Here is a 118,566-nt window from a genome sequence, read left to right as displayed (position 1 = left end):
GCCCCTCTGTTTTTCCAAAATTAACCCGCCGTCCACTTCTGTTGAAAAGTATTTGCGAAAAAGTCCTTTCTTTTATGGTTTAGCCCCTGAGTATAAGGTTTAATTGCGTTTTAGCCCTTAGATCTTGTTTTAGCCATAACTTTCTCGTTTTAGATCCGTTTTCGATGATCTTTACGCTCGCGCGATCGTTGCAACAAGTAGAATAGTTTAGTAACCTCTTTTTGTACTGTTTATATTGTTTGGTGTACTGTTTCTTATTATTTGTACTTGTTTGCTTGCATGTGCGTGTTTGGTGCGATAGACGATCAGCAGTTCGAGGAGCAGCATCAAGATCAAGACTTCGGAGGACCGGACCAGCAGCAGTTTGAGGAAGGCAAGTGGACCCTTGATCATGTTTTGACCCATGAAATCACCAAATCTATCACATTTACTTTCATGTTCATGCATGTGTCTATAATATGATGGGAACCGAGTTAAGGACATGCCTAGTATTGTTTATCTTATTCCTTGATCAACTTGGGTTTAATTTCATGTTGGGTAGCTATTGCTAGTTGCTTTACCTTGGATATGGGTGGATAATAATACCAATGCTATACTTGTTACTTCATGTTCATGATGGTTTAATATTGTTAATCAAGATCATATGTGTTAATTGGAACATGGAGAACCACCCAAGAAAACAGTACAACCACAATTACTATATGGCTCTGGTCTTGGCTGATTAATTAGAAACTCTAGTTTGTGACAATCTTACCGAAAGGGCAAGAGGGGATGCATTGATGGGATATAGCTCAGTCCTCTTGGGGCAATTGGTATTGTTTTATGATCCTTTGGCAAGGTATCACCTCATTAGGGCAGTGTTATGACCACTTTGGCTTGAAACCTTAGCGGGTTGTCATAGGTTAGGGAATCTTTGTAAAGGCCTCGTAGCGTCCCTATGCAGTCATACCTAAGGAAGTGTGATATGGTGCTTGGCCCGCACTTGCATGGTTGGGTTTAAAGTTCTTCGGAGCTTTTACGCGAATTGTGGTGAAAGTGTACAACCTCTGCAGAGTTAAAACTAACCGGTTAGCCGTGCTCACGGTCAAGAGCGGCTTGGACCCTCACATGATAATTGAACTTGAAGTTGATCTAAATCGATGCTTTTACTTATGGTTATGATGTATATCTTCGTATATACTTATCTTATGGGTTTAATGGTATATACTTATATCTAGTTAATGCTTGCTAATAAAATATGATCAACTAAAATTGCTGAGTGCAGTTAAAACCGTGTCAGCTATTCCTTGAAATAGCCTTGCATATATTATAGTTGTTTCCCTACCACTTGTTGAGTACCAATCATAAGTGTACTCACCCTTGCATACTTGCTGCTCAGACCGTAATAACAACTGCCCGGAGTTTCCAGAAGACTTCGAGGATTTCTAGGCGTATGTCTCCCAGTCATCTGCCTGTGCTGAAGAAGATTCCGCTGCTACTCTTTAGACGTTTATTTATTCGCTTTTGACATTCGGTTTTGTAATAAAATCTTTAATACTCTCTTTACGTTTGCACTAGTTGTGATATTCACTTTATGTTTAATCATATGTGTGTAAACTGATCCTGGCGCACATATGAGATGCATTCGGTTTGCCTTCATAAACCGGGTGTGACAGAAGTGGTATCAGAGCAGTGTTGACTGTAGGACGTTAGCCTAGATAGAAATGGTCGAAAATTAAGGTCTATCTTGCTTAGTAGCCATGCTCTTTCATGCTTATTTGCTTAATCCTTATTGATAGCTTTTATCTCAACCTTGATCGCATACTTGTCTTTTCTTTCAAGTATGTTCTAAAACCTTTCTATCATGTTCTTCAGATGGCCAGAACTAGGCAGACTGCACGCAAGCGCACCGGAGGTCGTGCCTTCGCCCGTCGTACTGTTCCTGCACCCGCTGAGCCAGTACCCGCCCCAGTACCTGCTCCAGTTCCAGTTCAGCCAGAGGAAGAGGTTGAGGAAGTGCCCGGGGTGGATTACTTCTTCGATGAAGACCAAGAAGGCAACATCCGGGAAGTCGATGCGGACGGGAACATACAGCCATCCCTACCGTCGCCTACGCCAGTACACGATCTAGGCCCGCCACTGGCCTATTTCGAAGCTCAGGTTCCAGCGACCGCCGTCGCTGAAGGAGGAGAAGAGGAGGAGCCCCTAGAGATGTCAGAGGATGAAGCCCCAGCACCGCCACTTGCACCTCCTGCTCCAGCAGCTTCAGCGCCTGCACCAGCTGGAGGAGACCCGGAAGGCCCAGAGGACCCGGGCGATGAGGATGATGATGAAGATGATCAGAATGGTGACCCGCCAGAAGAAAGGGGACTGTACTGCGTCTACACCTCAACCCACGAGGTGGGTCACTTCCCCCTGCTGCTTCGGGACGTGCTGGAAGAGCTTCACAACCCCGTGGCTCCCATGTACGAGACAAGGCATTATGAAGACCCAGCGCTCGGCGACTACTTCGTCACTCGGGTCCACATAAGGGTGGATACTGGACCCCGAGGCATGATGACCGTCTCCGCACATGATTCCTCGACACCCATGGCGACCTACCGTGCCGCAGTCAGCCATGCTGCCATGAGGGCTCTCTGGTCTCTCAACCACACTAACCGCCGAGACTTGGAGCGCACAGACTATCAGCACCTTCCTCGCCGTGCTCGTGGGACAGAGCATACGGAGTTGACACTTGGAGAGGACGAGGAGAACCGCGTCAATGTCACAGTGCGAGCTCTCGCTGGAGTTGACACGGACTTAAGGAATGTCGTCAACCAGCTGGACGACACCCAAGACCGACTGAGAGAAGCTCACCACAGAATTCGCCAGCTAGAGGCCCAGCTTGCAGGAGAGGAGCCTCCACCTGTTCCAGAGGAGGAGCCTCCGCATCCCGCCTTGTCACCCCCGCGCAAGAAGCTTCGTTTCGGCGACCGTGGCTACCAGAACCATTTCTATTAGACGATAGGCTTAAGAGTTTAGGTTGAGTCTTGTAAAGAGTCTTTTTGTAATCGCTAGCTCGTGAACGTTTGTTTAAGTGTGTTAGTTAATCAGTGTGTTTCAATGCTTGGTTTTGTGAACACTTGTGAGTTGGCTTTTTGTAATGATTGCGGTGTAATTATGGAGTGATGACCATAATTGCATCAAGTTTTTAATAAAGATAGCTAGTTAGTAAAGCTTGGGGTTATCTATCTTGTTTTATATTGTCTCTATCTCCTCCTTGCACCTATATTTTACCATGATTATTTCATGAGTCTTACTTGTCTAACCGGTCAGATGGTGAACACCAGGTCCGGATCAGGAGTTGATCGGCCAGCAGTGCAGCGTCAGAGAAGAGGCAACAACCAGCAACCCAACAACATGAGTGGAGGCAACAACCAGAACAACGGGCCACCGCCACCACCACCAGCAGGGATGGAGCAGTTCCTTGCTGCGCAGACACAGCTGTTGACTCAGATGGCCAACGCCATGGCCAATCTACAAGCTCAAGCGAACCAAGCTCCAGTTCCACCGCCACCACAGAGAGATCGCCACCGTGACTTCATGAGTCACAGACCTCCTACTTTCTCCCACTCTCCAGATCCTCTTCACGCCGATGACTGGCTCAAGACCATTGAGAAGATGCTAAATATAGTTCAGTGTACAGACAGGGAGAAGGTACTGTATGCTTCAGGTAGATTGGAAGGAACTGCAGCAGACTGTTGGGATGCTTATACCGCCGCCCATGTTGATCAAAACACCATCACCTGGGATGAGTTCAGGACCCAATTCAGGGAGCACCACATACCTGAGGGTTTGATGAAGCTGAAGAGCAGGAATTTCTAGCTTTGAAGCAAGGTGGATTGTCCGTAAGTGAGTATCGGGACAAGTTCATCCAGCTGTCCCGCTATGCCTCCGCAGACGTGGCCACAGATGGGCAGAAGCAGGATTACTTCAGGCTAGGGCTGCTTGCACCCATCAGATATCAGTTGTTGGTGCACAGGTTTGATAGCTTTCAGAAACTGGTAGATAATGCCATCGCCGTGGAGAATGCTCGCAAGGAGATGGGCGAGCAGAAGCGGAAGTTCGAGTCACAAGGCCAGTCTAGCAATTCGCGCCCGCGCTTTGGACCCCCGCAAGGTAACCAGTACCGCACAGGAGGACAGAATGTCAATTTTGGGCAGAATCAGTATCAGTACCAGCGCCCAGCTCAGCAGTACCAGCAGAATCAGCAGTTAGCTCAATGCTCCACTCCCCAGCAGAATCGTCAGAATACTCCAGCCGGTACCCCTGTGAGAAACAACAACCCCGCACCTTCTGGAGGCAATGCTTGCTTCAAGTGCGGTCAGCTTGGGCATTTTGCTCACGCTTGTCCCAACAGGAATAACCAAGGTACGCCAGGCCAATCCAGTAACAGTGGGCAGAGACAGACCCCTCAACAACAACAGCCACAGCAGCAGCAGCAGCAGCCGAGAAACAACAACCAGACTCCCCAGGGCAACCGTGGACAGCAGAACTACGTCCATGGAAGGGTGAACCATGTTGCCGCGGAGTCCACTCAGGAGGCACAAGATGTTGTGTTCGGTATGTTTCTCGTCAACTCAGCTCCTGCATCAGTTTTATTCGATTCTGGAGCAACGCATTCTTTCATATCTGCTCAGTTCGTAGCCAAGCATTCTATTCCTCTTTGCACTATGCCTAGAACCATGCTAGTAAATTCACCTGGGGGAAATATGAAGGCTATGTATCGATGTTATGGGGTTAGAATACAGATTATGGGCAGAGAATTTGTGGCAAATCCGATAGTCCTGGAGTCCAGTGGTATTGATATCATTCTTGGAATGGGATGGATGACCAAGTATGATGCTATCATTCAATGTGCCAAGAGATCAGTGCTCCTCACTAGCCCAGCAGGTGAGAGGTTTGAGTTTGTTGCAACCCCTCCAACATCAGCAGATTGTACGGTGAATCAGATGAAGGCTGCTCTGATAGAGGACATCAGGATAGCGTGCGAGTACTCAGATGTGTTCCCCGATGACTTGCCAGGTATGCCACCTGAACGCGACATTGAGTTCATCATAGATCTTTTACCTGGCACTGCACCTATTGCTAAGAGACCATATAGAATGTCCGCTGGTGAACTAGAAGAACTTAAGAAATAATTAAAGGAATTGTTAGATAAGAAATTTATTCGTGCTAGTTCGTCACCATGGGGAGCCCCAGTGATCTTTGTGGACAAGAAGGATGGTACACAGAGGATGTGTGTGGACTACAGGTCACTAAATGAAGTTACTATCAAGAACAAGTATCCGTTGCCCCGTATAGAAGATTTGTTTGATCAGCTGAGAGGAGCCAAGGTATTCTCCAAGATCGATCTGAGGTCAGGGTATCACCAGTTGAGGATACGATCGTCGGATATTCCCAAGACCGCTTTCACTACCAGATATGGATTATATGAATATACGGTCATGTCATTCGGGTTGACCAATGCACCAGCTTACTTTATGTACTTGATGAATAATGTGTTTATGGAGTATCTCGACAAGTTCGTAGTGGTGTTCATCGATGATATTTTGGTGTACTCCAAGAATGAGGAGGAACATGAGGAACACTTGAGGCTTGTTTTGCAGAAGCTCAGGGAGAATCAGTTGTATGCCAAGCTCAGCAAATGTGAATTCTGGTTGAAAGAGGTTTCGTTTCTTGGTCATGTCATCACAGATGGAGGAATTGCAGTTGATCCCAGCAAGGTCAGAGATGTGTTGAAGTGGAAACCACCTCAGACAGTGTCAGAAATCCGGAGTTTCTTAGGACTCGCAGGCTACTACAGAAGATTTATAGAAGGCTTCTCCAAGATAGTGAAACCCCTTACCTCACTATTGGAGAAAGGAAAAGAGTTTGTATGGTCAGATGAGTGCCAAGCCAGTTTTGAAGAATTAAAGAAGCGGCTGACTACAGCTCCAGTGTTGGCTATGCCTGACATTCACAAGAGTTTCGATATATATTGTGATGCATCTCGTCAGGGACTTGGTTGTGTGCTAATGCAAGAGGGACATGTGATTGCTTATGCGTCTCGTCAGTTAAGGAAGCATGAGCAGAACTACCCCACGCATGATTTGGAGTTAGCAGCCGTGGTGCATGCCTTGAAGATATGGAGACACTATTTGTTGGGACATAGATGTCAGATATATACTGATCACAAGAGTCTGAAGTACATCTTCACTCAGAATGACCTCAACCTGAGACAGAGAAGATGGTTAGAGCTCATAAAGGATTATGATCTGGAGATACACTACCATCTAGGGAAAGCTAATGTGGTTGCAGATGCTTTGAGCCGCAAGAGCCATGTAAATGCAATGAGAGTTAGGCAGATGCCTCAAGAATTGTGTTGGGAGTTTGAGAAACTCAATCTTGGTTTTGTTGGTCACACTGAGGGAATCACTATAGAAGTCGAGCCGACTCTTGAACAAGAGATACGGAAGGGTCAGCTTGAGGATGATAAAATCAAGGAGATAAAGGAGCTAATAGAAAGAGGCAAGGCACCTGATTTTACTGAGGATGAACATGGAACCGTGTGGTTCAGAAAGAGGATATGTGTGCCAGAGGTGGATCATCTGCGAGAAAAGATTCTAAAGGAAGCCCATGATTCCGCCTACTCGATTCATCCAGGCAGTACCAAAATGTACCAGGACTTGAAAGAAAGATATTGGTGGTACGGCATGAAGCGTGATGTTGCAGCTCACGTGGCCATATGTGATGTGTGTCAGAGAGTCAAGGCAGAACATCAGAGACCAGCCGGTTTGTTACAACCATTGAAAATACCAGAATGGAAATGGGAAGAAATTGGTATGGATTTTATAGTGGGGTTACCACGTGTAACATCCCAAAAATCTAACAAAAATAAATCACGCGCTAATCCTTGTTTTGTCGTTGAGCTCGATCCCTTCTTGTTTCATCTTCCGCCTGACTTCCCGATACCCCGAGGAACCGAGCCGGCACCCAAATCTTCCGCTGTCCCATCCCTGTTTGGCCCTCGGCCTGCGCGTCGCACGCGGCCGACACACGCGTGGCCGACCGCGGCCGCGATCAGCGCCGACGCGCTCGCCCCCTCTCTCTCTTTATTTCTCTCCCCTCCTTTTTCTTTTTCTTTTTCTTTTTCCCATTTTCTTTTTCCCATTTTCTTTTTTCCTCTCCTTCCCTCTCCCTCTCTCTCCTACCCGCGCGCTCGGCTCCCTCCCTCTCTACTCTGCCCGCTCCCGAGCGCCGCCCGCTCGCCCGCTCCCCTCTGCCGCGCGACCCCACCGCGTCGCCCTCCCTGCTCGGCCGCCCCGCTCCGCGCCTTCTGCTCGGCCCGCTCGACCGTGTGCACGCGCGCCGCCCCTGACCGGCCGCGCGCTCCCGCACCCGGCGCTCGTCGCGCCGCGCCGCGACGTCGCCCGGCCGCCTTCCCGCGCGCGCACTCGGCCTTCGCCGCTCGACCGCGCGCCAAGCCCCACCTCGGCCCCGCACCACCGGCGTGAGCTCGCCCGCCCAGACCGCCTCTGCACGCCCACGCGGTCACGCCGTGACCTACGCGCCCGCGCACGCCACATCGCCGGTCCCGCTCGCCCTGCCGCCCGCGCACACCGCCGCCGCCTGCCACACGCAAACGCCCAGCACGCCGCCGTGCCGCCCTCGCCAAACTCCCGCCTCGCCGCAGCCCTTCCGCCGGCCGAACCTGCCCCGCTGCTGCCTTTTCAACGCCGCCGTCGCCTCAGCAACAGGCCGCCGCTGTTCGGGTTGACGCCGGGCCACCACGCGCTCGACGCAGCACCGCCACGGCGACAAGACCGCTCCGGCAGCGCCCGCCCCACACCATTAACGCCGCCGAGGAGTCGCGTCGCGAGCCCCGCCGGCCACCCCGTTCTCACCCCTCTCCACCGCCTTGGCCGCCTATAAAAAGGGCCGCGGAGCGTCCCCGAGTGCCACATCCACTACCAAGAGCCGCAGCCGCCGCCCTAGCCACTCCTTGCTCCCCAGCGCTAGCGCCGCCGCCCCGCTTCAGTAGCGCTGCCGCTGCCGGCCCGCGTCGCCCCGCCTCTGAGCGCCGCCCCGGCACAAGGTGAGGCCGGGAATCAACCCCGCAGGGCCCCCACCTCCTTTCCCCTCTACCCCGGGCCGCCGTCGAGGCCCAGGGCGGCCGAATCGGCCGCCGCCGGCGCGCCCCTACCCCTCCCCTGTTCTGCGTCGGGGGGGGGGGGAGGAGGAAGAAAGGGCGTTTTTTGCCCATAACCCCCTCCACTTTTCTTTAATCAGTAAGGAGAACCCCGCCCTTTTAAGCCCTTTTGCAAATAAACCCTTACCCTTTGTTATATTTCCAAAACAAACCCCCCACCTTATAAACTTAATTACAAATAAAACCCTGACCCTTTTTAATTAACCCAAGAAACTTCTAAAACATAAACCAAGCCCCTGCCTACTTAATCTTAATTACAATTAGGTCCCTGGACCCCTGTTTAGGGCCTAAACGCTCCCCTGACCTATCATTTTATGTGCCTAACGACCCCGGTTTAACCTAAAATTTTACCCCGCCTCTCCTAGCTCAGTTGTGGCCATACCCTCCAGAAACCATTCAAAAATAACAATCTATGCTCTATATTTCATGTGTTCCCGTTTTGAGCTCGACGACAAATCCTTGTTTTGATTGTGTGCTTGTTTGTGTGCGCTGTAGACCACGGAGTGAACGAAGGAGAACCCGTTGACGAGCAGTGCTGTGAGCAGGTGAACGAGGACCCGTTCCGCGACCCCGAGCCCGAAGGTCAAGACTTCCCCGAAGGCTTTGAAGACGGCAAGTTCAATCCCATCCTTTGATGCATATTTCTATCCTAGTTTTTATAAACACAACCCAATGGCCTGTTTTGTAAATTGCATATGTTTTACTTGCATGAAAACACGGTTGGATAGCCACCCCTTGATTTGTGATGACCATTCCTTGACCACCTGGATTAATGTCTGATTTTGTTTGGACGTTAATCGATATTAGAATGCTTAGGACTTTACTCATAATACTATTTGATTTATAAAGAAAATGTGTGCGTGTGGGAAGGGATAAAATGTGGATTTTCGAAAGATGAGTATGGGCGAGATGGACGGCATTTCTGTGTGATTTGCCGATTGGTGTGCTTATGCCTGTGTGGCTGGGCAAAGAAGGGAGATATCCATCTTGTCGCGTCTAAGGACCGAGTTGGTGTGTCATCTCACCTAACTCCACTATCGTGCAAACCACTCGACCGTTGTATGGGCAACGGCGTAGCATAAATCCCACTAGTTGGTGTGGTAGCCATCAGGAGAGCTGAGAGCAACGGGTGACTAAGGAGAAGGGATAAGCCCAGAGTGACTTATGCCCGGTTATACCTAGGTGAATGGTCGATGACCCCTTGGTGCATCCCGTGATGGCTAGTCAGGCTTAGCTATGGTGGGTAATGGCTATGTTGGGATCTACACCGACACGACGGTGTTCGAGTTGTGGTATCCTACTTGTGGGTAAAGTTGCACACCTCTGCAGAGTTAAGAATCTATTCGAATAGTCCGTGCCCACGGTATTGGGCGAGTTATGGTGTGGTCACATAGCTAGTGTTTCTTTGGGATGGGCGGGTGTGAGTTGTTTTTGAATTGGTTCCGGCAATTGTGTCGTGTGCTACGACGGACGGGGAGTCCGGTAGCAGTTTTAAAACCTGAACTCTGTGTTACTGCAAAAACTGATTGCTAAAAGGTTTTTCGTAAAATAAACCCCTGCATAAAATGTCGTTCTTCTGCAAATTAAACCGTAACCTTATCCTTGATTTACCTATGCATATTATTCTGTTATAACCCCCTCCGTGGGTGTGGTTGGACTTGCTGAGTACGTTTGTACTCACCCCACTCTTACTTTTTACAGAAGAAGACCCGGACTTCGTACCAGACGACGCCGAGTAGGGTTATCGTTCTACACCCAACCTTGCCTGTGGAACCGGCCCTGTTGAGATGCCTCCGCTGTCGCAGTACTCTGAGCCCGTAGTAGACCCTATGTGGTTCGCGGTCTGGTGTTATGTCGTAGCCTGGTTAATTATTATTATCATCTGTATCGAGTGTCCGCCAAGGTTTGTAAGGTTTTGAACCATCTGATGTAATAAATGTGGCATCAGCCTCCTGGGACTGGTGCTTTGTATCACATTTAAGTCTTCTCTTATGAGGGGACGCTTCACCACGTACAAAGGATGGCTATGATTCCATATGGGTTATTGTGGATAGGTTGACAAAGGTAGCTCACTTCATTCCAGTGAAGACTACTTACTCGGGAGCCAAACTGGCAGAGCTATACATATCCAGGATTGTCTGCTTACATGGGGTACCTAAGAAGATTGTGTCCGATAGAGGTACTCAGTTCACGTCTCGATTCTGGCAGAAGTTACATGAGTCTATGGATACAAAGTTGAACTTCAGCTCAGCTTACCACCCGCAGACGGATGGGCAGACAGAAAGGACCAATCAGGTGTTAGAGGATATGCTTAGAGCTTGTGCTCTAAAGCACGGAGGCAGTTGGGATAAGAGCTTGCCGTATGCAGAGTTTTCCTACAATAACAGTTACCAGGCTAGCTTGAAGATGGCACCGTTTGAGGCATTATATGGAAGGAAGTGCAGGACTCCATTATATTGGAGTGAGACAGGGGAAAGCCAGTTGTTCGGCCCAGAGATCATCAAAGAGGCCGAACGACAAGTACAGATTGTCCGGGAAAATCTGAAAGTGGCACAGTCAAGACAGAAGAGCTATGCAGACAAGGGACGTAGAGAGTTGATCTTTGAAGAAGGAGATTTTGTGTATCTCAAAGTGTCACCTATCAGAGGTTTGCGCAGATTCAAAGTTAAGGGGAAGTTGTCACCTCGTTACATCGGACCATTCAAGGTCTTGGCTCGGAGGGGTGAAGTAGCTTATGAGCTAGAACTACCGGCCCGATTGTCCGATGTGCACAATGTGTTCCATATATCTCAGTTGAGAAAGTGTTTGAGGGTGCCAGAGGAGAAATTGCCACTGGAGGAACTGAATGTGCAGGATGATCTGACTTATACTGAGTATCCGGTCAAAATTCTGGACACGTTAGAGAGGATTACCCGGAGTAAGAGGATACGGATGTGTAAAGTTCAGTGGAGTCATCATGCAGAGGATGAGGCTACTTGGGAAAGAGAAGATGAGTTGCAAGCAGAATTCCCTCAGCTCTTTGCTAGCCCAGCTGAATCTCGAGGACGAGATTCCTTTTAAGGGGGGTAGGTTTGTAACACCTGTATTTTCAAATTAGGAACCTAAATAAATTTGGTTAGATTTTCTGTAGGCTCGATAAGGTTTTATTTAATTTATCTTGAATTTAGAGCATTTATCGCAAGCTTAAATAAAATAGTTAGCCATAAAATAAATATAAGGAAAATAGGTGTGTGCATTTCATGCTGGATTGCATTTTTATTTGCTTGTTGTTCAGTTTAAATTCAAATCCTTGGGCTTGAATTTAAATTGAAAGAGTTTGTTTCATTTCAGAAAAATGAAAAGGCTTTCTTTTTCCCCCTCACACTTTAAGCCCAGCAGGCCTTCGCTCTCCATTCTCTTTTTCCGCAGCCCGGTTTCCTCGTGACGGCCCGTTCCCCGCCTCCTGGCCCAGTCCGGCCCAGCGCCCTCTCTCCCTCTGTCGCGTGGGGCCCCTCCGTCATCCCCGACCTCGGGGAGGACTCGGACTCTCCCCGAGTCCGGGAGGAGCACGCTGCGCGCGCCGCCCCGACTCGGCGTGGCCCGCACGCCAAGGGCTAGCTCCGCCCCTATAAAAGCAACGCCCCGCGACCCTTGAACCCACCAAACCCGCAGCCGCCGCCTCTCGCGTTCGCAAAACCCTAGCCGCGCCGCCGCCATTGTCGAGTTTCGTCTGAGCTCGAACCCGCCGCCGTTCCGCTCTGTTTCCTCGACGACGTCGCCGCTCCGGAGTTTCTCTGTGGTGAGAGGAACTTTGCAAACCGCTTCTATCCCTCCCTCCCGCTTTGTTCCGTTCGGGAGAGCTCTCCGTCGCCGTTGGTCCGCCATGCGCCATAGCAAGCTCTGCTCCGCCCGCCTCAGCTAGCGCAGCTACCCTAGATCGTTTTCCCGCGCCGCGCTCTTGCTCCCAGTGCCAGCCGCGCTCGAAATAGATCCCGGACGGCCGTTTTCGGCCCATGCCGGCGATGCGCCGCCGCCCCAGCCTCGCCGCCGGCGCTATGCGCCGCCGCCGGCGCTATGCGCCGCCGCCGGCGCCGCCGCTCAGCCCCGGCCCGCTTGCGGCCGTCAGATCTAAATCAGACGGTCCAAATTAGATCGGATCCAAGTCAACTAGTCAGAAAACGGTCAACCGTGGCCTTTTTGAACTTAAGCCCCTCTGTTTTTCCAAAATTAACCCACCGTCCACTTCTGTTGAAAAGTATTTGCGAAAAAGTCCTTTCTTTTATGGTTTAGCCCCTGAGTATAAGGTTTAATTGCGTTTTAGCCCTTAGATTTTGTTTTAGCCATAACTTTCTCGTTTTAGATCCGTTTTCGATGATCTTTACGCTCGCGCGATCGTTGCAACAAGTAGAATAGTTTAGTAACCTCTTTTTTACTGTTTATATTGTTTGGTGTACTGTTTCTTATTATTTGTACTTGTTTGCTTGCATGTGCGTGTTTGGTGCGATAGACGATCAGCAGTTCGAGGAGCAGCATCAAGATCAAGACTTCGGAGGACCGGACCAGCAGCAGTTTGAGGAAGGCAAGTGGACCCTTGATCATGTTTTGACCCATGAAATCACCAAATCTATCACATTTACTTTCATGTTCATGCATGTGTCTATAATATGATGGGAACCGAGTTAAGGACATGCCTAGTATTGTTTATCTTATTCCTTGATCAACTTGGGTTTAATTTCATGTTGGGTAGCTATTGCTAGTTGCTTTACCTTGGATATGGGTGGATAATAATACCAATGCTATACTTGTTACTTCATGTTCATGATGGTTTAATATTGTTAATCAAGATCATATGTGTTAATTGGAACATGGAGAACCACCCAAGAAAACAGTACAACCACAATTACTATATGACTCTGGTCTTGGCTGATTAATTAGAAACTCTAGTTTGTGACAATCTTACCGAAAGGGCAAGAGGGGATGCATTGATGGGATATAGCTCAGTCCTCTTGGGGCAATTGGTATTGTTTTATGATCCTTTGGCAAGGTATCACCTCATTAGGGCAGTGTTATGACCACTTTGGCTTGAAACCTTAGCGGGTTGTCATAGGTTAGGGAATCTTTGTAAAGGCCTCGTAGTGTCCCTATGCAGTCATACCTAAGGAAGTGTGATATGGTGCTTGACCCGCACTTGCATGGTTGGGTTTAAAGTTCTTCGGAGCTTTTACGCGAATTGTGGTGAAAGTGTACAACCTCTGCAGAGTTAAAACTAACCGGTTAGCCGTGCTCACGGTCAAGAGCGGCTTGGACCCTCACATGATAATTGAATTTGAAGTTGATCTAAATCGATGCTTTTACTTATGGTTATGATGTATATCTTCGTATATACTTATCTTATGGGTTTAATGGTATATACTTATATCTAGTTAATGCTTGCTAATAAAATATGATCAACTAAAATTGCTGAGTGCAGTTAAAACCGTGTCAGCTATTCCTTGAAATAGCCTTGCATATATTATAGTTGTTTCCCTACCACTTGTTGAGTACCAACCATAAGTGTACTCACCCTTGCATACTTGCTGCTCAGACCGTAATAACAACTGCCCGGAGTTTCCAGAAGACTTCGAGGATTTCTAGGCGTATGTCTCCCAGTCATCTGCCTGTGCTGAAGAAGATTCCGCTGCTACTCTTTAGACGTTTATTTATTCGCTTTTGACATTCGGTTTTGTAATAAAATCTTTAATACTCTCTTTACGTTTGCACTAGTTGTGATATTCACTTTATGTTTAATCATATGTGTGTAAACTGATCCTGGCGCACATATGAGATGCATTCGGTTTGCCTTCATAAACCGGGTGTGACAATACTGATACTTGCGTGTACTTTTTTTTTGTCTAAAGAAATATTCCCGCTACAAAAGTTTTTAAAACTGATCGATGAGGAATAGATGAAGTTGCTATTAGATGTAATAATAGACGAAGTTGAACATATCATTATACGGGGAAATTATTAATATAGTTAAATACACGAGCGGCCTTTGAATTTGTCCCCAGGTGCCACTTAGGTCCACGAACTCGCAAAATCGAAATCCGGCATCCTGAACTTGTTAAGTTGTGCCACTTAGATCCATAATCCTTCAAGGGGCATGAATATATGTAAAAAAAAACCTTTAGTTTTTTCATCTTCTATATCTGCATCCTCCTCGTCCGGCGCGGCTACCTCCGAGCAAGCTCCTCCCTCCTCCGGCCCTTCAGCTCCTACCTCCTCTAGCGCGGCTTCCTCCGAGCAGCGACGACGAGCGGCGGCGGGACGCTGAGCCCACTCCCTCGCCGGCGCCCCTCCCTCCCTCCTCCCTCCTACTCCATGCCAGAGCTCGAGTGGATCTGGGCACCCCCCGGCCTCCTCGCCGGAGCACGCGCGGACCGCCATGCCCGCCCGCTCACCGCGCTCGCTGCGCGCGCCGCGGCCGCCTCGCCCGCCCTGCCCGCCGTGCTCAGCAGTGGCCGCGCCGGGCCGGTGCCGGCGTCGGAGGTGGGGACCGCGGCGGAGAGGCGCGACGCGACAACCGGTAGCAGAGCTACGGCCCGCGGCGGAGGGGCAACTGCCGGTGGAGATGACAGCCCGGAGGAGGAATGAAACAGCGAGCGATGACTTTTTTCTTTTGAGTTAAATTTGGAGGGCTTTTTTTTGCATATATTCATGCCACGTGACTCCACGTTAGGAGTTCTAGACCTAAGTGGCACAACTTAATAAGTTCAGGGTGTCAGATTTCGATTTTGTGAGTTCATGGACCTAAGTGACGTCTGGGGATAAATTTGAGGGCTGCTGGTGTATTTAACTCTTATTAATACGAATAGCGAGATAGTCTTAGAAAAAAAATAAATAAAGGAAAATATTTTACTACATTCCCAATTCACTTTGTCCGCTTGACCCTAAACAGAATAGATTTTATCCTTCACATTTTGAACAGATACATCCATCACAGACCTCTGAAAATACCAAGGTGGCGTCTTAAAACTTTCTTTGGAGTTTAGAGTCTAGGCAGCAGAATCTTCAGCTGGTTAAATCTTATCATGAGGAATGCTTGAAATAGGAGTAGCACTTTTGTGTGCACAGTAAAGGAAGCAAGGAGATCCCCTGTGGCTATCACTATATCCTTTTGCCACAATGCAGTTGTCTCAATTTTTCAACAGAATCGGAAATCGCAAAGCGTGAGAGAGTGCAAAGCCGACTCAGTGTGTCTAAGCTTGGTAGGACAAGAATAAAATTCTCAGGAACACAATGCTTCGCTTCTTTCCATTCCTTTTTGGCTTGGAGTACATAGGCTAGCGCACACTGCTAGCATATTTACATTTTCAGATCTTTTGCTGCTCAACTGTTACATTTTTTTTATATCAAGCTTCAAAACACACTTGATTTCACATTAGTTTGATTATGATAGTTTTACATGTCCATCACCAAGGGTTTATCAGTAGATCCTTGGGATGATGCCGCGGAGGAGTTCTTGGTCATCTTTTCCACGAGGTGACACCAACGGCGACATTGCTCACCTGGATCAGGACCAGGAGAAACAAAACAGTCTAGTCAGATTGATAGTTCATAGTTCACTTGCTGACTTGGCTGATATAGAAAACGAATTATGGTCAGAGTGTTAGAGATAAGCTCACCAGTTTGCCCTTTTCATCCAGCGTCTTAGGATTCTCCACCAGAACCGTCTGGGGCCGAGCATCCTGCAAGTAGGAACATGAAAGTTCAGCGAATAAAGCCCGTACGTGTCATCACTGTCGAACATTTGACATCAGTCTAGCTAGATTCAGACTGTTTGCTCAAACCCCTTTCATCCTGATACTAGACATGCATGGTCCAGAGGATTTCAAGCGAAAAATCTAAGCATCGAGAGTGTGCTAATCATTGCTACTTGCCTACCAAAGGAACTGATTCCTCTGAAACCATGGAGCAACCTGAACCTACCAATGTTGTGATCTTTTGGGGAGGACAACCCTATTTCTGGTTGACGCAACAAAAAAAGGATGGTTGCGTTGCGGCCATTGATTGCTAGATGGCTCCATACGTTTCTTGATGCAAGCAATGTTGTGACCACCGAAACTTGGAAAAGCCAGGAGAACATACCGATGGTGCAGGCCGTGCAGAGCCACCAGAGTTGTTCTGCAGAAATGTTGCGAATGGAGCATGATGATGAGATAATTATTCGATCAGTTGAGCAATGAGCAAGGGTACTGTGCTAGGTTTGCAACGCACCCTGACAGGATTGACGCAGCGACAAGTTGGGCATCCGACCGTCGAGGCTCCCGATGGGTACGCCAGAGTAGTCCGGCAATGCCCGCATGACAGGTGACCAATCTGGTTCGCTGCTTCACAATCAGGAGCAGAAACCTTCTGTCAGTTGGACTGAATTTGCAGATCAATGCAACTGAAACTGTTTTTTTTATTTCTTTCTGTCTGTGATGGAAGCTGCTTATTATTAGTTGTTACTGTTTGCATCAGCCACTCTAAGCCTGCATGATGATGGTTCTTTGCAGGGCGTTGCAGTGAGGAGGTTTTACCTGATCTTGTCGAGTTGACCCTCCCGCAGTGCGGGCAGCGAATGTTGGTGGCGCCGCGGTTGTACACGAGCATGGTGAAGCAGCCGCCGCAGGCGAGTTCAGACATGTCCGGTCCTGCAGGAATAATGCATCGTTGGTTGGTTGGTTACTTAGTTTTTTGCTGTGAGAACTGAAACCAGCAATGACATCTACATTGCATGAACGAACTCTGCTCCCACAGGGAACAGAATGTTTCAGATATATAGAGCACCTGACTGGTTGGCGGCGGTGAAAGTGTTTCAGATATAAGAGCAGCGTTAATAAACGATGGCAGAGCCGATTCTAAAACATCAACGACTATTACTCAGCATTACATTGTCAGCAGTACCAGGCTGTGGACCAGGACACTTTGACGGACACCACAGCGCCGTGTTCGAAAGAGTACTCTTTTTCTTTGCTGCCATGAAGAGTTGGTTTGAAAATAAGAGGTGATTTTCCTTCCACAAAGTCCACGAGAAAGTAGTCATCCATGTGCACAGCTGCCACAAAATACTGCGGGAATCTACCGGTCGAGCTGACAAAGCTATCACAGTCACAATTCTTGTCAATGAAAGTATAATAGTTCTTCTGAGCAGTTCTGTACCCACACATCTGCATGCTGAAACCACCTTCTGGTACTTCCAACAAGTCCAGCTCTATGGTTGCCTCAAAACCCTCCCGAAAAATAATATAATCAAAAGCCACAGAACCATGTGGACCACAGATTTCTGCAGCTATTTTAGCTTTGCCTGGCCCTTTGGCTGCTCCGTTGGAGTCAGCCTAACAAACTCGACCCTCGACGAACTCCATGCATCCATCAGCCAGAGTCTTGTCTTCTGTACCATCATCTCCCAGTGCTTTCACCCTGATATCAACTTCAATCAGGCAATTAAATTTCATGGACATGTCTCTTCTAGGGCTCAACAAGCGAAGATAGCCACCCGTCTGAAAGTTTGTAAGAAGCAAGAATATATAAGCATCGTTTCACTTTCACATCTTTGCATGTGGAAATAACTATACATTATGACCTGTACGGTTGAGTTGTACGACCAGTGTAATTGTGTGGATCTAGTAGTCACTACTTTGAACCAATCGTATAGGCCGAGCCAAGTGGTACAGTCTAGTCATATGTACAGGAGGGTTGTTTATACAAACAAAATCACCAAAAATCGGTGTTTAATATTGCAACACCCCAGATCATAAATATACAGAAGCCCAAAGGCAACTTGATTTTTTTTTTACAACAGCTCGTAGCTTAATTTTATATATTTTGAATTAGCGCAATATCCCTAATATTCTGTAGAGTGTATTTCTAACTATGAACCAAAAATCCAACATCAACATAGGAACTAGTAGATTCTATAATTATATTCATACAAATTTCTAGCATAATTAAAGGACCTTACTTCCAAAGCGTCACATCAAAACAAAAGTTATAGATTACTTACAAGACTGATATCGAGTGGATTTTCTCGAGGTCGGTTGAAAAGATAATTACGACAATAGTCCTCATCATCACGGACAGCAACAATCCCATACGCCTCGACTCGACCGGACACATCCGCTAGACATGTTTGGACTTTCACATTGAAAATATGTAGAATAGGGGTGGGACGATGAAAATAACGTTGCCCAGCACTTGGATCATTGCATTGGGTGTAGCGCATTGACCATGCATAATGATGAGGTTTAAAATAAATGATGCCGTTATATGGTTGTGAATTAGATTATATTATCATGTAAATCAAGATGTGATCAATTATACCCTGAATTATGTGTTAGATAACTAGAGCAAACTCCTAGGTGTGAATTTTTTTTCGAAGTTTTGTGAGAACGGTGTGATTACCATTTGCACATAGGTGTACTTCTGTCAAATTTACTCTTATGGATAATGTCCGATTATAAAAAATAAACACTCCACAAATATAGGAGAAACTATGTGACATTGTAACAAGAAGAAATAGGCACCTAAATTCAAGTTAAAAAGAACTTGAACCTGGTTTGTGGGGTGTACACCCACACTTCCCACTAACTGCTCATTCTTGTTATTTACTATACACCAAGTACTCACCTACTCTAATACCTTACCAATTCTAAATGACATTCAAATCAGTAATGAAAATTTAAAGCTTACTAATCAAATATATACCAATAGGTCTAAGAGAAGTGGTAGAACATCTCCAGCAGTGTTATTGGGATGTGTCAATATCATTGTCATGAATTGTTGGGAGAGATGTTTTACAATTCCCTAATAATCTTATCCCAATACAACTAACATATGGAAGAACAAAATTTCTCCCTTTATTTGAGTGGAGTTAAGATGAAATATTGGGACAACCTGATATTATTGGGGAACTACTGGAACATTTTTTTTCCGATATTGATAGTTTATTGGGAAAAGGAAGACAAATGGAGATGCTCTAAAGTGAAGCAACCTTCTACAACCACCAACTTAAATCATAAAAAAATGTAATGTAAAGACAATCTGAAAAGGCAGCTTATAATATGTACAACACCTATGTAGTCAAGGTTGGATTCAGTATTAGAAAGAGTGACATAAAGAAACGAGAGGATGGCACTATCTCTAACAAACATATAGTTTGCAGCAGCCAAGGTTATCGAAAAAATAAGTCATCATCAAAGAGTACTACAAGGACTGGTTGGAATGCTCGTGTTCAGTTTAGTGTCAGCAGGGAAGGTGTTTGGACAGTGCAAAAGGTTGTACTTGATCACAACCATTACCTTGCTAGTCCAAATAAAAGGCAGAAATTGAGATCCCAAAGAAGTGTTGAAGAAGCAGATAGGAAGCTAATTGGCCAGATGAGGGAGGGCGGGATGAAGCCATCCCAGGTGTTTGAGTTTATGGTGCAATTTTATAGTGGAGCTGACAAAGTGCCATTCTCACAAATTGATTGCAATAATGAGATTGGTCGACAACGCAAGAAGTATTTAGAGTCCAATGATGCACAAACACTGTTGGAATACTTGGAAAATAAGCAGATAGATGATCCGTCATTTTTTTATGCCATTCAAATAGATCAGGAAGATGGCAGGATGGCTAATTTCTTTTGGGCAGATGGTCAATCTATCATGGATTACGCATCTTTTGACACCACATTTCAGACTAATAAGTTTTAAATGCCTTTTGCTCCTCTCCTAGGAACGAACCATCACAAGCAGACCATAAACCCCCTAAATTGGGATTGAGGAGGAAGATAGGAAGAAGAGAGATCTCCTGTCGCAAGCGTTGCCCTGCATTTGGATGAAGCTATGTAAAAGGGAAAACATCCTCATCAAAGATTACATCTCTGGAGATGTAGACACGGCCAGTGGAGGGATCGAGACATTTGAATCCCTTGTGAAGAGGACTGTACCCTAAGAAGGTGCACTGTTTGGACCGAAATTGAAGCTTTTGTGAGTTATATGGGCGTAAATTTGGCCAGCAGGCGCAGCCAAAGATTCTAAAGGAATTGTAGTCGGGTTCTTGATCAAACAGAAACTTTAGAGGTGTGTTATATTGCAACAGGTGACTAGGTGTGCGATTAATTAAAAACACAGCAGAGGCAAAAGCTTCATCCCAAAATTTAAGAGGCATGGATGCATGAGCTAGAAGAGATAGGCCAACTTCTACTATATGCCGATGCTTGAGTTCTACTGCTCCATTTTGTTGATGTGCATAAGGGCAAGAGACATGGTGTGTGATGCCAACCTTTGAGAAAAAGGAGTTAAGTTTTTCATATTCTCCTCCCCAATCAGTTTGCATTGTAATGATTTTGCGGTCAAATAGACGCTCAACGAGATTCTGAAATTCTTGGAACTTTTGAAAAACATTAGATTTAAACTTGAGGAAATAAACCCAGGTAAATTTGCTAAAATCATCAATGAAGCTGACATAATACCTTTTTCCATTAACAGATTTGAGTGCAGGGCCCCAAACATCTGAATGAATAAGTTCCAAAGGAAAGCGAGACACACTATTGGACCTAGAATAAGGCAATTGATGACTTTTTGCCTTTTGACATGCATCACAAATAGTCTTTATTTGTTTCAAACGAACAAGGAAGTTTAAAGGTGCTGATAACTTTCTCCAGCACTGGAGCGGAGGGGTGTCCTAGCCGGCTGTGCCACCTTTGGAATGACAGCTTGATGGCAGCAAAAACTTGTTTCGTAGGTGGCGCAGGAGGAAGAGGATAGAGCCCTCGTTCACATCGTCCTTTAAGGAGAACTTTCTTGGTGCCCTGATCCTTGATCAAAAAGAAGCTAGGGTGAAACACATGAAAGGCAGAGTTGTCAGCGGCAAGACGATGTACAGAGACAAGATTCTTGTTGGCATTAGGAACATAGAGAACATTCTTTAGACAATCTATTACCTCATGGCCTTCTTTGCTACATAGCTGTGGCCGAGCCATAGGACGTTGTGGCCGAGCCGGCATACTTTTTGTTGGGTACAAAGTCCTCATCAAACCTGTACCAACAATCTATTACCTCATGGCCTTCTTTGCTACATAGCTGGCACTTGGTCTTGCTGTTGCTGTTGGCGCCACCTTGATAGTTGTTGGTGCCGCCGGCGTTCTGGCGCTGCTGGTTGCCGCGCCCTCAGCCACAGTTGCCACCGCGGCCGCGGCCGCGTCCTCCACCACGTCCTCGCTGACCCCCTCGTCCTCAGCTTGCAATGTTGGCCGAGTGTTGGGGATCACCATGCAGCAGCTCCATATGCTGCTCGAAGCTGAGTAGCTGTGAGTACACCTCTCCCATAGTCAACGCATCAGTCCTTGTAACAACAGCTGACACGATGGGGTTGTACTCAAGATCGAGGCCCGTGAGGATGTAGAAGATCAATTCCTCGTCATCAATTGGCTTGCCAGAGAACAGCATCTCATCTGCAAGAGAGCGCATCTTACCGACATATTCAGCAATGGACATGTCTCCTTTTTTGGTGGTGGCGAGCGCGATTCTTGTGTTGACGGCGCGAGCCCTGGTCATGGAGGAGAACATCCCTTGGATGATACCCCAGGCGCCGGCAGCAGTGGAGCTCGCCGCCACTTGGGACAGAATGTCCTTTGTGACGGAGGACAGCAAGAACGAAAGAACTTGCTGGTCAGTGGCGAGCCATTCGCCATGTTCGACGTTGGGAACGTCGACAATCTTGTCTCCTTGCTTTTCCTTCACGGTGGCTGGTAGTCGTTTGGACACGCCGGTGAGATGTCCTTCAAGGCGCGCTCCACGCACCACCGCAAGGACCTGCGCTTTCCAGAGCGCATGGTTTGTCTTGGTCAGCTTCTCGGTGATGACGTAGCCGATCAGCGGGTTGGCGATGGCGGCTTGTGAGGAGCTCGCCATGGAGGAGAGGCTTTGGGTCAAATCTGCTAGATGTATTTGGGTTAGGCTCTAATTACCATGTGAGAAATCAGAGGAGCTTCGGAAGCAATTGGTGTAATCGTCGTTGCCCTTCCTGGGTCGACGTGTACGTGTTATATAAGGAAACAACAGCCGTTGCCATGGCTTACAAGATGGCGGCTGAGCCCCCGACGACCTTGACCTGGCTGCGATGAACGAAAGAGCTAGTTTAATGCTTGTACTGTGTGAAATTAAGTTAAGGGCTCATGACGACACAACAAGGAATAGTGCAGTGTGACCGGGTGAAGAGGCGGATCTAAGGGCGTGATGCTGAGTTTACAGTTGCCCGTAAGTTTCCTTCCTCCCGGTCGATTTTTTCCATCGCAGCACATGGTGGGCCCCACTGTGCTAACATATCTTCTCTCCCTTGCAGCACATATCCCACTCCCGTGATCCCCCCTCCTTCTCACCCGCTCCCTTCCTCCTCTCTCTCATTTTCTCTTTCTCCTTCTGGATCCAGGCGAGGCGAGCGCTCACTGCGGCGGCGCGGAGCGCTGCACCCCCAGGCAAGCGGCGCGGCGGCGGCGCCGGGGAGCGAGCGGCGCGGCGAGCTCCGCGCCCCAGGGTGAGCGGTGCAGCGGCGGTGGCCCGACGGCGACGCTGGGGAGGCGGTGGGGAAGCACGGCGGGGCCGGTGGCGGCGGGGAGGCGCGGCGCGGCGCGGCGGCTCCCGTGGCGGGGAGGTGGCGGGGCGGGCCGGCGGCGGCGGGGAGGCGCCCAGATCCAGTTTTTTTTTCTTTGCATACAAATTTTTTTTGGATGTACATTTTTTTGTTTCTTCCATTTGATAAATTTCTCTCTGTCAAAATTTTTCTCGTAAATTTTTTTCTCACCAATTTGTTTCTTGAAATTTTTTCTACCCACCAAAATGTCACTTGAAAAATTATTTGACTCATAAAAAAATGTCTGAATTTATTTTTCTCAGAAAATGAATTTTTTTTCTTCTAAAAACGGAAAAAAAAAAACTGTCGGAAAATCGACCGTACGGGAGCCTCCGTACGGTTGACCGTAAATTAGCGGTGCCCATCTAAGGGGGGCGTTAGAGCATGGGTCTCTAAGCAGGGGCCCTATCTTCATTTTAAGAGCCAGGGAAAAAACTCCAAATCTAGCACCGATCTTATCCTGACTTCTAAAATGGGCAGACTCCCAAATAGCACTCCTCAGCCTCCATTGTGAGAGGCAATTCAGTCTCCCCCAACCCCCCATCCGGTGGGGTCCACCACCAATAGCCCCCCTCCCCTCCCCTCCTGATTCGCCCCCAACTGTCACTGCCAGCCACCACCTCCGGCCACATCTGGCGGAACGCCGCCACCCCCGACCACCTCCGCCGGTCGTCGTCGCCGCAGCTCCCGAGCCTGCCACCTGTTGCGCCGTCGCCGAGCCACGCCGCGCCGCCGCCGGCCCCGTGCAGCCTCAGACGAGCCGCGGGCCACGCCGCCACCAGGCCGTTGTGGCCTCCGACGAGCCGCGGCGGCCAGCCCTGTGCGGGGAGGTGTTTTCTGGAATTTATTTTTTGAAGAAAATAAAGAGATAAAGGGTATGGGGGATAAAGTATAGAGACCATTGTTGAAGTTGGATGCAAGTTTTGAGGGCTTTGAGATGAAGGCCGGCCCCAAATAGCATATAGATAGGGGCCATGATTTGAGGGTCATTGCTGAAGATACTCTTACCCCCGCTGTAGCTCCCTGCCACCTAGTAGAACATGAATAATGGAGGTAAGGGTAGAGTGAGAAAAAAAAGAGAGCAAGAAACGAGCAACACGCCTAAGGCCCCTACGACCAGTTGGCCGGCTGGGGCTGGCGGCACCCCCGCGGCGCGGGTTCGAGTCTTGGGGGACGCGAATTTCCGATGCCGCGGGGTAAAAAATCCCCCTCGCTGGTGGGCCAGGGTTCGGGGGTTTCTCGGTCGGATTAAGAGCCGAGGCAGTCGCTTCCTCTTAATGAAACACGGGTGGGGACCGTTTCAGCCCCCCGATCGAGTTTTTTAGAAACGAGCAACACCCCGTGGACCCCTTTTCCTGGTTCCGCCCCTGACTGGGTGGGTGGTAGACTGGGTTAGCTCGATCGTGATGGTCGTACGTAGAGTTTCCTCCTCTTCCTCTCACTGGTGCCGTCGTGCCATAGTTGTTGGTCTGTCGGTCTCTTTGCGTGCTCGCACTGTGCTCCCTCTACCACAACTGTCCTCCCAGTCTTACAGCTGACGACGAGTGGATGTGGACAGCAAGCAAGCAGCTTCTCGAGTCTCGACTTTCTCCACAGGTGAGCGCTAATTCTGCTATGCTGCTGCTGGCTGCACAGCACAGACACGCACCATCACGAACCACGCCCGCACACCCCCGCACCCCCCCCCCCGGCGGCAGGCCGCTCCCGCGCGCCGCCCTTGTCGGCTCCGGAAATAGCCGTCTACTCGAAGTCATTTGCCGTGCGTTCGGATTGGATATGACATAGCACATAATGACTTAAGATTTATACTGGTTCAGGCAAAAGTGCCCTACATCTAGTCGGGGGATGTATTGCTTGAGCCCAGATGCTCAAAGAGAGTTTGGGGAGTTACAAGCTTGCGAGTGAGGATGAGTGTCAAAGTATTTTGTATGGAAATTGATCAGAATTGGTCCCTTTCGTAGGTGGCTGACCCTCCCTTTTATAGTCCAAAGGGGTCTCCTTACAAGAGGGACTAAAGCGGAGGGAGGGAGAGAGTAGCTCTTCGCCCCGTCGATCGGGGCCGTCAACTTTGTCAGTCGGGGGCACCAACTCCGCCAATCGGAGACCATGGGTGGTCGCCACCCATGTTCCGTGTCGTGGAGCGCCTGTCTGGTTCTGCTCCTGTGCGTGGTGCTCCGTCGGTCAGAGCGATAGATCCGTCGATAGGTACGGCAAGGTGGGCACGCCCCGTCCTCGGCATTATGCCTTGTCACTCCATCATGATGGAGGTGATTCCATCATGATGGAGGCGTGTCTGTCGCATCAGGCTGGTGATGCCGCGTCCTGTCCAGTCGCAAAGATAGGTAGGCGAAACAGCGCCCCTGCTGTGGTAGCGATGGGGACTGTAGCCCCATGGGGGAGTGGTTGGCTCATACGGTAAGTTGACCACGACATCCGTCCTTATCCTCTGTGCCTGTTCCCGGGGCCCACCGGTGCACAGGGTCCAGCTATCTCTGGCCTTGCCGGTCGGGAATGGCAACACGAGTAGGGCGGAGCCCAGTCGGGGTCCTCCGGTTGGGGGCAGGTTACGGATCTCTTCCCCGACCATCTCCTAGATTCGGAGCGTAGGTTACGCTCTTTCGGACTGCTCGGTCGGTCGGGCTTATGGGCCTGATTGGCCTGGGCGAAGTCGTGGCCCATAAGTGTAACACCCCGATGTTAATTTTGTACTTAATTTGCTAATTATGTGCTTAAGATTATCATTAGCGTTGAGTAAACATGCATAGTATACTTCACCCTTAGCTAGCTTTAATCCCATTTTTCTCCCTAATTCAAGACTCAAGTCAAGTTTTTTCTCAATATCAAAGTTGTAGATCTCTTCTTCCTCTATAACTTTTGTTTTAGCCAAATTTCAATTTTCAATGCGAAATTTTGAGTTTCGGCCGTGACCGGTCAGACTGGTAAGGGCCACCGGTCTGAACGGTGGGTTAGAAGTTGAGGCCGTGGCCGGTCAGACCGGCAAGGGACACCGGTCAGACCGGTGCTCCCCTGTTTGCCATGCCGGCGCCCATGCCGATGACTGGCACAGCACCGATGACTCCAGGCTTCACCGCGCCGACAATCCTCGCCCTCCGTGCACGTGCTCGTCCTTATCCTTTCCCCGATGCTCCGTTCCTCTTTCTCCCTTCCCTTCCCCTCTTTCTTCTAGCTCGGGCCGAACTGAGCCGAGCAGAGCCACTGCTAGCGCCTCGCCAGCCATCCCCGCCGCCTGTCCGTTCCTTCCGTAAGAGCCTCCCTAACGTCACCTCGCATCCGCGCTGCCCCTCCCCGAGCTCGGTCGTGCCCTACCCCGGACGAATCCACTGCTCCACCGCCCGCCGCTACTCCTCCGCCGGACCGCCACCCCGGCATGTCGACCTCCATAGTCGGGCCTTCTTCCGCTCGAACTGAGCACGCAGTGAGCTTCGCCGCATCCTCCTTGACCTCCCCGACCTTTTTTTCCTTCGCTCCCGGCACCACCACCACTGGAACGCTGCAGCGTCGCCGCGGCTGCCGTGCCGCCACCGCGCTCCCGTTGCGGGCTGCCCTACGCCGGCTCACGCAATGCCGCCGCGCGCGCCAGCACCGCCTGCCTGCATTGGCCGCAGGCTTGCCCCGCCACGCCGCCGGCCGGCCGGCCTCGCGCCGGCGGGAATGCCGCCGCCGCCGCTGTGCCGGGCAGATCAGAGCAGCACTGGTATGTCCGGTCTGACCAGTGGAGCCAGCTGGTCAGACCGGTGATGCTAGTTATTTGTTTCCACTGAATTTTTATAAACTGTAAAATGCCTAACAAATCAAGGAAAAATGCTAAAAATGCAAAACTAGTTTTGTTAGCTTCATCTTTTCATGCTCTGTATGATAGAACCATGAAATGGGTGGATTGACCACTTTTGCTATGTAGTTTTGCTTAGGCTAGGGTAAATGCTTTTATAGCTTGTAGTGTTTGGAGGAAAGTTTAACCTGCTGTTGGGTTAAGGTTTCTGTGTTGCTTGAGTTAATCATGATCATGCCTGGATAGCAAACCTTTGTGTTTATGTGTTGCTTGCTTGTTGCCTGGTAATGTTTCTAGTCTTGTCTTTCTTTTTAGTTGCACTGCATGCCATGGCATCATAAGCACCCTGCCTCATTCCAGTGCACCACTGTTCTTCTAACTCTCGCATGACATCTTTTTCATACGTATAGACGCCATGAACAAAGTAGCCTATGAGTTGGTTGCTGAGCCGGTCCAGGAGCAACAAGCAGAAGAGCAGCAGGGCGTAGAAGCAGTTGAGCAAGCTCCAGGAGAAGTCGCTAATCCTGCTGACCTGCAAGGTAAGCCCCGGAGCATAACCCTTCACTTGAAAACTATGCAATGTTTTACTTATTTTAAATATTGTGCATTTACATTTCTAGGACTTGTATGGAACCCTAGTATGCATGTTTCTCCCTAGGTACCTATGAGTCCTTACTAGTATGCAGAGGTTGTTAGAAATGCATTGCTAATTAGGAACTCAGTTAAAGTCGAGTGATTTCCGGTCACTTGCGAGATATAGGATCTGGTTACATCTGGCAAAAGTTCTTGATAGTGATCACTTGATGAAAATTGGAGACCAGGTGGGGAGTATATTGTTGGTCATGTTATGGTTCAAAAATGATCCCATCCGTGTCGATTTGAGGACCTAACTGTTGTTGGCAGTGTTGATCAAGTTTGAACAGTACTAACTACATGCCGGGAGTAGGAGGTAGTAGAAACCGGTAAACTGAATACCTTATTTGCAACGATACTTTGAATCGCGACCTACTACTCTGGACGTGGAATGATGGCAGGTGTTGTAGTTGCCCTCGGGTTCACTAGGTGTTCGCCGTGTGGGGCTCCTGACCCAGGTTTTCTTTGTCGCATCGTAGAGTAATCAAGAGAATGTAGGATGAAAAGTGGATGTTGATGAAGAATTGTTGTTTAATTAACTATTTCCACCCTGATTGGTTACTTATGTTGCAAATCTAGAGAGTAATAGTCGCAACTTGAATCATGGCTAAAAGTTTGAAAGTAAGGATCAATTGTTAGTTGCTTTTTTGTTAAAATAAACCCAGCAGCCAAAGGCTTGCATGATTAGGAGTCGGCTAAGTATAGTCCATAGTCGGATAAGCCTTGCGAGTATTAGTATACTCAGAGTTGTTGTCGTGACCCGTATAAGCAGGTTGTGTCTCCGCTGACTTTAAGGAGATCTGTGTGTCTTGGACTGGTCATCCTCTTCCTCCTGGTTGGACAGTTGAGTGGGTCCTGTCATCTCCATGAAGTTCGGGTAGGTTGGCAGCACATCGGTGGGCAAGATGTGGAGCTCACCTTATATCGTTGTCTGTAGCTATTGTGTTTTAAACTGAACTCTGTTTTAAATTCTGCTGCGTGTTGAACTCTGTTGTTGTATTTTCAAACTGATATGCAAAACCCAATGTTGTAAATTGATTTGAGTTTTCTTGTATGCTTGTATCATATGTACTCGTCTTCGTGCGAGCCTCCCAGTGTATATTACGATCCTTGATTACAGTAGTTTTAATCGGTATTTACCCGACAGACTGCTAAGTTATATCATTTTGAGTGCGTGGTAACTTGATTAACTATTAAGATGATAGTTAGTGCGCTTAAACTGGTTTAATTTGGACGGTTCTGCTACAATATGGACGGCATCCAGCCCTGATGCCATTTTGGGCGAGGCCGTATGTTGGCGAGAAGTGGGTTCGCTGGGGATCCCGGGTCCCCGGACCCATCAGCCCTTCTCCCCCGTGGCCCGGCCCAAATCCCCTCCTATCCATCACAAGCGATCTGCGGCCCTAGAAGAAAAAGGAGGAGGAAGGGAGGCTGGTTGTGGAGGCTGGCGAGACTGCAGCGGAGAGGAGGTGGCGGCTGGCTCATTCGGCGAGCAGCGGACGGGCGGGGGAACACGGCGGCGAGGATTTTGCGTGGCGGGGGTCGGCGGTCGGCGACCCGGCGGCGGGGATGCCGCTGCGGACGGCCGAAGATGAGCGGGAGGCGGGGGAGCGGCGGCTAGATGGCGGAGGACGCTCGGCGGCGCGACGAGGCAGTGGGAGCCACCGGTGGGAGGGAAGAAGGTGAGGGCGATGATGAGGAGAGATTAGCGACGGTGGCGGCGGCGAGCGGCGGCAGGCTAGGGTTCCGGCGGCTGCAGCGGGGGAGAGGTGGTGGGCCGTCTGGGCCGCTTGTAGGAACGGGCTGGGGTGTGGGTGCGGGCCCTTGTTCCACGCCTAGGCGGTGTCGATGGATGCCCTGTCACCACGTGGGCTCGGCGGCTGGGCTCTCCTTTTGCGTCCCACCCCGCTGCTGCCGCACGCGCCAGCTCAGCGGTGCGTGGGCCTAAGTTAACAGCCCAGGAGCTGACCCGCTCGGCCCAAAATTTCAAGACACCTCCGCCCACCCGTTGGCGCCAATGGCCAGGCCCCATGCTGCCATGGCCCATGCTAACCCGCGGACGCCATCGCCGCCTCCAGAAGGCGAGGCGGCGGGCAGACACGTGAAACGGCTGCCTGCTGGGCTGGGCTTCTCCTCTTCGTGCCTCCTTGCTCGCGCTTTTTTCTTTTTTATATTTTAAAAAATAAAGATTTCAAAAATATATGTCCGTTTTGAAATATTTCAAAAATACCCCCCGGCCGCCCTCCCATAGGGCGACAGGCCCTTAGTGTAATTTTTTTCTTCAAATTTACAACGAGGTCCCTGGAAAAAAGGGAGCCTGGTCGCCCCTCGGGCGACCAGTGGGCGGGCCCGCCCACGGGCGCGGCAGGGGCCTGTCGCCCCCCCCCCCTCGGGTGACCGGGGTAACCCCCCTTATATAAGGATTCGACCCCCCATTCCCTCCTCATTTCATCCCGAAAATTCCAGCAAAAATCCAGAAAAAAAGAGAGGGGTGAGGAGAAGGGAAGCGGCGAAGCCCTGTCGGATTCAGCACTTGTGATTTGCAGGTTAGTACATTTAGTTTATATATTTTTCCATTTAAGTACTACGCATTTAAGTAGGAGTAATTTAAGTAGGGGTGAGTAATTTAATTTAATTAGTGCTATAGTAGAACCAATTAAGTAGGAGTTTAATGATACTTTAGTTTGTAGTTACGTAGTAGTAAAATTAGTTTAGAAAATTAATACTACATATTTATTATTACAATTGCAGTACTATTAGAGACGTGTTTATAAATTAATTATGATTTAGAATAGAATATGGCATATGCAGTATAGAATTTGAGTGTCATCACGTAGTTATGAATACTTATACGTTGTAGTTGAATTTCATACTTAGTTTTTACGGAATATTGAATAAGGTAGTGAAGTAAAGAGTATAACTCGATAAGTATTATGTGATATACAGATATGTCGAGCAAGATGCAGTTTCAAGTATTTTATGGTGACTACAATGTTTTGTATGGGCCAAATGGAGTAGATCTTTCTGCCTTTAAGTGCACATCTAGCGCCATAGATAAACCTCTGGAAAGGAGTTTTGGTTCCATATGTAAGTGGCTGCAGCGTGGGTTCCGTGTTGATCCGTTGACACATGTGATCACCATCCAGTCTCTTGTTAATTGGGAGGTAGAAAGTGAATTATGGGAATTGATGATGATACACAGTACTGATGACTGGCAGAAGTACATGCAAGCAGCTCTAGAGCGTGGGTGGCCTCTGGCCATCCTTGTTCAAATCCGGGAGAAGACACAAAATAAAATCCAACATTGTGCAGATCAAGGAACTCCGAGTATTCGAATAGAGACCAATTATGTTGAGCAAGATGAGTCAGAAGAGACGGAACCAAAACATGGGACCACAGGGCCTTGCTGATGAGGGAGAGATGATACATAGCATTGTGGACGAGATGGAGGCAGAAGACCAAACCGCAACAGAGATGGAAGAATATGAGGGCTCATCTGATGACGAGCAGTACTCATTGCCAAAAGAGTGGAAGGAGCATGGTTTTGGCAGTCATGTCGCAGAAGACGTACAAAATCAGGAGTGGGAGTACAGAGGGAATGAGGTAGTGCAAGGTGCAACATATCCAAACATTGAAGCCATAAAAGATGCTGTGAGACTATGGGCAATATCATTGAAACGAAAATTCAGAGTCGTAAAGTCTGGCAGTAAAGAATATGAGGTGAAGTGTGTGAATGATGGATGTCCATGGCGAGTACATGCATTCAAGGGAAAATGGAAGTCGAAGTGGAAATGTTCCATTGTGACAGAGCACACTTGTTTGCTGTCAGAAGTTCTTCCCTCGCATCGCAATATATCATGCGACTTTGTTGCAAAGCAAATGTATGGGTTTATTATGGACAACCTAAATTATGAGCCAAAAATGATTGTTCGACACATTGAGCAGACATACCAATACACCATTAGTTATTTGAAGGCATGGCGGGCTAAACAAAGGGTGTTCGAGATGCGGTTCGGCACATATGAGGCATCATATGATAACCTACCTCGTATGTTATTCCAGGTTACTGCTAGAAATCCTGGAAGCTTTTATGACACATACCTTGTACCAGCGGTGACTAGAGGGCAAAGAATTATGCAACGAGCCTTCTTTTGCATAGGTGCTTGTGTTAGAGCATTTCAGTGTTGTCTTCTGGTGATCTGCATTTGCATTAGGCATATGGGTGCAATCGGAGTAGATTGCAACAACCAAATAGTTCCACTCGCATTTGCATTTGTTGAGAATGAGAACTTAGACAGTTGGTATTGGTTCCTTGAACGAGTGAATGTTCATGTTGTTGCTGCACGTCCAGATGTGTGCCTTATTAGTGATAGGCATGCAGGTCTGCTGCAATCAATACTGAAATTGCAACGTGGAACTGCGACAACGCCTCCATTGTGGCCCGATGTCCAAAACAGGTGGTGCATTAGGCATATGGGTGCAAACTTCTATGACCACTTCAAGAACAAGGATCTTAAGAACCTGTTTAAGAGGTTGTGCACCCAAAATCAACAGAGAAAATTCAATGCATTATGGCAGATGCTTGATCAGTTGACTGCAGAGCTAGTGAAGGTAAGGGCATTAGGAGCAGGCACGAGTCAGGCTGCAGAGGCTAGGGATTCAATTGAGAAGCCATTTTCACACTGGATTCGAGGTGCACCTAAGGAGAAATGGTCATTCCTTTATGATACCAATGGAATACGGTATGGTATTCAGACAACGAACCATGCAGAGTGTTTCAATATGGTTATGCGTTCTTGTCGTGCCTTTCCTCTTGTAGGAATTGTTGAGTTCATCATGTATGGGTGCATGAAGTATTTTAGAGAGCGTTACACGGTTGCAAGCATAAACATCAGCAACCCCCAAATTCAGTTTGCACAAGAGTGACACAATATATGCAAGAGAAGATTGAAAAGGCCAAATTTCACCGCGTCATATCGACAGGTACAATGGAGCATAGATTTGAGGTTCTATACAAGGATAGAACTGGTCGTGGTATCCGTAGAGATAGGGTGGTACAGGAGAGTTTGATTACAGTAGATGGCAAAGCCTTCTGCTCCTGCATGAAGCCTAAGTTATTGCATTTGCCATGCTCCCATCTCATTGCGGCATGTGCAGAGTCTGGGTTGCAGCCATGAGTATTTGTTTCACCTTACTTCAGCAAGGAAGCAGGTGTATCCACCTGGGGACATGAGGTATACGGGATTGGAATAGTGGGGCCTTTCATTCAGGATAATGAGAATAAGATGTTTATTCCTGATCCAGCCACTAAGAAAGGCAAAGGCCGCCTTCAGACACGTCGTATTCGGAATGGTATGTACGAGTCCGAAGCAAGCAAGGCACAAAAGCGTTGTAGCCAATGTGGAGCATTGGGTCACAACTACAAGAAGTGTCCTCAGAATGCACTTCACGATGCTGCTGAAGTCGGTCCTTCCGGAAATCCCAGAGATGGAGCACCTCCTACGTTCAGACGAGCATCGGCGAGAATTGCTCGTGGAAGGCATTCGGTGTCATGATCCACAATTGTATTTCATTATTTGTAATATGTAGTAATGAAATATTGCAGGTATGTAATGAAATATTATTGTACCTATGTGTCCAGTTTGTATGAGATATATATGTACCTATGTGTTCTCATATATTTTTGAATGCAGGTATGGAGATGGATTCCTTGCTAGACCCAGTTATCGACTCGAGCCACAGGTCTTACTTTGCAGCAGTTGAGCACCGAGCCCTAGAGGTGCTACGTCCTCGTCCACCTGGGGAGGCGATCTCTATACACCACGATTGGTGTGACCGGTATGTAATGAAATATTATTGTTTATCACTTATGTATTCGTCGGTATTCCTTTGTTTCGACAATTTTGTTTATTGCAGGTTACGTGAGGCTGGTCTACTGACTCTGAGCCGTCTTGTCGAGGTTGGGCCTATTCAGCTCGACCGATTCCTCCTGACGGCGCTCGTTGACAGATGGAGGCCGGAGACACACACGTTCCACCTCCCGTGTGGTTAGATGACTCCTACGCTGCAGGACGTGGCCTACCGCCTCGGCCTCCCTATCGTCGGGGAGGCTGTAGGTCCGCGTGTGGTGGCGGCCTCGTGGAAGGATGACTTGGAGGCCCGTTTTGCCCTGGTTGACCACGTGGAAGAAGCAGGTCCGATCAACCCGCACCCGCGAGCAGCTGGTCCTTCGAAGACCTGGTTCTTACAGTTTACAGTACGTATTCATTCCATATATAAATTTAATTGTTACAATTCACATGTTCCATTGTCAGTTGAAACCATTAATCTTAATTGTTTATGCAGCCTGCCCTGTTGGCTGCGGATGCCGACGAGTACAGTGTGACCAGATCGCTGGAGGCGTACCTACTTTGGTTGTTTGGTTACATCATGTTCAACAACACTCATGGCAACTCAGTCGATAGGATTGTCCTTCCGTATGCACGGGAGATTACGGATGGGGACGAGGACGTACCGCCCTACAGCTGGGGTGAGGCGGTACTTGAAGCCACTTATCGTGGACTCCGCGACGGCTGCATGAAGACACATGGGAACGCTATCCTGGCAGGGTACCCACTACTGCTACAGCTTTGGTCGTACGAGAGGCTAGCCGTTGGTCGGCCCATGGTCAGCCACGAGCCTTACCACAGGGGCATGTACGGCGACGAGAAGGACGAGAGGCCCACTATGGGAACTATCTGGATTTGGCGTCAGGTACATTCGCAACAAATCTAATTTTGTTATTCATTGTTACATGATGCATTAGCGCACTTTTAATTTTACTTATTCAGAATGCAGAGGTCCTGGGCGCATGCGCAGGTTAGACGCGCATATCCTGAGTTTGTTTCGGAGCTCGACATGCTGACGCCCGAGGACGTTGTCTGGGAGCCTTACAGCCCAGAGGCTGTGGCTACCCGTGCACCAGCAGGCCTGTCTTCGCACTGCTCCGCGAATGCGACCCTGTGGCTTACTACCGCCGTCCTGGTTTATGACATCGCGGTTGAGGCATATTGCCCCTGGAGAGTCAGGAGACAGTTTGGGCAGCGCCAGGAGTTTCCGGTGCCCACCGCGTTGGAGCGTGTCAGTCGCCAGGACCACAGGTAATTATGAATAAATTTGGCTCATACATTCGTGTTGAATCTAACGATTCTTCGTGGTCCACTTTGTAGGTTGTCAAGGAGTGGCTTGCTGTGCTCTGATGATTGGCTCACCAAGATGCAGCCGTGGGTGGACCAATGGGAACAGGCAGACGAGCACTTGGTCCATCCAACATGACCACACACAGACAACTCCTTTAGGGCTTACCTCACCTGGTACTTACCCCGGACTCGGGCTCGTCTGGTTTTTGTTGACACTCACCCGCAGCCACACCAGGCGAGGCCTCAGGATGGCTATGCCCGACACCACGTGGAGGCACTAGCTGGCGCGGTGAGTCTCTTGATCATATATATATATGTATATATATGTGTATGTATATATATATGTATATATATGTGTATGTACATATATATGTATATATATGTACATATATATGTATATATGTATAGATATATATGTATATATATATATGTATATATATATATATATTCATATTCATAAGATAATTCATGTGTTTGTAACTGTACCTTTACTGAATGGATGCAGTTTCGCCTTTGAAACATGATGGAGATAGACTGCTCGACTTACTTGACAAGGGTACGTGCCGGATTCCCAATGACCCAGTTTGAGCAGACAGAGGCATGGTCGAGGCAGCGTGATCAGTTGCGTCAGGTAGTGCACAACTTGGGAAGGCGTGTGCAGTACGAAGACAGTCACGGGTCGTCCCAGGCCTCGTCGTCGTTCCCGTGTCCGTCGACCGTGCACGGGCCGACGTCGCAGTTCTTCCCAAGTGCAGGTAATGTACATATCTCTTTAAAATTAGATCAAGTGTTCCTACATATTTACTAATATCACATACAGGATACGATCCAGCTACTGCGTTCGGCCATACTGGAATGTTTAGAGGGATAGCACCAGTTGGCGGACCGTATCCAGGGATGGTACCGGGGCCACTGATACCGGTCTACACAGGTTAGTTTATGTTTCGTATTTCAGTTTCTACATGTCATGACGAAATATACGAGCGTACGCTAACATCCATATTTTTTGCGTAGGATTCTACCCCGATGCGGGCGCTGGACCTTCTTCTTCCTCCTTTCGACCAGATAACGAGACCTTCACCTTAGACGACTTCGACAGCTTGACTCCAGAAGAGCCTGCCGCGCAAGGTGACCCCGATGTCTTGGGGTATTCACAGCTAGGAGGAGCACCACTTGGGATCTCTCAGCAGCAGACACCGGAGCCCCTTGCGCGTCCTGAGCGACAGGTGAGGTCTCCGGATGTTCTCACCTACTCCGAGGGCCATGTCTGTGCCCAGCAGAGGGCTAAGAGGGTCCGACGCCCTAGGGGTGGTTAGATATATCTGATGTTTGTATCTTTGATGTTTATTTGTAATGAGATAGCTGTGGACCGCTTATTTATATCCGATGTTTATGATTGTGCTAGTTTACTTGTCATTTGTTTCTATAGATACTATTGATGTGAACTTGTTATGTTTGTGGGTTCCATAATGCTCGTGAAATAAGGGAAGTTCTTGCAATTTTTTTCCGTGATTTAATGAAGGACAAGTTAGGTGCGGTAGGAGTTAGCGGTCGAGATCCTGTCGACGATGATGACGACTACACGCTAGAATTACTCAAAATAGGAACCATATTGTATCTAGCTGCGAGTACGAAATCACAGGTTGCCACTGCTCAGCACGGCGATCACGGGTTTCCCAAATGTCGCATTCTTTGCCCAGACATACGTGACCCAATAGCAGTGCCCTTCCACCATTTCAAAAAGATATGACAACACGGCAACCACTCCAGATCACCTTCAAAACAGTCTCTCTGGCGAGGACGACGAACTTGTCAATCTACAGCGCAGGTCTGTGGCGTGTAGTGGGGAAGGCGGCATCTAGGCGCGATCGACCGAGCGGCAGCAATGCAGCACTGTGAGTATGCATGCACAGAGATGCATCGAGTAGTCATTTCGAGAATCGAATCTAGCCTTTTCAGTGTTAGATCAGCTAGCCTCTTCACTGTGTTGTCATGTAGGCTTTTTAGGTGCATTTACACTCCACACTCCGGGTATTAGACCTTTGTGCGCCTATAAATACTCTGAAGTTTGTGAACTCCCAGCAACACTTAAACACCAAACCTCATTGTAAACCCAATGTCTGGGGGTGGGTCTAGCGGGAAGAATTACTACGGTTTTGGGAAAGGAAAAGGGAGAAGAAAGGGAGACCCCATAATATGGGAGGGGCCTCTTGGACCTGATTCCTTTCCGGAACCAGTGTTTGAGTTTCCGCCACAGCACAAGAGTGAATTTACCAATGAAACTCCTCTTCGACAATACGATAACCGTAGAGAACTGTGGCCAAAATGCAGACATGGTGAGGACTGCTTAGTGCAGATGTGCACCGACGGGATGGATGGCGGTCGGTGTTTCTTTAAATGTCCACACGCATGGGTAATACTCGGTTGTTTCATTTCTTTATCTTCAATGAGACACCTTACATGAAATTTGTTTTGCAGTCTTCCGATGCTCCAGAAAACTGTGGTTTTACTAGGTGGGTCGATCTTGCACCAATTGATTCTATTCAGGAGTTCATCGAGTACCTCCAGATAAAGATCTTTGATCTGGAATGCAAGGTGAACCATTATGAGAAAGTGAGCGAGGGTAACAAAGACGACGAAGTTGATGATACCAATAATACTGCCGGTTTACAGGATGAACCATGCACTATTCCTTACTGCAACTGACTTTGTCACAAGAAGAAGGGCCCTGCGCCTCCGGCACCACCGCCTGCACCACCTGCAATGGGTGGATACTGCGGAGAAGGCTCAACGCAGTTTGCTATGTGGGGGTACGGCTACTAGTACTACCCTAGTGCTAGTGACATGCTGCATCGTTGTGTTTGTTCTGTTTTTTTTTAAATTACCTAAGGCATGTTAGGTTAGTCCGGAATCTGTTTACCGTAGTTTGCAACGGGTTATGCCATGCCACTGCATGTGTGATGTGTGTTTCATTATCGTTGTATTATGATGTAAAATTTGATGGTTCACATTATGTAATGCATTTCTTAGTTTTTATTTCTTATCGTTATATTAATTAAATGTGTGCTTTTTAGTATTCTAGTGACATGAAAAGCTCCGAGGGCCATGTCCGTGCCCAGCAGAGGGCTAAGAGGGTCCGACACCCTATGAGTGGTTAGATATATCTGATGTTTTAATCTCTGATGTTTATTTGTAATGAGATAGCTGTGGACCGCTTATTTATACACTTCAACGTTCGCCTCTGATCACTCTCGTATTTTCCATTACATACAATAGATTGTATGTTTATACTTCGATGCTCCATTACGACTAAGTACGATTCAAACTCGACATTATGTACATGTCCAGTGAATGCAAGTTAGGTACGAGACATACATACAAGCATAATACAACATTAACAATACTAAATGCGAATACATCTTAAACTGATGAACATCATATATTATAGATCATAGCATGAAATCATCTAGGTCGTCATCCCAGTTGACTGATGGTGGAGCTGCAGGTGGTGTAGTATGGCTCGACGAACCTCTTGGCTTTCCCTTTCTCTCTTTTCTGGATCTATATTCATGTACAGGGGGAGGAACATCATGTGTTGGAGGCCATGGTTTGGGGGGCATGAAGTCATCCATGTCGTCATCCCAGTTAACACAAGTTTGTGCTGCAGGTGGTGCAACATGACTTGACGAACCTCTTGCCTTTCCCTTTGTCTCTTTTCTGATTCTAGGTTCATGTAAAGGGGGAAGAACATCATGTGTTGGAGGCCATAGTTTGGGGGACATGAAGTCATCCATGTCGTCATCCCAGTTAACACAAGTTGGTGGTTGAGGTGCCGAAGCATGACTCGACGAACCTCCGGGCATCTGTTCTTGCGCAGGCCAAGTATTATCACTCGAAGATCTTATCCACCTCCTTCGTCTAGTTTGCGGCATAAGTCCACCGAAGATACATACCAATTTACAGAAATTTGGTATCGTTTTGTTAATCAACTCCGTGTCCTCGGAGTAATCCTAGTATATAATTAAAAAACAATGTTACTATTTCATAAATATGGATTCGAAATGACGGACGGGATTACAACTGAATGAGAGTTACCTTAATGTGCATCTCATACACCTCTGGCCGCATCCATATCTTACAAGAACTTTGTAAGAATCCAATGATATTAGAATGATTCGCTAGTTCACATACTCTCATGTATATCTTCCGACGTTCTAGCAGGTGTCCCTTTACATCTTGCCTCGTAATACCTCGAAATAATGTGAAATCTTTAAACTCTACTACTTTGGACAACACCATCTCTATCGTACCATCCGCTAACGGATCCAACTTCTTACTGATAACAAGATGGGTCATGATATCAAGTATTATACTAGATTTTTCTTCGGTCCATGAAAATCCTCCACAATTGAAGGCTGCCATTGCCTTATGCTGCAATATCAATAAGGTACTTTCATAATTCTATTCTAATTCATAATTAATTTAAAAACAAGTCTGTAATAGTACTAAATTGTAATACTAAACGAGTGTTCTAAAACACCAAATCTAATTCAGCTAATCCGCTAATTAAATTAAATTGTTATACAATATCAATGAATTCATACGGAAGTTACCGGTAGATCACAAGTACGCAATTCGACAGAGCTTCGCCGCTTTTCTTCTCCTCATCCCTCTTTTTTTTCCTAAATTTTTAGACTCAAATGACAAAGAGAACGGCAGCATATGGCGGCCAGGCCTTATATAGGGGGGAGGGGACCCTGTCGCCCCCCCAATAGGCGACAGGCCCCTGTCGCCCGTTGGGGGGGGGGGGGCGACAGGCCCCTTTTTTTGCCAGGGACCTCGTTGCGAATTTGAAGAAAAAAAAACACTTAGGGTCTGTCGCCCTATGGAGGGGCGACCGGGGGTATTTTTGAAATATTTCAAAACGGACATATATTTTTAAAAATTTTATTTTTAAAAAATATAAAAAAAGAAAAAAGCGCTGCTTGCTCGCTCGACCCAATCCAACCCAGCCCAGGCCGTGATCGGTCGCTTCGCTCGGCCCAAAGTTCAAAGCGCTCTCACTCGCGCGCGTTGGCGCCAAGCCGCCAACCAGTAGCCTCCGCCACCAGCCTACAATGCACCCAGGCTGCAGTGTATTTTTTTTTGTGCTCCTAAATCAAGCTGAGACAATGCATAGCGTACCGTACCGTACCGTACCGTACCATACAGCAGCTGCTTTGCTCCCCGGGATAATTTTCTTTGGACTCGAAACCTTTTTGTTCATGACGATCATATTTAATACGTCTTAGCTAACTTTCGTGAGGATATGAGATTGGGTTGGATTTCCTGTGTGGGGGCGTGGACTAGAACCAACATCCGACCACCCAAAATTCTCACCAGGCGGTCACCACCTCCGATGCAGGTCACTTAAGGAGCGACGAATCAGGCCACTCTCTCACCTGCCACCTGGACAGTTCGTTGCTGGAGGAAGATTTGGCAAACCTGTGATCAACTGGACCAACGATACCCGTAAATCTGCATGAGACGACCTTTATAACCAACCAGAGGGGATGATCACGGGAGACTGGCGAAACAGAACAGCCATCAATATTCGAGGCACGCAGAACACCTACAAGGAAACTCAAGCAATCCTCCAGGGCCCTGCGGGGTGAAAACCTGCTAACAGCTAGCGCCGGTAAACTCCTTGACGTGTACTCTACTGACCGGGACTCCAAACAAGCGTGGCGAAAGATGGGCAGTCTTTATTTATATATTATAGCTAGGAGAAAGCCACGATTTATGCGTGTCAGTTTATATATTATAGGATCCTCCATGATGGATCATATACCGGCTACTTATTAATTGCTGTCAGTTTAATTTATGCGTGTGTGAACCGAACATTCCATCCCATCCCATCCCACAGACACAGACTCTGTACCCGAAACAGGATATATAAGATAGGAATGCGTATGCGTGAGGGGAAAAAACGCATGTCGTATATTAATAGGAATGCGTGGTTTGGTACAATGATGATAATTTCACAAACAGTGTGTATTATTTCTTCCTTTTTGGTGTCGGTAGTACATAGTAGTATCCTTTAATTTGGCGCGTTAGATCAGGTTTAAATAAATGTTTGAATGTTCCATCACTCTGATTATTTATTGTCATTATTCAATAAAGTGTGGCTCCATGGAGTAATAATTCTTACTACTTCTTCCTTCCCGTAAAAATTACAATCCTATATTTGAAAAAAATTACATAAAGAGTGCAAATCCTATAAATTGGAGCTCAACTACTCCCTCCGTACCTATATTAGGTATTGTTCGTCTGAGGGGAATCGAACCATGGACCCCAGCCTCAGGACGTAACAGACTAGACAATCGACCTACGCAAGATTCTTGTAAAGCTAACATACGCAGAGCTATTTAATAAGGGCAAAGGAGGAAAAATAACCAATGACTCCTTGGTAAGCACAATTATGTTCTAAATAACAACTAGTTCAGATATGGAGGGAGTACCTCTTAATTAAATTGTCAGATTTGATTTGCGTGCTAGAAACTAACTGTATGTGGCCAACAAATGAGGGTATGAGAGTTTTTTTTCACACCACCACTAATCATTTTAGTACCGGACTATAACACCACCCGGTACTAAAATATGGCATTTAGTACAGGTCGGTGTTACGGACCGGTACTAAATGACTTTCGAGGACAAAATATTTCTGCCCGGAAATAATTTCGCACATTAGTACCAGACGAAAATGTGTCCGGTACTAACGTGTTGGACGAATGGCCATTTTTCTTGTAGTGCCATGACCCATCTGCACAATCTCGCGGTGTGCGGTGTCAATCGGAACAACAGCTAGCAAGCAGTTCTATTCTGCCATCTGCCCTCATCCATGCATATATGATATATATGCATCTTTCTACCCGTCAAGATCTATCTGATTTTTTTTTTCAAGAGATCAAGATCTGATTTTATCTAGCTAACATTCTCACAAGAGGGCGGTCTCCGCGAGGAAGTAACCATGCATCTCGACGCACGCTTGCTTGTATCTGATCCATGGAACACCACCTGACGCGCAAAAGTCAGGCGCACGCATGCGTTTACTGACTGTCACACAGATTCGATCTGCTCCATGGACGATGAGTCATGAGACGATAAGCACATCTTACGTAGCACCTGCATTTTTTTACTGGACAATATGAACGCACTGACCAAGAACAAGCTAGCTAGCATGTTCAATTTGTGTTTCCTCATATCTGCAGGATATGGTCAGGTAGTAGTTGCTTCAATGGAGCGACTACCTGGTGGAAAATCCAGAAATAAAAAACTTAACGGAACCGCAGTATTTTCTAGCTAGCTAGGCAGAGGTGAACTCCATTAAAAACCTTCATTGTACAAGCATGTCCCTAGATATGATGATGCATGTGTTAACTCTCGTTTGATTCCATTTTAAGAACCGCCTTTAGGTGAACCTGTTTAGATTGAACATCTCGAATTGATTTTTGTGATGCCAATTCCAGTTTGTTGTGGACATCCTATAGTTGAGGCATCCAATCTTGTTGTAACAAAAAAAAATATTGTAAAGACCTTTCATCCTTCCTTGGTAATACTAGTTTTTTCCTGTTAATTTTCCACGTAAAAGATCTACTACTTTTTCTTCAAAAAAAAGACAACTTTTAATTTGTATATCTTCTACAAGATGATGTGATCTGGGGGAATATTTGATTGAATGTAAAGTGACCCTTGCCACGTAACAAGTCTCATCCTTTCCTCTTTTTTTGCCATTTGTTTACAATTGATCCTGTTTCTTTTCTAGACCTAATTACGAAAAGCTATTCCAGTTCATGCCATAACGATTCTGAACTTCACAAATTTAATTTTGTTTTCATATAGGAGAATCAAATCCAACATATACATAAGTCCATCAACCAAATATAATATAAGCTTCTGCGATAAGTTGTGTCGAATAGTGATAAGCCGATGCCAGACAAGTAAAAGTTGAATTGCTTTACTAGAATTATGTTCATTTTACACATGGCACCAAATGACATCTCTCTCTCTCTCTCTCTCTCTCTCTCTCCCCCCTCTCCCTCTCTCTCCCTCTCTCTCTCATGACAATAGTGCGATGATTTTGACAATGGTCCAAATTCAATTGTTCCAAATCATAAATTGAACTTCACCGTTGCCTACCTTTTAAATGCGCACATAGGACATGTAGTTTGGAGTCTGGACTAGAGTGATGTGTCTATGCGTGCATAGGAAATACTCCCTCTACAAAAGTTTTTGAAACTGATCGATGATTTTTAAGCACGACGTTTCACATTTTTCTTATTAAAGAAACTATGTAAGTATAATTTTTGGCTTGTTTTATTATTAAAGGTACTTTAAGCATGACTTGTATTTTTGCATATTTGCACTAAATTATTAAATTATTTCAATGGTCAAATGCCGGTGTCAAACATTTAGAAAACTGAGGAAGTACTATACACCACCCTTTTCATTTGTACTAAAACCTAATTAAGTTAAATGTCCGTAAAGTTTGCCTACACATTTCAAACCGTATCAACTTTTTGAATGGGCAGACCAGCTAGCTAGTTAGATTCTCTAACTCTTTTTTTTCTTTTGGCAAGAAGCATGTGCAACACGCATATTTCATCAACGAGAAAAAGATTACATGCATGACCGACGCCAAGCAACCTATATATCTAGAGGACTTCAGGGCCTAGCTGTATATATATAACAATATTCTCTTTCAAATAAAGAGAAATTTAAAGGAATGGAGTGAATCAAATCGTGGCTTTCTCCTAGCTATAATATATAAATTGATCACTCCCGCCCATGTATCCCATGTATTCCACACAAAAAAAAAGAACAAGTCGCAATTTCTACAGTTGGGATCGTGTTTCACATGCTTGAAAACTTCCATCGCCCAAGGTATTGTATACTCTTAGCTTGTTCGATGCGCACTTGTAGCTTGTCTGAGTGTCTACTCGTCTGTCAAATTAAGGCACTAATCCTGTCTCTTCCTAGTACCTGCTAGCTGCTATAGACAGTAGAAAATTAAAAGCAAGCAGAGCTTGAGACGATGATAGAGAACCTTTTCAACTTGATTGATCGAGGTGATTGGATTCCTCAGAGAGAAAGGAAGGAAGGAGGGAAGTGATCTGGGAATGAATGGGGATGGAACGATGTTTAGCCTTTCGGCCACTTTGGATCATCGATATCATAATTTTCTCAGATATTGTGTTGTTGGGATCATGCAGCACGTACAATTCCTATTCTTTGCTTCTCAATCACTCATTTGGCATGCAAGCACCAAATCAATTTTATTCTTTGAAAGTTTCGTCGCAATGTCCATTCCTTTGCACGAAATCGTGGCAACTGCAAAACTATGTAGAGGACATATCAATTTTTTTTCTTATGGTAGAATCTACGTACACATCGATGATGCTCGTATTTTTCTTGATTTATTATGGGAATAATTAATGATGTTACGCTTTTAGTGGTTGATGAAGTGTCTGTCAACAATAAGCCGCCTGTGGTGACTTCATCAGTCTCTTGAAGGCTCATAGTAGGAGTGTGGGTGTGCTTGTTTACAGGGACTCCAGTCTTTTATCGTCCATGCCATTTTTATGCAATGAATCCTTAATCACTACTACAAAAATAATTTGTAGGAACATCTTTTTTTTTCAAGGGTGAGTCAAAAGATATCCCGCTCATACAAAGGGAGTGGAGCTACTGTAGCAGTTGACCCATCTTTGAAAATACATTCTAAGGGTGGGTGATGGCATCACCCGTCCCAGGAAATTAAATGACCACCACTTTTACGGGCAGGTGACGTCATCACTTACCCCTGGAAATGACCACTATTTCAAGAGGCTCGCCCCTAAAAAATAATTTTAGGAGCGGATGATGGTATGACCCGCCCCTACCAATGGTCTCACGCAAAAAAAAATCATACCTTTTCATATGATCTCGGATAAAGATAAACTTTACACCAAAATTGTAGAGCTTGATGTAGAGTAGTTACATATCAAAGTTGTAGTTTCATATCAAAGTTGTAGTTGATAAATTTTTTATTTAAGGTCATTTCATAGTCCAAAAAATTATTATAAGTTCTCTAGTTTCAAAATCTACAAGTTTTGATTTGTTTTCAAACAACCTCGGATGTAGAATAGTTCCATATCAAAGTTGTAGTGGTAAGATCTAAATTTTATAGTTTATACATTATTCACTTAAGACCATTTAGATCATTTACTAGTTGTGTCCTACATATGGCTATGACTATATACTATCTCATACAACTCAAGTTATATTTCAAATTTCCACAATCTTAACCTTTATATACAATGAAATATATTTGGCATATTTTTTCTATATCTGTAGTTCACAATAATCATAGTGTAGATGTTTCATATTTTTTTATTTGTTCTGCTATACTTAACGATTTAAATAAATTTTTAGAATAACATAGAAAAATGTTTTTAGGGGTAGGTGATGGTGTCACCCGTCCCTACAAATCGATTTCAGTGTTAGTATAAAAGAATAGTAAATCTAATAGAGTCACAAATAACTGTGTAGTGTGATGGATAGGAGAGTTCATGTGAGGCTTAAGGTAAGCGGTTCGAACCCTAGTTTATGCAAGTGTGTATATTTCATAAAAAAAATTAAACCTCGGTAGTAGAGGGGCTTGTGGTGGTGGCCGGTTGGCATGTTACCCGTTTTTACAAATCAAGATTTAGCTGCAAGAAGTAGGCGCGGGTACCGCTCTCACCCCTAAAAATATATTTTTATCCACCCCCTAAAAATATGTTTCGTAGTAGTGACTTATGCACATTAGACGAGTGCATTCATCTAGCTTAGTAAGTTGAGGACTAAGATTTTCTGAGGCAGTAAATATTAGTTTGCTCAGATGTCACAAGTGAAATGAAGAAGATATTAGGATACATAATACGAAGAAAATTGGGGGTGGTATGCACAAAAGATTTCTGAAATTCAATCATTCACAACATTCGCATCCCTTGAAATTCTATGTTCTTTTCCTGGGCAATCTATGTGCGCGCTTTTCTACTTTAGGCATTAGTATGCTATATGCTAGCCTAGCAGGCAGCATATTCCTTTACCTCATAAAGAAAATTGTGGCACATTTGCATATTCTACTAGCCAAACCTTAGACATATTTCACCTTCCAATTGGGTGCATGAGCATTAATTTAATGCATCTGCCTAAAGAATAATTGGGTTGTTAGAGAAATCAAGTAGCCACTAAGAATGTCATTTCTACCATAGGAAAATAGTGAACTGCCAAAGATTATAATTGACATGCATGAACTGTTCAGAAACCATCTCTCCTTGATGAAAATAAGTAGGGATCATCAATACTACATTCGATCTTTTTTGCTTTCGTGCAGAGTTAGCACACCACGTAGTCTTTCGAAGAATCCTTGACCATTACTTTTTGTAAGCATACGCTACCCAAAATAAATTAAAGTAAAATACCGATTGGAGTATTTTTTTTAGGGAGAAGTACTACCGAATACCACTTTGATGTGGCAAAGCTTATATACGTTTATAAAATGGTCAAATTAAAGTTTCAAAAAGTTTTGACTACACACATGGCACATCCCTATTTTGGGCCAGCAGCGGCATAAATATCAGCTATGCAGGTCGTTTCTAATTTTATCCGAAGTCAAAAAAAATGTATATATATTAACATATACAATATCAAATAAAATGTACTAACAAGAAACATTTCTCGGCGGATTTAATGGAATTAATCTGATAATTGTAGATGGAGTATTAATTACTATAAGTTTGTTTAAAATTAGAGAAGTTTGCCTTAGCACAAAACTAAGATGACCTTCATTTAAAAGTAGGATAAGTTGTGATAATGAACAACTTCTTTCGCGACAATAAATCCGGTCGAACGTTCCATTCGTCTGTCATATAGCAATTATCCTAGCTAGCTAGGTTCATATATGGCTCGTAAGATGATGAAATATCTGAACTCTCTCTATATATGTAGCCAATAGATTGCTGCTATTGCTGGCCTTGTACGTGTAGGAAATGCAGCTAGCTAAGGATGGAGAGATATATAGCGAGAGAATATCAATTGTCTCGAAAGCCAGGGCAGCATGCAATGCAAGGTGAAGAGTATCGGAGGATAACATTGGCGATAAGAATTGCTACGTGGTGTCCCAACTTCCAACAAAGACGCGTACACGGCTCATCATCAGCTTATCCAGTCATACATCCAGAACAGTATGTATGCATGGCAATGCAACTTTATACTTGAATGCATCATGCCGCAGCTAGAGACGTATTTTTGCATCTGCAAGGTAGTAGCTTTTTCTTTGTGAGCCTGTATGTTGATGTGAGTTTTTGGGTCAAAATGGTCTAATTCACCAGGGCCTCTAGCTGAGTTGGTTAGAGGATCCCAGCGGCACTCCTCAGGTCCTGGGTTCGACTCCCCGTGGGAGCGAATTTCAGGCTGAGGTTAAAAAAATCCCCTCGCTGGCCCCGGTGCCAATGCACTGGTGTGGACGGCCCAGGTCGGCCTGAGGACCCTTACATGGCCCAGGCAGGGTTCCCATGGGCTACGGCCCCCAGTGTCAGGGCGGGGCCAGGGTTCGGGGATTTTCTCGGTCGGAGAAGCCGAGGCTTCTTCTAGAAAGTCAATACCGGTGGGGCGGTCTTTCCCCACCCGGCCGAGTTTTTTTTCTAATTCACCAGTCCATAGCAGATATGCAGTATGTAGCATCTATCTGTGTACACAAGATTCTTGAGGGGGGTAGAAAAAAACAGTGACAAATAAAAGTGATAGATGCACCCCAGAAGAATGCAAGTAGAGAGTGAGTTTGACATATATGGTTCCAGGACCCACAACAGTGAGTAGTGAATCTGATATGCATCATTTTCGAACTTTATTTGAGATGGCATCTCTCTCTGAACAAAAAACATCAAGAGAATCAAGCATTATCAGATTCACTACTCACTCTTGTTTCTTGAGATGGCATCACTTTGGGTGGAAAAGGTCATTCTCTATATATCAAATACTAATTTAATCGACATTATTGTTATTAACCTTTTACTGAGGGAAGCTTATTATTGTCTTAATATATGTTTTTGTTAATTCATTTTGACTTTTAGGTTTATCTGCTGTGCAAATAAGTGCTTGCAGTCTGCCTGGTACTCCCTCCGTCCCAAATTATTAGTCGTTTTGGCTTTTATAGATGTATAATTTTTGTTATGCATCTAGATATACATCATGTCTAGGTGTATAGTAAAATCAATGTATCTGGAAAAGCGAAAACGACTAATAATTTGAAACCGAGGAGTATTGAAGAGGGATGCCGATAGAAAGGTCATGCCATGGCAGCCATCCGCGTGTCAGCCTCCTGTAGAAGTATTCCCTTTGATATTGGGCTAGCTGATGATTTGACGCGGGGGAACAAATTAAACGCTGACGTGGCATGACTGTATGAAGGATCACACTTCCACGTGGCGGCTATTATACAGTGGTGGCCGGTCTGACCAGGAAAGTAAAGATGCATGCATCGACGGCGACGCCTCCCATCTGTAACTAACTGGTGTTGTTCGTTACCAGCACTGCAACCGCCTTTGCCAACATTATTGGCCAGATCTTTTCTTCTTCCTCGCAAGTGATTCGATCATATATGGTTGCCACGTCATATGCTTATTCATATATGGGTGGAACCAATAACTGTTGAGTAAGGTGCATGATTACTGACGATCACACGACATTCCAAGAAGAGAAGATCTGCGTTAAGAATGGAGGTGTGTCGAGAATCAAGCATCGGTTATTAGTTGGATGGTTAGCAAAGACGATGACTTTGTAATTGTACCTTTATTTAACCGTTAGAAATGAAACACTAGTTTGACATTCGTGTTTGTAATTTCTTCAGTGACAAGGAAGGTGTATGAAATGACTGTCAATCTCGAGTCCTTCCAACGTATGAAATGAATGTGAGCTGAGTATAATTTGCTTGAGATTTTGTACAAGGCTTTTTTCACATGGAAGTATAATTGTCCAACTTCATCGAGGCAAACTCAAGCTCTATGCTCAAGGTATACGTTGGAGTGAGCTTTGACCTAGGAAGGTAGAGACGTAGAGTAGGGTGGCTCAGATCAAGCCTCAAAGCTCAGTTTCCTTACACCATATATTTCTGTGAAAATTTGAAGAGGAGATAGAGCATTCGTGTCACGATCAAACAATGCGGCTTGTATTCATGGTGTTGAATGGCACAACTCAAGTTTTTGTTGTCGAGGATCAGTCTAGACCTGCAACCAGGGGCGAAGGCAGCAGTGCCTAGACGCAAAAACACCATGGAGCCCCCCCCCCCTCATTTTGGAGAAGAAAAGATGAGGAAGAAGGAGAGGAAGAAGAGAGGAAAGAAGAAATCAGCCCCCCCTTTAAAAATTTCTGGATTCGCCATTGCCTGCAACTTGACCATTTGTGGATCAAAAAGTTTGTGATGCTTAATCAAAAAGGAATTTAGGATAAATAACCAGCAGAGCATCTCAGGGCTGGGGACTGGGCTTTATGATCCTACTCCAGATCAGCATCGTCTCCTATTCTCCTCTGGAGACAGAAGAAGGATGGCTTCTGGCAGCACCACACGGATCATCATCCTACATCCTACAATTATGGGCTGGGGCACCCTAGAGAATGCAAGTATGTGAGAACAAAATCAATAATGCAGAAGGCGCCATGAACTAGCCATGATAAAGACAGCTACATGGTAGGAATGTTAGAGCTTAGGGGTACAAGCTATATTAAGACCATGATGGACAGTGTGTTGTTGGTATTTATTTCAAACGGAATACCACTTTTAAAACATGGCAAGCATCTCGTAGAAAAACTTAACGTTAACACTTTTAGTTTCTCCTATTATATATGGTGGCGAGAGATTATACACCTAGGGGTGAATCCAGAAGCTAAACTTTAGGGTGGCTCATCTTCCCTTTCTTCTTCCTCATTTTCTTCCTCCTCCCTTTCAACTATGGCTAGAAATTGTAGGGAGTGCTTAGGGCTTGGGGGGGAGGGGGGCTCTGTCAAGGGCCTCGGCGCCCAAGACAGCGGGTCCTCGACTACGTAGCTCCTAGTCTCGGTGGGTAGGAGCGCTAGGGTTTTTAGCTAACTGCTCAATGGTGAAGGTGGTGAGATTAAGAGTAGAGAGAGATTGGGGATAGGTGTTCATTGCTTAATCCAAACCAGTGCCGATTACATGGTATATGAAGGCCTCACGGGCTGCTAACAAAAAGGAAACCAACTCCTCTAATCTAGGAAATCTGCATGCCGGCTGCATGCTGCCTGCCGAAGATGGCGCCTAGCCACTTTGCGCCTACGGTTGGCGCTCCTGATCACGTGGCCTGGCCTGTACTGGATGCCCCACATGACATCTCTAACCCCCCCCCCCCCTCGACGCACAGCTCGTCCTCGAGCTAGAACGCAGGATAGCGCGCCACGAAGCTGTCGAAGTCTTCCCACGATGCGGACGAAGCAGGTTCGCCCTTCCAGTGGACGAGTAGCTGGCGAACGCCCATGGCCATGTGAACACGCGAGACATGGTCAGGCTCTGGAACAGCGGCGCCATGGTGGATCGGCGGCAGTGCCGGTGGGGACGTCAGGGGCGCACCGATGAACTTCTTCAGGAGATCGACGTGGAAAACGTCGTGCAGTCGGGCGCGAGGCGGAAGCTCCAGGCAGTAGGCGACGTCGTTGATGAAGGCGGCGACGCAGTATGGTCCGTAGAAGCGGGCCTTGAGCTTGCCCGTCGTAGGAGCCTGCAGGGATGCTGCGGCACGCTGACGAAGACGTAGCCAGACCCAGTCGTCCACAGCGAAGCGGACTTCTCGGTGGTGCTTGTCGTAGTACGCCTTGTCCACCTCTTGGGCTTGCGCCAGCCGGTAGCGGATGTCAGCGAGCAGCTTATCACGGTCCTCCATGGACTTCGCCACGGCCGCAACCCTAGTGTCGCCGGGCTCATATGAGCAGATCGTGGGTGGGTCACGACCGTAGACGATCTTGAATGGCGTGTCCTTGAGCGCCGTCTGGAACGCCGTGTTGTAGATGAACTTGGCCCATGGGAGCCATCAAATCCACTGCCTCAGACGGTCACCCATGAGGCATCGGAGATACATGACGATGACCTTATTGGTGGCCTCGGTCTGTCCGTCCGACTGCGGGTGAAACACGGAGGTCATGTGGAGCTTGATGTCGGTGAGGCGCATGAGCTTGCGCCAGAATGCCGATGTGAAGACGGAGTCCCTATCAAAGACCAAGGACTGCGGCACGCCATGTAAGCGTACGATCTCCGCGAAGAACACCTAGGCCACCGACTCCGCTGTGTACGGATGCGCGAGGGCATGAAGTGGCAATACTTGCTGAAGCGGTCCACCATCGTCAAGATCACGGATTTGCCACCCACGTGCGGTAGCGCCTCGATGAACTCGAGGCCGACATCAGCCCAGATTGCCATGGGAACGGGCAGTGGTAGTAGGAGGCCGGCTGGGTGAAGGTGCTCCAACTTGTACCTCTGGCATGTGACGCAGGCACGAACGTAGTCCTGGACCAGCCTGTGCAGGTTCGGCGAGTGGAAGTCGCGCCGGAGCCGATGTAGCGTGCGCTGAACACCCTTGTGGCCGTCGTCGTGGATGACGGTGATCATCTCCTGGAGTAGAGGTGACATCGGCGGGATGTAGAGGCGCCCCTTGAACACCATGAGCCCGTCGATGAGCGACCAGGGGTTGGCACGGGTGCCCATGGTCAGCTCATCCTTGAGCGCCACCAATGTCGGATCAGAGGACGTGGCTTGGCGGAGGCGATCGACGAAATCGAAGCGAGGCCCGGACACAGCCATGGCCACAGCCTCCTCTGTGTCGCGGCGAGATAGTGCATCGGCGACAGTGTTCGTGTCTCCCGTCTTGTACTCGACGGAGAAGTCGAAGCCGAGAAGCTTGCCCACCCAGTGGTGTTGTGGTATGGTGGCCAATCGCTGATCCAACAAGAACTTTAGACTGTAATGGTCAGTTCTTACCACGAAACGATGACCCCAGAGGTACGGCCTCTAGTGGCGGATGGCGAGGACGAGGCCGATGAGCTCATGCTCGTATGCAGCTAGTGAGGTGTGGCGTGGTGCCGCCAGTCTATTGAAGAACGCCACGGGGTGCTGGTCCTGAAGGAGAATGGCACCGAACCTGTATGTGGATGCGTCGCACTCCACCATGAAGGTATGGTCGAAATCCGGTAGGGCGAGCACCGGCACTGTCGTGACCGTGGTCTTAAGGGCCGTGAATGCCGCAGCAGCTTCCGGCGTCCAGGAGAACCCGTCCTTGCGTAGGAGGGAGGTCAGTGGAGCGGCAATGGTGCCGAATTCCCTGACGAACTTATGGTAGTACCCAGCTAGGCCGAGGAATCCCCGAACCGTGCACGCCGAGCGGGATTGGGGCCAATTGGCCATAGCTTGGATCTTGGCCGGGTCCATGGCGACACCTGCAGCAGAGATGATGTGGCCTAGGTACGAGATCGACTCGACCCCAAAGGCGCACTTGGAACACTTGGCGAAGAGCTGGTGCTGTTGGAGCGTGGCGAGGATGACACGCACATGACGAAGATGATCCGCCCAGGACTTGTTGTAGATCAGGATGTCGTCGAAGAAGACGAGGATGAAGCGTCATAGGTAGGGCCGCAAGTTGTCATTCATGAGTGCCTGGAATGTCACCGGCGCATTGCAGAGGCCGAACGGCATGAAGAGGAACTCGTACAGACCGTCGTGTGTGCGGAAGGTGGTCTTGGTGATGTCGCCCGCGCGCATCCGCACCTGGTGGTAGCCGGAACGGAGGTCATGCTTGGTGAAGAACTGGGCGCGGCGCAGCTCGTCGACCACCGGGATCGGGAAGGCATCCTTGATCGTGATGGCGTTCAGCACGCGGTAGTTGACGCAGAACCTCCAGGTGCCATCGGGCTTCATCACCAGGAGGACCGGCGAGGAGAACATCGAGGAGCTGCGCCAGATGATGCCCTGCGCAAGCATCGCTGTGCATTGGCGTTCCAGCTCGTCCTTGTGTGCCGCCGGGTAGCGGTATGGCCGGACAGCCACCGGGGCGGATCCCGGCAGGAGTTTGATGGCGTGGTCGCGGGATCGCGCCGGTGGCATGCCGGAGGGCTCGGTGAAGACTATCGTGAACTCCTCGAGGATGGCGCAGAGGAAGTCTGTGGCGAGGCAGGACTGGACCGTGGTCCCTGCGGTGGACGCTGTGCTGCTCCAGCGGAACTGGCGACCCCCCTCCAGAACGACATGGTGAGAGCACCGAAATCCCACAGCTCCGAACCCAGTGTCGCAAGCCACTGCGTGCCCAGGACGATGTCATAGCCGGCTAGCGGTAGAGCGTAGAAATCCGCCAGGAACTCTTCTTTGTTGATGGAGAACGGCGCATTGCGGAACACGCCCGGGCACTGGACGCGCTCACCATTCACCATGGTTACCCGCAGGTGGCCCTGGGTGAGGGTCGGGAGGTTGGCGTGGCCTGCCGCCTCCTCGGCAATGAAGTTGTGGGTCGAGTCGGAGTCGATCCGGGCGAGGAGGGACGTGCCGCCCATCGTGATATGCATCTCCATGGTCTCGCTGGAACGCACGCCCGCGATCACGTGGAGCGAGATCTGCGGCTCTGTTGGCGTGGCGTCATCTGTCTCCGAGTCATCGCCATCCGCGGCTGCCGCCAGGTCCAGGAGGAAGATGCGCTGGCAGACGCGGTTGTGGCCCCGCCCGAATTTCTCGTTGCAATTGAAGCAGAGGCCAAGTCGGCATCGTTCCTCCATCTCGGCCTGGGACAGGCACTTCACGGGGCGGCCCTCGATGGTAGTCGTCGACATTGCTGCGGTGGCTGCCACGTGAAACGAATCGGGTTTCCAAAAGGAGAACCCGACTCTCTGTATCGTCGTGATAATCTCTGGATCAGTAGCTATCACATATAGAACTCATTTCAATTACATATCACAGACATAACTCACGTTTAAATAGTACATGGATTTATTTATTACATAATCTCAAGGATTGTTGTATGAATCTTAGAGTACAAGCCGGGCACTCTTCTGGGCAGAAGCGGTAGCTAGTCTTCTGGGCATTCTTCATCTGGGCATTCTTCATCTTCCCGATTCTTCTGCACAGGCAGCTCGGAGTGTAGCTAGGGCCGTCCATAACTTCTTTTTCCGTTGTCTTGGTTGATCCTCTGCTCGGATCCTGCATCTATCAGGCTATCCCCAAGGACGGGATAAGTTCACGTCACCATCCGTATGCAAGCTTTAAGTGGATGCAATAAGGTATAAAAGTAGCCAATGGATAAGCTAAGCTTTTCTATGCAAGCAGTATCTATATGTCATCCAAAACACCTTCAACGCGGGCAGCTCCGGCATCCCGGACTCCCGGACTCCTATCTTCCATTACAAGTAATCCATCCCTGGTTCGGTGCGGGAACACCCTCTTCCCGCACCTCAGCTACTATCCGAGCAGGAAAAGTAGACTAGAGGGAGGTAGAATAATATATGTGGATCTACCTACGATGTGAAGCCAGATCTAGAGTTGTACATGACCGAGTACGCGGCTATACGTATAGTTTTCACCCTGCAGGGGTTGTACACCTGTACCCACTTGCCCCGACGCTAGCCGGGGATCAGTCGACTAACTTCGAGGCACCAGTCTAACGAAACTAATGGCTATGACACCAATCTGCTCCCGGTTTGGGGTGTCTCCTCCCGCGAGAGGTCGCCCGGGGCCGTGAAGCAATCTAGAATGGGATTTCCACAAATCCTGCTGATCGAAGGCTATAGGTCAGCCCTCTCCCTCTAACACTGATACTCTATTCTCCAACAGACTTGGTGCCGCGCATAGCTAGCCCGGACTGGGTCCACCCTTATAATGGATAAGTGGCGTTCACGTTTGACATAGTTCCATTTCTAGGGTCCACAAAGTCAAGTCCTTAATCAAGCCGAGGCGAGCATCTTCATCCAAAGGGGCATCCCGTCAATACGGTCTGCAGTCGACACCCATTACAGGTATCGCCCTCCTAACACCACTGTAGTTCCCAAAGGAACGGTCCTGCACCTGCGATAGGTGCTCGTCACCCATCACAGGTGCTCAGCAGGATTGTGCCCAACACACAAATCCCCAGCTCCCAATCCGAAGATCGGGGAAAGGTTCTGCTCACCCCCGCTAAAACCCTAGTCACCAACTCCTATATGTGGTGGCAAACTCCATGCAAGCCAGGACTATCAAATCATGAATTCCCATACGAGTGTCTCACTCATAGTAGCCAAAGCATTCACTAGATCAAGATAAATATAGGAGAACAAGGAATATGGTAATTAAAGTGGTCATGCAAGCTCATCACCTCTCACACAATATAGTAGCGTAGTGTATCTAGCAAGCAATGCCTAATAGGTGTTCAATCGTAGATGGGCGTGAACCTAATAGGTCTTCGTAGTCTTCCTAGTCCTCCAGAGGCTTCTGGTCCCCGGGTACGTCCTTTTGGATCCTCTGGTCGTCTGGGTCGTCGGTCAACTCCTTCTCGTAAGGACCTAGTCTCAATTACACATAACCATAGGGACCAAAGTGCAAGAATGCACAAAACAGGCTCAAATAAGATCCAAAACACAACAAAACCTAGTCTAACGTGTAGATCATGATTTTAGAAGAATTATGAAACTGGTTTCATATTTTTCGGAGGTCCGATTAATTTATTATGAATTTTCTAAGGTTAAAGCATTTTTTGAAATTAATAAATGATTATCAAAAAAGGAAAAAGCACAGGGGTGACATGTGGCAGCACCCGAGCATGCCACGTGGCACGATGATGTCAACATGACATCATCATGGCGTCACCAGATGGGGTCAGCTGGCTGACGTCAGCAGTGGGCCCTGCTGTCGGCGTTGACCGGGTCAACATTGACTGTTGACTGATCAACGGGTCGGTGGGGTCCACGTGTTAGTGGGCCCCATTGGTCAGTCTAACCCTAGAGTCTGATAGGTGGGACCCGCGCGTAAGGTTCATCCGAAAAAGAAGAAAAGAAAAAAGGGTTCAAACGCTACTGGGCCGGAAGTAAACCAGCGGCCCAACAAGGCTCGTCTAGGGCTGTTGGGTCGCAGGCCGGCTCGGACTGCAGCTCGGGTGGAAGGCCGGCTTGGGTTTACGGTTCCTGGGCCGAAAGCAGCCCGATCCGCCCGGCGGGATCAGGTGTGGCCGGGTTCTGATCGCGTGTGGCCGAGGCCTGAAAGCGTGCGTGTGCGATCCGGTGTGGCCAACGGTGGCGCGAGCTCCGGCAAGGGTTTTCCCGGAGGTAGAGCGTCGGTGGAGCAACAGCTTGGCGAGGTCTAGGGTTTGGTCTTGAGCCATGGCGACGAGGGTCCTCCGACAAGGCATCTCGACGACGGCGCAGCGGGGCAAAACAGAGGGCGGCGAGATGGCGGGACTCCGGCGAAGGCAAGATTAGGGATGGCGGCGGTGGTATCCGGTGGCGACTCCAGCTTCCTTGAGTCTCCCTTCTTCTCTCCTAGAGGTGGCATCGGCTTCTCCTTCTCTTATTCTCCCTTTCCCTTCTCTGTTCCTCGGCGTGGCGGTGGACGGCACGGCGGGGGCTCGGCGAGGTCTCCAAGCGGCGAGGGCTCCCCGGCGGTGACGGCGATGGCGGCGCAACGTCATTGGGGCGTAGAGGTTAGGTCAAGGAGGGCAACGGTCTCGGCCATGAGCACCCGTGCCCAGCGTGCGGCGGGCTCGCAAGTGGCGGAGCCATGGCGAGGGCACGGTGCGCGGCGTGCGGGGCGTGACTCGGTGTAGCGTGGCCTGGTCTAGGGCAGGGGCATGGTGGTGGAGAGTTTGGCCGAAGGGCGACAGCGGAACGCGGGCAGAGTCGAGCCAAGGCAGGGCAAGGTGAAAGGCCTGACCTTTCGGCCTGAGCAGGGTTCACTTGTGGCCGGCGGCGTAGCCGAGGCGTGGCACGGCGGGTGAGTGAGCCAGCCATGGCCGTGAGGTGGCCCGAGGGTGCGACTGTGGTGCGTGTGCGGTTGCTCGGCATGGCTGAGGCTTGGCACAAGGGTGGACGAACGGCGACGGCAGTTGCGGTGTGGGTCACGGCGGCGCGACGGACTCCTGCAAACGGCAAACTGGGACCGGGATGCTATGGCTTCCTAAAGAAGGTCCATCGGCGCTCTGGCCGACAGCATAAAGATCGAGTTAGGAGGAGATGGGGCGGCGGCCTACCGGTCTGGGTCGGGGAAGGCGAAGGCGACGTAGAGGAGTGTCGTGGCCGTGGCATGTCGAGGCAGTGCAGGGCAGAGCAGGGACGCCGATGTCGTCGATCGGGGCGCCGGCTTGACGACGGTGCTCCTCCGGTGGCGCTCCCGCTCCTCCTCCTCTTCTTCTTCTCCCTCTCCTTCCTCTTCTTCTCCCGGGGCTCGGCTCCCCATCTCCTATGCTTCTGGCGGCGGCAAGGGAAAAGAACCCTGGGTTCTAGGGTTTGTGGCGGCCACGAGGTTTTATAGGGCGCCCGCTATGGTTTAGGCCCGGTGCGTGGCGCCTCCAAGGCACGGACGCTGAGGATCAACGGAGGCGGCATCGGGGGGGGGCGCGAGGGTGCATGTGGCATGCATCGCACGGTCGTGGCTAGGGTTTGGCGTGTGCGGTTGGTCAAGGGAGAGGCACGGGAGTGCGCCGTGACGTCGGCGAGGCATGGCGCGGCTGTTGCCCACACTTTGTCGCGGCGTGGAGGCGGAGAGCGGTGCAAAAGCAGAGCAGGCGGACGGGCGGGGAAGAAAAACAGGGAGAAGGGAAAGCTGCAAGCGGGGCCAGGCAGTTAGCGGCAGCAGCGGCTTGGTGTGGCTGACCGGCGGGGGCCACCTGTCAGCGGCGGAGGGAAAGGGAAGGGAGGTGCGTGCGTGGGCTGTCTCGTCCGCGAGGGAGTTTGCGGACCGAGGCGAGGCGGCGGTCGGACCGGGCGCGCGTGCCGGTTGGGCTGGGGCACGCGGCTTGGGCAGGCTAGGGCGAACTAGGCCGCAGGTGAGCGGGTGGAACGGGCCAGGCCGGGGTGTGCGCTTGCCAGCGGGCCGGCGGTTTGGCACGGCGAGCTGGGCCGCGGGGTAGTAGGCTGAAAAGGCCGGCTGGGTTAGCTTGGACTGGTTTGCAGGGTTTGGTTCGGGTTGAAACTGTGTGTGTGGAGCGGGCTAAAAGCTAAGTTAGGGTATACTTAGGGCTAGGTAGTTAGCATTTGAAAACAAATTCGAAGGGCACACTTTGAATTTGTTCTCCACAGAATTTCTCACAATAGCAAACTCAATTCGAATTCGATTAAACATGGTAGAGCGAATTAAATCCGAATAACTCCAAATATTTTGACTCTAGCAAAAATAATATCCTTAATTTAAAACAAAATCTTAATTACTAGGAATTTTGGAGAGGTAGAGATCCTACTTAGATGAATTTATAACAACACTACCACAAAAATTTTTGAAATTCACATTTTTCGACTTTATAACATTCCGAAAAAATCCGAGATGTTACACCGCGGGTGGAGCAGGAAGCGCCAGGCGTGGTGGAGGCACTGGGAGGATGCCCTTCTGGTGCTCGCGGCCGGCGCGTGGTGTAGGGGCGGTCGCCGCGGCGCACTGGTCGCGGAGCTCCAACTTACGGGCGAGGCTCATGGCGACGACGAGGGACTGCGTGTTGTGGATCTCGACGTCGAGGCTGAGGGGCGGCTGGAGTCCCGCGGTGAAGATCTATACCTTCTGCGCCTCAGATAGGTAGCCCGCCCGAGGGAGCAGCGCCTCGAATCGCTCCTGGAAGTCGACAATGGGGGTCGTGCGCTTGCACGCCATCAATTCGCCCAACGGATTGGAACGTAGGGGGGACCGAAGCGAAGGTTGAGCAGCTCAGTGAAGCGGCGCCACGGCGGTGTGCCCTCATCGCGCTGGACCTGCATGTACCAGAGCTGGGTGCCACCCTCCAGATTGTACGACGCCATCCATACCTTCTCCTCCTCGGCGATCCGTTGCTGATGGAAGAAGGACCCGCATCTGTTGATGAACGCGAGGGGGTCGGACTTGCCGTCGAACTTGGGGAAGTCCATCTTCTGGAACCGGGGTGGGCGGTCATTGTGGTGCTCGGCCGTGGCCGGCTCACGAGTTCCTGATCCCGAAGTCTCAGTGGAGCGCTCCTGCTGGAGCACATCGACCTTGGATTGCAGCGAGTCCAAGTTCGTGGAGAGTTGCTTGATCATGGCAGCGAGCTCGGCCATGGTGGGTTCGGCCATGAGGGGCGGCGGCGGTGGCGCAGTGGGGTGTGGCGGCGGGCTAGGGTTTGGCGGCGGCGGTGTGGAGGGGTTGGACGATGGGGTGATCGACGAGGAACGCCTGGAAGCTGATACCAAGTTGTCAAGTGCCTCGATGCCCAAGACAGCGGGTCCTCGACTACGTAGCTCGTAGTCTCGGCGGGTAGGAGCGCTAGGGTTTTTGCCTAACTGCCCAATGGTGAAGGAGGTGAGATTAAGAGTAGAGAGAGAGATTGGGGATAGGTGTTCATTGCTTAATCCAAACCAGTGCCGATTACATGGTATATGAAGGCCTCACGGGCTGCTAACAAAAAGGAAACCAACTCCTCTAATCTAGGAAATCTGCATGCCGGCTGCATGCTGCCTGCCGAAGATGGCGCCTAGCCACTTTGCGCCTGCGGTTGGCGCTCCTGATCGCGTGGCCTGCGCCAGTACTGGATGCCCCACATGATAGGCTCCATGGACTTCATGAAGGTAGGGGTAGCTAGAGCCCCCCTGGTGGATCTTGCCACTGTATACAGTATACACCTACACCTCTCACCAACTAATATAAAGCTCCTCGAAATAGTTTGGGATCAGTGCTAATAAAGCGATCCAGTGGTTTGAGCATATAGTTGTATAGGGCATTTGTGTTCTTACCCCTACTTTGAAGTGTAATTGTGATTTTGCTCTCATTTTTGTAACTTTGTGATTTTGCCCTTTAGTATTCACAATTCAGTACAATTTTACCCCTAGTCAAGTAGTCAACGGTCAAAATAGGCGCAAATACGCAAAGATTAAGGACAAAGTCGCAATGATTTGTGAAAAATAAAGGCTAAAATCATTGATTTAAAAAGATAAGGGCAAAACCACCATTGCACTTCAAAGCAGAGGCAAGAATACAAAAAAAAAAGCCTAGTTGGTAGTAATTAGTAATCTAAAGGTGGTGGAGCCGTACTCGGCATGTCCATCAACGGTGAGATATCTATGATGGTAATTTTATACATTGAGTCCCTTGAAGGAATCCAGAGAGGTACCGTGTGCTTGCGTGCATTCGTATCGGTGAGTATGCGTATGTATATTTTTTTAAGGTAAAAAATTGGGTGAGGACGGCCCCCAAAGCACTCACCGTGAGGACCGCCCCTGGATTTCTGCCGCATGGAAGCCTGAGCAGATCAACGCTCGCGAAGAAAAAGCTGCTCGTTTACGCTAGTCAGGTCGGCTCGTTCCGCGCTCGGGCACTCGGCTCCTTCGCCGACGGGCGGATGGCTCCAATTCTTGTTGTCTACTGATAGTCGCCGCATCTCATCGGTGCCTACGCCGCCTCCCGCCGGCCACCAACGTTCTACGCCGCGCAATGCTGTCCCTCTTGCCTGGTCTTGGTGTTGCTTGATTGGCGTATGCAGGAAGCGGAGGACCTGACCAGCAATTTTTGGATCTGGCACCTATCCCCGCAAGTTTCACAATCTGATCGATTATATTAGATTCCTGATGAAGCGCATCTAGGCCGATAGATGATAATGATAAATTTCGGTGATTAATTACAACCGTATGCGACTAACGTGTGTTTTGAAAGAAAAAATTAGTGATTAGTCTAGTCTCATATGAAATGTGAAAGGAGACTCCTCAATTCGGAACAACCATGCGTGACAATGACTCAATTTTAAAGATTAATGACCTTTCTAGTCTCAAGTGTCACAAAGAGATGAAGGATACTTTATTTAGCTAGGGTTTATAGTTTTTAGTTCTTGACCGTACAATTAAAAGGGGTTCATGAGTTAGTAGCTTGACCAAAATTGAGTTGGCCTTAGAAATCTTACACATTTGCTAAAAAACAGTCCAAAATGGTCAAAAGAAGTTAACACAACGCTTGGAAAAAGAAACAGTCGAAGTTACATTCAAATCCAAGTCAATTCAGTTGAAAACGAAGAAAAACAGCAGCACCGGTTTAACCGATGTCTTAGCATCGGTGCATCCGACGCTTGGCGGAAGTTCCGACGCCCCTGTCGGTCTATCTCTCTGGATGCAAGCAGAAATCAAATCAACAATCTCTATAGCACCAGTTGAACCGATGGTCCCAAGAAAAGCACCGGTGCATTAGATGTACTTTGTTCCAAAGAGCATGTTTTGGTGGACCTCAACTCGTCTTCAGCACCGGTTGAACCGACGCTTCAGAATCAACCACCGGTGCATTGGATGTACTATGTTCCAGAGAGCTTGTTTGAGTTGATCTGGGAACCTCTTCAGCACCGGTTGAACCGATGCATCTACGGAGCATGCACCGGTGCAATGACGCAAGCTTGGATACTGTGTCAGAAACCCCAACGGCTACTAATTGGACACAGAGAGACCGGTTGAACCGACGCCTCAAATTTGTCACCCGTCGGTTCTTCCGATGGTCACGATTTTTCTGCAGTGGACTTCCAACGGCTATGTGATCCTCTCCACTCTATATAAGGGCACCCCCTGGCTCATTTGAAGTGCCTTTGACACCTTGAATACCTGAGGCCACCCTTGAGAAGAAGAGAAAGTGCTTTGAGCAAAAGAGAGAAGATCTAGTACATTGATTGTGCTTCAACTTTGAAGAATTCAACATTTGCAAGTGTAGCAAGTGTGCTTGAGCTAGGGCGAGTGTAGGTCAAGTGAAGGCTTAGGAGCTTGTTACTCTTGGTGTTTGACGGCACCTAGCCGGTCTCTGTGATCGGGAGGTTCTTGGTGAGCTCTTGGAGTTTGTGTGAGCCCCAAGACAAGAAGATTGTACACGGTGTGAAGCTCGCCGTTCCGGAGATGGAGAAGGAGCATTCTTAGTGATCACTTGCTCCTTGGTGAAGCAAGGGAGCTATACCCTTGTGTGGTTGCTCCAAGGTGGATTAGGGGGAGCGTCAACTCCTCGATACCACGGGAAAAAATCCGGTTGTCTCGTGTCCCTTACTTTTATTTCAAGCAATTAAATCAATTTGTAGTTATTCTTACTTTTGATTGCTTGTAGATTGACTAAGACAACTTGCATGGTAGTGTGATCTCTTGTTTAGGTTTTGATCTTGCTAGTGTGCAACCATCTAGACAAAATGATCATGATAGTGTGTTTACCTACCTAAGGATCTTTTGCTAGCGTGCTCTAGTGATTAGATTTCAAATTTGTAGATTGTGCAATACTAGTCTAGGTTAAGGACTAGGTAAAAATTTGAAAAAGTCTCAATTCAACTCCCCCTTCATGGGCCGCGATCCTTTCACCTGATCCTATAGCATGGTTTTAGTGTCTTCATTGATCATCTAGTTAGTGGGTAGCCGTAGATAGACACTCATATGCGTGTAATGGATCGATCCGCTGGTGATGCAAACGCATGTGAGGACGGGCATCGATCTGCAGACTGCAGTTCTCTGACATGCTTTGGATCCGAATGCTCGAAACTTAACTAACGGCGCAGCAGAAGCACAAGACGACCAAGATGAGAATAGCATGCAAGAAGACCGCGCGGCGCGATGCAGATAGATCATTGCGCCCACGCCTTTTAATTTGTTCATTGTATGCGATAGATGGTGGCGTGCTGCAGGCTCACAGCTGCATGAAACGTAGTGCTCCAGCCTCCAGGTACCTGAACTTATGCCTCAGCATCACAACAACTTATGAGATGTGGCGGCTCGGCTCTCGGCTAGAAAAATAACTAAGCGCTCGTTCAAATAGGAGCCGAGCGTCTGAGCATGGAAGGAGTAAATGATCTGACGACCGTCTGAGCCATGGCGGAACTCAAACGGCAATTCCAAACTGTAACATACAGGCGACGAGAGGCGAGCACATTTGTCGCCCGCCTTGACAAGTCAGAATCGAATCCAGCTCCGATAGAATTATAAACAGATTATTGCTAAAAGAAAGAGTTATTGGCGCCAAGCTAGAGTGAGACTGAGAGAGAGAGAAGATTCGATGGAGGGAGAGGGGGAGCGAGTAGGAAGAAGGCCGGCGCGGGAATTCGGCCATATCCGAAAGGCATCCGTCCCACGCATCGCCCATCCATCCACTCATCATCCATCCTCGCCACCCCCCGCGCCGACCGACGTCGATTTCTTTGCGCGGAAGGATTAATTCCCTCCCCGGCCGGAGCGAATTTATCCCCGGACAAGAGAATCTCTCCCCTCGCCCATCGCCCATCCCCGCCGCCCTTAAATCTTGCCCCCTGGGACGTGGAGCTCCACAACCCTCCTCCATCTCATCTCTCTCTCTCTCTCCTCCAGCTAGCTTCTCACTCTCCAGAGTCCAGAACGCGTGCAGTTCGAAGCTAAGCTAGGCGTGCGTCCAGGTCCATCCTTCTCTAGTTGCGTTCGACCACATCCTTCCTTCTCGGGCTTCTTGCCTTGGTAAATCAATGTTCTTTCCTTGGGTTCTTGAGCCACTACGGATCAGATAGATTGCATGCTTGCTTGGGTTTAGCAGCCAAGACGATTTCTTGATGCGCAAGCGCAAGGCCTTACCATGGGGGGCAAGGTCTGGGTTTGATCTATAGGCTTGCCACAGCATGCACATTGCCTGGCCTGATCGACCGGCTCCTGTGATCATGCATATAGAGGTTCAGACATCTCAGGTTGGATCATGCACAGCCACACGGCACCTTTCTGTTGAATCTGCCGGCAAAATGTGCGATCGCCAGCACAAGCCCTTCATTTGTCTTCCAACAGATAAAACTTGGCTTCTCAAATGCCTTGTGTTTTTGTTTCTAACTCTTCTTTAATGGAAAGGCAGAGCACGTGCCATTGTCCCTAAAAAAAATTTGCCTTGTACTATGCGTAGTAGCCTCTGGAAATATGGATTGGAATTTCAAACTTGGAATGAAGCTAGTAGTATGATTCTAACCAAACCAAGTTCCAATTGCAGGTATGCAGGACCAGCTGATCTGCAGCGGCTGCAAGCGTGTTCTTCAGTACCGCAGGGGAGCCGCCGGCGTCTGCTGCCCAGGCTGCAACACTTTCACCGCCGCCAACCAGTCAGGTGCTCTACACATCTGAAACCTTCTGTTCCCTGTGGGAGCACAGTTCATGCACTGTAACCAAGTAACCAACCAACGATGCATTATTCCTGCAGGACCGGACATGTCTGAACTCGTCTGCGGCGGCTGCTTCACCATGCTCGTGCACAACCGCGGCGCCGCCAACATTCGCTGCCCGCACTGCGGCAGGGTCAACTCAACAAGATCAGGTAAAACCTCCTCATTGCCACCCTTCAAAGAACCATCATCTTGCAGGTTTAGAGTTGATGATGCAAACAGTAACAAACTAGCAATAAGCAGCTTCCATCACAGAAAGAAAGAAAGAAAGGGAAAAAAAACAGTTTCGGTTGCATTGAGCTGCAAATTCAGTCCAACTGACAGAAGGTTTCTGCTCCTGATTGTGAAGCAGAGAACCAGATTGGTCACCTGTCATGCGGGCATTGCCGGACTACTCTGGCGTACCCACCGGGAGCCTCGACGGTCGGATGCCCAACTTGTCGCTGCGTCAATCCTGTCAGGGTGCGTTGCAAACCTAGCACAGTACCCTTTCTCATTGCTCAACTGATCGAATAGTTATCTCATCATCATGCTCCATTTGCGACATTTCTGCAGAACAACAACTCTGGTGGCTCTGCACGGCCTGCACCATCGGTACGTTCTCCTGGCTTTTCCAAGTTTCAGTGGTCACTGCAATGTTCTGCAATAGGGCAAAATCTAATAGGCGATACTGCTTGCATCAAGAAACGTATGGAGCCATCGAGCAATCAATGGCCGCAACGCAACCATCCTTTTTTTTGTTGCGTCAACCAGCAATAAGGTTGTCCTCCCCAAAAGATCACAACATTGGTAGGTTCAGGTTGCTCCATGGTTTCAGAGGAATCAGTTCCTTGGTAGGCAAGTAGCAATGATTGGCACACCTCGATGCTTAGATTTTTCGCTTGAAATCCTCTGGACCATGCATGTCTAGTATCAGGATGAAAGCGCTGGTCCATTGGGGTTTGAGCAAACAGTCTGAATCTAGCTAGACTGATGTCAAATGTTCGACGGTGATGACACGTACGGGCTTTATTCGCTGAACTTTCATGTTCCTACTTGCAGGATGCTCGGCCCCAGACGGTTCTTGTGGAGAATCCTAAGACGCTGGATGAAAAGGGCAAACTGGTGAGCTTATCTCTAACACTCTGACCATAATTCGTTTTCTATCTCAGCCAAGTCAGCAAGTGAACTATGAACTATCAATCTGACTAGACTGTTTTGTTTGTCCTGGTCCTGATCCAGGTGAGCAATGTCGCCGTTGGTGTCACCTCATGGAAAAGATGACCAAGAACTCCTCCGCGGCATCATCCCAAGGATCTACTGATAAACCCTTGGTGATGGACATGTAAAACTATCATAATCAAACTAATGTGAAATCAAGTGTGTTTTGAAGCTTGATATAAGAAAAAAAATGTAACAGTTGAGAAGCAAAAGATCTGAAGATGTAAATATGCTAGCCGGCCGTGTGTGCGCTAGCCTATGTACTCCAAGCCAAAAAGGAATGGAAAGGAGCGAAGCATTGTGTTCCTGAGAATTTTATTCTTGTCCTACCAAGCTTAGACACGCTGAGTCAGCTTTGCACTCTCTCATTCCGATTCTTCTGTTGAAAAATTGAGACAACTGCTTTGTGGCAAAACGATATAGTGATAGCGCCACAGGGGATGTCCTTGCTTCCTTTACTGTGCACACAAAAGAGCTACTCCTATTTCAAGCATTCCTCATGATAAGATTTGACCAGCTGAAAGATTCTGCTGCCTAGACTCTAAACTCCAAAGTTTTAAGACGCCACCTTGGCGTTTTCACAGGTCTGACGCTACCTTGGTGTTTTCACAGGTCTGTGATGGATGTATCTATCTATCTATCTATCTATCTATTATATTAATAAAGGAGTGTTAAAAGAAGCCACCACGTTCGCCGATAGAGGCTAGAAATTCTCACGTTAATCTAAAAAATGAGAAGGATTTAAACCGTTGGATTTTATGAAGATCCAACGGTCTACATCAACCTGAAGAGTCCATGCCGAATACGAAAAATAATATGCTTAAATTCATAATTAAAAAATAAGCTAAAAAAATAGAAGATATTTCTCTACAAACAATCTGATTTGGCACCGAACCATGACAGGGAGGTCGAGAGAAGCAATCATGGTAATCCGATCAAAATCTCAGCCATATACCATAGTCGAGTCATCGAAAGACTCCCTGCCGCACAACACATGGGTCTTCAAAAGCAAAGACTGAGCATTACTACTCGAGTGTGCTTCATGAATCTTGCTAGCACAGATTGGGTCTTCACGTCGACACTACAGTACTGATCATCTTACGCAGTGCAAGCGGCGCTCTAGCACAAGCTGGGTTCAAGGCTGTTCCGGACACAAACGAACACATGCATACGGCGTTGATCAACAACAATGTTTCATGCAAATCACTTAATAAAGGAGTGTTAAAATAAGCCACCACGTTCGCCGATAGAGGCTAGAAATTCTCACGTTAATCTAAAAAATGAGAAGGATTTACACCGTTGGATTTTATGAAGATCCAACGGTCTACATCAACCTGAAGAGTCCATGCCGAATACGAAAAATAATACGCTTAAATTCATAATTAAAAAATAAGCTAAAAAAATAGAAGATATTTCTCTACAAACAATCTGATTTGGCACCGAACCATGACAGGGAGGTCGAGAGAAGCAATCGTGGTAATCTGATCAAAATCTCAGCCATATACCATAGTCGAGTCATCGAAAGACTCCCTGCCGCACAACACATGGGTCTTCAAAAGCAAAGACTGAGCATTACTACTCAAGTGTGCTTCATGAATCTTGCTAGCTCAGATTGGGTCTTCACGTCGACACTACAGTACTGATCATCTTACGCAGTGCAAGCGGTGCTCTAGCACAAGCTGGGTTCAAGGCTGTTCCGGACACAAACGAACACATGCATACGGCGTTGATCAACAACAATGTTTCATGCAAATCACCCCCTGATGATGATGGTTTTAGACTTTCTATTTTTGATATTGCACATGGTTCAAAGTTTCAAGTGAAATTAAGATCGCGTTTAGGTGGAACAAGATGAACGGGCCAACTATACGCACGCACGAAAACAGCCTCTATATTTCTCTGTCAATATTGCCAACTATTAAATAGTAGATCGGAGGTTGTACGTATATGATCTGTTTTGGTGTACCAACCAGGCATGATCTTCCATGAAAGAGAAGGCAAAGATACAGGCAGGAGTGCAACAGTAAAAAAATAGTGAATCTATGCAGCTTTTCTTGCAAAAGCATAAACTTTGGCACAACAATATATAGTTCACATCTTTATGTTCAATAAGTTGTAGGCTAATAAGATAGAGATCAACGGAGGTGATTGTCCTTGAGTTCGGTTCTATATATCTCCTGTACAATACTGACAAGGTCATATACGGGTTGCTAACTTGCTATGTAATTTGATACTGTTACCGGCTTCATTGTAAGCACATGGCATTCAACATCTAGACTATAAGAACCTACAGAGGCACTTTGTATATGCTTTCACTAGCTAAATGGTAGTAACAAACCTTAATCGACTGATCAAATTTGAACGACATGCATAATGTGCATGTAGTGCTTGCTGCACACACTTCAGCGTATGATTGTAAAAAGAAGTTACATTGAGATAAATTTTCTTTGTTCTCATTTTGTTGGTACTAAGGTCACATGCAAAAAGCACCCATAGGAACATTGGAGACTGATTTGAGGTGGTTTAGAACAACATAAGCTTTGGTGGACATTAGATTGCGGAATAGTAGTGTTGGCTCATGAAGTTGAGGAATAGAGAGAGATTGAAGGAGAAAGAGAGGGCCAATAATACATGGTTGGTGAATAAAGTAATATCATTTTTTCCTATAGCAAAAAAATGTTAAATTCAAGATTTTTACATCAAGTTGATGTAGACACCTTGAACCACACGTTCTAGGCATCTGCTGCATTACCAGAATATACAGAGCCAAAAATAAAGAAAAACAATGAACTAAGATGCTACTAATGGTAATCAATCCATAGACTAGATCATAGGAGGAGGAGGATAAACAAAGGAATACAATGTTCTTTGTTTAATAAAAGATAAATGAAAAATAATTGCATTGACAACTGAAGAGCAGTGAAAAGGGCTCCAAAGGAATCGGATTCCATTTGTTTTGGAGTTTGAGCAGTCCGATGCCATGACCAATAGGGTCATAGCAACTGCACTTTAATGATTTCGAGCTCATATGTGATTAAGCTCAATAGACAATGTTGGATTAAATATATTAGCAAATATTTGATTAAATTTATTACAAAATCAATGACCATCATAGTACGCCATGAGCCGGACTTGGATCATGAAGCTTACAATTACAGTGGCAGTCCTATACAATACGTTTGACTTACTACTACCTTCATTCCAAAATATAGCTACTTCTAGCATTCAAATTTTACCTCATAATATATACTTTTAAGTTCCCAAGTGAGTTTTTTGGTATGCTAGGTCAAAAATGCCCCTCCTTGCATGCAAGTTAATTATGAAATGCAGATCTTCATACAAGCTAAATAGAAAAATTATAACTATTTTCTAAATTAGTACATGGTAATTAAAGAAGGGTAATATAGACTTTTACTCTCCATCATTAATCTGTCTAAAAAACTTTAGAGTAACAAAAAAAAATTTAGAGTAACAATATTATGGTTTTCATATTAGTTAGAATAAAAAATTATCGCCTTGTTCGGCTGGCGGATTCAGCCGGATTCAGCCAGCCACAACAGTATTTTTCTCTCACGCAAAATCAGCCCAGCCACCAGTCAACCAGCCAGCCAACAGTATTTTCCTCTCACGCGAAATCAGCCAGCCATCCAGCCAGCCAGCCAGCCGAACAAGGCCTATAATGATAAAAGTTTATCTGGAATCTAGCCGCGCTATTAGCGCGGGCCATCACGCTAGTTTATTCAAAATGTAAAGGACAAAATCTATTCGGTTCAGGGTCAAGCGGACAAAATGAATTGGGAAGGTAGTAATAAAATAAATTATTTTCCTTTACTTTATATTCTAAGACTATCTCGCTAGTCCTATTAATAATTTCCCCATATGTTCAACTTCATATATTATTACATCTAATAGCAACACAAAATTGTTCAGTTACAATACTAAATTTTTATGTCTTCAAACCAACTTCAATTGTTACAGTTATGTAAAAAACAAACCTTGCAATTTTTACGGTCTTCAGTACTTCCCAACATCTTACCTCTAGTTTCTCTCAAAAAATATCTTACGTCTAGTTTCTCTCAAAAAAGAATCTTATTATGTTACCTCTAGCAGTTTACCAATTGATCCAACACAAAGAACAGTCACATTCATGTAACTGCTTGTAAGAAAGAACAATATACCTCTTGCAGCTTGTCACTGGGGCAACGTGGCATGGATGAAACGTGTTAATAGCAGACTAGCTGTTACTTATAATAACTATTGTATTAATAGCCAACTTAAACTGTTAAAACAGGAAATTTGCATCTTATCTTTTTGTTTGGGGAGAAAAATACCCAAGGGACTTTCTCTACACGCGGGGGAAAATAAATTGCCGGCGTGCCAGTATACCAATTACACAAAAATAAATAGACAAAGAACAAATAGAAAACACATATTTTATTCATATTTTTCAACAAATACAAATACAGGTTCCTTATATGTATGAGCGCTCCATAGCCTACCGTGGGACAGATCGAACATAGGCATTGAGGTCTTCTGGTTCCCAGGGTCTCGGAAGGCTCCTAGTTAATTACATCTACGAGACGGCTCGCAGAACGCCTCCGATTAAGTTGCAATGGTCGTCTTCCTCGATCTTCACTTTGCGTCCTCCATGCATGATGATGATTATAGATGAATGCAGGCGTCGGCATTATCATGGCCTTATTGGTCCATGGGCCCATGGTAATGCAGTCAAAACGTCGACGGCGCCCGCCCTTGCCGTTCGGCCTCGTCAGTCACGAACAGCAAGTACGGTAATATAGTTGTTGATCCAGTGCATGGTGGCACTTAGTTTAATCGGTTGGACGTCACGATGGCATAATCAAATAGAAGTGTCTTTAGTAATCATCGGAGGGTGTTGATAGGCGCAGATCCGGTCAGAGCGCAACCCGCGACGCAGGCGAGAGGTCTCGGCGATTGCAGGCCAGTCGAGGATAGAACACATCAGCATCACTCTGCTCTCGGTGAGCGTTGAGATGAAGAAGCAACCTGTGTTCATGTTGATCTCTTGTTTCTTCTAATGAACTCGTGCAAGAACGACTCTTCAGTTGATGCATGCAAGGCGCCATGGCATTCTTGAACAGATGCATCTCGGCGACATGGTCTCTGTTCATGGACGACGAGCTCCAATAACCGTCTGCATGACGGCGAGCCGGACGACGGCGATCCCAGCGATGACGCGACGATGGTCCGGCGGCCGGCGGCGCTGCGGTGATCCCAGCGGCCGGTGGCGCTGCGAAGGTGTTCACTGTCTTTCTCTATGGCTGATGCAGTAATCACGACGTGCGTGTAGGACTCCATGCATGCGTGCTGAAAGAAAACATGCAAGGAAACAAGAACGAAAGAGAACAACATAATATTCTTAACCTGTGTTACCAGCAAGAAGAACAGGAGCCATGGAGTCGACGCCGCGGTACTCGATGGCGACGATGTCAACTCTGCGATGCCGCCGGGTCGAGGCCGGAACTCCGCCGACGGCCGCGAACTCGGCGCCGGTGCCGTGTGCGTGATGAAGATGAAGATGGCCGTGCAGCAGGTGCCGTGCTGCGCAGCCGCCGATTCAAATTTTGAATTTCAATCTTATCTTTTGGCTGGCGCACGTGTGCGTGCGGAAAGCTTCCAGAAGGCCTGCTCGATCGGGCCCACAACATGGTGCTTGCATGGGCCACGCATGGATCGCATAAAAGCCCATAAATAACGGACTAATTTTCACTACTACAAAAATGATTCGTAGGAACGTCCCGATTTTTTTTCAGGACAGACCAAAATTTCACCCGTTGCTACAAATAGAACGTGGTTACTGTAGCATCCGCCCCGTCCCTAGAAAAGCATTTTTAGGGGGGGCGGGTCACCCCCTCACCCGCTCCTAAAAATGAGCGTCATTTTTAAGTGCTGACCATGGCTTCACCCGCCCCTAAAAAGAGCATTATTAGGGGGGATGCCATGGCCCGCCTCTAAAAATGGCAGCATTTGTAGGGGCGAGTCATGGCCTCACCCGTTCCTACAAATCTATTTTTAGAGGGCGGGTGATGGCATGGCCCGCTCTACAAATGGTTCCACGCAAAAAAATTCTTAACTTTTTTATATGATGTCGGATTAAGTCAAACTTTATACCAAAATTGTAGAGAATTACGAGATCTAAAACTTTGTAGTTGACAACTTTTTCATTTAAGGTCATCTAATGATCCAAAAAATTATTATAAGTTATCTAATAGCTATAACTATATAGTATCTCATATAACTCAAGTCATACTTTGAATATTCCACAATCTTAACATTTATATACAATGAAACATATATGGCATATTTTTTATGTTTCTATAGTTTACAATAACCATAGTGCAGAAGTTTCACTTTTTTAATTTGTTTTGCGATATGTAAACAATTAAATAAATTTTCATATAAAATAGAGAAATATTTTTAGGGGCGGGTGGTGGTATAACCCGCCCCAAGAAATGCATTTGTAGGGGCGGGTGATGGCGTCAGCCGCCCCTACAAATTTATTTTAATTTATTCTAAAAATTATTTATTTCAAAATAAATAGCAAACAATTTTGAAAAATTATGAAATTTGTATAATATGACTATTCTAACATACAAAACAAGAAAAAATATCATAAATGTATTTCACTGCACCTAATAATTAATTATTTGAAAAACATAAAGTTAGCCTTAACTTGTATGAGATAAGTTAGTGTGTGAGCTATTCAATGCAATTTCCACATATTGAACTAATATGGACACTCGAATTAGATTTTGTGTATTTTCCCTAAATTATACAGGTCTCAATAAGTTTCTGAAAAAAATTATATTTTTTGATGTACTTTGCTATTTTTTATGAACTAAACAATTTTTTTGAATAAATTGAAAAATTATTTTTAGGGGCGGGTGACCCTCCTACCTGCCCCTAGAAATGGGGGTGAAAGTGCGGTGGTAGGAATCCCCATGATGAGCAAATCTGCCACGCCATTGGCTCAATCAAATGCTCCCGGATCGCTGGGCCCACTCTCTCTATTTCTCAGTGTACTGCGCTCTCCCCCCTATTTCTGCAGGCAGACAACAGCACATGGCGGCCTCTCTCTTCCATCTCGTCTTTCTTCTCCATCTCGTACTCTCTCTCTTCCACGGTGGCCAGAGCAGCGGGCGCGGCAGGCCTCCTGCAGCCAGCCCCCACGAGCTCCGTCGCCACTGGCCCCGCTCGCAGCAGATCCGGTGGGGCAGCTCGCAGCTCAGGCGGCGGCCGCGGGATGCGGCGGCGCGCGCGGACGCGGCGGGCCAAGATCCAGTGGCGGGGCGCGTGGGACGCGGCGGTGGGCGGCGGACACGGAGCGCGGCGCGAGCGGGCGGCGCACGCGGTGGCGGGCGGCGGCAGCTTTTTCTTTATTTTTTATTCTGTTTGTGGGGGCGGGTGAGGAGGTCACCCGCCCCTAAAAATCTATTTGTAGGGATGGGCAGGGGTCTTAACCGCCCCTAAAAATGGGTTTGTAGGGGCGGTTGAGGGGGTGACCCGCTTCTGAAAATGCATCTTCAGGGGCGAATCTCGCACCTGCCCCTGCAAATCGTCATTTTTAGCTGCGAAAAGTAAGGACGGTTACGCCGTCCACCCCTAAAAATAGTGTTTTCCCCGCCACTACAAACTGTTTTTGGAGTAGTGTTTGTGATAATTATCTACTACTCAGCCCAAAACTCAAAAGCTTGAGAAGTCCAGTCCATTAGCCGGTGGCACACTTTGCTAATCACACGTTGCTGCACACGTGGAGGCACCAGTGTCTTGATCTCATCTGCCCGTGCAACTTTTGAAAAGAACAAAGAGGACGCATGCATGCAGCGTTTGCATCCTTCCTTGCATATTAACATTACTTGCTTCTTTGAAACTACATACACAAGCTTTCCTTGTTCACGTTGAGGCACATGCATGTACAAAATATCGTCGAACACTTTTATCAATTTCTGAACACCTCTGATTTTTTTCACAAACTTATCCTCTACCATTACCTCAAACAAAATCATTGATGATATTACGGCATCAAAATCTGCCAATGCAAAACGGGCAAAAAAAAAAGGAAAATGACAATTTTACAGTGATAGAAAATTTCCTTATTTTCCATTTACATTCATGAATGGGAAATATTTAATATATATTAACTTATTCTTATTCCATTGTAGAGTTCGTCAGGTTAACATACAAATTCCGGATATGGTATTATGTCTTCCCCCATCAAATTTACAGCAGAAAAATATGCACATCATCCTTATCATGCTTTGGCTGCACCCGACACTAATAAATATTATATAATATATTCAATATGAAGTTGAGATTTACTCCCAAAACAATTTTTTCTACGCATGATGGAAAAAAGGACCATAATATTTCGACTCATTTCTATTGTATAAACAACAGTATATGAGATAATGCACCATTATTGTATAAACCATTTATTTCCAAAGGATGGATTTGACATGAAAGCTAAAGTGTAAGCAGTAATTTATATTCACTTCCTAGCAACCTGCTTGCCTCTTGCTTTAGAACTGGGGTGGGTTGGGGCGGGGACCCGCACATTGCTGCAGGAGCTGTATGTAGAAGGTTTTTTATTCGACCGGAATGGGGGAATAATTAAAAGGAATACTAGTCTGGCACTCCCATTCAAGGTTCACAATATGGGACGAAATTTCGCGATACATCCGATATTTTGGTTTTATCGGTGGGTCTAATTTTTTTAACCGGCCAAAATTGATTTTAAATATTTTGTTCACTAAAAAATAAAAAAACAAAAACAAAAATTTTTGATATTCCCGATATTTTGGTTTTATCGGTGAGGTCCGATTTTTTTCTACCGGAATTAAAAATCCTGGTCCCATTGCAAAGTAATAGTGAAATATGTGTCTTTAAAAATATAGTTATCACAAGAATGTCATGTTTAAAAAAATAAGTTATTGGGTAAAACTATGTTCCCAATGCACGCAATTCAATTCTTCCACCTTTGCATCAATGTCAAATCAGTGTCATTTTTACCCTTTATTATACATCATTATGCCCGACATCGCCTTACACAGTTTGGAACCCGCTGATTAATTAAACACTCTCTCCTGGGTGTGGGTGGCACTAACAAGTCCATTGCTCAAACCGTTCAAGTATATGCGATGATGGTGTTTAAAATCCCAAAAAATATTTGTAAAGGGATCTCGGATGCCATCTCACAATTCTAGTGGGGCGACAACGATGAACACAAGAAAATTCATTGGAAAGCATGGTGGAAATTATGTTTCCCAAAAAAAAGAGGAGGTATGGGGTTCAGAGATTTACACAGCTTTAACATCGCAATGCTTGCAAAACAAGTATGGAGGCTACTAAGTGATCCTGATTCCCTTTGCGCTAGAATGATGAGAGCAAGGTACTGCACTACTGCCCTTATGGGAAACTTTTGAATGCAAAGCTGAAAAGTGGGAGCTCTTATACTTGGCAAAGTGTCCTCGCTGGATTAGAATGTTTCAAACGTGGCTGCATTTGGCGAGTGGGGGATGTATCTCAAATAAATATTTGGGAAGACAATTGGATTCCATCAAGCCATAATCTGAAAATTCAAACACCTAGAAGTACCAATATTGTAAGGACAGTCAACGAACTAATAAATCCAGTGGATGGGAGCTGGGATGAGGACCTGATAAATTCTTTGTTTTGGCCAACTGATGTACATTGTATCCTTCAAATCCCTATCTCACCGGGAAGAGAGGATGTTGTTGCATGTCACCATAACCGAAATGGCTTGTTCACAGTCAGGTCTGCCTATCATTCTCAATGGGAATATAAATTTGAAAGGGGAAGAACAGGAGAAGCAAGTGGAGTGGGAGATAACCCAGTGTGGGACAAACTATGGAAGCTTGACCTTCCAGGGAAAATCAAAATATTTGGTTGGCGTGTCTTACATGGAATGATCCCTTGCAAAGGTGTTCTAGCAAACGAACACATTGGAAACCAAGGAAGCTGTCCCCTATGCCCATCGGGATGTGAAGATATCAAACACATGTTGTTTACATGTGACAGAGCGCGAGAGGTTTGGAGATGTCTAGGAGTGTGGGACAGAATTGAGGAGGTGTTAAACATTGACCGATCAGGTTCTATTTTGATGGAGGAGATTATTCGAATAGGAGGGAAAATCCCAGCCCTGAATAATGTGGGTTTAGTGGAACTAGTGCTAACAGCTGGATGGTATATTTGGTGGGAGAGAAGGAAATTTGTGCACGGAGAAAGCATTCAAACACCTTTCATATCAGCAATGTCGATTGCAGTGTTGACTACCAATTACATGATGTCCTTGAGAAAAACATCTAATATACGCCAAGGATGGAAGAAACCCCCAGAAGGTAAACTGATGGTGAATGTGGATGCAGCCTTTGACACTAATACGGGAAGTGGGAGTACTGGAGTTATCATTAGAGATGAGAAAGGACAATGGGTCGCAGCTGCTCATAGCTTCTTAACACATGTAGTTGACGCCCCAATGGCGGAGGCGTACGCACTTAGAGAAGGTCTGATGCTGGCGCAACATATAGGATGCAATAGGTTCATTATCCAAACTGACTGCATGCAGGTTGTCGAAATGATGAAGGATGGTGGGTTCTTGGCAACAGCGGTGATGGCAATCTATGATGATTGTTTTCTCCTGTGGAGCGGATTTGATAGTATATCCATTGAACATTGTAATAGGGAGGCTAATCGGTTAGCTCATGAGCTTGCTAGGAAAGCTTTTTCTTTGAAATCTTCTTGTACTTGGGTTGATGATCCCCCTAGTTTCATTCTGAATGTACTAGTGAACGATGTAACTACATTATCAGATCAATAAAGCTCGCCGATTGGCCTTCAAAAAAAAAAACTAGAAGTCAATAATTTTGATCGATTCAGAAATCTGCAAGAAAAATGAAGTCGAAGTATTTCTGCAGCTCTACATGTTCTTTAAGTCCGTACAAATCAGAAGCAAATAACCAACCTTTCTTGGTGCACTTAGCAAGCATCTGTCTCTCTCTAACAGAAGGCATGTTTGGGATCTCAAGTGTGGTGTCCCGGAGTTTAGATGGGCTTGTTGTCAACCACGACGACCCGTCTCCAGAATGGGCTGGGCTGTCATCGCGACTAAACGGCCTTACACAGGAATGTAGTATTTTCCTCTCAAAACAAGCAACCATTTACAGTTTCATGCAAAACAAAATGCTTGAAATCAACCTATGAAAGGAAAAACAAAACACTGGAATGATGATGGAGATCACTGTCCTGAAAATGCAGTTAGTTCATGTGGCTTCAATTTGTTTAATCCTTTTAGAACCAGTGGCTCCATTATTCTCTGATTTTTTTTCCCTTTCTCAAGCAGGGCTGACTGGACTCGCATGCATATGAGCAAAGGGAGCTCTGAATCAAACAGGAGTAGGAATCATCTTGTCTTGGAATCCAAAAAAAATTGTTACATTAGGCATATGCTAATAATTAATTGATGTGAAAGAGTTTGCAGTCCGGTGGTTACTAGAGTTCCAGTAGCACCTCAATTTCTGGGTGTGAATATTCTAGTATTAGCAGCGTCGTGCTTTCAATGGTAGACGATTTTCCCATCGTCGTCGGTGAGGCGCATGTGGTCATTTTATCAATATCGAGGATTTGTCGAAGACGCTAGCTCATATACTAGTGTTTGCATATGTATGATACGTGTGCACGTATTATGAATGTCTGAGTTATACTGTGTAATCACAAATAATAATAGTAAATTGACAACACCTTCACCATTGTGATGGACTGATCCCATCCGGCACAAAACCAGAGAGATTCCCAAATTAGTCAAACCCATGCAAAGATTACCCACCCTCCGCTTCCCCAGATTAACAAATCACCTTTGAGGAAAAATAATGTATTTTAAAATTTTAATTACCTAACACCAACTCTTATTAATATTTTATAAAAGTCACTTAATTACATTAAGACCATATTATTTTTTCTCTCTAAAGTTTTCAGTACTCCTGTTAACCTAGTTATAAAAATAAAAATTATTGTATTAGCAACCAACCTCCCCGGGTTACGCTTAACACCCTTCCTTACCAGCAACACCCGGGAACGATGGGTCCAGATTATTTTGCAGAAAGGTCCGGTCACGTTTCAGAAATTTACGTTCAGGTCCCTTCATCTTCCGCGAATTGCGATATAAGCCGTTCACGTGGCATTCCGCGGGCGCTAATGCCAATGCCAATGGCGGCCGGCGCCGGCGACCCCGCCCCGCGTGCGGAGGCGGCCGGCTTCGGCTCCAACCACCTGCGGCCGCGTCGGGGCCCGCCGCCCCCGTCCCCGTCCCCCGCGGTCGGCAAGCCGCTGCCGTCCGGCGCGGTGCCGCGGCACTCGTACGTGTTCGACGGCGAGGGCGGGTTCGCCGAGGCGCCCTGGGGCCTGGCCGCGTCGGGGAAGGCGGCGCGGCCCGGGGAGTTCACGTGGCACCACGTCGAGCTCCCGCGCGCGGCCCCCGGCGGCGCGGGCGCGGCGGCGGCCAAGCCGCTCCACCACGCGCAGGCGCTGATCGAGCTCCTCTGCCCGCCGCTCACGCTGCAGGAGATCCTCGCGTTCGTCGCCACGGGCCCGCACTGCGCCTCCGCCGGCGACGGCGCGCTCCTGCTCCGCGTCAGCTCGCCGGGGCCCGTCGGCAGCGCGTACGCGCTCCGCCTCGCCGCGCGCGTCACCGAGAGCTCCGTCGTCACCGTCTCCGTCGGCGGCGTCCCGCGCCTCGCGTTCGGGGCCACGGAGGCCTCGCTCCTCTCCGAGGTGCCGCTCGGCGTGGCGGCCTCGCTCTCCGACGAGGGCCACGGCGGGGGCCGCGCCGTCGACGGCGGCGTCGTGATCGAGGAGCGGCTGCTCGAGTCGCTGCTGGCCATGAACCACGCGGACGGCGCGCACACCGACAACCCGGTGCCCACGACGGTTTCCAACCTCCTCGTGCACGTCCTCGGCACGCACGTCGACCACGTCCACGACATTGTCACGCGCCTCGAGATGGACCTCGACGCCATCGAGCTGCAGCTCGACAGAGGTAGGCGGTCGGGGGTTGCTTTCTTGGTCGGCAATCGCGTAAAGCTTCCATTCATTCTCATTCCCCATCTGGATAAAAGTATTCGCTTGCTGCCAACCTACGCCTCTGTGGTTGGTGGCGACCAAAATGTGTCGACCTCTTGATGCAATGCCGCATGAACCCAGATCCTAATAAGATCGATGGGATCCTCCTAGTTAGTGTTCAGTAATTGAGAGATTGATGCATATGATGATATTTTGTCAAAAGAATGGAAAGATTTGTTCAATTGGTTTGTGAAATACGTCAGAATTTGCATCAGAACGACCAATTAGACATTTTGGAATGGTTGAATACAACTCCTGAACTGAGTGTAACATTGACAATGACTCAATTTCCCTGAAATACCATGAATCATGGTGATCCTAGTGGCAGTAGTGCTTGCTGATTAGACCCATTTCACATTCTCATGAGTTCCAAGTTTCCAACCACCTACACTACAATGCGATGTGACCTATGCCTAGTGATTGGGTGTCTGCTTCAGAAAAGACTTGCTCACCTTTTGCCTAGTAATTTCGCATTTTCACCTTTTTCTCTCTGCTAAGTACTTTGACTTTTATTTCATGATCCGTGAATCTTGCTTGCAGGTGGACACTTTATGAGGAAACTTTTGCTGGATGGCAGGAGATTCCCAAAAATGCATCTTGATTTACAGCGCCTGCTTCAGGTATATTTTGAGTTCTCTCTCAAGTTTCTGCTGGGAAATATGTTGGGATCCTGTGGGATGCTATGTTATAATTTACACTGTTTGAATTGTAGTAAAAAAATTTGCAATGTGCCCATTTGACATCGATGTTATCATGCTGTGTTTGTTTGTTTGTTTGTGTAGGTTGTTTCTCACGGTGAACAAGTGCTCCCCCGTGTGAAGGAAAAATGTGCGAGCAAGAGTTGGTTTTCGTCCGGAGACATTGCCGTCCTTGAAGATCTGATAGGTCGCCTTAGGAGGCTCAAAGAAAACCTAGGATTCATAACAAATAGAGTGACAACGCTTCAGGCTAGTCTGGACAGTTGGCAATCAGAGCAGATAAACAAAAGCTTGTACTACCTTTCATTTCTCTCCATAGTATTCCTTCCTCTATCCATTGTAACAGGAGGTAAGTCCTTTCTGCCGGTGCTCATTCTCCCCAATTCATTTCTTTGTTTGAGTGCTCTGACTTGCCTGACTTTTACACAATTTGTCTAGTTTTCGGGATGAATGTTGGCGGTGTGCCATGGACTGAGCAGAACAAGAACCCTAAAAACCGAGATGGCTTCATGAATGTCATGCTAATATGTGTCGCGATCTTGCTGCTTCTATTGCTCTGTTTCTTGTTTCCTTCATTGTATTCACATGTGACTACATGGAGAACCCGCCGTGAACTGAAGCGGAACAATTCTCAGAACAAAAGGCACCTGAAACTCTTCAAAGGTCACAAAGAAGGTTACATGCGCCTATGACCATACAGTTGCAAACTGTGGTGCTCATCTCAGCAGTAAGGTTATTGACAGTGATGTTGTAAAATTAGAGGAAAAAGGTCCTAGATAGCCAACACATGTACAGGATTGAAGGAAAACCTCCATTGGAGGTTCATATGCTGTTCCTTGCTTAGTTAATTTTTGTTGTAGTCTTTGTTCTGTTGGGGAAGCCTATAAAGTTCATGGCTGTCACTGTAACATTATTTCTTCTGAAGACTCTGAATTGTTTCCCATGATACTTGGCCATTGTTCTTCCCGGCTACTGTTTTCTGCAGTTGTTCTTCCGAAGCATATTGGTGTTTTCGTTGCTTTGTTGCATGCCAGCACGATTGCACATACCTAGCAGTTTTTTTAGCAGTTACTCTCGTGATTCCGGAGTGTTTGTTCTACATACCTAGCAATTGACAATGCCAGCACAACATGACCAAGTCTTTGCTTTATTTTCTCTCAAGTTGATGGTGGGAGCAACGAAAGTTGCAAGTACTTTACATCCAGAAGTGCCGCGACCAGAATATGCAAGTGTGCTGATTGGATCCACGAGTAAACAAATTGCCGCACGCTGAGTGTGGAGATGTGGAGATAGGCCTGGCTAGAAGACACCTTCAGACCTGCCCAGAAGGAACCTTCAGATATAATAATGTGCATGACGCATTGGCATCTACCACATTTCTAGTAGGAAGAAAACATTGAACAACTTCAAGATATAATGGATTCCAGTTTTTCACAACTTCAAGAAGCACGATGCATTGAACAAATCGCTCAACGGCCACAATATGATGATATGATTTCTCCATAATATTCAGGTACAAGGGGAAAATATAACAAGCTAAAAGCACCTTCATTCTCTCCAAAAAAAGAGAAAGAAATGGAGTGTTACAATGATACAACTCTAGTAGAAATAGAAATTATGATATCTCATTTCTATGCACAACCCCGTATGATTTCACTTTGGTCTGCAGCCTGCACCCGAATCATGACTCTACCACACAGAAATGGTGGACAATTGATGGCCACTGCTGAACTCCTCTTCTAGAGCCTGTAATGAAGAGCAACAGTGTAAGGATGCAACTAAGCAAACAAGCGTGAAGTGTACAAAAGAAAAGGAGATTTGCTCTTATGCTGTTTACATGTATTTAACTGTTTCCAGCAGAAGTAGAAAAACCTCACCTCTATGGATTTAATTTTATTTCTCATGAAGTGTTAGCCAAAAAAAAAAATACTAAGACTTGCATCTACAGAAGTACTGGCATAATACTAGAAAGCCAATGTACTTGATGTCTGTTTGTTTAGGTTTATCAAGACTCTGGCACAGATAAATGGGCAATAACACGAAGAAAAACTAAGTTGTGCACCTTAAATTCAACTTCACTTCAGGCTTTGATACTGTACAGGAGATGAATGATCTGCAAACACAAAGCCATGTGTTCATCATAATGATTCATCTACAGACAAATAATCAGATGATAACATTATTAACATGAACAGTACCACTTGTCAAACCAGTCGAAATAATTCTATCAATGTTATCAATGCGACGCTGTATGGACTTCAGTAGCATGTTCAGCGCTGAAATTCTTTTGCGGATAGTGGAAATCCTTGTTGAATGTTGCATTATTACCAGGGAGGGTGCATTCTCTAATAGCTTGTCCAGTTCTGCAAAAACATTAGACTCAGTTCCAGGGACACATACATATTGTTCAACAAAAAAATGTCTAGCGCATTAATATAAGAAAAAATCAAAGAGAATCACAGGGGGAGGAAGAACAAAAATAGAAAATGTAAAAAAAGCATGGTTGGAAATAGCCCGCTATAGCCTCGCTATAGCCCGCTAATAGCTTTTTAGGAGATCTACCGCTACGCTATACAACATTTGTTCGCTATATCCGCTAAAGGAGATTTTATGAGATTTAACCATGCTAAATGTCTGCTAAATAGGTTTTTGTGAGACTTAGCAGCGCTAAATGTCAATTGGATACTGTTGGGTAGTTAAGAGACGTGTTAGACTCAAATTTTAGGTGTTAGACCAATGATACTTATAATTTGTATGAGATTATTTATTATTTTATCATTCCGCTAAATGATTTAGCTTTTGCTATAGCCCGCTATAGCTTCGCTATATCTATTCTGTAGCTTTTAGAGAAGGTTACCGCTAAACTTCATAGCCCGCTATTTCCAACCTTGAAAAAAAGAGTACCAAAGAATAGTCAGGTAAAAGTGTAGCTCAAAGATGAACTTGAACTTTATTGTTTCATGGGCAAACAGGTCCATACCCTGAGTTGCTCAAATTATTGATAATGATTGCATATATTGACTGCTAGCATTTACAAATTGGTCAATTGATTCATTAACTCGATGGATCTCAAGCACTGACTGGATTTGGCTAGTATTAAATAAAAAACAACTAATTTAAGTGCAACTGAGAAGCATTATAGCCACAAAATGAGCATCCAATAGCCTAAGTCAGCAAGAGTAACTAAGAACAGCAGAAGTGCAGTCAGTAAATCTCCTGCAATCATATATTCACAGCATACTCCCTCTTTATCCAGGATGTATTAGAATTTGAAGTCAAACTTTGTAGCCTTTGACCAACAATTTAATCAAATATGTGCGTATTTTCAGTCCAACACCGGTACCAATAGATTCGCATTCACATATAGTTACTACGATATTGATTGTTGTTTTCAACCATTGGTAATATACAGGATAACAGGAGAGAAATTGATGGTCAAAGTCTACTTCCAAAACCTTCTCAAATACAAATACCCCGTATATAAAGAAGAAAAAATCTACATAGGATGGTTCATAAGAGGTTCATATGCACCTCAATACATCAGCAATATTACACAAGAGAGACCATGGTGCAGCAGCTTAATTTCCGTGGTTACTAATTACAAATTTTGACTCCACCTTCTGCATGTTTACGATCCCAAAATGGCAAAGTACAAACACAGTTAACTCATTCGGTACGCGATTTAAATCCCATTAGATCCTCAGTTCGCATCAACATGAACCTAAGCTATAACTAAACTATTAATGGGGAAAAACGTAATGCATCACAAGTTTCATCAGAACCCTAAGCCACGAGCCCATAACACGCCCACGACGTGACCGGCTGACCGCAACAGCAGCAGCAGCAGCAGCAGCAGCAGCAGCGAGCGAGCGAGTAGACGGGGAAGGCGAGAGAGGGAGCGGCAGGGACTTCCCCGACCTCCGTTGAGGCGGTCGGCGGCGGCGGCGACCTCGTCCTGGCTCCGGGCGGTGGCGGCCGCCCGCGCCTCGTGCTCCCGCAGCGCGCCGCCCAGCACCCCCGCGATCGCCGCGGCCAGCGCCTCGCACCGCTCCGGCGGGGACGCGGCCCGCTCGCCGTCCGCGCCGCTGCCCTCCCCCGCGCCCTCCGGGCGCCGGGCGCCGGCGCCGGCGGTGGAGGAGGAGGGCGAGGGGAGATCTGCGCCGTCCATTTTCGAGTGGTGGACCCATCGAGTGGGCTCGACCGCTCGAGTGGTGGACGCTGTGTGTGGGGGGTGGAGGCTAGTGGGCCATAGATGGGCCAAAAGTTGGGCCAACATCAGCGAAACGTCCTCTCCCGGGCTTTCCTGGCCTTCCATACCATCTTGATCTTTTTGTTTCCTTTTGTTAGTACTTTAAATCTTACTACATGTTCTAGTTGACTAGTTACAAATATTTGTGTTAGAATTTCCCATGCACTTACTTGAAAAAATTTTATGTCCAAACTCGCAAGAAGGATTTGTGACCTTATAGTGATATTTTCATATGGCATTGGTCCAAATAATGTAATTGGAACCCCAAGTTTGCAAGCAAATTATTTTTTTTTGAATAAGATTTCGAGTAAATTACAGTGGGCATCCATGCAGACATGCAGTGGTGCAGACATACGCGTTGGTGGGGGCACTGCATTGAATTCGCTCTGACACGCCCCACCTACGCCGCCTCGGAGCATTCAATGCCGCCCTTTCCCTCCTCCCCCACCACTCCTCCGCCGCCGCCGCTCTCGCTCCCACCACTCTCATCGACCACTGCGCGCGCGGAGCGGACAGCGCACGCGCCGCCGCCGCTCTGCAATCCTCCTCCGCCACCGCCCCCCTTTCGCTGCGCCGCAGTTCCCGCGCCCCCTCCGCCCATAAGCGACGCGATTTTTCCTCCTCTGCCCTTCTCCCCCGGTTCCCCCAATGCCCCTGTGGCGAGCTCGGCCCCGTGGAGTAGGGGCGGCCTTCGTGGAAGCTTAGATGCCGCACTGACGCTCGTTCGGGCCTGAGGACGGAGGCTTCAAGTTGAAGCAATCTTGGTTCTGGGGCGCGTCGATTTTTTGGGTACGGATGAGCGGTTGCTCGCTTGCTCTCTGCTTGGGTTCTTGATCCACCGGCGCAATGCAGCAGTGAAGTTCAGCAGGTCATTATTCAGGTTGCCTTGTCTCTACGCTAACTGTCGGTGTTGTTTACTTCCTGCTTTGGTAGGTAGCAGAGAAAAAGGGGGGAAATCAACAAATCAGTCTGCTGTTCCAATGCTGTGCGATGAGGGTGACTGACTAGCTACTCCACCACCACCCCTTTGTTCTTGCTCCTTGGTATGCACTGCCGAGGAGAAAGCTTCTTTTTTTTTTCATCATCTAAAATAAGACTCGCTCACCTGATTCCTATTGGTTCTGAAACGATTTTTCCAATATAATAAGACTCTAGTCTGATGCCTGTTCATACTAATAAGGAAGAACAAAATCTGTAATTCTTGCAGGGATCTTCCGCCCGCCCCAAGTTTGAAGAAATGGGACATGTGCTGCTTCTAGCAGTGTGCTTCCTGGTCTTGCTGCCTGGTTGGGCCTGCGGCCTTGGCTCCATGTCATCCATTGCAGTATCTTATGGGGAGGACGGTCCGGTGTTCTGTGGGCTCAGCTCCGACGGCTCCCACCTGGTCGCCTGCTTTGGTGCGGACGCCTCTGTTCTGTATGGCGCGCCGCCCAACATCCCGTTCCTTGGTGTTACAGCTGGGGATGGGTTTGTTTGTGGCCTCTTGCTTGACACCAGGCAGCCTTACTGCTGGGGGAGCAACTCCTATGTCAAGAGCGGGGTGCCACAGCCGATGATCGAGGGCGCAAAGTACTCTGAGCTCAGTGCAGGGGACAACCACCTCTGCGCACTACGAGCGGCTGCAGATGGGATTCATGGCGCTGATGATGGTGCGTCATTGATCGACTGCTGGGGATACAATATGACTGCCACACATGTTCTCGCTGAAGCTGTGTCGACCATTTCAGCCGGTTCGGTGTTCAATTGCGGCTTGTTTGCGCGGAACAGGACAGTGTTCTGCTGGGGTGATGAAACGGTGAGTGGTGTTGTCGGGCTAGCACCAAGGGATCTGCGCTTCCAGTCTATAGGAGCAGGCGGTTACCATGTCTGTGGAGTGTTGGAGAATGCACAGGTGTTCTGCTGGGGCAGGAGCTTGGAATTGCAGCAGGTGGCACCATCCAGTGCTATTGGTGATGGTGATGTGAACATAGTGCCAATGGATGCGATGATCTCAGTCGTTGGTGGGCGGTTCCATGCTTGTGGCATCAAGAGCCTTGATCACCAAATAGCTTGCTGGGGTTTCACACTTCATAACAGTACATCACCACCAAAAGGGCTCAAGATGTATGTGCTTGTGGCTGGAGACTACTTTACTTGTGGAGTACCTGCTGAGACATCACTGATGCCAAGGTGCTGGGGCAACAGTGGGCCATTGGCATTACCAATGGCGGTACCCCCTGGGATTTGTGTTCCTAATGTATGCAGCCATGGGTACTATGAGTTTATGAACCATGGTGAAGTTGGCAGTAGCAAGTTGTGTAAGCCTGCAAATTCTAGACTCTGTCTGCCCTGTAGTACAGGTTGTCCAGAAGATTCGTTTGAGGCATCTCCTTGCAATGCGACAGCTGACCGTGTTTGCCAGTTTGATTGCTTGAGGTGTGCCACAGATGAGTGCATGTCATTCTGCTTATCACAGAAGCGGACTAAGAGCAGAAAGTTGATGGCTTTTCAGATGCGTATCTTTGTAGCAGAGATTGTATTTGCTGTCATCTTGGTACTCAGCGTATCAGTAATCACTTGCCTATATGTCCGGCACAAACTTCGACATTGCCAATGTTCAAATAGCGAGCTGAGACTGGCAAAGAGCTCTTTCCGGAAGGACAACATGAGGATCCAGCCTGATGTGGAGGATTTGAAGGTCAGGAGAGCTCAAGAATTCTCCTATGAAGAGTTAGAGCAAGCAACAGGTGGCTTCTCAGAGGATTCACAAGTCGGCAAAGGCAGCTTTTCATGTGTATTCAAGGGCATTTTGAGAGATGGGACAGTGGTTGCCGTGAAGCGTGCAATAAAAGCATCAGATGTGAAGAAGAGCTCAAAGGAGTTCCATAATGAACTTGACCTCCTCTCCAGGCTCAACCATGCACATTTGCTCAACCTGCTTGGTTACTGTGAGGATGGCAGTGAGAGGCTCTTGGTTTATGAATTCATGGCTCATGGATCTCTGTACCAGCATCTGCATGGTAACAATCCAAACTTGAAAAGGCGACTGAATTGGGCCAGGCGGGTCACCATTGCTGTCCAGGCTGCTAGGGGAATCGAGTACTTGCATGGCTATGCTTGCCCTCCAGTAATTCACCGGGACATCAAGTCGTCAAACATATTGATTGACGAGGATCACAATGCGCGTGTTGCTGACTTTGGTCTATCTATATTGGGTCCTGCAGATAGTGGTACCCCACTATCTGAGCTGCCAGCAGGGACACTTGGCTACCTTGACCCTGAGTACTACCGTCTCCATTACTTGACTACAAAGTCCGATGTCTACAGCTTCGGAGTTTTTCTCTTGGAGATATTAAGTGGCAGGAAAGCAATCGACATGCAATTTGAGGAAGGGAATATTGTTGAATGGGCAGTACCACTGATCAAAGCTGGGGACATTTTTGCCATCCTTGATCCAGTCTTATCTCCACCCTCTGACCTCGAGGCTCTCAAGAAGATTGCTTCTGTGGCCTGCAAATGTGTCAGAATGCGAGGAAAAGATCGGCCTTCCATGGATAAGGTGACAACAGCTCTGGAGCATGCTCTTGCTCTGCTGATGGGCAGTCCATGTGTCGAGCAGCCCATCCTACCAACCGAGGTTGTTCTTGGAAGCAACCGGATGCACAAGGTATCACAGATGTCCTCTAACCACTCTTGCTCAGAGAATGAGCTTGCCGATGGGGAGGATCAGCGGATTGAGTATAGGGCGCCATCCTGGATAACTTTCCCTAGCGTGACCTCATCACAGAGGAGGAAATCATCTGCATCAGAAGCTGATATCACTGGCAGAACGACCACAGAAGGTAGGAATGTCGGGAGCAGTATAGGTGATGGACTGCGGTCGCTGGAGGAAGAGATCAGCCCGGCCTCACCGCAGGAGAACCTGTACCTGCAGCACAACTTCTGAAGAAATGTCAGGAGCTGCAGAATTTAACGCAGTGACTCTCTGCCATTGCTGGGCGTCATTTTAAATTGAGAATTTGCACCCTGTTGCTATATGGCAATGCATTACAGTGTTTATACATCCTATATAGTAGCAGGCCATTTAAAAACAAAGAGAGCTAATTAGTAGTGTACTGGAAGAAAAATTTAGCATCCAGGGGCATTTCTTTGTAGATTCATATGGCCTTTTCTGTTATTTCCCTGATGTTATTTGTCTGTTGGTGACTACGATTGATGAATTATCTTGTCTCTTTCGCTTACGAAATTGTGTAGTTTCCTTAATCCCTCGGATCATCACATTGTGTAGTTTCTTTTTTGCCACGAATCGTGATGCCAAATGCTTTATGAACGTACCTTCTTGTGGAAGGTTTCTTCAGTTACTGGATATGTGATTCTCAGTAATAGGTTGATTGGCCCAGTCTTCTCATTAGAAACAGGTGAGATGTGATTCTCAGGGATCTGCCTCTGGAATGGCTGCTGCCATGTTCCATGATCTGTTTAGGATGCTATTTTCCACACAACGAATACAGGCTGCTCTAACCAATTAATCCTCAACACAACGAAAATAGGCTATACTAGTATCTCCACCCCCCCCCCCCACCCCCCCTTTTTTTTCCCTCTGGTTCATCCTAAATGTCTGCTACAGAACCTGAGTGTCTGTATTTTGTCCTATGAGTTTTCGTTGATGTGTGGTGGGAAATACATTTTTCTGGAGAGCAATGAGACACTATGGCGACAATTTTTCATGCAACGATCTTCAGGGCACTGCTCAGAGCAAAAACATCTACACCGATCTTGATCAATAGGATTTTCTGTCTATGCCTGAATCAGTTCAAAGAAAGGCATAGAAGCTACGTCTTTTAAATGGAACAGCAAAGCTACATCGTCAGGATTATATGCCAATCCTGGTAATTTGTTCTCTTGGCAGCTACATCGTATTCATTCCATACTTGGTCGCCGATCTGCATAACAGTCATATTAAGATTATGATGACGTAGCGATACTGAATTTATCCTCAATGGTTTCCTTTGAATTTCTGTTCATGCTGGCATGGAGTTAGCTCATATATACTTTGTCCCAAAATATCTTACCATAATAAAGCGATAACGGAACCGAGTCATTTTCCATTTCAGATAGAAAGCACTCTCCGAAGTAGCGTATGCAGGCAACTTGTTCCATTTCTGCATCGCTTCCATATTGTTTCTTTTAAATGTTATCTATCTGCCAGACACCTCTTTCACTTCATGCTATTGGTGTTGTACTGGTGTTTCTGTGCTCCATGGGGTACTTTAGGAGCAGAGGCTTATGAACTTTGTTCTGCGAGCTGACACTAAGCTATTAATTTCTATTAGGTTTTCAGGAATGTCCCTGAAGACCATGTGATTTAGCAATCGGTTGAAATCTGAACTTCTGTCTGCCATAATTCTTCTCTGTTTCCTTCTAAGCATCAAAGCAGAAGGGTGACCTTGCTGTCTTCCACATCAAATCTTAAGGCCAGTTCATCACCCATCAATCGACAACCTCACAATGGTATGTCAATGGATCTAAGACTGGAAAGCACTTCCTACTTATTGATTGCATTTCTGGCGATCCATTGCTGCCCATGCTTCAGTCTGAGCAATGCAAACTCTGGTTTGAGTAACTGGTTGGGCTGGCAACCAGACCAGAGCTAGCAAACCAGAATGAACTGGTGCTGTTAAAACGTTTGTCCTACTGCAATGCAACGGGCAGGGGCTGGTCCATGAAACTCTAGGGGTGGGGGGGCTCATGGATTGCATTGCCAGCATGGGAGTCTGAAGCAAAAACTGGAACTCCAGCTTGAAAAGCTATTGCCAATTTTCCAAAGAGCTTGATGTTTCAGAGAACACTCTCTATCTTAACTTGTATTAGGAATTATTTTTCGGTCCTAAAAGAAAAGATGCATATTTATTTTTTAGTACTCAAACAAATATCTTTTATTATACCGCTACGGCGTTATGTATAGGATATATCTCATAAGGCCTTCTAATTTTATTACGGCAGCTTTTAGCTGTTTAGTTTGAATCGCAACTTAAGCAGCTTTCACCAGTGCTGACGGATTTGACGAAATGCTACAATTAAAAGGGCATTTACAGTTCTAAAGCAAGATTTATTTTCATTTACATCTCAAAAATGCATTATGTTTCATCTCCAAGAACTTCAGCTGAAGCTCACAGGTGCTAAAGCATTATAGTGCTCCAGTCGAGTAGTGCATCATCTGAACAAAGCTCATAACAAAGACAAGATTAACAGCACCACATGTGCACACAAACATCACAGAACAAAACTACTAAAGGCACCTTCATCCTCATGCTCAGGATAATTGGCTGCAGGGCAGTACATCACAAGACTAGAGCACACTGAAGCATCTGTTGCAATGACTTCAATCCACAACAATCAACCACAAAGCTCAAGCTCATTGCAGGCATCCAGAGCACCATTAAAACACAGATGCAAAAAAATCACAAAATGAGCAACACAGGAATTACTTAATAGGTAGGTAGATATTAGCAGAAAACAAAGCTCCATAACAGGTTCACAAAACGATTGATTTATCTCAGTGCAAAACTCTTGATATAACTAGAACGACAATAACAGGCCTAATGAAGCGCAGGTTTGCAAGACAAGCCATTCAGCAGATGATAAACAGTGACGCCATTCCTAGTAGACATCTCTCCACGAGGCTATCGCATCCGAAGATATGCATACTGTCACAGCATCACCACAACCATCCATCTCAATCAGCTTACTTAGATCTCTGCCTCATCTTTCGGCGCTTCCTCTTCAGCCTCCTCATGCGCTTCTTCTTCCACTGAAAGTTGGTACAAATGAGAATGGATCAGCAAACAATAATTGCATGCACAGCAGGGGAAACAATAGATTTAAGTAATGAGCAAAACAATGCAAGAACAGTATTATTCTTACACAGGAAGAGTAGTCTTTTACCAATGGCCACACAATATCCAAGGCAATTCAAAAGAGGTTTGTTTGTCTAATAGAAAATTTGGAAAACTACACACATGTGCCTAGCTGCTTGTTAATGTTACATATGCTTGTGACACTAGGTGACTAACAAAGTGGAAAAAACAAACAAATCCAAGTGGGTGAAGGTAAACGACAAATCAATCATCATTAGGGTGCTATTACAGTAACTGGCTCAGAAGTAGCTCCAGGTGACAGCTTCACTAATGCTAAATACACACTAGAAGCTTAACCAAATATATGCAGCATAATTAACACAGGAATAATATGATTCCACAATATGCCCCTGGAAAAGAGCAACTAGCATTGCACACTACACACAAACATACTGTAGGAAGATGACAACTTAATTCCAGTTTCAGATCCACTACTATATATCCAAGCAAAAGAAGTAACAACGGACCAAGTGTTTGAACATACCCAACACTGAAAATCTAAAGTTATCGTCAGATGCTGCTAATCTAGAAGCATAATTCTTGCGCCAATCCACGGGGCTCATATCAAGTGTATGCGATATAGAAACCTTCACCGTGGCAGGGGGGAGAGCACCACCAGGCGGCGTACACCATACGCGCGCGCCACATCTCCAGACCGCAGCGGCAGGACGCGGAAGGGGACCATGGTGCCCGAGATACCAAGCCCGCGCGACAGATCAATCTCAGCTCGGCTCATGTTAAACCAAACAGGCGGCACCCCGCGCCCCATGCTATCTATCCCAGACCGCTCGTCCGCCGCGGCAAGGGGGGGGGGGGGGGGGGGGGGGGGGGGGGGCACGCGCGCACGGCGCCGATCCGCCGGCCCGGCAACGATCTCTCCCCCAGAATTAAGCCACTCGAGCCTCTCTCTTTGTAATCACAGCCCCAGGACAGAGCACGGACCGGGCGGCGCACTACTCATGGCAAGGAGTTGCTACGCCACAAGGATCTACGCAACAAGCTAGGTAGGACGATGCGTGCAGAGGAGGATGGAGGATACCTTGGCCCTCATGGTCGCCTCCTCGCGGACTCTCCTTGGCGCGTCTCCTACTGCGGCGTCGGCGGCGGCGGCGGCGGCGGCGTTGCGATGGGGAGAGGGGAATGGGAGAGCGGCGGCGGCTGAAGGTATATATAGGTGGAGAGGGAAGCGGAACCCTAGGAGTGATCAGGTGGCTTCGGGGAACGTGGGCCTGGGCCTTACATTTTTTTTTTAGCAAAAGCCTGCCTGGGCCTTACATGGGCCGGGTTCCCGCGAAGGGGAATTTTTTTTAATTTTTATATTATTTTTTTTCGAATTTTCAAAAATATATGATAAATTATTTTTTGCAAATTTGTCATCATGCCGCCGGTTGATCTGGCGGAATGAAGTTACCGCCAGATGAACCGGCGGTAGGTGCTTGGGGCCACTGCCTAACACCGTATCGCCGGCGGTAAATGGGCCGACGTGAGTCTGCGACTTACCGCCGGATGAAACGGCGGTAGGTGAGGCCTACCGCTGAATGGTCCGGCGGTAAGCGCCCCGCCGGTTCAAATGGCGATAGCGGGTCACTTACCGTTGGACCATCACACGGTACGCGCCCCCCCTTAAAAACCGGCCGCGGTCCGGCTTGAGCCCCCTCCCCCGCGCGCTCAGCCGCCTCGACGGCGCTCGCCTTCCCCCCCCCCCCCCCCCGCGCCGCCGCTCGTCCCCGCCCCCGCCCCCGCCCCTGCCCGCTGCGCGGTAGGTGTGGGCCGCTGCCCGCACGCCACCGCTCGCCCCCTCCGGCCGCTGCGCGGCGCCGGGAAGCGGCCCCACCGGCCGCTGCGCACCACCGGTGGCCGATGGTGGTCGGTGGTCGGCTGCCCGACGCTGCGAGGACGGCCCCTGCACCGCTTTAGTTTCAGGTACCATTCGAAATGTTTAGAAGTTCATTCGAAAAATTAGCTCCCAGATAGAATTTTTAGTTAAATTAAAAATAAAAAATTAAATACGATTATTAGTTTAGATAATATTAGTTTAAATATTAGGTAGTTGAATTATTAGTTTAGATAATATTAGTTTAAATACGATTATTAGTTTAGATATTAGTAGTTTAAATACAATTATTAGTTGAAATAGGATTATTAGTTTAAATATTAGTGAGTTGAATTATTAGTTTAGATATTATTAATTTAAATACGATTATTAGTTTAAATATTAATGAGTTGAACTTAGAATATTAGTTTGCTAGAACTATTAGTAAGTTATATTATTTTAGGTACAAATACTAGGACTATTAGTCCGTTACAGAAATTCTAGGGAAAAACTTAAGGTACATATTAAAAATTAATTACACACGTTACTTATTTGAATGGTACATGTTTTAAAAATTAAGGTACCTGTTTTAAAATTATATTAGTTTTAGATTTGAATGGTCAGCACAGTAATATCAGCGGCTCACATACATTACTTATTTAATTAAAATGTGGGTAGAAAATATAGTTAATATTTAGACTGTGGTCTGAATTTGACTTCACAAAATAATAGAAAGATTCACTGGCGCAAATTTTGGCAGGCATGTCAGATGATTTATATTTTCAAGTATTCTATGGGTCAGGAGAAGTTAGATATGGTCCTGAAGGGGTAGATTTGACAGAGTTTAGCTCGATCACAAAAAAATTACCCAGAGCAAGAGAAAGGACTTGGATTTCAATATCCAATTGGCTATTTAAAGTTTTCAGGCTTAATCGAGATGAACATGAGATCTCTGTCATGGTAGTGGTCAGTCGAAGGGAACCAGTGTTTTGGGATCTATTGCCGCGATAGTTCAAGAGTTTCAGAGGGATGGTGAACAGCATAACCATGCAATGGATGACGACTCCTCGGATGATGATGATGATTATCATGTCCCGCAGAACTGGTCCAGGTATAATTTTTCAAAATTAATAGTAAATAAAGGTGAAGCGGTCCCTTGGGAGTACAAGAAAAATGAGGTATGCATCGGTTCAGTGTATGCCAACAGTGACAATATGAAGGAAGCTGTAAAACGGTGGTCCACCCTATCTTTACAAAGACAGTTCAAAGTAGTCAAGAGCAGTTCGAGAGCATATGACGTGCGAAGCGAATGCTCTTTCAGGGTGTATGCTTCTAAGGGAAAGTGGCAGGATTTGTGGGAGGTCAGAAAAGTTGTGGAGCACACATATCTGCTTGAGGATTTCTACGACGAGGCGTTCGCGGACTACCTATGGTGGTACCTGCCGAGGACGCGCACTCGTGCACGTTCCACCAGATACTCGGATCGAGGCCGTAGCGGTATCCGAGACGTACCTCGTAGTTCGAGACCAGAACTTCGCCATAGCGTTACATTTCTCTGATTGATTTTGCATTCTATAAAACTGATTGCATATGATGTTACTATTTTCTCGGTTCAATACGATGTCATACGAGCGATTGAGTCCGAAGCTTCATCCAGCATGGGCCAGTACCATGACATGACACCCGCGCAGCACCAGAGCACGCTGCAGAAGATCGTCGACATGTGCGGGCGGTTTCGGCGAGCCGTGACTTGTCGTGGGGACGACACCTTGCTCCCACCTCGCACTTCGGGGCCGGTGCCTAGGGCCGGTCCATCGTCACGATGGTCTGCACCCGCGGCACAGTCAGGTCCACCGCCACCGCCACTCGTCACGATGGCGACACCGTCGGTTTCTGCAGCTCGGCCCACGTACGTGCCGCGGCCAGCACATTTGTACTCGACAGGTAAATCATACTCTAACCTCGTGTCACTTACAATATCGCATCATGTAAAACGTTATTCATCAACTTGTACTTCTTATTCGTGTAGTTCCGGCTCGTTGTCGTTTCCGCCGATAGATCTGTACGGCGCCGGATCTTCCTCCCGTCGTCGTCTAATACATAATTTAGGTACGTCCAAGACGAGTTGTTAATTTGCGATAACAAGTACATACTTAATTGAACATTGATGGATGGAGGTTTGTGAATCAGAGTACCGGCAGGTGGGAGGGACAGACGACGATGAGGAGATTCAGGACGTGGACGACCTCGCGCAGACGGAGTGGGTGAACACGTTGTTCTCTGCTGCACCGACGCAGGAGGTCGCCGGCCCTTCACAACTGGAGGGCGCCCCACCCGCGATGCAGGACTACACTCAGGGGGAGCAGACGCCTGTTCCTGAGCAGGGTCATCAGTCCACTCGCGAGACCATCCCACCGGAGCCACTGATGTACTCGCAGCACCACACTAGGGCTGCCCAGGCTGCAGAGCGACGTGGCAGGAGGAGAGGGGGCAAGCGCGAACGCATCTAGTGTACAGGTTGTAGCTTTTGATTTACTTTATTCTGTCAGACTATGTTATGTACGTCGGTTCAGACTATGATATGCGTGCTATGTAGATGCCCTTAGACCTGCTTGTATTATAAAAACCCTATAATCGGTGCGTTGAGCGATGGGATGTGTCGGTGACATGCCATTATGACGACTAGGCCAGTGCAAAGCTTTCGGCGATGCGGGGTGTCGGTGACGTGCCATTAGCACGAGTTGGACAATGCTGTGTTTTCCGCGATGGGATGTGTCGGTGCACTGGCACTAGGACTATTATGCTGGGTGCACTAGCACTAAGACGGGTACCCGTTAAGCCGAGGCCGCGGTGTCATGACCGCCTATATATATCCCCAGTGGCGAATGCTTTGATACTCGCTTCCGTAGGACCGCCTCGCTTGAGTAGTAATGTTTGGGGCGTCAAGTAGAAAGGGTTTCGGTGCTGGGAGAGGAAAGGGGGTACGAAAGGGACCGCCGATTGTGTGGGAGAGTTCTGTTGGTCCCGAAATTTATCCAGAACCAGTGTATGAATTTTCGGTAGAGAGCAAAAGTGACTTCAGTACCACAAAATCTCTGAGAGGATATGATAACTGCAAAGAGGATTGGCCAAAATGTATGCATGGTGAGGACTGTGTAGTGCAGATGATGACCGAGGGAGAGGATGGAGGCCGTCGTTTCTTCAAATATCTGCGAGCATGGGTATGTCTAACTAATCTTTATTTGTTACATGTATCGCACTCCGTTCCTATTATTTACCGCCTCTATGTGAGTACTAACATGATTTCGGGAAAAACTCCACTGTCTTATGTGATTTCGTGCAGTGGTTAGACACCGAGCAATCTCAGGAGGCAAAGGATCATGTTGAGCGCGAAGCAAAGTGGGCTGCAGAAAGGTGGCAACGAATGCTGCATGAGTAACAGATGGAGGAGAAGCGCAAGAAAGACCAGGAAGATATCCGGAAGAGGATTGCAGAAGTCGAACGTCAGGAGGCGGAGGAACGTGAAGCTGACAGGGAGAAGAAGCGAGAGAGGGTCCGTCGTGCAAAGAAAGCAGGGCCCGAAGCTATTAGGAAGGGGAAATATCCCCGGTGCACTCAGTAAAGCACCACCATGTAATCCTGGCAATTTAAATTCCCTAAGGCACGTTAGGTTTAGATGAAAATATGGATACCGTGTTGCACGTGCCACTGCACTTCGCTCTTTAAGTTCCATGTTCAGAGCAAAGGTCTCACGCGTTATTTGCCGTAGTAGTACAGACGCAATGACCCGTTGCTCTGTAATCGTTATGTTAATGAAATCCAGAAATTTATGGCTGGTGCCTAATTGAATCTAATTTGTATTAGTTTTCAAAAAAAGTATTTTCATAACCTCTGGTATCTCTTTTTTTTTGAAATATCTCTAAGCGTAAAGAAAATAATTACAGCACAGTGAGCCTACAAAATAATTAAACAAATAATTATAGCACAGAGAGCCTACTAAATAATTAAAAAATGTGGGAGGACCTTCCGCCGTTTGAAACGGCGATAGCGCACTTTATACTACAGTGCGGCTATACAGTGCGGCTACAGCCAGCTGTAGCTCGGCGGTAGCGCCTTCCGCCAGTTCATCCAGCGGAAGGTAGCTACTGCCGAATGAACCAGCAGTATGTTAGATGGGTCGTGGGCCAACAAACTTACCGCCGGTTCATCCGGCGGTACCTACCGTCCGCCGGATGAACTGGCGGTAGGATGACATTTTTGTAAAAAAAAAAATTCGACATGTATTTTTTGATAAATTGAAAAAAAAAATATAAAAATTAAAAAATTCCGCGAAGGGGGAAGCAAACATGAGCCCAAGGTCATAGAGCTGCTGAATTATTACTGTACTCTCAAAAACGATGTAATACTACTAATTATTGTCTCAGAAAACATAGCTGTTAAGTTCAAAAAAAAAAAAGAAAACATACTAGATGTTAGCCTGTTACTGTTTTCTAACAGTACCATTTCAGAACTTTACCAATTTTTATGACCTAGTACTAGATTTTTTTTTAGGAAAATGGGGTGCATTGAATCTAACCCAATCCTTCGAAATTCATGCGGCGAACCCTTCCAAACCTGCCTATATATCTGTACTGTCTCAAAATTAGTCTAGTAAAATGGAATTCGTACCGCCATTTTCTCCATTAACGCAAGTATTTCATCATTTTTCCTAATGATGTTTTCTCTTCGATTGTTTTCTTGCCAATTCTCTACATTCTGAACATGACCTTTGTGAATTTATCCTCAATCGCTCCTTTTGCAGCTGCTCAATACCAACTCGAATTGAACTCTTCGAATTTCGGGTACATATATGTGTGTATGACACAAAAATGACAACATTAGTTGCCAGAACAGTAATGGGTTGTTTAGTTCTCAATTTTCATTTTTACACCGTTTACACTAGTAAAAGGGTTATTTTGATTCCTGTCATTACAATTTTTTAACTTTGGAAGAATGCTATTATTATTCACGTTATTGGAAACTTGCCATTACAATTCTTCACTTCTTTGAACCGTGCCATTTTATACGTCTTTGATGCCTTTGGACCCACTCGCAGACCTGCGTATTTTCGTATGGCCCAAAATACTGCTGCTTCTTCTTTCCCTTCCACTCACTGACGTGTGGGGTCCACACGTCAGCTTCTTCTTCAACCTCCTTCCTCCTCTCCACCACGCGCTGCTCCCCTCCGCCCCCTGCCGCCGTAGGCCTGCTCCCCACCGGGAGGGCCCCTGCCAGGAGGGCCCCTCCCCCGCCGCTGGATTCGGCCTCCGCCGGCTGTCCACCCCTTCTCACTGCTGTCCACCCCCACGTAGCGCCGGATCCGGCCACGCCTCCTCCTGCGCCGCTCGCCGGCGGAGAAGAATCAGGGGAGGGGCGTGCCGCTGCCGCCATGGTCCTGCGCGGGTCTCCACCTCCGCCTGGATCTGGCGAGGGAGGGAGGGCAGAGGGGCGGACGAGCAGCGGTTGGCGTGGGACGCGCCGCCGCTACCAGCCTGGATGCGGCTTGGGAGGAGACGAGAGGGAGGGAGGGAGGGGAGGTCTGACAGCGCCGGGATCCGGTCGCCAGGATCCGTCGACGTTGCAGGGGAGGCCTGACCGCCGCCGCAGCTCCTAGCCCCGACCGCCGCCGCCGCAGCTTGCCCCGCTCGCAACGCAGGGGAGGCGGTGGGGCTGCGGGAGGAGGGAAGGGCGCGGCGGTGGTGGCGGCGGGCCCGCGCGAGGGCGCGGCGGGGGATTGGCCCTCCCGGCAGGGAGCAGGCCGATGGCGGCAAGGGGGGAGAGGTGTGCAGCGCGTGGCAGAGAGGAGGAAGGAGGTTGAAGGAGAAGCTGACACTTGGGCCCCACACGTCAGTGAGTGGAAGGGAGAGAAACAGCAGGGGTATTTTGGGCCATACGAAAATACGCAGGTCTGCGACTGGGTCCAAAGGCATAAAAACGTATAAAACGGCTCGATTCAAAGAAGTGAAAAATTGTAATGGCAAGTGTCCAATAACGTGAATAATAATGTCATTCTTCCAAAATCGAAAAATTATAATGGCAGAAATCTAAAAAACCCCTAGTAAAAGCATGGTGATCAAACAAACCATTTAATCCCCCAAACCAAACAAATGGATTGAACGCAAAGTTATGATCAGATGTTGTGTACCATTCCTTAGACCGACATCCAAATGTCACGCTGTGGACTCAAGGCAGAAGTCCATTTGTTCTGTAGGCAATTAGATGATTTTTTTTCTTCTTTAATAATTGACGATAGCGAAATTACCCATCATCACCACCGTAAGGCACTTAGAATCAATCAGAGGGTAAATCAAGAGATCAAAGATGCAAATTAATATCATAATTCTATTCCAGCTTGAATTAAGAAATAAATGTGACAACAGTCATGATGGAACAAGGGAAAGATGGCGCCCGGAACCCAGCTGGTTTCCCCACACTTTGTGCTGCAGCTTTGTTTTTTTTTTCTGGGTTTTTTCGTTTTCTTTACTATGGAGGCCGCGATTCTTCTTCCTGGAGGAAAGTAAAGGAAAGGGGGATTTACAGATGCCAGTCAACCATCCATGGGGATACATTGCCTTCGCGAGTATCATTTGGTGCTGTTCCCGTTGCACTGGTGAACGAAACCGTTGCCATGGGTGTTGCCATTCGCGTGGATCCCATTGCTGCTGCAGCTACTGCTCCCGACATCCTTGCGCTTCAGACTGGCCTTCTTTGCACCCCATATACGAATGGTGTGATCGTCGCTCGCCGACGCGAGCATGTGGGGATTTGCAGGATTCCAGCTTACACAATTGACTGTGCCCGAGTGACCAGCCAGAGTCTCGATGAGATCCCCGGTGGCTCTATGCCAAATGTAGACCTGAAAATATAACAGGTTTTGCGCAAGATTACTTCAGGGCCACATGCTGGGTAAGAGAAAACATGGAATGAACTGCGTGGCTGGACCAACCAACTGCTAGACACTGCAAAAGGCCAAGTCTTTCTGTTTTCCACTACAATTTTTAAGAGATCTAACATTTTTTTTAATTTTTTAACTGTAATGCAAGGCAGCATAATTTCTACTGCCTACCCGAAGGATGGATGCCATCACTACATGCCTCCATTAAAGTAATAGTTCAGCAGAAAAGGCATATCAATCAAAAGAAACAGATAATTCCAACATATCTCTAACGTTCATGATGGTATTTCCTACCCTAAAAACAAAATAGCAGCATGAGACATGTGGTACAAGTGACAATGAATATGCCGCAGACTGAATTATAGAAGAAAACTTATGGAAACTGACATGTGCACTGACAGATATGCACGTGCCTATTAAATTACAATGAATCTGAAGAATAGGCTAGACATAAGTGCCAATTGGCAACTGCAACAGCATACGAGTTAACTAAAGATTTCTAGATCTCATGATGTTTGAATGTTTTGTCATATACAAAAGAATAACATGATGCATTGATGATGGTTAAAATGACAAATATATTCTCCCCATTTTCAATTAGATTTGACTCATCAAATGACAAATATAATTGTCTAAAATGGCATTTGTCTGGAAGTAGTGTAAATAATAGAAATGGAACACAGACAACAAAATTTAAGTGCACCCACAATATATGAGTTCTATAGCCGTAGCCCGTAGGTGGTCACAAGGCAATCATCATACCTGCGAATCTTCACTCCCACTAGCAATGAATGCCTGCTCAGACCCACCAAAACAAGACCTTATAACAAACCGGTTCTGCTTATGGCCACTGTACCGATTGACTCGAATTGGACCATTTCGTATGTTCCACAAATGAATCGCCTCATTCACGAGATTTACAAGCAAGAAATCACCATCTTCCGATAGAGAAAATGAAGTAATTGTATGATCCTCTTCAATTAGCCTCTCCTGCTTTGTCTCCCTATCAAACAGAAGAATTGTTTTCTCCCTATTCATGCTTATTATGAGCTTTCCATCTTTTCCTACAACAAAATCAGGTGTTTTTGTTGATCTCTGCCCTTTCCAGCAATCTACTTCCTTACCATCTAAATCCCAAATGCAGAAGTGTTCATCAGTTAGACCAGACAATATTTGCTTTCCATCTGGAAACCAAGCACATGATATAAAACCAATGCCAGGCTTTTCATAAACATGAAGACATTTGCCAGATTCAACATCCCAGCGCCGGATGGTTTCTTCAACTCCACATGTGAGAAGCTGGCAATCATCAGGGCTCCATGCAACCATCATCACCGACTTCTCATGACCATTCAATGTGTGCTTCAGTAATAGCTCTCCATCTTCATCAGCCTACGAAATGCAAAGATTACTGCATGAGAAGATAACTGAAAATAGAGAGAAAGGAAAATTCACACCAGATCACAACAAGACAAAACAGATTCTTAAGTAAAAAATTAAAGTACAGCTGCTCTATCAGTGAGAAATTAGTTTTCTACCTATTGGAAAAGGCTATCCTATCCCCCCCCCCCCAACAAGCACACACACACACACACACACAAAACACCCTTTTCAATCCATAAATAGTTTAATGATCAGAAAGTTGTAGCATGTGGTATAATAAAGGAGCTGACCTTTGAAGATGACATCCTGAAAATCCTATATCTAATAAGAATAGTCCAAAATTGTGTAATTAACATAAATCCCTCAACCATAAAAATGCAAGAACACCCAGATCCAATACTTTGTGTGATTCTAAGATATGTAATGTAACAGGAGAACAGATGGGGTCGGACACACACTTTCAAGATCAACAATAACTTGGTAAACATCTACATTAATTTTCCTTTGCTACAGAAGCTAGCAGGATGTAAGTAGTAGGTTTCAAGGAAAAAGGTCATATGAAATGGCAAGCTTCTGTCTTCTGGTTGAAAATAACCAAGGATTCGAAATCAACTTTTGTAAAGATGTAAATAGCAGGGAGTGCAAAGCGTTAGTAAGAATGGACAAGTTCAGTTCTTGGCATATAAGGTGTAAAATAAGAAAGAGTAAAATGCACTGAGGGTCCTTAAACTAGTTGACCTGTTCTACTTAGGTCCATGAACTTCGAAAGTGCATTTTTTAGGTCCACGATCTATTCAAGTGTGTCAATTGAGGTCCAAAACACCTCTGACCAGCGTTGACCGCCTCCGTGAACCGCCATGTCGGATCTAACGAGGACAACATATTTGCACATTGACCCTCCCGAGCCGAGCCTTCCTCAATTCTCCCCCGTACTTTCATCTCCTCCTCTGCTCCCGCACCGTGCGGCCGCCGCAGCCCCGCTGCTCGGCTCCTGCCTGGCCACCGCGCGTGCCTCGCCGGCTCCCCGCAGCACCGGCATCCTGCTGAGCGCGAACCACCTCCGGCGGAACCCCACGCGGCGCTCACGCAGGAGAGCAGCACGCGGCGTGCGCGCGGGAGGTAGAGCAGGGCCTGGGGCCCAGCGGCGCGCGCGGGCCAGGAAGCGTGCGAGGGGGAGGCTCAGGAGCGGCGCAAAGGGCGTGGAGGAGCGGGAGCGGTTCGCGGCGGCGCGGGCCTGCAGTAGGGGAGCGGCGCGCGCAAGGAGCTAGGGAGGCGTGCGTTAATCCAGGCGGCGGCCGGGCGGGCCAGCGCGGGATCGGCGGCGCGCGGGAGGCGGAGCTGCCGGTGCAGGCTTGCGGGCTTGTGGGGGCGCGCGTCCAGGCAGCAACAGCACAGAGCAGCGGCTCTGGCTGCTCTTCCATTGCCGCCGCCACGAGTTCCTTCTCTGACGCCGACCGCCGCCGATTCGTCCTCTCCGGTGAGCCATTCGTCGATTCCACGCACCCACTGCTCCTCCTCCCTCTCCGGTGAGCCATTCGTCGATTCCACGGACCCACTGCTCCATCTCCCCAGCGCCGCGGCTCCGTCCGCCCATGGAGCTCCGCGAGGGCCACGGAGGGGCTGCGCCAGGCTCCGTCCGCCCATGGAGCTCCGCGGCGGGCCTCGCGGGGCTGCGCCGGGCCCGTGGAGCTGCACGGCGGCCGGGCCGGCGGGGGCCAGGCACGGCGGCCTCCTTCCCCCTCCCCTGCGCCGCCTCCCTCCCGAGCTCCGGCGGTGGCCCTCTGCTCGCTCCCCATCCTCCTCCGTGCGCGGGCGCGGGGCGGCGACCCTCCCCTGCTCCCTCGGCGGCGAGCGCGGACGGCGAAGCGCGGCGGGGAGGAGAGGGGGTGATTTGCATATATGCCCCGCTCTCGCAATAGGCCCAGTCCATGTTAGATCCGACGTGGCGGTCCACGTATGCGGTCAACGCTGGTCAGAGGCGTTTTGGACCTCAATTAACACACTTGAATAGATCGTGGACCTAAAAATGCACTTTCGAAGTTCATGGACCTAAACAGAACATGTCAACTAGTTTAAGGACCCCCAGTGCATTTTACTCAATAAGAAACTAAGGAATAGGCCTACATAGATCATGAACATAGAAGACGTTAGAAGAATAGATTCCCAAGTTTACCTCCCATATCATTGCGGATTTATCATTTGATGCTGAGGCTAAATACTTTCCATTGTTTGAGAATTGGATAAACCACACCTCATCACGATGCGCACGCAAAACCTGCAACAAAATACTTATTGATTAGAACCAAAAAAACATTAGGATATGCAGCTAGTAGAAGAGATTAATCTTGATAATCAAATTATCTAACTTCAAAGTCAGTTTCAACAAAAAATAAAGTATGACAACATGTGAGCTGCATGTTTCTATTTATGTTTTACTAGGAGTGAAAGATCGGTTCCTTGACATGATGGAGCAAGCTAGAAGAAAGCTTAAGGTCTTTATGCTATATAGCTTGATCATGCCTTCAATTTTGCAAACTACAACATCAAAGTTGGAAGTTCCATTGCTTATTGCCATACTTATAGTCCAAAATATAGACAATGGCAGTGAAATACAATTATACAGAGGAAGAAAGAACCATCGAGCGGTGTTTTAAATAATGTACAAATGACGAATCAAGACAGTACATGAGCCGAGTAGGCAAGTAGCAGACACAGCACTGGTGCTTATGTAGGAAAACTAGTGCTCCAAGCAAACACTGAAGCAGGCACTAGCATTAGTTTTTTACCTGTAGCGTGCGAGATGGTATCTGATCTTTTCCACAGCGATGATCAATGTAGAGTGACAACCCATCTATAGAATTATGGAAATAGCAAGCATCTCGTTGCACAGTAAGTGCTTGCTCAACTAAATTCTCTAACCTCCTCTCTGGTACCATAACTGTTGGAGGGAGCACCTTTTCCAATTCCTCTAGGAGCTTCAACCGTGAAGCAGAAGAATCAATGCCAAGCTTTGAAAAACCAAGGAACAACTGTTGTGGAGAACAGGAAATCATACAACTCGATAATTCGTGCACTCTTTTCCTATTAACATCAAGGGGTGTGATTTCACTTCGTAAAGTCTTCATAGCACCCATGACATTGTCATCTCTCAGAAGTTCAAAGAACTTTTGCTCCAATATCAAAAATGCAGCAGATTTCACAATGTTCTCATCCAGGAGGCCGATCTTATTCAACGTAACCATTGCATTATCCCATTTCCCATCAATCACCTGCTCTCTGAAAAGATTTACCATCGGATTATGCAAAGTTATCCCTGATTCTTCCTCCAGAACTGCTCCGCTTTTTTCATATCCAAGACTATACAGAGTTTTTGTAATTATCCTGACAAACTCCTCCTTCTTAATAACACCCTTAGAACCAACCATAACTTCTTTCCCTTGGGAAGGCAAAGGTCTAGCCATTGTACTTCCCAAAGGATTGGCACACTTCGAAAACGAGAAACAATCTGACAAACTTGCAGATTCTACTGAGGATGCTCTTGCGCGTTTTGAGGGTGGTTCATCATCTTCAAAACCTCCCATGAAATGCCAAAATCAGCCCATATATTTTGCACTTCAGGGAAGGTGATGTTATTCAAGCTCCAAGTAAAATGTTCCAAAGAGTTGCTAAAACAGATGGAGATTTCTGCAGAGAAGCAGCAATTAAAAAGTAAGTCATGAATCATCAAACAAGGCCAAGATTCTAGCTCAGCCTTCGTACAGTAATGCGAGGAACACATTGCAGTGAGAACAAAGCGACAAACCAATCCTATTAGCCATAATACATACCACACGCGACAGCCGACAAGGACCATCTGCCCAACCAACAATGGCAACAAAGATTACTCGCTACTACTTGAACAGAAAATTGTCAAGCTGACCTGCTTTACTCTAGTTAAATATGCTAAAAGGAATGCGCATGCTGAACAATTGATATAGCAAACAGTAGTGCATACTGAACAATTGATATACCAAACAGTATCAGTCAACCTTCCAAGGACCAAAAGCTCTACACCAATTCTACTTGCAACGCCTTCAAAGGGTTAAGTCGCCGCAAGCACATTCAACATACATATGCATAAGTTGCAGTCAGTTCAAATAACAAGTATACTGCTAGAGTCACATGTTTGTCTGATCCAAAAGTTCTCTAGCATACCAGTATACCACTCACTCCTATTTTTGTCCATATCAGTACAAGATGGGGCACACAGCCTCTACTGCCACGCAACATCAGCAATCCTCTTGGCCTCGCAATGCTACTTGTCCACATAGCATTCCTTCTACCCCAAACATTCCCCACATACAGAGCACGCATCCCCCTTCCTAACCAAAAAAATCATACCAAATGGATAAGCACAGAGTCATTAACGCCAACAGGTAGATCCCCGTCTGCAATCTACTACTGCAATTATTAGTTAGTTACTGCTTAATTAACCACCATGAGCTAGCGCCCCGCTCGCACCCCTCCGCAACCTACTCCGCCGCATCAACATACGCCGCCCTGACGCGAACCGATCATCGAATCCCACCCACCCAGCACCCAGTTCTCCAAGCAAGTTCATCCGTTCACCGCACCTAGACGCGCCGCCCGCGACCGGAAACCGGCGCGCGCAGGCGCCCAAACCCACACCCCACGCGGCGGGCACCGAGCAGCGAGTTTCAGCGATCAGAGGGGGGCCTGACCTCCCGGGAGCCCGATCCCCGCCGATTCGCCGTGAAACGCCGAGAGGAGCCCCGAATCCGCGCCGAATCGCGCGGAATCTCCGGGGAATCGGCCGCCCCGGCGGTGAGGAGGCGGCCCGGCGGGCGGATTGGGTGGGGAAAGCGGCGAGGGGAAGAGGAGGCGAGGAGAGAGAGGGAGGTGAGGAGGGGGGAGGGGTGGTGGTGTTTGGCTTGGGGGAGAGGGGAACCGACTGAATGAACAGAAAAGGGCAGGAGGGGATGCAGAGAGGGACACACCGGCACAGCACCAGGAGAGAGAAACAAGGGGGGTAGGCTAGAGAGAGAAGAGGGAGTACCTTCCTTGTGGATCTCTCTCTCCCTCCAAATTCTTCACTAATCCTCTCTCTGATCTCTCTTTGCTCTGTTGATGGTGTTTCTTGTTTGGGGAGGGTCTTCTGAGTTGCAATTTAAGTACGAAAATTGTTGCTTTAGAATGGTGGTATCCTTTAGATATAAAAGTGGTGTTTCAGTGTTGAAAGATGGAGTGCACGATGGTGGTTTAGAAAACGTTAGAAGTCATATGTATGTGGGATGTCGCCTACTCGCCTAGCGTGTTTGAAGTATTTTTTTTATAATTAGCGTGTTCGAAGTATTTTTTTTATAATAAGCATGTTCGAAGTGTTAGTATCCGTGTGGTCTCTGCGAGCAAGACGCTACAACTGAAGCATATCTTGGGGGTAAGTCTGCCACATAGTGTAACCTCGGGTTATCCACACCTACCAACAACATATAGCAATTCATCTTGATAGAATAGCTTGATGTGCTAGTTTTTTTTAAGTAAGCATGCAACCACCTACTATTTAAAGCATGAATTTTGCTAGTTTTGACTTCTCTCGCTTAGCTAATACTCTATGGCTTGTATGGTATTTAGAGATAGAGTATCTAAATTCCACATCACTGTATATCAGTCTCACGCAAAATCTAAACATTAAATATATACCTTCTTGAATCTTGTGTCGACGTTGTAATCGAAAAAAATTGGTGTTTGGCCCGTGATCTGTTAAGACAAAAGCAAGACAGCTATTTGCTGGCCCAACTTTATTATTGCATTGGTGAATTGATATGGATGGTGCCATAAGTCTTAGGAATATCCATTTAGCTTTAAACCAAATAGAGTGGATTTCCTGTAGCAACAAATTTCCACGTGCAACATAATAAGGAGTTATATTCAAATTGAAATGACTATTCGGCTTTCTTTCAAAAAAATAAATTGCTACTTTTTATTAGTGGAAATATAAAAAAGATGGGACATATGACTAATGTGGTGTAGCCGAAAATGTCGTGCAAGCATCAGATTTTTGTCCCTTCCTTTGAAATTTGTCTGTTGTAACGTGCACAAGGGAATTTGGTAGTCTCCTTTTTCATTCTCATAAAGAACAACGTAAAATCTTTCTAATCTCGTTGAGTTCGCCTATATTCCCAATGATATGTTTTTGAGGAAATTTCAGCCGATATTACTGCTTATTTGCATTTTGGACTACAAGTCTACAACTACAAAACAGAGTTGGGCCGGCCCATAAGATAACCACAGAGTAATCTTCTACAAATTGCTAGTGACCCCATACAGAACTTGGAAGTTATATATTAGTCTTTTCTTCTTTTTAAGAAAGAGGAAGTGTTACTTCATTTTCTATCACATCTGGCACATTTATTTTTCCACGTAAAGTGTTGCGAAAAAAAAAGCTCAACTAGAGGAAATTATATCATTATCATGAGCATAGTTTATGTTAAAAACGTAAGGCGCTGAAGAATAATTTCACATGTAGATTTTTTTTTCGTGAGGAAAAAAGAAGAATTTATTGGAGAAATAGGTAAATGGAAAAAGATCACACGAGATCTGAGCCTATCTCAACAAAATTAGGATAAGAAACATCTTTTTCTTTGAACTGATTGCAATAAGAGACATGATCTCAAAGTGTGTAGAAGATTTTCTTTTCTAAAATCATCATGGCCAAGCATCTATGCGTCGTCCCCTGCGATGAAAGGGATGCCATTTAGAATAAAGTTACCGTCTATATTTATTTGGAGATGCCGCAATTGGGGAAGAACGTTGTTTACATCACTGTGAGTAAATGTGCGGATTTGGAGTAAAAGGTTTCTAAGGACGGGTGAAATAGTATTTTTAGAGTCGGGCGCAGTACCCGTTCCTGTTTTCCGCAGCTAAAAATAGCCGTTTGCATGGGCGGGTGCGGGGTCCGTCCATAAAAATGTATTTCTAGGAACGGGTCACCCCATCATCACCCGTTACTAGAAATCGGTCACCCTATTATCCGCCCTCGGTAATCGATTAAAAAAATAAAAAAAATCCAATGCGCTGCTCCCAGGCGAGCACCGCCCCGTTCGCGTCCGCGCGCGCCGCCGCTTTTCGCGCGTGTCGCCGCCCGCGCACCGCCGCCCGGCCGCGTGCTGTCGGGGCCACCGCGCCGCCTGGCCGGCAGGAGGCCGCGCGCCGCCCGCGTCGCCGCTGCTGCGGCTGCGCGACACCACCGCCGCCTCCGCTCGCCGCCCGCCGTCCGCCGATGCCTCCGACCGCGCACGCCGCCGGTGGGCGCTCCGGGCTGCCGCCCGCCGCCGCTGGCCATTTGTAGGACACATTTTTCACTGAGCTTGGTCATCGACACATACCCCCAAGAGGAACACTTGGCCATTACTTTCCTCCTAAAAAGTGTCATAAAAGTTTATTACAAAAATGATTTAATATTTTTCTAACAGATAGTATATTGATAGCATTATTGTTTAAATACAATACTTTTGTGCGATCCATGTTACTAAAGTTTTGAACTTTGATTCCACGGGTCCTTACAAGATAAAATTAAAATACGGTTGAAAAGTTACCTGCTCGTAGATTGGAACATACTTTGTAGTCTGTACGGTCATTATCCGAGTAACCAATGGACAGATTTGGCGTGACAAATGAAAACGAGAGGTGTGGCGGGTGTGCCATGTGTGGGTGCAAATGTTGGTTGTTTCCATAGTTAGTATCGCATACATGTGTCCTACAAATGTGTCTGGTTTGGTGGCTGTTCCAATTCATACCTGGCCAACCGCAGAAACCCACAAATGATTTTGGATGGTGTCGGGTGCTACAATTAGGGACACTCTAATTGTGGTACTAAGATCGCTTTTAAAACACGAATACCTGTTAAGGCAATTGGGCCCACGAAGGCCCACGGCCTGCTTCCTATTCGGAAGAAAGGAAAGGACTCAAAGAAGCCCAGCATGCGGCCCATTCTCATCCCCCTCGAACCAGAAGAACGATCTCCGCTTCGCTCGAGGGTCCCTCTCGGGCCCGATGGGCAATCTCCGCCTCGCTCGAGGGTAGCGGATCTGCCCTCGAGCAGGTGACTCATCTCCGCCTCGCTCGAGGCCCTCTCACGGCACAAGGGACAAACGGCCCCGCCGCCCAACCGACCGCCGTACGAAGGCATTAAAGGCCAGCCACTCCGCCACGGCTCAAATGACGGGCGGCGCCAGACCGCCGCTCCCGCGGTGGATGTGACCGACGTCCCATCTGCTGACCCCGGTCACCGCTCCGTCACCCCGGTCGCTGTAGCAACACTGTGGACATTCAATGCGGGGCAAGACAAGTTGGCGCCGCCCCCGTTACTGTTCTGCCGACATCAACCATCCGGACTCACCTCCCGCTGGGGAAGGGGTCCGGCGATGTCACGTGTCCTTCTGAGAGGGGCGCTCTGCATGCACGGGCAGGGACCCCGGACCTCCCCCTTATGGGGTCCGGGACTTCCACGCGCTCCTGGACCTTCTAGTGTGCACGCCCGCACTCCGACCAGGGGGTCCGGGACCGTCCCACGCCATTACTACCGCCGGGACACTACAGGACGACCGGCGCAATCTTCGCGGGACCAAGGACGGAACCCAGGACGACGACGACGCACGCCGCCTTCCCACAGTACACTTTCTACAGTGTTCGACCACAGTACCCCCGCGATTTAAGGGGAAACGATGACTTCCATATCCCCACTCATGTGCACCGCCCTTCCTTGTGACTATAAAAGGAGGAGGTGGGCTTCCTTAGGCAGGGTTGGCAGCAGGTTCTCCGGTTTTTCTCCCTCAGAAAGGCCACAACACTACTGAGTACTCACCTCAACCGACTCCACTCCTAGCAGAGACTTGGGAGCTTCCCTCCCTCTCTCGCTTTGCTTGTATCCCCTACTACAAGCACTCCGGGTGCAAGATAATACAGTGCCCTCGCACACCCCCTTTGCTGGACGTACGGCCCCGCGGCCGGAACCAGGATAAAACCGTACGTTACTGTGTTGCCTCTTGCATAATCATCTGGGACGAGGAAACACGCATCATTTACTAGTTAGGATTCAGGCCCCCCGGGTCGGAACACCGACAGTTGGCGCGCCAGGTAGGGGGCCGCGTGACATTTTCTCTCTTTTTCCCATTTGATCTCCAGGAATGGCGAGCAGATCCAACCCATACCCTATGGGTGTTTCGGATCCGTTTCCAGCGGGACGCGCGATCTCGTTCGGAAGTCTCGAGTTCAGGACAACCGGCAACGGTTACCTCATGCAGCTCCTCTCCTCCGAACGCAACCTCATCACTCCGACTTCGCCAGCCCGGCGCAACAGGCGCTCGGGTCAGCGTTCGCGACAAGCACGCGCGGAGCGGCGTCGTGCGGCACGCCACAGCTCCCCCACGTGGGTCGATGCTGGCGTGTCGCACCTCAGCATCACGGCCAATGGGGCAACCGTTTCGTCATCGCGTGCCTCGGCGTCATCTGCACCGGCACCATCGCCTGCGGCAACACTAGTGCCTCCCAGGGGGGACTCGACTTCGGCGTCGCCCTTCCCCTTCGGGATGCGCAACGCTGCCGCTGTGACATCCCAGAGTTTTTAAATGCTAAGTAAGAAATATTAGATACGATATTATGCATAATCAACCAAGAAGATGGACTCGAATACATTTATGTGTGCATGCATGTGTATGTGTATAGATGCATAGATCAGAAACCGTAAATAATTTTGTAAACCAATGCAAGTATACATATGAAAGCGAATAGGCATCTCTCTAAAATCATGTTAAATCAAAGTCTTGTTGAAGTCAAAGAGAGAAAATAAAAGTTTGAACATAAAATGACAGGTCCTTTGAACCGTAGTGTTCAAAGATTTAATTTATCTGTCAAATTTCAAACTAATCTGCTTTGAAAATAATTTCTAAAATATAGCTCAAATGAATTTTTGTCCAAAACCAAAGTTGTAGGTTTTCAAAATACGAACAACTTTCGTGTTCAAAGTTTTTCGAGTTGCTACACAAAAGTGGGAGAAAAATTTGAATTTCAAAGTATATTGGATATTTTCAAATGCACTCAAGTTTCAATTTTTATCTTTGAAACGAAGTCTCAACTGAAAAAGTGCCTAAAACAAAAGTTGTAGATCTCGAAATTTTAAGCAAGTTTGGTATTCAAAAGTTTTTCGTTTGACCTCGGGAGAAAGGAGAAAAATTGAATTTACAAATGAGAGTTTTGAACTTCGCTTTATTTACGATTTTGCCCTCGCTCCATTTCCCTTCTCTGTTCCTGCAGTGACGCCGTTCGCCGTCGAACGCCGTCGCCTCGCCGTCGTCCACGCGCCGCGCCCCAGCCCTCTCCGCGCCTCTGGTGTTTCCCTGAAGCTTCGCGACATCGCCACGCGGCGCCATCCCGTGCGCGCACGCCGAGGACCGCCGTCGAAGCGCCACGGCGACGCCGTATCGCTCCGGCCGACCGCGTCACGCCCTCCCCGTCGCCTTGACTCGCCTGGACCATTTCTGCGGGCTCCGAGCCGTCCTCACCCTCCCCTCCTTCCTTCTTGAGCGCGAGCACCCCGCCCCGCGAGCCCCTGTTGCCGGGAACGGCCGCCGCCGCCGCCATTAGCGCCGCCGCCCCCTAGCTCACCGTGGAGCTCACCCCTCCACCCTTTCCCGCGCCAAACGGACCCCGTAGCAAGCTCCCTTGACCTCTGCTGGTGCTCCCCGACCTGCTCGCCGCCGCCCAGGCCCGCCGGGAACGCCGCCGCCGCGGACCAGTCCACCGCCGGCCGCCCCTCTCCGCGGCGAGGCCACCACAGGCCACCATCTCGAGCCCCAAGCCCCTCCAAAGGTAGCTTTTGTGCCCCTCTCGCTTCTCCCCAGTGGGGCCCCCACCGCCGGAGCCTCTCCTCGCCGGGAGAAGCTGCGTCCTACCTCCTCTGTTCCTTCCCCGTCCAAGGACCCGCGCTGAGAAGAAACAGAAGTCCAAGGGGCCAAGCGCAAAAACGCCATGAACTCAAAACAGCGAACTTTGAAAATACCTAGAAAATCGTAGAAAAATCAGAAAAATACAAATCCAAATGTTTTGGAATCCTTGCAACAAGACCTACAACTTTTGTTACATCCAGTTTTGCATTTGACCAATAATTTTATCTCTATATTAAATATTAGTTTTATACACCTTTGTATGTATCTCAAGTTCTACTCACTATTTTTAGATGATTTTTGGATAGTGTGCTACACCCTAGATGGATAGTTTACTGTAAAAATTTGAGGACGTTTTGACAACTCTAGCTATAGGTTTCATTAGATCTTGGTTTATGCCTAGTTTAAATAGTTTTATTGCTCCAAGTTGTTCTACTGTGTTTCATGAGTTGAAACTTTTATAGTACCTTTGTGTTGGTTCCTTATTACTATAGAAAAAGTATGAGAATTTTTTAGTTAAGCTTAACTTGACCAAATAAGTTTTGGTAAGGAGAAATACATTAAATCATGAAAAATAGTCTCTGTAACTGGAAAAAAAAAATCTGATATTTCTTTTACTGGAGCTTTTAGTTGGGTACATATTCATTCAAGTAAATTATGAACCTCTAAAATATACTAGAACTAGCTGTACAAATTAATCTTGTTCCCTGCAGTTATATTTTGTTGTTTTTTTTTCTTTCCATGTCTTGTGTACTTATGGTCTGAGTCTAGAAATTTTGCAGTAAGCTCATTCTAAGATACATAACACTCGGTTAAAGTTTAATTACCAGTGCTTGCATGCTTTGACATGTAAAATTTATCCCTGTTCGACTAGTGTTTGTTGAGACACTTGTATTGCACGACTTAGCAAGATTTTGAAACTCACCCCTAGTTCCTTTATGAACTAAATGGTATTAAATTACTACTCTATAAATGATTGCCCAGTATTTGTTAATTAAGAAGTATCGCGTCCAAACTCACTTTAGGTGGACTACAACTTTATCGTGAAGGAAAAATAATAATAATAATAACATCTACATTGTTGAGCAACTCGGGGCTTTGCATTCATACATATGAATTGTCGCATTTCTTTTAGGTACGATAAAAGAACCGCGTGAATGACGTGATATTGGAGCCGAGCCAGAAGACGGTGAATGGTGGATACGTCTAGAAGATGGACGGATGGATCCCGATACACAAGACCGAAGGAAGCGGCTCACTGAGCAATTATTCTCTAACTAACACTGACCTAGTGTTAATCCCAGGCAAGCCCCGGAGCATGTCCTACTATTGTAAACTTATGCAACTTATTATTGTTTCTATCTATTTGTGCATCTAAGTTACAGGAGTTGATTGGAACATTAGTTGCATGATCCTAGGTACCTATGCTTGAACACTAGTATGTGAAGGTCGCTAGTTGGCTATGCTAAGTGTTCGGTAGAAGTCGAGTGATTTCCTGTCACTCGCGAGAATTATAGGAGTTGGTTGTTTAATACCTGCTGCAACTATAAGGCTTACGGGCGGGGCTGTGGTACTTGTGATGCCCCGTCTGTTTAGTGAAATTTTGATAAGGCCGCAGTGTGTGGTAGTGGTGGTTAAGCGTTTGAACGTACTAGACACATGCCGAGAATATGGTAATCGGTAAGCTTAAGTACCTGATTGGACCGGCAAGTGGACTTTACTTTCACCTTCTTTGAACGTCGTTTCTCATGCGCGCACATGCGGGTGCAGAGTCGTCGTACTCTGTAGTCGAGGACGGTGACCCTGATCCACAACCCGGAAAGAAAGGGGAAATGTTGCACGTGTGACTCTGCGAGTAACCACGTGACGTGTGTTTAGGTCTGCCTTGCAAGGTTAACAAATTCGATTCGAATCGTCCGCTTCTCACGGTTTGGGACTGCTTAACCCTTTTGCCACATAGAGTAAGAAGTGAAAGTTGAGAACGATGAATATGGTTGATTGGATGGTAAAAGATAATTGTTTTCACCATGGATGCTATTGGATAGATGCTCACCTAGAATGGTTATTTGAACTAGAACCTGAAAACTAAAACATATAATTAAGGATCCACTCTTTACTGCTTTTCGGCAAAACAAACCCCTCCAGCCAAAAGCCTTGCATGTCTAGATAAAGGGCTAAGTATACCCTCAGTCGGGTAAGCCTTGCTGAGTATTAGAATACTCAGCCTTGCTTGTGGCTTTGTTTTTCAGGTGGTACATCTGAGGATGTGGTTGATGTCATGTACGGGCTTCATCATGACGTCTTGATTCGTCGGTAGAATATCTTTCATTTCTCCGCCGCACTTAAACTCTATTGTCTTTTTATGAATTCAAACTTGGTTTGTAATAATAATTTAATTTCATACTCTATGCTGTAAAATTTGTGGAATGTTGCATTCTCTGGACTGCTTTGTCGATCCTGTTCAAGTGGTTTAATCGGGATTTTACCCGACAGCACTGCCGGATTACTCCGTTTTAAGTGCGTATTAACCCTAGTTACTGTTTCGGTAATGGTTAGCGCACTTAAGCCGGATTAATTTAGGCGGGGCTGCCACAGCCGCCCACGCCTCGTCAACCGTCGCTGACTTCATCGAGCATGAGGATACGCCGGGTCATCATCTTTTGCCGATCCGCAGCCTCATCGCGTCGTCCCCTGACGAATCCTACCCCGAGACGGCGAGCTCGATCGCCGAGGACGTCGACTTCTTCATGAACAACTTCACGGCCGAGGAGGCCGAGGACTACTCCGGGGTCTACGACCCTGACGCTCTCCGCTCGTTCCAGCTAGCGACGGCGTACTGCCTCACCTGCTCCGAAGACTCCAGCGAGGGGGATTTCGATCCTTCCCGGGAGTGCTTCATGGTGGACATTGCGGACGAGCAAAATGACAACGCCCCAGACAACGACGGGGAAGCCGGGGCGGATGCGCGGGCAAAGCAACCGGCGAACCCGCCTGCAGCACCTTCCTCGTCAAGCTCGGCGGCGCGACAAGCCCAGCTGGCGCAGCTCAAAGAGCTTCAAGCCAAGCTCGACGAGCAGCGTCGACAAACCCAGGAGCTACGCGCCGCACTCGAGCAGCAGCGTGCCGTGCCTGGTGCACACGCTCAAGCGGCGGGACGTGTTGCGCGGGAGCGCATCCTGGCCGACGACAACCTCGACAAATCGCCGGAACTGAAGACGGCGGGCGAGAAGCGCGTCGCTGCGGCTTACCTACTCCAAGCTATGCCCGAGCCATCGACACCTTCGGGCCGCAACCTGCGCCGCGAGGCACAGGAGCTCATCGAGCAAGCTGCCGTGCAGCAGGTCGAGAGTTCTGCGTCTCGCATGCGCTCGAAGGCCCCGGAGCAGTGTGATGGGACTGTGCACCAGGACCGTGAGGTTTCCGTGCACACACCCCCAGCGGCGAAGGGCAAAGCAGCTGTAGCGCCCGGCGCGAGGGCACCCTCGGTGCACGAGCGCATCGGGAGAGTTCCCGTAAGGGAGCGAATCCGCGACACTCGCGGGCACGCTGGCGACGGCGACGCCCGCAACGTCATCGACGGCAGGAGGTACACCCCTCGACGGGGTGGACGCTTCGACACCGAGCATGATAGGGGTGAGTCACCGGAGCCTCCGGGCACCCGGGTGTTCAGCCGGGAGATTCGGACCGCGCCCTTTCCCCCGCGCTTTCGACAACCCAACACCCTCGTCAAATACTCGGGCGAGACTGATCCTGCAGTCTGGCTCAACGACTACCGCCTAGCGTGCCAGCTAGGCGGCGCGATGGAGGATGCGGTCATCATCCGCAACCTTCCTCTTCATCTTGCGGACGCCACACGAACGTGGCTCGAGCACCTGCCTGCGGATCAGATCCACAACTGGGCCGATTTGGTCCATATCTTCGTGGGCAATTTCCAGGGCATGTATGTGCGCCCTGGGAACTCTTGGAACCTCAAAGGGTGTCGTCAAAAGCCCCGCGAGTCCCTGCGTGACTACGTGCGATGCTTCTCCAAGCAGTGCACCGAGCTCCCCAGCGTCACCCACGTCGAGGTCATTAACGCTTTCCTCGAGGGTACGACGTGCAGGAACTTGGTGCATGAGCTTGCGAGAAGCCGACCCGTTAACACCAATGAGTTGTTCGACGCTGCCACCAACTACGCCGCCGGCGAGGAAGCGATTGGTGCCATCTTTGACGACAGATCGAGCAAGCGCAAAGACGATGCGCCCGCGGGGGGCGGCAACGTCAAGCCCAATGCCCCCGCCAAGAAACTGAAGCGGGGGAAGAAGGGAAAGAAGCTGGTCCCACCGAGCCAGCGCAGGTCGAGACAGGCAGAGGACTCTGAGGAGGCCTTTGCAGCTGCCCCAGACCGCAAGGGACCTCGAGGCCCCCCTCGAGGCTGTGGTGGCCAGTTCGACGACATGCTTAAGAAGCCGTGTCCTTACCACAAGGGCCCGGTCAACCATACCCTCGAGCAGTGCGAGATGCTCAAGAAATACTACAACCGCGTCGCGCATCGCGACGAGGACAAGAAGAAGGATGCTGGCGACAAAGGTGGAGATGACGAGTTCCCCCCAGTGGAGAACGCCTTCTTCATCTTTGGAGGAACAACGACGAATATGACTTCTCGGCAGCGCAAACGTGAGCGCCGCGAAGTCTTTTCCGTTACCAAAGCCACGCCATCCTACCTCGACTGGTCGAAGGATACCATCGCCTTTGGCCGCGAGGACCACCCCGACTACGTCCCGCATCCGGGACGGTATCCGCTCGTTGTCGACCCCATCATCGGCAACACTCGCTTCTCCAAGGTGCTCATGGACGGAGGCAGCAGCCTCAACATCATGTACGCCCCTACCTTGGAGCTCATGGGGATCGGACTGGACAAGCTTCGCCCCAGCAAGTCGCCATTCCATGGCGTTGCGCCGGGGAAGCGAGTCCAACCCCTCGGCCAGATCGATCTGCCTGTATGCTTCGGCACAGCAGCCAACTTCCGCAAGGAGGTTCTCACTTTCGAGGTGGTGGGATTTCGAGGGTCCTATCATGCCATCCTTAGTCGTCCTTGCTACGCCAAGTTTATGGCTGTCCCCAACTACACCTACCTCAAGCTCAAAATGCCGGGTCCGAAGGGCGTCATCACCATCGGCTCTTCGTTCGAGCACGCCTACGAGTACGACGCCGAGTGCGTTGAGCGCGCGGAAGCTCAAGCGGAGGACGAGGCCCTCGCAGCCACCCTCGACAAAATGGCAAGCGAGGCCTTGGATTCCACGCACCAACATGCCGGGAGCTTCGAACCCGCCGAGTGTATCAAGAAGGTGCCTCTCGACCCGGGCCACCCCGACGGCAAGGCGTTGCAGATCAACTCCACCCTCGACGACAAATAGGAAGTGGTGCTTGTCGATTTCCTCCGCGCCAACGCAGATATCTTTGCGTGGAGCCCCTCGGACATGCCTGGCATACCGAGGGAGGTCGCCGAGCACTCTCTTGATGTCCGACCCAACTCCAAGCCGGTGAAGCAGTGCCTCAGACGCTTCGACGAGCTCAAGCGCCGGGCGATCGGCGAGGAGTTGCAGAAACTTCTGGCGGCCGGATTCATCAAAGAGGTATTCCATCCCGAGTGGCTAGCTAATCCAGTATTAGTGAAGAAAAAGAGTGGAAACTGGAGGATGTGTGTGGACTACACTAGTCTAAATAAGACATGTCCGAAGGTTCCCTTTCCTTTGCCACGAATTGATCAGATTGTAGATACTACTGCGGGATGTGAGCTCTTATCCTTTCTTGATGCTTACTCCGGTTACCACCAAATCAAGATGAAAGAGTCCGACCAGCTCGCGACTTCTTTTATCACACCTTTCGGCATGTACTGTTACGTTATGATGCCCTTTGGCCTCAGAAACGCCGGAGCTACCTATCAACGGTGCATGCTCCACATTTTTGGAGACCATCTCGGGCGGAGCATAGAGGCATATGTCGATGATATCGTTGTAAAATCCAGGAAGGCGGACGACCTGGTTGCCGATGTCAGGATCGCATTCGATTGCCTACGGGCCAAAGGGGTAAAACTTAACCCCGAGAAGCGCGTACTCGGGGTGCCTCGAGGCATGCTCTTGGGTTTCATTGTCTCCCAGCGGGGCATCGAACCCAACCCTGACAAAGTCTCGGCCATCATTCGGATGGGACCGATTCGAGATTTAAAGGGGTTACAGAGGGTCATGGGATGCCTAGCGTCCCTTAGCCATTTCATCTCGCGTCTCGGCTCTGCCCGTCCAGCGGCCGGTGTACAGAGTGGTCAGCGCGGTGATCGTGGTTGAAAGACAAGAGGAGGGTCAGGTTCTGCCCGTCCAGCGGCCGGTGTACTATATCAGCGAGGTGTTGTCCGAAACCAAGACACGCTATCCGCAGATTCAGAAGCTGCTCTACGCAGTAGTGCTAGCTCGACGCAAGCTGCGCCACTACTTCGAGGCTCACCCCGTCACCGTGGTCTCGTCTTTCCCTTTGGGAGAGATAGCCCGCAACCGGGAAGCCGAGGGTAGAATTGCCAAATGGTCTGTGGAGCTGATGGGAGAGACTCTCGCCTACGCCCCCCGCAGAGCGATCAAGTCCCAAATCTTGGCTGACTTCGTGGCTGAGTGGACGGACACTCAGCTACCCCCATCACAAATCCAGGGCGAATGCTGGATTATGTACTTCGATGGGTCCGTGATGAAAACTGGCGCCGGTGCCGGCCTCCTCTTCATCTCACCCCTCGGAGAACACATACGGTACGTGATCTGCTTGCATTTCCCTGCTTCGAACAATATGGCGGAGTATGAGGCCCTCCTCGGTGGCCTCCGCATCGCCATCGAGCTCGGCGTCAAACGCCTCGACGTGCGTGGTGACTCTCAGCTTGTCGTCGACCAAGTAATGAAAGAGTCCAGCTGTGACGACCCGAAGATGGAGGCATACTGCAACGTGGTGCGCCGCCTCGAAGACAAATTCGACGGTCTTGAGCTCAATCATGTCCCGCGCAAGTACAACGAGGACGCCGACGAACTGGCCAAGATAGCCTCGGGGCGGACCACTGTCCCCCCGAATATCTTGGCCCGCGACATCGCCAAGCCCTCCGCCGAATTCAAGGACCCGCCGGAGCCGGGCCCCTCGTCCATCAGGTCCCCCGGCGGGAACCCCCCGGCGGACGGGGTCGAGCCCATGGACATTGACTTCGGGACCACCTCCGCGGACGAGGCCGAAGCAATGGAAGTCGACGAGGCCCCCACTTCGCGAGACTGGCGCGTCCAGTACCTTGACTGGATGATTCGAGGGATCTTACCCTCGAACCGTGCTCAGGCACGGCGCCTCGCCAGGAGGGCCAAGTCCTTCGCTCTAATCGACAATGAGCTACACAAGCGCAGTCCCTCGGGTGTCTTGCAGCGATGCATCCCCCTCCCCGAGGGCAAGGAGCTGATCCGCGACATCCACGCTGGCATCTGCAGCCATCACGCCGCGCCACATACCCTCGTGGGT

The 118,566-nt window shown here is 47.8% G+C and overlaps 6 protein-coding genes, 2 long non-coding RNA genes and 1 other non-coding gene across 13 annotated transcripts; 4 read left to right on the top strand and 5 right to left on the bottom strand.

Annotated features, from left to right (window-relative positions):
• Positions 1 to 15,507: 15,507 nt before the first annotated feature.
• On the bottom strand, positions 15,508 to 17,475 carry LOC120677624 (protein LOL4-like). 2 transcript variants are annotated; one of them, XM_039958776.1, is made up of 6 exons: positions 17,000 to 17,475; positions 16,750 to 16,863; positions 16,445 to 16,557; positions 16,316 to 16,351; positions 15,853 to 15,915; positions 15,508 to 15,735 (listed from the first exon to the last, which is right to left on the bottom strand). In XM_039958776.1, exons 2-6 carry the CDS (start codon positions 16,853 to 16,855, stop codon positions 15,694 to 15,696), a joined length of 360 nt encoding a protein of 119 aa, XP_039814710.1. In that variant the 5' UTR covers positions 16,856 to 16,863; positions 17,000 to 17,475; the 3' UTR covers positions 15,508 to 15,693. The 2 variants fall into 2 exon arrangements, with proteins under 2 accessions (XP_039814710.1, XP_039814711.1); XM_039958777.1 differs by having other exon boundaries at positions 16,445 to 16,554.
• Positions 17,476 to 21,485: 4,010 nt separating this feature from the next.
• On the bottom strand, positions 21,486 to 21,624 carry LOC120680337. Its single transcript, XR_005677607.1, has one exon. It is a non-coding gene; the product is annotated as a small nucleolar RNA Z247 (small nucleolar RNA).
• A 4,997-nt stretch (positions 21,625 to 26,621) lies between these two features.
• Positions 26,622 to 28,347, top strand: LOC120677623. The gene is made up of 2 exons (XR_005676384.1): positions 26,622 to 27,154; positions 28,021 to 28,347. It is a non-coding gene; the product is annotated as an uncharacterized LOC120677623 (long non-coding RNA).
• A 34,562-nt stretch (positions 28,348 to 62,909) lies between these two features.
• Positions 62,910 to 65,278, top strand: LOC120677622 (protein LOL4-like). Of its 3 annotated transcripts, none has more exons than XM_039958772.1 (7): positions 62,910 to 63,082; positions 63,597 to 63,710; positions 63,804 to 63,917; positions 64,115 to 64,227; positions 64,321 to 64,359; positions 64,807 to 64,869; positions 64,987 to 65,278. In XM_039958772.1, exons 2-7 carry the CDS (start codon positions 63,599 to 63,601, stop codon positions 65,026 to 65,028), a joined length of 483 nt encoding a protein of 160 aa, XP_039814706.1. In that variant the 5' UTR covers positions 62,910 to 63,082; positions 63,597 to 63,598; the 3' UTR covers positions 65,029 to 65,278. The 3 variants fall into 3 exon arrangements, with proteins under 3 accessions (XP_039814706.1, XP_039814708.1, XP_039814707.1); XM_039958774.1 differs by having other exon boundaries at positions 62,911 to 63,082; positions 64,118 to 64,227; XM_039958773.1 differs by lacking the exon at positions 62,910 to 63,082 and adding an exon at positions 63,089 to 63,306.
• An 11,936-nt stretch (positions 65,279 to 77,214) lies between these two features.
• Positions 77,215 to 79,792, top strand: LOC120677619 (zinc transport protein ZntB-like). The gene is made up of 4 exons (XM_039958770.1): positions 77,215 to 78,055; positions 78,679 to 78,758; positions 78,921 to 79,185; positions 79,275 to 79,792. Exons 1-4 carry the CDS (start codon positions 77,215 to 77,217, stop codon positions 79,526 to 79,528), a joined length of 1,440 nt encoding a protein of 479 aa, XP_039814704.1. The 3' UTR covers positions 79,529 to 79,792.
• Positions 79,793 to 80,274: 482 nt separating this feature from the next.
• On the bottom strand, positions 80,275 to 83,028 carry LOC120677620. The gene is made up of 4 exons (XM_039958771.1): positions 82,755 to 83,028; positions 81,035 to 81,199; positions 80,899 to 80,949; positions 80,275 to 80,582 (listed from the first exon to the last, which is right to left on the bottom strand). The coding sequence occupies exons 1-3, from the start codon at positions 83,002 to 83,004 to the stop codon at positions 80,912 to 80,914; spliced, it is 453 nt and encodes a 150-aa protein (XP_039814705.1). The 5' UTR covers positions 83,005 to 83,028; the 3' UTR covers positions 80,275 to 80,582; positions 80,899 to 80,911.
• A 469-nt stretch (positions 83,029 to 83,497) lies between these two features.
• Positions 83,498 to 87,327, top strand: LOC120677618 (putative receptor protein kinase CRINKLY4). The gene is made up of 3 exons (XM_039958769.1): positions 83,498 to 83,874; positions 84,019 to 84,128; positions 84,293 to 87,327. Exon 3 carries the CDS (start codon positions 84,323 to 84,325, stop codon positions 87,008 to 87,010), a length of 2,688 nt encoding a protein of 895 aa, XP_039814703.1. The 5' UTR covers positions 83,498 to 83,874; positions 84,019 to 84,128; positions 84,293 to 84,322; the 3' UTR covers positions 87,011 to 87,327.
• A 2,206-nt stretch (positions 87,328 to 89,533) lies between these two features.
• Positions 89,534 to 91,164, bottom strand: LOC120677617. The gene is made up of 2 exons (XR_005676383.1): positions 91,021 to 91,164; positions 89,534 to 89,875 (listed from the first exon to the last, which is right to left on the bottom strand). It is a non-coding gene; the product is annotated as an uncharacterized LOC120677617 (long non-coding RNA).
• A 6,989-nt stretch (positions 91,165 to 98,153) lies between these two features.
• On the bottom strand, positions 98,154 to 105,250 carry LOC120677616 (WD repeat-containing protein 26 homolog). 2 transcript variants are annotated; one of them, XM_039958767.1, is made up of 5 exons: positions 104,833 to 105,057; positions 102,898 to 103,795; positions 102,285 to 102,386; positions 99,491 to 100,120; positions 98,154 to 98,689 (listed from the first exon to the last, which is right to left on the bottom strand). In XM_039958767.1, exons 2-5 carry the CDS (start codon positions 103,690 to 103,692, stop codon positions 98,417 to 98,419), a joined length of 1,800 nt encoding a protein of 599 aa, XP_039814701.1. In that variant the 5' UTR covers positions 103,693 to 103,795; positions 104,833 to 105,057; the 3' UTR covers positions 98,154 to 98,416. The 2 variants fall into 2 exon arrangements, with proteins under 2 accessions (XP_039814701.1, XP_039814702.1); XM_039958768.1 differs by lacking the exon at positions 104,833 to 105,057 and adding an exon at positions 105,168 to 105,250 and having other exon boundaries at positions 98,166 to 98,689.
• Between the last annotated feature and the right edge of the window lie 13,316 nt (positions 105,251 to 118,566).

The sequence above is a fragment of the Panicum virgatum genome, chromosome 6N, assembly GCF_016808335.1.
Source record: "Panicum virgatum strain AP13 chromosome 6N, P.virgatum_v5, whole genome shotgun sequence".
In the NCBI taxonomy this organism is placed as follows: domain Eukaryota; kingdom Viridiplantae; phylum Streptophyta; class Magnoliopsida; order Poales; family Poaceae; genus Panicum; species Panicum virgatum.
Note: the sequence above shows the minus strand (reverse complement) of the source record. Positions and strands in the feature narration are given on the sequence as shown.

Coding starts and splice junctions, on each gene's coding strand:
- LOC120677624 (XM_039958776.1), bottom strand. CDS start 16,855: ATGTCTGAACTCGCCTGCGGCGGCTGCTTCACCATGCTCGTGTACAAC. Junction 16,352..16,444: donor GCTGCGTCAATCCTGTCAGG/GTGCGTTGCAAA, acceptor ACATTTCTGCAG/AACAACTCTGGTGGCTCTGC. Junction 15,736..15,852: donor TGGATGAAAAGGGCAAACTG/GTGAGCTTATCT, acceptor GTCCTGATCCAG/GTGAGCAATGTCGCCGTTGG.
- LOC120677622 (XM_039958772.1), top strand. CDS start 63,599: ATGCAGGACCAGCTGATCTGCAGCGGCTGCAAGCGTGTTCTTCAGTAC. Junction 63,711..63,803: donor CACCGCCGCCAACCAGTCAG/GTGCTCTACACA, acceptor TTATTCCTGCAG/GACCGGACATGTCTGAACTC. Junction 64,228..64,320: donor GCTGCGTCAATCCTGTCAGG/GTGCGTTGCAAA, acceptor ACATTTCTGCAG/AACAACAACTCTGGTGGCTC.
- LOC120677619 (XM_039958770.1), top strand. CDS start 77,215: ATGCCAATGCCAATGGCGGCCGGCGCCGGCGACCCCGCCCCGCGTGCG. Junction 78,056..78,678: donor CGAGCTGCAGCTCGACAGAG/GTAGGCGGTCGG, acceptor TCTTGCTTGCAG/GTGGACACTTTATGAGGAAA. Junction 79,186..79,274: donor TCTATCCATTGTAACAGGAG/GTAAGTCCTTTC, acceptor CAATTTGTCTAG/TTTTCGGGATGAATGTTGGC.
- LOC120677620 (XM_039958771.1), bottom strand. CDS start 83,004: ATGGACGGCGCAGATCTCCCCTCGCCCTCCTCCTCCACCGCCGGCGCC. Junction 81,200..82,754: donor CGCCGACCGCCTCAACGGAG/GTCGGGGAAGTC, acceptor ATGTTTTTGCAG/AACTGGACAAGCTATTAGAG. Junction 80,950..81,034: donor TTCGACTGGTTTGACAAGTG/GTACTGTTCATG, acceptor TTGTGTTTGCAG/ATCATTCATCTCCTGTACAG.
- LOC120677618 (XM_039958769.1), top strand. CDS start 84,323: ATGGGACATGTGCTGCTTCTAGCAGTGTGCTTCCTGGTCTTGCTGCCT.
- LOC120677616 (XM_039958768.1), bottom strand. CDS start 103,692: ATGGGAGGTTTTGAAGATGATGAACCACCCTCAAAACGCGCAAGAGCA. Junction 102,387..102,897: donor TACCATCTCGCACGCTACAG/GTAAAAAACTAA, acceptor ATTTTGTTGCAG/GTTTTGCGTGCGCATCGTGA. Junction 100,121..102,284: donor AATCCGCAATGATATGGGAG/GTAAACTTGGGA, acceptor TGCATTTCGTAG/GCTGATGAAGATGGAGAGCT.